At 35.3% G+C, this 126,433-nt stretch overlaps 5 protein-coding genes across 8 annotated transcripts; 2 read left to right on the top strand and 3 right to left on the bottom strand.

Annotated features, from left to right (window-relative positions):
- Positions 1–4,944: 4,944 nt before the first annotated feature.
- On the top strand, positions 4,945–7,528 carry LOC120630953 (TBC1 domain family member 31). Its single transcript, XM_039900321.1, has one exon. It carries the CDS (start codon positions 5,060–5,062, stop codon positions 7,511–7,513), a length of 2,454 nt encoding a protein of 817 aa, XP_039756255.1. The 5' UTR covers positions 4,945–5,059; the 3' UTR covers positions 7,514–7,528.
- A 564-nt stretch (positions 7,529–8,092) lies between these two features.
- LOC120631190 lies at positions 8,093–13,554 on the bottom strand. Of its 2 annotated transcripts, XM_039900667.1 has the most exons (9): positions 13,371–13,554; positions 12,926–13,054; positions 11,974–12,099; positions 11,329–11,507; positions 10,542–10,677; positions 9,705–9,784; positions 9,462–9,633; positions 8,831–9,083; positions 8,093–8,320 (listed from the first exon to the last, which is right to left on the bottom strand). In XM_039900667.1, the coding sequence occupies exons 1-9, from the start codon at positions 13,380–13,382 to the stop codon at positions 8,172–8,174; spliced, it is 1,236 nt and encodes a 411-aa protein (XP_039756601.1). In that variant the 5' UTR covers positions 13,383–13,554; the 3' UTR covers positions 8,093–8,171. The 2 variants fall into 2 exon arrangements, with proteins under 2 accessions (XP_039756601.1, XP_039756602.1); XM_039900668.1 differs by lacking the exon at positions 12,926–13,054.
- Positions 13,555–19,279: 5,725 nt separating this feature from the next.
- LOC120631313 (26S proteasome regulatory subunit 7) lies at positions 19,280–29,408 on the bottom strand. The gene is made up of 10 exons (XM_039900818.1): positions 29,215–29,408; positions 29,098–29,135; positions 28,589–28,762; positions 27,711–27,850; positions 25,890–26,058; positions 24,987–25,119; positions 23,430–23,556; positions 20,977–21,073; positions 20,227–20,435; positions 19,280–19,514 (listed from the first exon to the last, which is right to left on the bottom strand). The coding sequence occupies exons 1-10, from the start codon at positions 29,285–29,287 to the stop codon at positions 19,370–19,372; spliced, it is 1,305 nt and encodes a 434-aa protein (XP_039756752.1). The 5' UTR covers positions 29,288–29,408; the 3' UTR covers positions 19,280–19,369.
- A 525-nt stretch (positions 29,409–29,933) lies between these two features.
- On the top strand, positions 29,934–50,188 carry LOC120631312 (GMP synthase [glutamine-hydrolyzing]). 3 transcript variants are annotated; one of them, XM_039900817.1, is made up of 16 exons: positions 29,934–30,051; positions 34,351–34,473; positions 35,360–35,546; positions 36,504–36,621; positions 37,638–37,794; positions 39,448–39,591; positions 40,556–40,652; positions 41,121–41,209; positions 42,295–42,452; positions 43,450–43,630; positions 44,204–44,338; positions 45,347–45,518; positions 46,101–46,218; positions 47,217–47,331; positions 48,171–48,362; positions 49,130–50,188. In XM_039900817.1, exons 2-16 carry the CDS (start codon positions 34,372–34,374, stop codon positions 49,229–49,231), a joined length of 2,067 nt encoding a protein of 688 aa, XP_039756751.1. In that variant the 5' UTR covers positions 29,934–30,051; positions 34,351–34,371; the 3' UTR covers positions 49,232–50,188. The 3 variants fall into 3 exon arrangements, with proteins under 3 accessions (XP_039756751.1, XP_039756750.1, XP_039756749.1); XM_039900816.1 differs by lacking the exon at positions 29,934–30,051 and adding an exon at positions 32,499–32,738; XM_039900815.1 differs by lacking the exon at positions 29,934–30,051 and adding an exon at positions 32,986–33,046.
- Positions 50,189–61,379: 11,191 nt separating this feature from the next.
- On the bottom strand, positions 61,380–63,970 carry LOC120630830 (protein MCM10 homolog). Its single transcript, XM_039900124.1, has one exon. The coding sequence runs from the start codon at positions 63,915–63,917 to the stop codon at positions 61,794–61,796; it is 2,124 nt and encodes a 707-aa protein (XP_039756058.1). The 5' UTR covers positions 63,918–63,970; the 3' UTR covers positions 61,380–61,793.
- Between the last annotated feature and the right edge of the window lie 62,463 nt (positions 63,971–126,433).

Below are 126,433 nucleotides of genomic sequence, written 5' to 3'. Positions count from 1 at the left end.
GCGACGAATTTTCTGTTAACTAAAATTTTCTCCGTGACATCAATTTTTTATAGAAAATTAATTGTGCATGTTTTTTATGAATTCTATTGGAATAAGTAACTAAATTTCTTTTCCACATCTCATGTGCTTGGAAAATGCATTCATTTTAATCTGTTACATTTCCGCGATCCCGCAATAAAAGAATTCGTCGGTTATGTAGTCTGCAAAAGTAAAATGAATGTAAAATTCTTAGTCCGTTGATTGGATAGCTACATGTAAAGTTAACTTTTTCAAACCTCTCAATGACTTTTTCTCCGCTGCCAAAAAGACGATTGTTGTAAGGAAATACACGAATATCCCTACATACACGAAGATCCCCACCAAATTTGGAGTCTGTAGAAGTTACAGGTTAGAAATAAAAATTTTAGATTTTAACACCCACCCCCGCAATTCCTGTCGGAAGTAGACTTTATTGAAATCCATTTTGAGATGTTCTTTATGTGAATAATAAAAGATTCCTACCATATTTAGAATTTTTAGAAGCTATATTTCGAAATTGAAATTTTTTATTGTTAACACCCACCCCCGCGAACCTTATTGGAGGTGATTCATTGTAAAATCCGCTCGAAGATCATTTTTATATTACATATAGAATACTCTCACTAAATTTGGAGTCTATAGGAGCTATCGCTTGGAAATTGAAAATTTTCATTGTTAACGCCCCCGCAATCTTCTTTGGGGTGGGATATCGTAAAATTTGTTCATAAATCATTTTTACATCACTTATAGAAAATTCCTACAAAATTTGGAGCTTGTAGGAGCTTTAGCTGGAAAATTAAAAATATTAATTGTTAATACCCACCCCCGCAACCCCCTGTGGTCCTACCAAGTTTCACGTTTCTAAGTCTTATGGTTCCCGAGATTTCGTGGTGAGTGACTATATAGATGGGAATTCTTCGATTATCATCGAAACTTTTTATCGGGCTTTTTTAAAATTTTCTTACATACAAAACTTTCTCCTGACAATTCTGAAGATAAAAAAAAAGCCCAATTGGTCCATCCGTTCTCCACTACCGTGAGTAGATTCTTAGCTGAATGTAAAAAACCATAATCCGTTTAATACACTCTGTTGAAATCCATGAAAACAAAAGAATCAAGAGAAAATGCTTATCTTTTGTTTTTATTAGCGGGATAAATGTTCATAAAAGTTAAACAGCAATAAAAAAATGAAGGAATGTTGAAATTCCAAAAATAGATAGCCATAAACCATCTAGGAAAAATTTCGCATCGAATGGTGGTAGTTTCATGTCGATACGATCAGTGGTTTAGGCGTGATTGAGCCTCAAACGAAGACCATTTTCATTATATATATATAGATGAAGGTTTTTTTTATTATTTCCACTGTTCAAAAAGAAGATACCGTTAGCCGTTGTCTGCAATCTGGCGTGTTGGTAAGTAACGATTCAGTCTAAGAAACAAGCCTACCACCAGCCAAAACCAGGCACAATTGAGTAATTATAAATTCCCAAATTGTCCATGACAGGACTCGAACATAGCGCTCACCACTGCGCCAAGGAGACAGACAGTTTGCACAGATATAATTAATTTTCTTTTTAAGCTAAAAAAAAAAACTAAAAGGTAATTTAAAATAACCTATGTACCTACCTACTTACTTATGATTTTATTTACTAATTTTTTCTTTAATTTAAAACGTAAGATAACTAAGCCAAAAAATTGGACTACTCTACTGCACTACTTTCAAAAAATCTTGCACTCAATGTAGATTTTTATCATATTACAGGATAATCCGGTTTTTTTATCCCACAGTAAGGTCACTCTAGGTTCTCCTGTTGGAACCATGTTCTGTAGTATTAGAACAGGAATTATGAAGAATTTAAAACAGAACTAAAAATTAGTTTTTCGTTCATTACCGCAGAGCAGCGAACGAGAGAAACATTGTTCGCTGTCGTAGATCATTAACTTTGGAGATTACATCTTATTTACGATTTTAATAATTTAAATCACAAGTACGGTGATCTAAGACCATATTGTATTTTATAACGTGTGAACACCTTTTTTAGACAAATAAATTATTTTGTTAAAAAGAAAATAATAATTATAAATGGGAGGGGAAATGGTAGGTGATGTTGCCGAAACGCAGTTATAGAACGTTCATGTGTAAATTTCATTTTGTAATTTTTTAACAATAATTTGTTAGAAAATGTTTTGTGCAGGTAAACATAGTTTACCATTTTAGGCAGCGGTGGTATCGTCACTTGCTTCAACGGTGACTGAAAACATAATGAGAAAACCTGCATGCCTGAGAGTTTTCCATAAAATTGTCTATGGAGTCCACTAAACTGCACTGTACCTCACCAGCCTGGTGGACTACCGCCCAAAGCCTTCTAATTTTGCCCTGAGGTGGAAGAGATGATGATGATGAAACATAATAGTTAATTACAACATCACATTTTTATTTAGAATCGATTCTTCAATCATTAAATGATAACTCGGAAATAAACTTGGCAAACTTCCAAATGTAAATCAACTGTCAATGTTAAAAAGTCAAGTCGATTCTTCAGATAATAATATTCAGTGATTGAGAAATTAACCCTCAATTTTTAAAATAACCTGTGTGAACAGACATAATACACAGTTAACATAATTTATTTAAAATATAATTTTGGGAGCATTGCAAACAAAAACGTACTAAATCCAACAAACAAAGCTAAATACTACTAAGTAAATGCTGGCATGAGAAGCTCACTGAAATTACAAACAACTGTCCAAAACTAAGGCTTGAAATCTTATTTTGTGCAATGATCCAAGGAGGGTGGAGAACTTTAAATGCATGTAACTTTATCGTTAAATTATCTTTGTGGTGAGAAAATAGTACCGATGTACTTAAAAACCTACTATAAATAATAATAACGTTCTATCGAGCGTGAGTAGTCCATAATAGAATAAATAATAGTTTAAAAAAAAACTAAAAAAACACGCTTTTTATAGAAAACCGAACTAAAAAAATAGAAAATAAATTTTAATAAATTTATATTAAGAATAGTGTTAAAAATTTCAATAAATATAAATAATAATAGTGTGAATAAAAAAAAAAAAATGTTGTAAAAAAAAGCGTGGGGTGCATGGTGTCAATAGTTATAAATATTTTATTGACAGTTATGAGTAAGAGTGATTATTATTTTGATGATATCTTAAAAAGCACCCCATGCTTTTTTTTAAATAAAATATATTTTTTTGGTGAAGCTAAAAATGAGAAATGATAAATTATGCATTGAAGAAAAGATCAAACCGCTCTGTCTAAAGTTAGTTTTGGTAGATAAATATAAGCTATTAAAAATAACTACTTCATTCACCTTTGATTATTTTTAAACGACACCGATATCAAAGGTCGTGTACCTACCTACCTAGAGCTATTATAAAATGATCGATAAGTACAATCTCTACTTTTTTAAGGTTATGAGCTGCTCTTTTGCTTTAAACTTATATCTATAAAATAGGTAAAAATTATAGTAAGCACCTGATAACATGTATCGATTTTCACGGAACTATTATGGTGACGGATTTTTAAATATCTACACAAGCTACGGTCTAATTTTAATATTAATTAATAGATTCTAACTATAAACTATCTAAAAGTTAAATCAGATTAAAAATAAAGCTCATTAGTCATTTTGAACAAGGCTAGGCTAGGCTAGGCTTAGAAATTGTCATAGTTCCAGGTCAGGTAAACTAAGCAGAGAACGAAAAACTCGGCCAAGTAGGTACACATCAGACTGGGGATAGATTATATCCTGGATTGACACATAGGCTATTTTTTATTAAGGATAAATGTAGGATTCCCGCAATGTTTATGAAAAAAAAAACTAGCAGTAAAGCCGCGGGCAACAGCAATATCGTTGACAAAATACATTTATTCGATGTTTTTGACTTTGTACAGGTTTGCGTTTATGTTACACCTATTATAACATTAGCTGCGGTAAAGGTAGGTACAACATTTTTCCAGAGATGGAGACGGTGAATAGGGTATTTTTTGGCATCCCATATGTACGGTACCCTACAAACCGTTCCAGTCTGAAAACAGCTGACAAAGTTGTCCATCATGTGTATCGTGTGTCTTTCGTTCTTTTTGTAAAGAACAATTGCTATATTGTAGTGAAGTGATTATGAGAGACAGTTTTTCCGACTTTTGCAACAAACGGTGAATTCTTTTATGTAAGGAATCGGGTCTTCAAAACGAGATTTTTTTGAATTCCACTATAAGTTAATACTACATTGTAATGTCGCCCGTGGATAGTGACGAAGTAGTCTAAGGTGGTAGCGGGCAAACCTGTTAGATATTAACACTGCTATGCTACCTCTTATCGGTTTCTACACGACATCGTACCGGAACCCTAAATGGCATGGCGGCACGTTTTCATCAGTGCGGATATAACTAGCCGCTGCTGAAGTCTCCCAACAGAACAGACTAGAAAAATTAAAATGAATACTTACTATAATTCTGCATTTGTTGTCATCAGTACTTTGTTTGTCACGATTGGCCGCCCCTGGCTCTTCTAGACCCAGGCCAACTTGGGCCTGGGCGTCCGCGTTATGGCAAATCCACCATTTCATGTAGATCTTAGTAAATGAGCATTAGTCTATACAGAAGAGCTTACGTTATATTTAAAGATAATCCTATGAGTAGCCGACCCGTCGTAGACTAGATAGAGCAACGCACATGTTATAAATTATAATAATCAATACTACACCGCCAGTTTTGTAATGGTAGCCAATTTGTGGGATTTTATGTAATATAGGCAAAAAGGATAGAATCACTCAGTATGCGCAAAGGTAGGGTTTGAATACTCTTAGATAAAAGCTTTTTAATAGTCTGTGGGGTGTTGGTTTTCTGTTGATTTATTGATTTTGTTTCTTGTCAGTGAAATTGACATTTGTATGTTTCATTTTGATCTACGCTTCCGCCAAATTTCAAATTAAAATTGAATACACCGTGATTTATGGAAAAATAATGATAATTTTACGTTGTTATAATGACTCCTGTGTCTGAAAGAATCGACAGATGGAATCTGACAACCAAGGTGAAGGTGATAATGTAGAAAAATTCGATATTAAATTGAAATCAAAGCCAAGGGATGGTGTCATTTTGCAACTCCATCATACTATTCGTGGAGCGAACGGGGAAAGTCGCCGAATCCGTTTCTCCATCGGCGCATTCGAGGATTCTCATGAGAAACTCGCATGTGCCGACAATGTTGGTAACATATTCGTATTCGATTTTGCCGACTTAAAGTTTTGGAAACTAAAAAGCCAGGGCCCCTGTACTGCCATGGTATTCGTTCCTCATAAGTTAGATACTATTGCTATTGCTAATGCTAAGACATTCGCAATTAATTTCGTAGACAGCGACACCGGAGAAGTAAACTTCACTCTACCTGGGCATTCAGCACCGGTTAAACATATTGCGTTTTCGAATAACAAATTAAACAACCTTTTAACAGCTAGTCACATTGAAGCAATATTGTGGGAACTTAGAAATTATACTAAATATTTCACTCTGAACACCTATTCCGGGGCTCAGATACAGCAAATCCTGTTCACACCAGGTGGTGATTACTTAGTCGCCTGTTTCCATAATGATACTGTGCAAATATGGAGACACGAAACAATGAAATCTGTAAAACAAATTATACCAAATGAGTTGAAGCATTTAAAAAATGTAGCATTTACAATGAATGGCAGAGCAATGGCCATTGCAGGGCTTGCACCAATATTAATATTGTTCAGTATGGACACATGGAAAGCTATACGGTCCCTTGACTTACTCAAGTATAAAATTTCTGGAGTTCAACAACTTGCTTTCATACCGCAGATGTTTGATGGTGGTGCTAACAAAATCCTTGCCATATTAAGTAGTGATTGCATACTATATTTTCTTGATTTAGATACTCACAAAATTATATACAGGATAAATCCTGAATCATCAGGTATAAGAAAGTTTCTAGTGAGCCCTACAGGTAAATACTTTCTATGTATTTTACAGTTAGGCGAAGTTAATATATATAAAACTTCTCATGTAATGGATTTAGCTCAAAGCTCTGTTGAGGAACCACTGAAAAAAGAATTACCATGTTCATCTCTTACTCATAAAAGTGTGAAAGAAAAGCATTCACCTACAAAAGTACAAGTCGAAGAAAAGATGAGGATTTGTATGGACAGTGCTCGATTGAGAAGAATTTTAATGCAATATGGAGAATATCCTGATAAATTTCGCTCAATTATTTGGAGATCTCTTCTTGTTACACCCAGAAATAAAAAGGCTTACTCTGCTTTGCTTGAAAGAGGTATCCACCCAGCATACAAAGGTATTGAGAAGCAATTTACTATACATAGTTCTATAACACTGAAAAATTTGAAAAGATTGCTGTCTTGTTTAGCCCATTGGTGTCCACTATTTGGAGTCATGAAGTTTTTACCTAGTTTTGTTTTCCCATTTGTAAAAGTGCTCCAAAAAGATCCTCTATTATTGTTTGAAAGTGTAGCAACAGTTTTAATTAACAACTGCCAGCTCTGGTTTGAGTATGCACCATTTCCTCCTATCAGCATATTGGCCATGATTGAAAACATTTTAGCAGAACATGACCAACCATTGCTGGACCATTTTTGTGGCAACGGGGTGACAAGTCAAACCTATGCATTAAAAATATTAGAAACTGCTTTCAGTGAAGTGCTAACATGCTCAGAATGGCTGATAATCTGGGATCATATTCTCAGTAATGAACCAGCTTTTCTATTAATGGCTGTTGTTTCATATAATATTATCCAAAAAAATGCCCTGAAAAGACTCAACAGTCATGAGCAGCTAGAAAACTTTTTTCACATGCAAAATCCAATTGATAAAAAAGCATTTTTAAAGAAAGCGTATATTTTATTAAATGAAACACCTGAGGAGATACATCCAAGAACATTTTTCAACAGTTTTTCGGCTTTAGAAAAAGGTTCTTCCTATCAACAATTCACTGGGTACCCAAAGGCCACTATTTGCCTTAAATTAGCCAAGAATCAGAGAAGAAAAACACAAGAAAGGCGTACCTTAAAAGAACTCACAACTAAAGCACAGACACAAGAAATAAATAAGAGATGTATCGAGAAAAATGGATCAGATAATGAGGCAGAAGACAGTTCTGACAATGAGCTTGAAGAATATAATAAATTTATTGCTAGCATTAAGGGGTATAAGAAAAAATTAAGTAACAATGATCAAAATATTGGAGATCATTGTAGAAATGGTATTAAAGAGGACTTAGTTGAGAGTGTTATGTATCCGGTTACTACACACTTTCTGCGAAATAAAGAGAAAGATAGTAAATCAAGTAAAAAAGATAGTAGAGTTGGTGGTGCATCTTCTCATTGCAAATCACATAAACACTGTTCAGATAAGCAAAACAATATTCTTGAGAAAGAAGTGGAGAGATTGATTGGAAGTTGTAGTAATTCGGATGAATCTAATGAATGAGAAAATTAATGTGTTTTTAATAAATAAAATATAATAATGACAACAAATATTTTAATATTGACAAACTCTTTTGCACTTCTTAATGCAAATATATAGATTAAAATAAACAGCTAAAATTATGGTCAATTTAAGAGTTATGCGTAAGTCTACCACGCTGTCTAAGTGCGGGTTGGTGGACTTCACACACGTTCAGCCTTATCGCGGCGGAATTGCTTGGGCACATTAGGCCAACTTACCATCAGTGCCGAATTCTGAAGTAAGTTTTTTCTTCAATTATTGTAACATAAATTAGACTTTATAGTTTTTGTAACAGTCTCAAACGTTGACTTTCTATGTACAGTTGTCTACTTTTAAAATAAGTAGGTACTACTTGTTTTCAAACCTCTAGCTCTGGGCGGCAACCTAAGGTGGAGCGTACTAGAAGTGGCTCATTCGCTTTTCATTAGGTATACCAATAATGCCGAAAGGGCGATCACGATCTCTGCGGTGCGTATCAGAAACTTAGAAGCACTGCGCTTTGTTCGTTTTCATAGGTGTACATACGTGCTTACTGTCACGGTCAACACTGAAATTCTAAAATAAAATTTTAATATTATCTTTATTTCGAATCACATTAGCACAGCTTATATGGTTAAAATATATCATAATAACAAGAAAATTAATCCTTCTTAGAAGCAGCAGAAGCCGGTCTGGGTATTGTGGATTTGATATGACTAAACTTTTTCTTTGATCCGCTAAGACTTGGACTTGCGTCAGTGTTGGGAGTACCCGCCCGCACTGGTGTCACTATTCTTGGTTTGAACAAACCTGCAAATATTATTCATTTTCGGTCAAATATCTTTAATAATAAGTTCCTCAGAGTCTTGCGGCAGATTAAGACGATCGAAGGAGCGCTATTTAGTGAGACAGACAATATTGGGAAATCTTAATGGTACTAGATGGCGCTCTTTCAATACCATATAAATCGTAGTTAACCTTCACGCGATCAAATAAGCAAACTTAGGCAGAAAATCACTTAGCATTCAGTTTGCACTCAGGTCAACCACAACATGGTCAAGTTCTGGTCGGCCCGAGTGAAAGATCGTTAGCGAATTTGACGGCGAGACCCCAAAGCAGGACACTTACGATTATAGATAGTCGTTATAAAACGTCCCTTTCTCGCTTCAATTTTTCTGAATATTCGTCTCCATTATAAACTATATAAAATCAGTTAAGCTTTTTCAAGGCTACAATTTTATCTGGATTGATAGAAATGCTTCGAAGATTACTCTTGCTTTGTAATTTATGTTTGTGGATACTGGTCTGTTATTAACTTACTGGTTAGTTTGCTGTTTTTGTTGTTATTTTGTTTTTCCTTGTCAACTTTGGAGGAATTAGAAATGTTTCGAAAGAGATTTGGTGAAATTCTTCGAAGTCTAGAAGGTTTTGTGTCTTTCGCTGCTGATTTTGTCGCCAAATTAGAAGTTGAGGCACTTTCCACACCCTTTAGCCTTTTTGTCAATTCCTCTTGAAATCCTAGGCCAGATAAATTGGGACTTGACGCGAATTGAATTCTTGAACTATCGGGAACCTGAAAGCATATTTTGAGTCTTTACTTATGCGAGTACTATTATTGATAGATGAAGAAGAACTCTTGGTGTAAGATTTGCCCTCGGACCATTGTAATTAAATACCGGTATGTATTTGATGTATTTGATACATGTCTAAATGTCTGTCAGTCTGTCGAAATTTGCATTACAAATGAGATGTATATAAATTTACATATATTTTCGTCTATTTATGTTTGCCAAATATGCAAAGTGCAAACACTAACAATCATATCTTACGTCGCAACTTCATGATTTCCAGCACTGGACTGACCCTATCTGGGGTATACTTTTATAGGTTATGTTTTCGATTATTAGTCTGCTCAGTTTACAAAAAAGCGTAGGTAAGTTGAAAAACTAACCTTTAAAATTGAAATTTTGGACACATCTAAGGCAAGCGAGGAAGATGAATCAAATCTTCCATCGTCCATCAATTCTTTAATGACGTTGGACAGGTCACTGCGTAATTCCTCCGCCCTCTTCTCTGCTGCGATCAAACTCTCGAGGACGGAATTTGAGGTCTTTTGTATTGGACTGAAAATTTATTATGGTCTAAAATTTAATTATTGCTGGATAAGAAGAAGAAGATGACCATTCAGTGATACCTCGATGTTTTGTTGCGACGTCTCGAGCTATCTGGAGTGGACAAAGTGTAGGTGCTCTGCCTGGGACACATTGCTTGCACCTGTAAAGTTCATGCATAGCAGTGCTTAGACCAGAATGACTTATACACCTATAAATTTTCCAACCTCCTCTATAGTTCCATCAACACGCACGAAACGTTTTTTATCCACGTTTCTGATACGTGCCGTTAAGATGTGGAACGCCCTCCCGGCAACTGTGTTTCCTGCCACGTATAATTTGAGTACCTTCAAGGCTAGAGTGAATAGGCTTTTTCTAGGCAAGCGTGCTCCAACCTAGACCTCATAATTGCTTTCTAACGGGCATGATTGTCGTCAAACGCTGGCCTATCGTTAATAAAAAAAAAAGAAAATAAAAAGTTATTCGTACAGAAAATTTGTAAAATTAAGTCATACTTATGACTTTAATTTAAAACAAAATCTGTACAGAGTTTAATATTTGCACGCTCGCAATCGAGAAATCGTTTTCGATAATCTAAATGCTTAAACGGCAGAGTAAAATGGATCTTATACATATTGAATTTATACTCAAATTTGCCTACAATTCTTCAGCTGGATCGTTAGTCACAAAGCTTGTTAAATAAAAATCAGAAGTAGAGGATTTGCGACTGTGAAAAAGTGGAATTAGGTGAACTTGGTGACGCGACCTGAATAATTCCAGGTCTCACTGGACCAGCGTGGTGGACTTCGGCCTTAAACCCTTTTTATTGTAATGTGTTGATATGATAATGGTGATGAAAACTTGTATTAAGGGTTTTGTTATAGCACAGAGTCTATAAGTGGGTGGTTGTAACTCAATACTTTGCTGTCATTTTCCTGATCGTGTTGCTTGTACAGAAGGCCGGGCGCGGGAAGCGGCTCGGGGCCCGGATTGGAGCCGGTGAGCGTGTCCAGCGAACGGTATCGCGTCGGCGTATCCGCTTTCAGCTGAAGGTGGCTGGAACAATGGAACCGGTTCCTATCTAGTATCAGTGCCCATTGTGCAAGCTTTCACGTTAACAAACCTGTGGGCCAGTCGCGAAACTTGTCGCTATCATATTGCCAAGAAAAAACCACGTATATTTTATTCCTCATTATATACACAATATATAAGGAAATATTGTGGGAGGACACTTGCCCTGTAGTGGGCCGGTAATGTGTTGATATGATAATGATGGTATAAACTGATGGACACAGGTCTTTCATAGGGAATGCCAAATTCAGGGGTTTTGTGGCTGTCTCAACTTGCCACTCCAGCACACTGGGAATATTGGCATCCCTTCGGCGAGCTTCCCTAAGACGATGGCCTCCAATTATAATAATTTTGGTAGGATCAGGCATTGGCTGGACATATATTTGAATTTCTTCTTCCTTCTTCTTCTTGAATTTCTTATTCTTTAATTAAGCACGAGGGTTTCATTAAGGGTTTGCAAAAATACACGTCTCCCTAATTATGGAGCAGTAAATGGTATCGAAAACTTACTTTATGATTCTAGTATCACGATTTTCAAAAGATGGCAACTTGTTCCCAAGGAAAGAGAGATCGCGGAGCCATTTGCAGCCCCATAATTGGTCGAAGATCCGAGGTCTTTCTTTCCTTTTGAGGTACCTTTTTTCCGGAGTTTTTATTTCAATCATGCTAGCGGATCTGTTGGTGACGCCATCCTTCTGCTTTTCCGTTTCTGACTCGGTGTGTTCCTTAATGCATCGCACGATGTCCTGGAGTTGCTTAGTAAGACGTTCCCGATGCCCCTTTGGGAGAGATCCGAGGATGGAACTGCCGAATTCCTTAACAAAGTACATTCGGTAAAGATGTGACTCTTTTAATCGGCTTACTCCAGCAATCACCCTGAACTGGGTCGTTAGATTAGTAGTTATTGTATTTAGTTAACTATAAAAGGGAAATATGACTGGCTGACTGTAAATTTATTAAGTTAGCCCTTGAATACAATCTCACCTTGTGGTAAGTGATGATACACTACGATGGTAGCGGGCTAACCTGTTAGGGAGTTACCCCCTAATCGGTTTCTACACGACCTCGCACCGAAATACGAAATCGCTTAGCAGCACGTCTTTGTTGGTAGGGCGGTAGCTAGCCACGGCCAAAGCCTTCCACCACACCAGATCAGACTAAAGAAAATTCAGAAATAATAAATTCCCAAATTTTCCCTGCCGGGAATCGAACACCGGACCTCCTAAATTTACAGCGCTCGCCGTTGCGCCAGGGAGGTCGTCAAAAGGTGATCAAGCAAACCTTATCCAACTGCTTGCCGCCCGTAATTCCAGACACTTGCCATATCCCGCTGTTCTGTTGGCTGGCTACCGTTGGGCAGGAACAAGACACGTTGCCGTTTTCCAGGACCACATGTAGCCCTGATGCCTGTCAAAATTTAATAGGGTTACGTGGAGGTTTGAAGTCCACCAATCCGCACTTGGCCAGTGGGCTTCTACCTAAGCCCGTATCATTCTGGGAGATCCGCGTGATCCTGTATAATGGGCCGCTATAATGGGTTGTTATTGATTATGTACGTTATACGTACTAACGTAGGACCCGGGCGAGTTTTTCTGTCAAGATTATTAGATACCTACTAGGCAGGAATGAATGAATATACTTTTATTGCACACCCCAAAAAGAACATCAAAAAAGAAAGATGTTAATGAGATGAATAAGGTAAACACAGATAACAGATGCAGATACAGATACAGGAATAAGATGTTACCTTTCAGAAACACTTGTAGAAAAACTAATTTTACTACACGTGGAAAACGCTATTAGCCGCTCTCTTTATTTTACCTACTTGTCCTGTGTCAATAATGTTTTCATTTTAAGTGTAAAGTATGTTTAAAAAATAGAAGAAAAACAAACATGTTAAAAAAAATAAAAACAAAGAATATACATACTATATGTTCTTTTTAAAAGTAAGATTTTATTATTTTTATGTTCAAAACGATCTTTACACTAAAAAATAATTAGTGAAAGATGTTTTACATTATAAGAGATGCAAGAAAATAATAGATTGTATTATGTATAATACCTATGTAAACATACCCATCCAAACTTTATGACTTCCAGAACCTCGTGCGTTTTGATGCGCAGCATCAGCTTAAAGCTTACCATGTTAGGTAGGTACTAGCAGCGCAAGGCTATACTCGCAGCTAACTTCCACGACGACATAAAGTTTGAATCGCCCTGTACGCTACTTTACCTGGCAGTCGACAACGACAGTGCGGGCACTGTCGTGACTGGTGTTTTCAAAATGAGTGTCGATGGATTTCACGTGGAACCCTAAGCATTGTAGTATTCCGCATAATTCAACAACGTCAATAAAAGCTTCCTAAAACAACAACAATTTATATTTTTATATTTTCATAAATAACAATAGTTTTCTGATTTATATTTTTTAACAAAAAATTAAACCTACACAACTAAACTTGGCAAAAACTATTCTTTCTTATTATTGCATAAATACATTTTTTTTTATTCCACAACACCCTTGACTACAATCTCACCTGGTAGTAAGATATGATGCAATCTATTAAGTATTTTGAAATTTCATTCTATACTACCTAATTTCCAAAAATAAAATTATAGTTTATATGGTTTATACTAAGTAAACTAAGAGAAAAATTCAAAGCTCGATATCAACTTACCGTTTGCGACATTTTCTTGTTTAAGTAGAACTTAAATAGGTCTTCAAAGGAAATAAAGTTAAGTCATTCAACCAAACAACTATTTTAAAGAAAGATAAGGAAAGGAAACTTTGTGTTTTTACCACTCGCGTCCTAATATTTTTACAGATCTGTTAATTAACGTCGACAAATGCCAACTTTTTAAAAACTAGGTACCCTCGTTTGTTTAGATTTCAAGATTACTGCAAAAAAACAATGTTGCTGGTATAAAAAAGTATAAAATAAAGTTTCCCGAAAACGTAAGTACAACGTATTTAGATACTGGGAAGAGAAACCATATTGTGGTTTTTTTTTTATTATTCTACTATTCATTGCAATGGTACTTATATAACCTAGTGTTTATATCTTCTTTGTTTACCGATTCAGTTCGCCAAGAAAATATTTGTAAAGTTTTTTAACTTTGGCTGACCTTAGTCCAGTGTGTACTACCATGAGAAAATGAAGTTGAATATGGCGAAAAAAAAAATATAAAGGTGAGTCGGATAAATGGCAGGATGAGTACATTTTATTCTGATATGAATATATTCGTTATTTTTGATAAAATGGACATTTACCATAATCAAGCTATGTGAATTAAATCACAGATATATACGGAGCACTGCAGTGGATTTCAACCTAAAGGCCATAATTTCATAATTACTGCTTGCAAATAGGCCAGGAGGGTTACAGGTTGGGATGGGAAAGTCTTGACGTAACTTAGATAACCATTGAAATCGCTGGCGAATCGTATAAGTATTGCATTTCTCGGAGTGCTCCAGCTTGAAAAGGTGTGCTAATTGCATAAACAACGAAAAACTGAAAAAAAATGCAAAAATCGCGTTTTTTTCCGGAAACAATCGCGTATATCTCGATAAATATGCATTTTAGAGAAAAAATGTATACTTATAAATTTGTTCGTTATGAAATTTCCTATAAGATAGAGTTGGTCCGATATCCATAAATTTGCAATTCTCGCTGCAAAATGCTCGAAAGTGCGAAAAAAGTAGGTCAAAAACAAGGTCATTTTAAATTGTTTATTGAACAATGAAAAAATTCTTCAATCACGCTATAAATTTCAAGAAAAGTACTTGGTTCCAATACAAATCGAACGCCGTAAGAGCGGTTACGATCGGGCTGATAGTTTTTGCATAATTCTATTGTTAATTAAGCTACCTTGAAAAAAAGACCTTTTTTAAAATTTTGTGCCAGGCTCAAAGTTATGAATCTTTTTTTGCGCCCCCGCTTTCACACCTTCTTGGACCCTTAAACTATCATACGCAATTGTTATCTTAACCATTTTTCAATTTTTAACAACTTTTTGAGCGGTTTTAAAAAGTTGAAAATTTTTGGCTTTTAAATAAATAAGCCTGTGAAGCGGGATTTGCGAGTGTGAAAAAATCGAAAGGTAGGGAAAAATAGTACTCGGAGAGACGCTTCTTTTAAAAAAAAAATCATCCAATTTGGTCCGTTAGATGTTGAGATATTACATTCCAAAGTTGGGAAGGGTTTGCGGCGTAACGGTTAATGATGTAACAATAAATTTTATACCAATCGATAGGTTTTTCCGAGATCTTTTCCTATGTGCTTTAAAAAATGACATAGGATGTGTGCATCACGCGCAAAAATTAGCATAAACATAATGTAGTGCGCGCTCGGAGGCGCGCTCGGGCCGGAAGTAGGAGGGGTGGGGATAGAGTGCGAAACTTGAAACGGGCGCTTCAAAATCGGCGCGCTCGCTTCAGGGTGACTTATCTCGGCTTCTACTGCACCGATTTTGACCATTTTTTTTTTAAACTGGGGTACAAGAAGGAGATAAATTCAATTTTCGTAGTTGCGTTTATCAATTTTTATAAATAAACAATCTGTATTCGATTTTCATAAACATGCATTTTTAAATGTTGCTAAAAATTAATGCTAATCGTGATATCATTATTGGGCACACATTGTACCTTGTAAAATAGTATTAAATTGAAAATTTATGCGGAATAATGATATAAATTAATTTTATTGTTATTGAATTACTATAATACATTGAATAACAGAAGATAAGGTATAAATAATTGTAAAATATTGACATTTCCATTACATTTACATAAACTATAGTATTTATTTATTAAAAAATTGATTTATTACGTTAATTTTTGTTTTTTACACGGAATTTCGTCGTTGCTGTCTTCGTTGTCGGAAACGCAATCTTCATCTAACATATTTCTTTCTACATCGAATTGAACATCATTTTCCCTCTCATCGACATCGCTGTTATCTTCTATATCTATATTATCTAATACATTTTTTTCGCAATTTTTACATGTTTGACCGTGGCATCCTGCGCAATAATCGGAACATTGTAATCCGTGTTTGACACAGCTGCAAGATTTTGTGCAGCCTTTAGTACATTTACAACTGATGTCCCGAAGTATATTGTCAGGGACTAGTAAGTCAGTTGTATATGTTGGTTGTAATTTATTATCTCTAACACTCCAACCCCACTGTGTCGGGTCTAACGAATTACCGAGCCATTGTTGCACTTGATAGTATGCCCTGAACGTATGTTGCTTTGCAGCTAATTCAGTTGGCGGAAGCATAGCTAAGTTAAAAGCTTTCTTCGTAGAGCTACTTTTAAAACATAAATATCTAAGTTCATTTAATTGTAAATTACAAGATTTCGTACCGCCATACATAGCTGCAATGATTTTTTTGCCAGCGTTTTCAATTTCTTCTGCAGTTGCATTTGTTTTATTAAAAATTAAAGCTTCTTCATTTAAGCTTGTATTTTTTTCTAATAATTTTATAATTTTAGCTTTGCCTTGTTTAAAAAAAGCAGATGTAGTATCACATCCAGTGAACGCGTGAATAAAAGCTACCAGATTTTTTACATTTTCGCCGATAAAAGATGTAGAATTGTAAAGCCTTTCAGCTGTTTTTCCTCTACTTGGTTTTAAAAAGTAAATTTTCTTATCTTCAGCTGCTCGTTGTGAAAAAATAACTAAAACATCTATATCTTCAGCTACAATAATAGCTGGCTTTTCGTCGGTTGCAACATTTATAGCGGTTTCAACAATTACAGTGTCAGCGTCTTCTCCAGCTTGTTTAGTGTGAAATCCCGCGGCTTCCAATTTTTCTCGTAAATATAAAATAAATCGATTTTTGTTGCGATCATTCGATAAAAACTTTTCTTGCGATGTTGTTGCGGTCATGGATAAATCAAATTGTATTTCTGCGCATAAATTTCTAGCCTGTCGACGTAATCGTTCTGCACCTTTTGTACTACTTTTTAAATTTTCAGGGTAACCATCAAATATAATAAAGCTATTAGCGGCGAAATATTTAGTTACATAAGTTACATATCGATCAAGAATAACTTCAAAAGTTTCTTTTTGTGGCCACACAACCTTATGCAACAAAAATCCTCCATCAATTACATGACAAGAATTATCTAACGATGGCTCGTCGTACATTGGTTGAAAATGATCGTACAATTTCGATTTCTCGGTTTTACGCATTATACCTTATATATTATTATATTATTTATTATTATATTTTTAAATTTTCACTTGAAGAATTTACACTCAATACAATGTTGGATACTTTTCGGCTTCAAAACTCCTTACAGAACTCGATGTTGCACTATTGGGCACACTTTGAAAACTGACGACCTTCTTCGAATTTTTCTCTGCTCGGCCGTCCTCGGCTTGCTACCTGCGATCCTTTTGAAAAGAACCCCTAACGGTTCCTGCTGCCTATGTATACAAAGAGACTCGACAGCGGCAGCTCACACAGAAACACACACAATTATACACTTTGATTTGAAATATATATTTGTTTGTAGTTGTAGCCACAATAATACCTCGGCAACCGTTTAGTTGTTGCTTCGATGGATACTGCTTCCAAACTGACTTACGTATCGACGTATACGATATTTATACCACTGTCAGGGTAAGGCTAATTCAGGTGGCGAGGGGTGGGACAGGGGTGGGACAGGGGTGGGCCTAATGAGGGCCTGTCTAGACACCTCGAGACACTGTCCGTCTAAAGTCCATGTAGACACCTGGAGACTGTCTAGACACCGCATAATTTACTTTAATCTTGTGTCTTGGTGCATGGTTAATAGCTAAGATAATAAATTAAGGGATAAGGTCATTTAAAAGCAATTACGATTTACAATGCCAAAGGCAGGCACAAACTTGTACAGATTATCCGACGTGAGTAGATATTAGCGTAGACAGGAGAATAGTAGCAAACAATAAAAAAGTTTAAGCATGAAATTTTTCAATTTAATACTATTTTACAAGGTACAATGTGTGCCCAATAATGATATCACGATTAGCATTAATTTTTAGCAACATTTAAAAATGCATGTTTATGAAAATCGAATACAGATTGTTTATTTATAAAAATTGATAAACGCAACTACGAAAATTGAATTTATCTCCTTCTTGTACCCCAGTTTAAAAAAAAAATGGTCAAAATCGGTGCAGTAGAAGCCGAGATAAGTCACCCTGAAGCGAGCGCGCCGATTTTGAAGCGCCCGTTTCAAGTTTCGCACTCTATCCCCACCCCTCCTACTTCCGGCCCGAGCGCGCCTCCGAGCGCGCACTACATTATGTTTATGCTAATTTTTGCGCGTGATGCACACATCCTATGTCATTTTTTAAAGCACATAGGAAAAGATCTCGGAAAAACGTATCGATTGGTATAAAATTTATTGTTACATCATTAACCGTTACGCCGCAAACCCTTCCCAACTTTGGAATGTAATATCTCAACATCTAACGGACCAAATTGGATGATTTTTTTTTAAAAGAAGCGTCTCTCCGAGTACTATTTTTCCCTACCTTTCGATTTTTTCACACTCGCAAATCCCGCTTCAGAGGCTTATTTATTTAAAAGCCAAAAATTTTCAACTTTTTAAAACCGCTCAAAAAGTTGTTAAAAATTGAAAAATGGTTAAGATAACAATTGCGTATGATAGTTTAAGGGTCCAAGAAGGTGTGAAAGCGGGGGCGCAAAAAAAGATTCATAACTTTGAGCCTGGCACAAAATTTTAAAAAAGGTCTTTTTTTCAAGGTAGCTTAATTAACAATAGAATTATGCAAAAACTATCAGCCCGATCGTAACCGCTCTTACGGCGTTCGATTTGTATTGGAACCAAGTACTTTTCTTGAAATTTATAGCGTGATTGAAGAATTTTTTCATTGTTCAATAAACAATTTAAAATGACCTTGTTTTTGACCTACTTTTTTCGCACTTTCGAGCATTTTGCAGCGAGAATTGCAAATTTATGGATATCGGACCAACTCTATCTTATAGGAAATTTCATAACGAACAAATTTATAAGTATACATTTTTTCTCTAAAATGCATATTTATCGAGATATACGCGATTGTTTCCGGAAAAAAACGCGATTTTTGCATTTTTTTTCAGTTTTTCGTTGTTTATGCAATTAGCACACCTTTTCAAGCTGGAGCACCCCGAGAAATGCAATACTTATACGATTCGCCAGCGATTTCAATGGTTATCTAAGTTACGTCAAGACTTTCCCATATCTGAAAGATTTTCCCGTAATTCTCCTGGCCTAAAAATGCTTGCGACTGCTATGGCAGTGTTCTTGAATTGTCAGTCAAAGTACAAAATGTATGAAATTACTAAAATATTTAAATTTAACGAACATTTATATATTTTCTCAAATTTTACATCTGTCATAAATGGGCAAGGTTTACCCTAATGCGTCGATGTTATTTTATTATTTATATTATGTACATGATAAAATATACAAAAGTTGAAAACCTCGTCCGTACAGAATCAAAGCTTCGTTGTGATCGCAGTGCAAATCGCAAACTTCTAGGCAATAGAAATAAATAAACATGAATATGTTAATGAGACGATACAAAATTCTGATAGTAATTTATTTATCTTTTTTTGTAACTTATTTTTTTTTTCTTTATTAGTATAAAGTACAATTTATATAGACAACACGATATTTAGTTGTAGGTCATGTAGCGCGGCGTGGCGGAGAACTTGGCGTACGACTTGATGACCTTGTTGACTGCCTCCAGGAAGTCCTTCTCGGTGGCCACCTTGCGGCGCGCTCGGATCGCGAACATCCCCGCTTCGGTGCACACAGACCTGAAACAATTATGTTTTATTAAACACTAGCAAACTCGACAGACGTCGTCCTGCATGATAAGTAGTGCCACCTTTTAGTTCCAAATGGATTTAAATCAAAACAGGAACCCGATGAAATCTGCACACGTAATTTCATCAAAATTTACTGATTAAGGGGATTTAGGTGACATACACACGTACATTTTTTTCCCGCATTTTCAGAAGGACACTTTCCGATAACCAACCGAGGGATTGCTATGGCGTCACCGGGGGAGTGGGGCGAGCGCGAGAGCTCGCCATGAGAAGAGCCCCGGGACTCGACCACATCGGAGGTAGATGAGAGACGGCGACCCGAGGGTGCCTTCTGCGAGGACTCGGACCTTGGCTCCGTTCGACATTTATCTGACCACTGGTAGACTTTTGGACTACTTATTGTTTAGTCCGAATCCCGTGACTGTACACACGTACAGAGGGATTATGCCTTTTTATAGCGACTGTAGCGCCATCTAGGAGGAAACATTGTAGTCTCGATCTACCTTTAAAAGGTCCATATTATAATGAGAAACCTTTTTTTTAAACGAGAGATGACACATTTATAATTTTTTTTAAGATTTTTACCTAAACTTGGAGAAAATAAATTTTAAAGTGCACATGAAAATTTCGTAACCGACAGGATTTGAACATGCGACTCTCCGGCAGTACGCCGAATGTTCGGCGCATCTCTAGTCATTACCTGATTTCAGCGCCGGTGGAGTTGGGGCACAGTCGCGCCAGCAGGTCGAACCGGATGTCGCGCTCAACGCTCATGGAGCGCGCGTGTATTCTGAATATGTGCGCGCGCCCTTCCAATTCCGGCAAGCCGAACTCCACCTTCCTGTCGAGACGCCCGGGTCGCATGAGCGCGGGGTCCAAAGTGTCGGGGCGATTCGTCGCCATGAGGACCTGAAAAAACAAAAACTTGAATAAATGCCATCTTGAGTACATTTGAAAGGTGCAGCATTCTAAACCAAAAGTTTTTTTTTTGCTGAAGAGATAACAGAATAGTAACTAAAGCAACGGATAAACCTGATTGTGTTTTAGTAACAACGTTATATATATATTATCCGGCTGGATAACCCATCCAGTGAAAAACATAAATGTTCACTGCTTAAACTTTTTACAGTTGCGGGAATCGAACTCGCAGCCTTGGAAAGCAGGGTTACTGCGCCACTGCGCCAATCGGCCGTCAAATATGTGACAGGCGACCTCTGCTGTCAAAAGTCACTTTTATTTTTATTGTATACAATTCACATTTGCTGTACAGTAACTTCAAATTGAAAGAGATCACTACACTATAAGTGATAAGGTCTACTTTTGCTTGTAAATAATGTTTAATAACCGTTACTTTTTATCTGTTTTCGTGCAATGAAGTTATTGTAAAAAAAAAAAAATACCATTGCAAAATGGTGCCTTTTTGTTTCACAATGTTATAAATTAGAGTTACCTTAATATTGCCTCTGGGATCGAAACCGTCCAACTGATTGATTAATTCTAACATAGTTCTCTGCACTTCATTATCACCGCCGGCTCCGTCGTCGAATCTGTTGACAAGCTTAATATTAAAAATTGAGTGGAAGCAGGCATTACTTTTGATCTCAACAGTTCAATAATATGCTGTAATCAGCGACTAACTGAAAAATCTTTATTGTGTAAATTTTGAGGTTATACTTTGTGTAATTTTTTCATACAAGTCTTATTATGTGAACAATATTGCAGTTAACAAGCTTCATATCATAGATTGAGTGGAGGCAGGCATTACTTTTGATCTCAACAGTTCAATAATATGCTGTAATCAGCGACTAACTGAGAAATCTTTATTGTGTCGATTTTGAAGTTATACTTTGTATAATTTTTTCATACATGTCTTAGTATGTGAACATATTTTTTTCTTACGTGTCTAATGTGAACAATATTGCAGTTACTTATAGTGTAAAGACAATTTTTTTTTTAATAATTAAAATTCATATAGCATTTTACTTTATTTGTTTCGTTTTTTTTTAGATATTTTACACTAAAAGTAGCTCAAATCGTGCAATGTTTTATTTGAATTCATTTAGTAGCTTAGCATGATGCGCGGCCCAGGTGAGACAATCAGACAGACACGAATTTAAAAGATTACAGCTTTGGGTTCAGTATTTTTTTCGGTTAAGTAGTTTAGGAGTTCATCGCGGACAAACAACGTGACGGGTACATAGGTATATAATGAAAAGATTATTTTCACAATAAGACACGTTAGAATTAATATTGTATTAAAATTTTTATACATTAGTAAATATAAGCTACAATAACGTATTTTATGTTCAAAATAATTCATATATTAAAAGTTAAATCGAGTAATTTTTTAGGCATAGAATATTCAATCATATCAAATAACAAAAAAGTTTTTTTTTTTTCAAGGCCAACTTTGTATTGTTATATATACAAGAGTTAAGGAGATAATCTAAAATTAAACTAATTCGCACGTCCGCTTCGTTGCGTTAGGGGCGGTTACGTGAATAAATTAATACTTCCATCAAAAACGCACTTTTTTTACATATTTTGTTCAAAGCTATGTAAATAATTACATTTTTTTAGATAGTCGGTTTGTCCTGCCATCTGTAGCGTTGTCAGAACCACTTTGGAAAGACAACGATGTTCACAGCGGTGTATACTCTCGGAGAGTTGTATCAGAATGCCACCTAAGCTTGTGGGTGGTACTCTTTCTTTACTCTTCGGTAACTTATATTACTACAACTTTATTATACTACATAACTTAAAGAAATTTATAAAGTTTTAAATGCATATTTAAATATTCGGTACCAACAGGATTCGAACCTGCGACTCCCGAGCAATCTATTCCCGAGCGCTTTACCACTAAGCTACGGCTGTCATACCTTCTATGCCGAAATTTATGCATTGCATTTCATGGATGAATGGAAATGGAAATCTTGAAAATACTTAAGGAATCGGGATATACGGTAGCCTTTGTTCTTTTCCATGTCGAAGGCTACATGCATGCCAAATTTCATCCAAATCCGTTCAGCCGTTTTTGCGTGATTGAGTAACAAAAATCCACACATTCACATTTGTAATATTAGTAGGATTATTTTAATGAACTAATAGTATATTCCTTTCGGTAATTGCCCAGTGGGTAGGACTTCGACTTCACTATCGGAGGGCCGAGTTCGAATCCCAGCACGCACCTCTAACTTTTCCAAGTTATGTTAATAATTATGTGTTAGGAGGATTCCTAAGTTATGTTGCACCGTTGAAGTAAGTGATATTTAGGTTACAAGCAATTGAGATCACTTGGTTGAACGGTGAAGGAGAACATCATGAGGAAACCTGCATGCCTGAGAGTTCTGTATAATGTTCTCCAAGGTGTGTGGAGTCGACCAATCCGAACTGGGCTAGCGTTGTGGAATACGGCCTTAACCATTTCTCATTGTGGGAACAGACCCGTGGCCTGAAGTGGGCCGGTAATATATTTATATTATGTTGATGATATTCCTTTTATTTAGGTAGCCTTGAAGAGATCACTCATAGTATTAGGAGAAGCATTTTGTCTGTAATATTTTATCATAATATAATAAATATACTACGACAATCCACACATCGCCATCTAGTCCCAAATTAAAAGTAGCTTGTAGTATTAAAAGATACTAAGATAACGGATGAATATTTTTTATGAATAATATACATACACATACTTTTATAATATATAGATAAACACACAGATACTGAAAAACATTAATGTTCATCACACAAAATATTGTCCAGTTGTGGGAATCGAACCCACGGCCTTGGACTCAGAAAGCAGGGTCGCTGCAAACTGCGCCAATCGGCCGTCAATTTTAAGTGTATATATAGAAAATGTTTCCTGTAAAAGGTGTGTCAATAAAAAAAATTGGAACTGACCTCGCACCGCCAATAGCGTCGATCTCGTCGAAGAAAATGAGGCAGGCTTTCTTGCTGCGAGCCATCTCGAAAAGTTCCCGGACCATTCTGGCACCTTCGCCTACGTACTTTTGCACTAATTCTGAACCTAACATAAAATAAAAAAGCAATACATTAATTTATCTTCGTTATAATATCGCTTTGTTGACCCGTGGTATTGTATTTATTATGCGTTTTTTTTTAAATTCCGCTACAAGTTAGCCTTTGACTGCAATCTCACCTGATGGTAAAAGATGACGCAGTCTAACTTTCTAAGATGGTAGCAGCGAGGAAAAATCATATAAATGAACACAAATCTTATTTTTCAAACTGAAAGTTGAAATAATCTTATCAAATTAGTGTATTGTCATCGGTCCTCGATATAGCTGTAAAGTTTGAAGAAGGTTTAATTCAAATCCAAAGGAGTCGGCTACAAACATATAAAGCGTGTGATAAAAGATAAATGTCGAAGATTCTTACAAGTGTAAATGAAGCATTTTTCTTTAACGAACGAATTTTTTAAGCCGATTTGTCCCACTGCATTCGCAATGTCAAAAGCACTTATACATGACACTTCTCTCCGGTAGCGGTGTATAATCTAGGAGAGTTGAACAAAATGCCATCAAATTTGTGGATGGTACTCCTTGTGCTCTCCGGAAACTACTACTACTTTTTTATGTTGTTTTGTGAGTCTATACATGCGTAGCGCTTGAAAGCAGAAATAGTAAGCGCAGAAATGAGTGAAACGGTTAAAATAAAACTCCTTAAAAACCAGTTAAATTTTAAACTAATTGCAAACAATAATTAAATACATTTAGGCCTTGTGTCTTTATATTTACATTTAGAGTACAAGCACAACAAGACACTCATGCTATACATGCTAAAACGTCTGCATTTTACGAAGATGTTTGCCTAAAATATTTCCACTCCATACAAAATTTGTAATGTAATTAATAATATACAACGTGTAACGGAATTACGAAATACTGTTGAAGGATGCATAAGTATATTTCAAAAGGAAACGCCCCGTAAAAATATTAAATCAAAAGAAGCACATTTATTTTTCAATACTAAGTGTTTACTTATGACAACCCTATTGAAGATAAAAGACCAACCCGTGCATAGTACCTAGGCTACACGACGCGTACCTCACAAAGTGACAGGAGCCATTTGATTTTTACTTCTTCATGTTATGTTAGGGCTGTATCTGATTTATTTCAGTAAAAACTCAAAAACGAGTAGCGTTTCGGTTTCACAGATAAGTCTCAGAGTATTATTTCGGTTTTAATTTACACTGTGTATAATTTTTAATAACCCTTCACATTATATGTTTTATGTTAAGACAAGCAGTTCGCAACTTATTCGAAAATTACTAAGAATTGGACAGCTGAATGTCACCGGGCCACTACGGAAAATGCTGCGACTTTGCGACTGCGAAACTTGGTCGTTCGGTAGAATTAGATTGCCTATGAAATATGAGTTAGCGACAAAGGGTACAGACAGGTCATTCAACAAAAAGATAACCAAGGCATTGCTCACCAATAACCCTAATAAAGCAGGCATCAGTGCGGTTGGCCACGGCACGCGCACACAGCGTTTTCCCAGTTCCCGGCGGGCCGAAGAGAAGAACGCCTTTCGGAGGTTCAATGCCCAGCTTCACGAACTTCTCTGGCTAAAATAAGATACATTATTTGAGCGGATTTGCCATCCAGCTACCAGGAACGCAACACCGTTTGGCTGGAAGCAGGCGTTGCTTTGTGGAATTCTATGATATACAATGAAAAGCATTATTTCCCCTGAACAAGGATTTTTCCAGGAAAACCAAAAAAATGGTTAGGTTATTTACATTAAAATTTCTGATTTCTCATTTTGGTACAGAGATCAGATACATAAATATAAGAATAATTATTATTAATTTGATTTTCATTTCCTTTTACAATCCTCTCAGAGGCCTCGAATGTTACTTTTTTTTTTTTAAACTCTTTATTGCACACTAAAAAAAAAAGGTTTACAAAAGCCAGACTTAATGCTAAAAGCATTTTCTACCAGCCAACCATGAGATGTGTGAAAAAAAACGAGTGTGGGTGTGGCAAAAACAAAATTTATATTGAGATATTATTTGAAGAAACATAATACAAATTTACATATATATTAAAGATATATTACTTGTTATAAGGGTGCCAATATACCTATAATCTGATGAGGTTTAAAACAGAAATTCAACAGTAGATTAAATTTGTTATAAATATATCTTGCATGTATGAGATGTAAGGTAACTTTTAACCTGCCGAAAGTTAAATATGAAAAAAAGCCAATTTACATTCATACACTTTTGAATGAAATTATACGATAACAACACATGAAAGCTCAAAATAAAGGGGTTTCAAACATGCCAGTTTTAATAAAGCTAATTTTCCATAAAACCCATTGGGCCTCACTTACATGCAACAGTGGGGTTTCAACAACCTCCCGCAACTTCTCAATCTGTTCCTTGCAGCCTCCCACATCACTGTACGTGACATCTGGCTTCTCTTCCACTTGCATCATTGTCACTGTTGGGTCTATTTTGGGCGGTAGTGGTATATGGATCTGGTATTTGTTGCGGTCGACACTGGAAAACAAAGCTATGTCCTTTATGGCCCTTGGATAAACCAATACTTAATTTTATAAATCATCATCATATCAACCTGGAGAGCTCACAAACATGTAGGTTTCCTAACTTATAGAATAGAATAGAATAAATTTTATCGCTTTAACTGTGTACATTTTTTTTGGTGTTGTAAGTGGGAATAGTTACAACAGTTTGCCACCTTCTGGCGTGCAATTTTCTCACATATTTAGAGTTTATATTACAAATTACTGTAACACTTAAAATTTTAAACTTTCGACTCTAGCTAAAAAGTGTCATAAAAATATTCGTTAATATTATATTAACCAAATTCTTTACCTATTTTTAAAAATATTTCCGTCTTTTTTTTTTTCCTAGAGTGGTAAATGGTTAAAATAAATTATACCACAAGCATAACTACTTTTCGCAAATACGTAAAGTCCAATAATGATTGCAATGTACATTAACATTGCAATCATTATTGGACTTTGCCATAATGTTTTCAAAGGTGTGTGGAGGCCAGCATGGTGGACTACTGCCTAAACCCTTCTCATTGTGGGAGGAGACCTGTGTCTTGTTGTGAGCCAGTAATAGGTTGATTCGATGACGACAGATATTGAAAACACATCAATAATTATGTTGTTCCAGTTAATATCTTGATAGCCATGCTTTGATTATCAAGTAGAAAGCTCAAGAACATTTTGGTATTGGAGAGTAGTACCAGAAATTTGCAATACTAATTACAAATTACTATCTATTGTCTCCAAATAAAACACATGAGTCAAAAAAGAGACAGTCCTCAAATAACAGTTATTTAAGCTTAGCATAAAAATAACAAAAGATTTTACAACAACATTTTGTAGACAAACAGTTTGGTTTTTCGTACATAAATTAAACTTTAGGGTTGGTTGGTACCTGATAAGGAATGGTAAAGACTGGATATGGATAATTTTGATGACCTCACTTCGATTACCGGTAGAATCAATTTGCGAATTTACTATTTCCAAATAATTTTCCTCTAGTCGGGTCTGGGGAGGCTTCGGCGTGGGGACACCCTACTGACAAAGTGCCGCTAAGCGATTTAGCGTTCTGGTACGATGTCGCGTAAAACCGATTAGACTGCATCATCATTTACAACTAGGTCAGGTTGCATAAAATAGTCGTAGATAGGCTTGATAGATAGGAATTACTATTTAGAAACTCTATTTGAGGTAACTCTACTGAAATAATTCTTGGTTTTATGGCTAGTATCAATGCTGTATCAATGCTGTACAATACTTTACTCCAACAATGTAGTGTTGGATGGAATAAACACATTTTGGTAAATGTTTGTTTCAATTTAATAGTCTGTATTGCTTCTAAGAAGCATGCTTTAAAATCTTGTTGGTTTGCTAGCCTAAAAAAACACCACTTTATTTAAGCTGATAAAATATTAAAACCATACTGTTTTTTAAAAAGGTTTGTCTATATATACCTATAATGATCTTTATTTCAGGCATCATGGCTTGTTTTTTGTTAGAAGTGTGAAGTGAGAAGAGGTTTTTGGAAGCTTTTACGAGGAAAATGCTAGGCTAGGCTAGGCTTTAGACAGTGGGAAATTGGAATACAGAAATTCTGCACTAATGAATTTATAGCTAGTAATAAAGCAAACTTACCCAACTCTCATCCCTTCTTCAATATCTGTGGGTGCCACAGAATCAGCCAAGTCCACCACAAACTTGGCAAACTGTTTCACATTGATTATGTATTTTGGATCGTTAGAGTCTGCATTGATAATTTTTGTGCATCTTGCAACCTGATATCAAGAAATGAGTTTATTAAGAAAATGTATCTTAGAACAATTATTATATGTTTGTGTACTCAATATTGGAAAATTCTGTGTATTAGTTTCTAATAAATATCCAAGAAACTAGGACTAAAAGTATATGAGTACCTTCATAACATCTGACAAATGAATGTATACTGCAAACATATTAGTGAAGTGTACAGTGTTTTGCTATATTTTCTGTAGAAAAGTTATATTTCACCACCATAAATCCTCATAAAATTTAGATGGGATCATTAAAATTTCATGTCTAATTTTTATGGAGACAAAGTATTGGATAGAAGCAGGTGTTACTTTGTGAAAATCCATGATATATTATGAAAATAAGGCTTAATTTGCTATACTCTGCGAAAAGCAGGAGAATCTGTATGGTGTAATTTAAAATTTCACTCCACACCAAACAGATCTTGGGCAATATACCCTCAACACACTTTTCACTCTGAAACTGGAGCATCCTCGGGAGATGTTGACTTTAAAATGAATAATTGAGATAAGGTTCTAAACAATTATTCATTTAACAACAGTTTCTTATTGTTTAAGATGAGTTAACAACTGTTGCTATTGAACTGTGCATTTAGTATGAAGACCAGTTTGCTTTGTGAAGTAGTGATTGTTTTTCTGCTTTCTGTACATTATATGGAATTTAAAAAAAAGAAGTAATTATGCATTCTTTAGGGTAAAGGCTGGAATCAGGTAATTATGGTTAACCTGCAAAGGTTGCTCGTTCTGTAGAGTTTGTTTATCTGCAGCCAAGTCCCACAGCGCCGGAGGTGCCAAACCTGTATCAGATTCTTTGATGCCAGTCAGTTCATTAACCCTTTTCATTACAGTCTGGATGCCATCCTCAACTTCTTTGATTATTTTGGTGTATTGTCCTTGCCCCTATAACATGTAACATATCACCAACAAGTTGATTTTTCTATCATGGATGATGATAGAATACCAATGACTTAATTCTTCTATGATGATAATAATTTGCAATGGATCACAACCCGTCAGACAAGTTGTGAAAATAAATATTCTAAACCTTAATTAATTGTTTATATATATAAAAAGTTAATTTTATTCCTTTTCGTTTTTGTTGGACTCTGGTAGGTACTATGCCAATGATTATTGTCATACTAAGTTATAGAATGAGAGCACGAAAAACGCCAGTCATTGTGTAAAAAAGTATTGATTTATTTGTTTGAAAGGTTTTCAATACATCATCTACTTACGTATGACTTCAAAAGCGCTATATCTGCTTCATCGAGTGCTGAAATAATGCCAATAGATTAATATAAGAAACGTTAACAATACATTATATCAACATCGTTTTTACCAAGAATACTCACATTTAATCTCCTTTTCTGGTTCCTCTTTATCATCTTTCATCTTCCGCATATCATCTCCTAAATGATCAGGCATTGTTAATGTTTGTTTAATTAAAATAGAATCAGAAAATTAAAATTCTTCTTCGATCTCCAATCCACTATCCAGATTCCAGACTTAACAAAAATCCACTGCAATTTGTTAAACACTTCAACAGACAAAAAATTCTACTGTCAACACTTTACAGTACCAGCAAGCTTGACAGACTATTATTTAAATTACATTGGGTAAATTGGAGCTTAAAACGTTATTTGTTCCAACGTAAAATTAAGAAGCTGATGGAAAACGAACTATTATTTTTCTTTGACACTTTTATTTTAGTTTTGTAAATAATTCTGTTGTGGAAAAAGTAAAATTACAGAATGAAATAATGCGTGAAATGAATTATACGATGATAAGCAAAACACGTGGTGTTTATATACTCTTTGAACTAAGCTAAGTTATGGATTCATTCAAGTTTATTGCTTATTAATTGCGACGAGGTCCACGTTAGTAAAAATTAAAAAAATCGTTTGTGTATTAGTTATTAAAATGAACAAAGTTAAAAAAAAAATACGGATAAGTTTAAATTTTTAATCTATTATTTGTTACTACAATTTTCTTAGATTCGTGATAATTTATTCAAATAAGTGTGTATCTATTCATAATGTATTATTTGACAAGTCGCAAAAACATTGTGGCGCCACCTCAAGTCATCCGTCAGTACTAAAATTTTGTATTCGTAGTGTTGAATGGAGAATCACATTTGTTCACGTTTTTCATGAATATTTTCTTCTGATATCTCAAACTTTCTGTTATAGGTAAGATAGGAATTAGTAAGTAAGATAGTACTAACAGTAATACTTGTTGTTTAAAAGTAAGTTAAACGTGCGTTTTGAAATTATTGTATTTCATCGTGACCCAGAATGTAAGTAATGTCAAATCTCGGTTTTAGAAGCATTTTATGTTTTGATTCAATTAGTTTTTATACAAAGTATATAAGATAACGAACCCAAAAATTCTAATCATCGCTTGCAACATGTTAAGTCGTCATGGTTTTCGCCAAAACAACAACACGACCACTACAACGACAGGCGCCCGGTTTGTATACCTATCTTGTCTTCGAAAACGCTTTAGGATTATCTTAGTGTTATCATTTTGTTTATCTCTCATCTTATAGTTTTTTTTTAAACCTCAAATGTTCATTTCCGAAGATATATTAGTATTATGTTCTGCATATTTCGAAAGGTCAGTGTTATTTTTTTTTTATGATTTTTTTTCTAATTAGTCATTCTATTCGGTTATTCATTCGTAGTAAGTGTTTGGGAGTACGTGGAATTACATAATTTATCAGGCCTAGTCCATTGAGACACTAATTTCATAATGCTGATAAAAATTGTTTTTATAACCTTTACTATTATTTATGTTATAAACATCATACTATCAGATAAAATTTAGGCCAATTGCTTATATGTGATTTTAGTTGGGATCATATTATTCTCTAACCTGCTCTTGCTCTTATAAGATATCCAACAATATTTGTGTTTTTATATTTTTTGCACAAGGTATTATCAATTTTTTTTTTTTTAATATCGCAGGGCCATTTTGCTTCCAAATCCTCAACCGAACTGAGAGAGTCATGATTATATGTAATTCTTCGGTACACAAAATATATTTTTTGTGTCTTTAATTAATATTACACCATATTATTATTTTAAATATATAATAAGCCATGTCATCTTTTACAATAGGTACATATTGAAGTTAATTGGGTGCAGTGATTATCTATGTCTAACTGTGGATAATTTGCATAGTGCAAATTTATATTTGTGAGAGGACTGTCAACAGTTTCATAACAAATTTTAGTTTACAATAGACATAACTAGAATGTATTAGACAATTCCTTAAATTTCAGATCAAGCTACCTTTTACTATTCCATACATTATATTTAATAAACAAAAGTAGTACACTTTAAGCTAAGGTTTCAAAACTATATAAAAAATCTATATTGAAGTGCATGTTTTGAAAATACATACAGCAAAATAATGCACTGGCTGTGTAAAATGTTTATCCTAAAATATACTGGCCTATACCACAAAATAGGTAGATACACTTGGTGTTAAGAGTATTGATATTCCATTGCTGGGTAAAGTCCCTCTCTTATGAGAAAGGAATACAGTGCTTAGTCCAGAGTGTGAAGAAGCCGCTCCACTGCTTTAACATTTATCAATTATTATCATAAAATAGAGATAATTACTGGGACTGATTACTTATTGTGCTTTCGCAAACAGGTGGGTGGATAATAACAATTTTTTAACTCTTGGCTGATATTAAGAATTTCATAAGAAATTCTAACAGAAAATCTCCATACTTAATGAATAGGATCATGCTTAGCTTAATATAGATAGAGAAGTAATTAAATTACAACATCTAAATACTGTTAGTTATATTCTAATGCTAGCAGTGGTTACTACTTGAATGGCTAAGCTGACTAAACATAATATAACGGTGAAATTCTAGTTAAATGACAGCTAAAACCAGATGACCAGACTTAAAGGTGATGGGTTTCTTCCCTATTGTCTCGTCAATATCATATCAGCTTTAACAGTCCACTGCTGGAGTAAAGGCCTCTTTCAATTGGAGGATTTTTTATAATCACTGGTCAAAGTAGATGGTAGATGTAGTAGCACAGAGGACCCTGCTGCCTTTTCTGTTATATTCCCTTAGTTGCCTCTTACGACACCTATGGTCTAAAAATAATATATTTTGTATTTGTTCTTATGAAGATTTTTTTCACACTAATCATAACTTTATAACAGACTAGCTGTACAACAGCTTTAATATGTTTTTTTACTTATCCTGTAGGAATAGTTTATTTAGCAGGGGTACTTTACTCTCCATCCTTCCAAATAATTCTATGCCAAAAATCAAGTAGATTGGCTGCTTAGTTAGAGTGTGAAGGAAGGAACAACAAACAAGGACCATTTTGCATTTATCATTATCATCATATATGTGTCAGCTTAAAACAGTTTCTTTTTTAAATACTTATGATAATTTAGCAGTTAAAGACTGATAAACTCAGTATAAAATATACTGATAAAATTATGTTAAAGTTGTAACTGAAGACTGTTAAAAAACTCAACTACACATGAAATCTCTCTGACCGTAGTGTAGCACAGCTTATGTTTATAGATTAACATGTTAGCATCATGTGGGATGCTTTCTATAAATAACCATTCTCACTCACAACTCAAATGTGTTCAGTCTTATATACTTGCATCTAATGCTCATATTAAAATACTTAACAATATCTAGGTTACTGTTTTGCATATTTAATTACTTTCAAAATTGGGTGTTTTATAGTATAATTAACAGTTTCTAAATTTCTTTTGTGAGTGAGTGTGACTTGTAGTTTTTGACAGTGCAAAATGACATTGTGTGGGGTGATGGATTCTTGCTATATATTGTTGTGTTGTAATGATTGGATTTAAGAATTTATGGAATAAGGTAGGGTTTGTGAAAGAAGAATAGTGTTTTGTTGATGCAACCTTTAAGCCAATTAGTGACAGTGCTATGGCATTGTGGTTGTTTACTCAGCTGTACAGAACTATTGGTGGATTTCTTTAACTAGTATATGTGGTCAATGTTTTGAACTATTTGAGTTATGAATATTGTGAATAAGTCTGTTAATAATACTTGGTCAATTTACATTTTGGATAATATTAAAATTAATAATTAATAACATAGTTCATTTCTAGTCCATCTGAATGGAGTCTGTTGATCATACCAAGAAAAATAGACTTAAATTACTGAAGGTATTGAGTGTTTTTATAAATAAATATAGTAGTTTTGTATGGTAGCAAGATAGTTCCTTCATGTTGTGATATTTCACTGAATAACTAACTCTCACCTCCGTTATGTATATTTTTTGCTCAATGTTTCCACATTGATATGTAGCCAATTGAATTCCTTGATTAATGGTCTATAAATGACAAAATTGCTTTTTAAATTTAGTCTTGTGGTTCTTTATAAAGGTAGGCAAGGCAGTTTTTCCTGATTCCTATATATTTAATGCTTTTTGTTATTTAAAAACCTGTTCTAGTTTGTCCTTTAACCGATACAGTGATCCTGTAGTCAGTAAATCCTCAGGCTAGCCCATTAAAATTATTGTTTTTTGCTGTGTGGTGACTGCTGATCAGAATACAGTTTTCACCACCCCTCATCTTCCTGCGAGTGTCATAATTCTCACATAGCAACTGAGGGAATATAAAGGAGAATCATCAGCGTCTTCTGTGCTACTACTACTGTCTACTGTGATCACCATGCTGTCTGCCCAATGTGGTGATAAGGGACGAACCCTTCAGTTGGAAAAGGCCTTTAGTCCAGCATTGGACTAGAGGCATATAGATAGGCTGTTGATGATCATTCTTGAAGTCGAAAAATGCATGATTTTATTTCAATATTTTTTAATACATTGCGAATTGTCTGAAGCACAGCATTTACTTAATTGTAACACTGCTTGCGAGTCACTTATTGACTTCCATTAAAGATTCCATCCTAAGACCATTATTTAGGTTTCCACAGAGTTGAAATGATGTCAACCAGGCAGTAGGTTGACCATTACAGTGAAAAATAAAATATAGATTAACAGGTACATACTTAAATCTAAAGTTGACAGTGTATAATGTACAATGTACAGATACTAATACCACCTGATACGCCTGTATAAATCCCACCACCATCAACAGCAGTTGCCGCTGAAACTACTTCTGAACATAGAACTTTTCATGAGTGTTTAAAGATTTTAAACTAAGATTTTCGTGGTTAATCAACATTTCATAAATATAGTTCAACGGGTACATACCACGATAATATTTTTGGATTTGTCACGACGGCACCACGATCCATGCAACTGGGTCGAAATATGGATTTAAGAAATTCTTGAGAGTGCTCCATCACATACAGTCCACCATCTCCGCTTTTCTCATACAGCCACTTGCAGCCACCTTCATAAGTTTGTCCGTAAGGCGGGATTGCAATAGTCCTATTGTCATCAGTTACAGACATCGTCTTTTTAATAGATATTTTAATGATAAAAAAATTTCAATCTTTTTAACAGTGCTGCTGGCGAGTTGGCGAAATGCACACAGCCAGTACGGAGGGACAGTACCGCGGTGCCAATGGAGCAACCCACGGACGTGACAAGGTTGCCATACTGGATGCTGGATCACAGTATGGAAAGGTAATAATATGATTTCTATTAATTAGTTCTATACTTCACGTGACTTTAAAAAGCAGCCAGAATGAAGGTACTGTACACAGTGCCATTGGAAAAATCCAAGGATTTGACAAGGCTGTCCTATTGGATGTTGGATCAGAGTACATAAAGGTGAATATTATGATCCCCATCAGTCAGTTCTGCATGACTCAGAAATGCACACTGCCCGTCAATCGGGTAGGTACAAAGCCAAAAAGCAAGAAATGTTTTTATACATAAAGATATCTAAGCTCCAGATGAAAAAATATGCGTACATAAATAAACGTTTTATTTCACATTAGAAAACGTTTGTTTAACAAACGCATATTTTTATGCCATAATAGGCTTAGTTTGATCCTTTGTACGCGCCGCGTCGATAGAAGCCGTAACTTCCAACATATACGGTCATAAACGTAACTCCGTGATTCATCTGTTCTAAACAACGCATTGTAATATATAATTTTATCAAATACATAATTTAACATGTTTTCCTAAAAGTACACAAGATAAACCATTATTTCGTCGAACACAGTAATTGAACTCAAAGGGCCTCATTACCGTACGTGGCATAGCGTCGGAATAGTTGTGTTGTGATGGACAATACATAACGTTAAATTCATAATAAAAGATTTAAAATAAATTTATGTACACACAGTTTGGACGCAGCCATTTATAAAATTAAATAATTCCACGAATTTCTACAACACATGTTGGGTAACCGATTGAATTAGCGATGCTTAATATATAAAAAAAATCATGACTGACTGCCTGACTGACTGGCTGACTGACTGACTGACTGACTGACTGACTGATTGACTGACTGTTTTATCATGTGGGTATTATATAATTTTTATTATTTGTTTTTGTTCAGGTGATAGACCGAAGGGTACGCGAGCTTTGCGTGGAGTCAGACATCTTGCCATTGGACACGCCAGCGTATCACCTCAAGGAGGCTGGATACCAATCCATTATCATATCAGGCGGCCCCAACTCAGTACATGCAGAAGACGCGCCTAGATATGATGCTGATATATTTAAGATTGGTCTCCCTGTACTAGGTAAGCGCTTTAGTAAATGTTAAATCATAGGTTAGGTAACATCATAAATGAAATACTGTCTGAAACCAATTATAAATTTAATTTCTCTCAACAATTTGAAATGTCATATCTCCGATTACAATCACTATTTATTCCCACGGAAAGGTAACCGTCCTCCGGTTTCTACATTTTCCCCACGGCCATCTGCTCACATCCACTCATGGACTCCCAAATTCTTGTAAATCACCCTCATCCTTACAAAGTTCTTTAAATACTTTTCTCTTACTCTCGATTCACCCTAGGGTCCGTGTTGTTATCCCCTATTTTTCTTGATACCCAGATAGTTTTCTTAGGTTTTTCCTTTTTTGTTTCCCCGCTCCTGCTTATTACCTCTTCCAAGATGTCTCTTCCTTTTTCTCTAAAAACAATGTCTATGACCAACTTCCTGTCATCTTTCTTGGTGTTGCCAGGAATACCTGTGCTATCATTATTAAACTTATTATACCATAAATTTACAGAGCTACCATAAGTTAAGCTTTGACGTTTAGTCCATTTCATAATGAAAGATTAACGCTAACGTTAGATAGAGAGAAGTTTATATAAAACGTAAGCTTACAGAAAAATCCTATTATAATCATAACTTAATTTATTAACTAATTATAAAATTTATAATTTATAAACTAAATTAATTTACTGTGAGATGGTGATAACAAAAAAAAAACTACCCGGCTACTAAGTTGGTTGTGGGCTCTTCTTAGACCAGGGCGCGTTTGGAACCCTCGTAGCTTTAGGTTTAAGTTGGCGAACGAAGTTGACGTCCCCTTACAATTGTGTAAACGTGTATGTACGAACGCTTCATAAGTGCCTGTACATATAGGTCTACATGAATAAGGAGAGGAGAATTTTGAATTTGATATAGCGTTATTTTACATAAAAACGTACTCTAAGGCTATAATATTTTGACTTTTTCTTCACCAGGTATCTGCTATGGAATGCAAATGTTGAACAAGGAGTTCGGTGGCACAGTGTTGAGGAAGGATGCTCGCGAGGACGGCCAATATGAAATCGAAGTAGAAACCACGTGCCCATTATTTAAGTGAGTGAACTTTGTTAAACCCGGTATGGTTCTACTGGTACAAAAAGTAGCCATGTTACTCGGTCCTTTGAAGTAATTGGTGCTATGGTCCTATAAGTCTTAACGTGATGATATATAGCCTTCCTCGATAAATGGGCTATCAAAACCTGTTTTTTTGTTTGTAAAAATCGGAACAGTAGTTCCTGGGATCATCGCGTACAAGTAAAGTCAAAGTCAAATATTTTTTTATTCAAATAGGCACATAGATGGCACTTTTGATGCGTAAATTACATGTAAAATATGAAATAGGAGTGAGTTGATGGCGATAAATTAATTCGTCAACTTAAAACTAAAGCTACGAGGGTTCCAAATGCACCCTGGTCTAAGAAGAAGCTCACAACAAACTTAGCCGGTTGTTATTTTTTTTTGTTATCACCATCTCAAATTGTCCTTTAAAAACTAGTAAACAGACAAACTCTTCAGCTTTATATATTAGTATAAGATTTTACTTTAAAAGTGGTGGAGTTCTTCGTTATTATGAAGTAAACCGCGTTCCTCGTCGTCGCGATTTTTAAAAAATCTACTGGGAACGTAAGTACGGAACGTTTGAGTTCCTGGCACAAGAAGTAACCTATGTTACCCTACACTATTCTTTTAACTAACTCTATGCCATCAATCCAGTTTGATTGGTTGCAAAGTTGGTGCTTTGCCCCCACTTCACCTTAAATGTAAACGCAGCTGATGTTGCGGTTGTCACTGCGTAATTCTATGACATCTTTATAGTTAGTTATGAAAGCAATCAATCAAAAATAATTCTTGAACACATGAACAAAACAGAAATAAATAAAAGAGAACAAAGGTACAAGTATTGGCTTATCACTTATTGTGATTTCTTCCAGGCAACCGTTATGAGGAATTTAAAGAAATGTAGAAATGGAAATTTTTTCATCATGATAAATCAGTAATAACCTTCGGCTTATCCTCTTTTTAACTGGCCTTGTTAGATTTATACTTTAATTAAATATTTTTATTCGCAGTCGTCTAGAAAAGCTACAGCCAGTACTTCTCACACACGGCGACAGCGTACAGAAGGTTGGCGACAGGTTCCGGGTGGGCGCGCAGTCCTCGAATCACCTCATCGCTGCCATATACAACGAGCAAATGCGACTGTACGGCGTGCAGTTCCATCCAGAAGTAAGTCGCGGTATAAACTTGTGGCTTGTGGCCTTGGAGACTTGTGGCTAAGTTTTTATAACTGACTTCTTTCATAAAGGAGGAGGTTATCGGTTGTTTATTTTTTTTTATGCTCGACCATAACTCCGTAATTTATAGACGGAAATGGTCCCATTTAAATCCCAATTATAGATCTGACGAAGAGTTTCGGTAACAGGCAACGGGACTTCAAACACGCAAATCAACCTCTATTGCTATAATGGCATAAATCAGCCTGTGCGCTTTGAAAGTGTTACGTAGATGCAGCCACATTTTTTTATAAAAGTTAGTTGTAGTTGCAATTTATTCCCCGCGTCTTAAAAGCTAGTCGAAGCTTGATTTGTACAAAAATATATTTTTAAATAAATAAATATACTACGACAATTCACACATCGCCATTGAGTGTTTGCCATGTGAGCGTAGCTTGTGTTATGGGTACTAAGATAGCTGTTGAATATTTTTATGAATATAATACATAAATACTTATAATATACATATAAACACCCAGACACTGAAATACATTCATGCTCATCACACAAACATTTTCCAGTTGTGGGAATCGAACCCACGGCCTTTGACTCAAAAAGCAGGGTCGCTGCAAACTGTGCGAATCGGCCGTCTTTACTTTTTAGTTGGCATATAGAATGTGTAACCAAATTACGAAACAATGTGGAAGGATGAATAAGTATATTTCATAAGGAAACACAGTGTAAAAATATTAAATCGAAAGATGCATATTTATTTTTCCATAAAAACAAATTCAAAACATTCATAGTGTTTACTTATGACAACCCTATTGAAGATAAAAGATCGGCACGCATAGACGGCACGGCACGCAACCCAACGCGACGCGTACCTAATAAAGTGACAGGAATCACGTGATTTTAATTTTGCATGTGATGCTGTATATGATTACTTTCAGTATAAACTATGGCGGTGAATAACTCAAAAACTATTAGATTTTTCGGATTCATAGATAAGTCTCAGAGACAATACATAATGTACCTGTTAAGCCTGTGAAGTATTATTTCGATTTTCATTTACATGTTGTATATACATATAATAATATTTGCCCTTGACAGCAATCTCACCTTTTTTTATGTACATATAATGCTGGGGAAAAGAGATGGGTTGTGTGGGACTTGCATCCACTTAAATACTCTGCGCCCCTTGACGTATAGGAGTACGGGATGTGTTTTCATCCTTCTCTCGCAATGACTGAAATCTCAGCTACTTTAAGTGACGATATAGGTAGTCTATAATGGTAGCGGGCTTAATATAACTGCAATCAAATCAACCCATTACCGGCCCAACAGGGCACGGGTTTCCTCCCACAATGAGAAGGGGCTAAGGCTGTAGTCCACCACGCTGGCCCACTGCGGATTGGTGGACTCCACCAACCTTTGAGCACATTATGGGGAAATCTCAGGCATGCGGGTTTCTTCACGATGTTTTCCTTTACGTTTAAAGCAAGTTATTACTTTTTTTATTTAAGGAACAGCACCGTAAAACGTAGATTAAGGTTTTAAACAACATAGCATTTTGTCAAACGTTTTCAGTAGTAACTGTGTTGCGATTTGATAGTTTTGTTTTATGTAAAACTAAAATAATTATTCTATATAATAATTTCGACAGGTGGACCTAACCCCGAAAGGCAAACAGATGCTGTCAAATTTCCTGTTCGACATCGCGGGCATGTCGCGGACGTTCACGCTGCGTTCGCGGCGCGAGGCGTGCGTGCAGTACATCCGCGACAACGTCGGCGACAACAAAGTGCTTGTGAGTTCCATTATACATTAACTCCGAAACAAACAGAGCGGCTATACAGACCGATGGTCTTTGCAAATAACCAAATGCAAACTGACTCGATAGTAACGCACCGAGATACAGACTGAAAGACTTGAAGACATACAATTGAGATCGCCGCTATGTCGCGTACGTTCACGCTGGGAACGCGGCGCGACGCGTGTGTGCAGTACATACGTGACAACGTTGGAGATAACAAAGTGCTTTTGAGTCTTCCTTTACGCAGTGAATACCAAACAAACAGAGTGACTAGACAGACCGACGGACTTTGCAAAAAACCAAATCTAAACTGACTCGATAGTAACGCACCGAGATAAAGACTGAAAGACTTGAGGACTGACGTAAAGCTTCGTCGATTGGTCTACTTGCTCAAGAATATTTGTCGTCAGTAGCCTTATACAAGATTTGATAGCTCGCAATCGATTCGCTTACGCGTATTAAACTGTGCATCGTCAAAGTAAAATGGACCTAGTCCTGTATAACAAACGTTTATTTATTTATTCATAAGACACACCCGTAATTAATTGTAACTACATTCATAAAAAAAAAATGTGTTAGAATTACAAATTCTGTCTAGTGCCATTAAAATAATCAAATATAGGTGTATACAGAATTATCGTTGTTATCTCCGGTCACAATTAAAAAAAAAAGTAAATCAAAACTTAGATAAGTATTTAACTAAGGATTATCAAAAATAATAATGTAAATATGAATAAAGCTATTATAACAGATTAACTAGCTATTATAACGTTCTGTCAAAAACTCGAGTTAAAGAGTTGTATGTAAATTTGAGCTTTAACTCGAGGGTTTTACGGTCCATTTTACTCCGATGTTCAAGTATTTCCATTCTCGAAAACGAGTTCGATTGCGAGCGACCTAATGTTGTGTTGCAGTAAGGCTGAAGGTTATTGAGTTAAAGCGTTTGTTGTTTTCACAGGTGCTGGTAAGCGGTGGCGTCGATTCAACAGTGTGCGCCGCTTTGCTTCGAACAGCCCTACGCGAAGATCAAGTCATCGCTTTGCACATAGACAATGGTAACGTATCCGCAAATACTGTAATAGATGTGTTTGCACATAGTTAAATGAAAAACTTTTGCAGTGTTAGGTCCAAAATTATCTTAGGAATGATATTATAAAAGCATTTGTTGGAGAACGTGAGGACGGGACTTGAATAATACTCGTTTTTACTTATAACATTTGAACTATAATTAAGCAGAAATTCCTCTAACAAATATTCTTTAAAAATGGATCCTCGAGAATTCAATGCTTCTACTTTTATACGACTCAGATACTTTTTTTTTTTTAATTATTCATCAATTATCTTTTTAACAATTCGCTACGCTTTTGGGACTAGATGACGATGTCTGTAATGTAATTTTTTATATTCCACTTACCGTCAATGCTTGTTTCGTAAGTGGGCCATGTTCTTTTTCCGTCAATTATTACCTTAAGAAAAAAACTATTAACATAAAACATAATAAAAAAAATGTACTACTTTTTCAGGATTTATGCGCAAAAAAGAGAGTGCGAAGGTGGAGCGTAGTCTGCGTGAATTAGGCGTACGTTTGCATGTAGTTAATGCAGCGCACCAGGTTAGCTATCCTTACTTCCATAATAATATTCTTCTATATATTATAAGTATTTATGCAGGTATATTAATCATAAAATTATTCATCAGTTATCTTAGTACCCATAACTCAAGCTACGCTCACTTTGGGACTAGATAGCGATGTGTGTATATGAAAATTAAGCTTAGTTTGCTATAGTCCGCGAAAAGCAAAAGAATTTGTATGGTGTCATTTATAATTTCTTCAATACTTATACTCCACACAAAACAGATCTTCGGCAATGTACCCTCTACGCACGTTTCGCTCCGAAACCGGAACATCCTCAGGAGATGTTGACTTTACAATTTATAATTGTTGTGGAGAAAAAATTATAAATTACACCATACCGATTCTTTTGCTTTTCGCGGACTATAGCAAATTAAGCATACATTTCATAATATATCATGGATTTCTGCAATGTAATGCCTGCTTCTATCCAATACGTAGTATATTTATTTATTTGATATATAAATTATTTATAATTATTATATAAATACGATAGTGTGTTTGTTTATTTGTTTGTTTGCGCCCTACCAAAGCAACCAATAAACTTGATTTTTGGTAAATTATAAGTTGAAAGATGAGACGATCAGACTAACATGGGCGGCCAGCGTAGTGGACTACGGCCTTAACCCTTTCTCAATCTGAGAGAAACTCGTGCCCAGTAGTGGGCTGGTGCCGTTTTAATGTAAGCAATTTAAACTTGCTTTAACGGTGAAGGAAACCTCCATGCCTGAGAGTTCTCCATATCTCAACGGCGTGTGAATTCTACCAATGGTAAGTGATGATGCAGTCTAAGATGGTAGTGGGCTAACCTGTTAGGGAGTATGCACCGACCGACATCGCACCGGAACACTAAATCGCTTAGCGGCACACCTTAGTCGGTAGGGTGGTAATTAGCCAAAGCCTCCCACCAGACCAGACCAGAGAAAATTCAGAAATAATAAATTCCCAAATTCCCTCTGTCGGGAAACGAACCCGGGATTCCCTACTTTAATTCAAAGCGCTCACCGTTGCGCCAGGGAGGTCGTCAAAAATAACTATACCTGTAACGCGTGTTTGCTTTTCAGTTCAGACAGGGCAGCACGGTGGTCCGGGAGGCGGGCGGTCGGACGCGGCACACGCCGTTGCTGTGCCACGCCACCGCGCCGGAAGACAAGCGACGCATCATCGGCGACGTGTTCGTGCGCGTCGCCGAACACACAGTCCAGGAAGTGCTACACTTGCAGTAAGTATGGCCCGACCGTAGAAATCTTTATACACAACGCACAACACAGAAAAGCACAAAAAAAGTGTGTGCGTGTAACCTTTACGCGCAATTTAAGTAAAGCTTCTGTGGCGTTGACGGCATATATAACTGAATTAATTAAATTTTAATTAAAATAATAAATATCATATTTATGTTTTTTATATATCGAGAAGTATTCGAAGAAAATCCACATTTCCTTCTAAAAAATCAACTAACGACTGAGTTTCGTGAGAGCGAAAATTATCATTAATAATTTATTTATTACAAAAGTAATAAAGAAACAAGTAAAGAACAAATTATTATTTTTAAATAGTGGAAACTACACAGACTATAGTAAGCGTTACTTCCGTTACTTCTTAGTCGCGCCTAAAGAAGTTTTACTTCAATAAAAATTATAAAATGACAAAAAAAAACAATATTGCTGACAGCCGGTTGCCGCAGTGGGCATTCATTGCCAACCCTGCTTTCTGCGTCCAAGGCCGTGCGCTCGATTCCCACAACTGGAAAATATATTTGTGTTTTTTTCCCCAAAACTGAAAAACAATGAACGTTTTTCAGTTTTCGTCGGCAGTAGAGACGTAGCTTAGTTAATTAAAGCGCTCATGCCGAGAAAACACTTGTCGCCGAACGATGGTATTTTTTGTACCCGTATTTTTTGCACAACTGCTTACATTAGTTGTTTTGGAGCGTAAATTCCAATTTAGTTAAAAAATGAAATTTAAGTCGCTAACTGTTGTAAATGTTTTTCTACTATAAATTATCAGTTTGGTTGGATGCAACATTTTTAGTGCCTTTTAATTAAATTTCTAAATGAATGGCAGGCGTTCATTAAAGTATTTTTTTTAGCGTATCACAAACTGTACGCGGGCAACGATATTTGCTGCCCGCGGTTTAAAATAATTCAACATTAAAATTTCCGTAGATTGTGATAATTGTTTCGCAGACGTTTTTTTTCATATTAGCTTATGTTTCCCAGAGAAGATCAAGTGCTGCTAGGGCAAGGAACTCTCCGGCCCGATCTGATCGAGTCGGCCTCGGCGCTGGCTTCGGGAGCGGCCGCCGCCATTAAGACGCATCACAATGACACCGAGCTTGTGCGTGTGTTGCGGCAACGAGGACGCGTTGTGGAACCGCTGCGGGACTTCCACAAGGACGAGGTATTATTGGTTTATATATCGAGTATATACCAGGACATCCTGGTAGCTACCATCGCATAATAGTCCTGTCAAGAATTCATCCTTGCCTAAATTCTCAAGAAGCTGAAAATCCTACTAAATAGTACTATATTAACACTATATGAAATTGTGAAATACTCGGTCGTCTGTGTGCTAATTTTTTTATTCAAGGTCAAAGTTCGCAAAACTGGGATTATATTTATGATAAAAATAGCCCCGACAAAATTGTAGATGAAGAATTATCTACAAAAATTGTTCTCACACTTTTTCCTAAAAGATTCATTATGTTGAAGAAAAAGCGATTATAGCGATTGAAATTCAACATGTTCAATATTCATAGAAAAGTCATATAAACTAATAATTATACATATATAAGTATAGGCGGTGTGACTACAGCACTAGACACACTTAGTAGACAACTTTAGTAAATTTAAGAAACGTATTAGCGAAACGTATTATTTTGATTTGTTTTCGTTGTTTGTAAACTCTTCAAACCGTGGATGGGTCACTATTCCACCGGTCTATTATGTCGGTACAAAAATGTATATATGGCAGGTCCGTGCGCTAGGCGCGGAGTTAGGCCTTCCGACAGCGTTGGTGGAGAGGCAGCCGTTCCCGGGGCCTGGACTGGCCGTCAGGGTGCTTTGCCAGGATGAGCCGTATGCCGACCGGGACTTCGCTGAAACACAGGTTTGTGGACTTACACTGGCAATACTACGATTTTTTAACACTCTTTCAAAACACGTATTCACTCTGAATTCGTTCGTTATCTTGTTCAATAAATTACAATATTTGGTATTGCACTAATATATATTCGTAATCCGTGAACTAACTTTTTTTTTGTATACATTGAATTACTGCTGCTATTTATTTACTGCTGCTGCTTATTTTAATTACCAAGTTAACCAAAACTGTTAGATTTATTATATAAAATAGTAGTAGATATCGAGCTTTTATTTATTACCGCCGAATAAGCGTAAACGTTGCAACTGCTGAGTTTCTTGAATTTATGGTTTGTCGGATACGCTAATTCGGTGCCAAAGGCTCGAAAGCATTTTCTACCAGCAAACCTCCGGACGTGCGAGAAAAAATAGTGAGGGTGTGGCAAAAAACTTTAAGAAGTAAAAATAAATAGTATATATATATATATATATATATATATAAAATACAACGTGTAAATGAAAACCGAAATAATACTTCTTTGGAGGTACAATATTTACTGACCCTGACACACTTATCTGTGAAACTGAAAGTCTAATAGTTTTTGATTAAATCACTGCCATAGTTTTTACTGAAAGAAATCAGATACAACCCTAACATCACATGCAAAAGTAAAATCTAGTGACTTCTGTCACTTTATTAGGTAGAAGTCGCGTAGCGTAGGTACTATGTGCGTGTCGCTCTTTTATCTTCAATAGGGTTGTCAGAATGTTTTCAAATTCGTTTGTATAGAAAAATAAATATTCTTCGTTTGATTTAATATTTTTACATTATGATTCCTTGTGAAATATACTTATCCACCCTTAAACAGTATTTCGTAATTCCGTTACACTTTGAATATAAAATTTATAGACATACGTGTATATGATAGTGAACTTGTATTCAAAATTTAAAAAAAAAAGCTTGTAAAGAGGAGACAAGAGTATGGAATGGATGGAAATGAATAATATTATTAGTAAAAGGAATCCATAATTCCAGGTCATAGTGAAAATAATGGTGGAATTCGCGTCGATGTGCGTCAAGTCACACGCGCTGCTGGGCCGCGTGGCCAACACTACAACGCCCAACGAGCAGATGGAGCTCAAACGTATATCCTCCGCTTCCCCTGTAGCGGCCACCTTGCTGCCGGTGCGCTCCGTTGGTGTACAAGGTACGTTTATTTCTTAGACTCTTGCTGTCCGTCCGTCTGTCTGTCCGTTTGTCACCAGGCTGTATCTCACGAACCGTGATAGTTAGAAAAATGAAATTTTGTATCAAATGATGTATTTCTGTCGCCGCTATAACTACAAATATTTAAGGGGGCTCCCATACAACAGACAATTTATAATGGTAGGGAACTCTATATTGCCAAAGTAAAATGGACCTATTGTTACTCGTTTTAAAGTCGCATCCTGTCCTTCTGTATTTTTTTTAAATACGTTCTGTACGCCCACATTTAATAATTGTAGACAAATTTGATCTTTACCACCATAAAAATTAGATCCATTTTACCATAATAATAAGATCCATTTTACCATAAAAATAAGATCCATTTTTTCAAGCATTCCACTCGAAAACGAATCCTCGATTGCGAGCCAGGAAAACTTGTATTAATGCAACTGTAATGGACAGGTTGAAGGTTCATAATGATGATATGTTTTAAACCTCATTTCGGAATACTAAGCATGTTAATAAGAAACTGTAGTGTATGTAAACAGTTCTTAGTGAAACTTCAAATGCCTCGCTTTTTCAGGTGACTGTCGGACGTATAGCTACGCGGTAGCCCTGTCAACTGAGAGCTACCCGCCTGACTGGAATGACATGCACTACCTCGCCAAGATCATACCGCGCGTCTGCCACAATGTGAACAGGTACATTGAGCATTTTTTTAACCTACCCTAGAATGTAAACAAACTCTTTTTTTTTTTTTTTTTTTGTGTAAAGCATGTTATGGTGTATAGACGACGGTGGCGTTTTTTCCGTCGAAATTATTAGTCTACTATTCTTTGGTAAAAAGTAGTAAGTTAAAAAAATAAGTAAATTAAATCAATACACACTTATAATAGTTTGGTGTGTAAGATGTATCCTATATCGAGTGTAAGCGAAGCGGAGCGGTGGCGGTCAATTTTTAAATTTTTTTTTACTCGTGTAGTAAACTTCAATTATGTTATACTTAGCTAGCTTGGCTACAATATAAAAACACTGTGTACACGTTTATACTGTCTTTAAATTATTATCATAATACAATAAAATAAATTGTATTCATTCGCGTACGTTGTCGGGTAATGACTGCTTTTTCAGTTAGCAATAACTAAAGGCTGTCCACACACAGACAATATTATTGACAATAGATAGAATATTGTCAATAATATTGACGTGTGTGGGGAGCCTAAGATGCCTACGGTATCATGTTACAGCCTGAAATTACGGTATCTACGATATGTTTTAAAAATAGAAAGAAAAATAATTGTGTTAAAATAAATAATTAACGTGTAAATGAAATCAGAAATAATACTCTGAGACTTAACTGTGAATCCGAAACGCTATAATATTTTTTTAATAAACCGTTGCCATAGTTTTTACTGTAAGAAATCAGATACAACAAAAGTTAAATCAAGTGACTCCTGTAATTTTATTTGATATGCGTCGCGTGGCGCAGTTACAATGCGCGTGTCGGTCTTTTATCTTCAATAGGGTTGTCATAAGTAAACACTTGAATTCGTTTGTATGGCAAAAATAAAGATGCTTCTTTTGATTTAACATTTTTTACAGGGTGTTTCCTTATGAAATATACTTATGCACCCTTCAACAGTATCACGAATTCCGTTACACGTTGCATAGATTGATTCTATAATCCGTGTCTCCGCAGGGTGTGCTACGCGTTCGGTGGTCTGATCAAGGAGCAAGTTACAGACATCACGCCGACTTTCTTGTCGCAGCAGGTCATATCGACCATCCGGCAGGCCGACGATCTCGCCACACAGGTAACATAACTATGCTTTGTAAAATTTAGGATGATAATATTTAGGCACGTGCACACCCGTCAGATTTTCCTGTAAAATATAATACAGATAATGTCGTACTTCATTGATGGGTGCCGCTCACTCAGTGCAATAAATTATCGGTTTTGAAATAAATTAAATCGAGCATTCAAATAACACAATTTATCTAACTATATTAAGATATTTTGTAAATATTAAAAGTTTATTGCAATTATATGTTAAAAAAACTGTTACTTATATAAGAAATGCTTTTAACACGATTTATACTAGCTACACTTGTAGAAATCTGACCACAATCTGACTAAAAATCAGGCCATTTGAAGAATGTCAAAATCAAGTATAATCCTTTGGACAAAAAATAAAATACTTAACAATGATTAATTATGAATAATTGTTAAGTTTGCCTAACAATTATTAATCGTAAAGTTTAACAATTATTCATTTAATTATATATTTAAGTGTATTTATTTGTTATTGAAATGTTTTATATTATATATTTAAGAAATGTTGATTAACCACGAAAATCTTAGTTTAAAATCTTTAATCATGCATTGTAAAGTCAACATCTCCCGAGGATGCTCCGGTTTCGGAGCGAAACGTGCGTGATGGTACATTGCCGAAGATCTGTTTGGTGTGGAGTATAAGTATAATAAATTACACCATACAGATTCTCCTGCTTTGCGCGGACTATAGCAAATTAATTTTAATTTTCATAATATACCCTAGGCAGTCTCTAATCATTCCTAGACCCTGTTCACTGGCCGGTATATTAGTAGAAGTTACCGGTCCCCCATACCAAAATATTCAAACCCCTCGCCCAGGTGCTGGTCTCGAGTGGCTGCGTGTCGCGCGTGGCTCAGATGCCGGTGGTGCTTCTGCCCGTGCACTTCGACCGCGACGCGGGGCTTCGCGCGCCGTCGTGCCAGCGCTCGCTGGTGCTTCGCCCCTTCGTCACCAACGACTTCATGACCGGCGTGGCGGCGCTGCCCGGCTCCGACGCCATGCCGCAGGACGTGAGTCACCACCACGGGCTCCACTACCGTCGCTTCATCATACGACCCCACTACAGCACGGCTAGCATGGGCAGGAGACCATTATATCCCCGGAGAATAAAAAATTATCTTCTCCCACAGCTTTGTCAACTCTCAGAGCACTGGCGCACAAGTTGAAATGATATCCAAATGATATGTAGTGTAATAATAAACCGGGGTAAACTTCTCCTATTCCATATTCCCTTGCTTTAGCAGGTGGACACGTTAATTATATTCCTTGTCAGGGGATATAATTTTTGTCTCCTGCCCTTGCTAACCCTGCTGTATTGGAGAAAATCTCTTGCCCGTGTCTCAAAGGTCTCCTTCAATAATGAGAATTATTGGTGGACAAACAACTCAAACATGCAGGTTTTCTCGCGATGTTTTTCCTTAAGCGTTGATGCAAGTAATGTTTTAATTGCTTAAAATGCACGTAACTTGCATAAAAAAAGATAAATGCGAAAGTTTGGATGGATGTTTTTTGAATTGGGTAAGCATATAATTTACAGACTGTAATAGCGCATAGGTTTTTTATCCCGGAAAAATGTACGGTTTCCGTTAGATAGCTTTTTTTATTGTCGAAGAGCAAGAGATCGACGTGATTTTTGGCACAGTGCAAACAAAAATTCGAAGGTAACTAATCGAAGATAAACAAAATTTTCATAAAAAAATATGCGGTGACAACCAAAACGTCAGCTGTGTAAAATATACGTTACTAAAAAATTTAAATGTATAACTTCCGTCCGCAGGTACTGGACCGCATGCGCAAGGAGTTGATGAGCGTGCCCGGCATCTCCCGCGTGCTCTACGACCTGACAGGCAAGCCGCCCGCCACCACCGAGTGGGAATGATGTCCGCCACTTTTGTATCTTTTGTACTGAACGGACGAGCCGAGGCGGCAGTGGTCCCACACATTCGTTTCAATACCATACAATATGTGGACGTAGCAATGGATAGCAATCATACAGTGGGGCGACGCTGACATCCACCAAAGATATACGAGGATACGTTGCGATGGATGTGTGTCGAAATTTGAAGCGCATGATTTTCGTAGCTTACCCTTTATTGAAAATCTATTCATATTTTCTATTTTTTACATACAAGATATACGAGAGCGGTGTGTATGACGGTATAAGAGAGCGTCGATTTTACTGCCAAAGCACGCCAATAGATGTTTCACATAAATTTTCAATATTAAATTAGTAATTTATACAAATCCATTCATAAGTAGTGATTGTCGATTTTTTTAAACATAATATGTAGATAAAAACGTGTCATGTCAAGATTGTTTTGATAATTACTTATGCCAATAGGATATAGGCATAAGAAGCCTCTCGTATACCTCTGGTTGTAGGAGGCTTAGTGGGTTTGGTAGTATTAATTCTGTGGCTTCTGTCTAAACATTAAAACAATATTGTATTACAACACTCCTAACATTGAACAACAAATTCCTATTATGCCTGGGGAAATTAATAAATAAAATTATTAAATAAATAAACGTAAATTTTCTTAAAATTTCTTCAGTGTTGGTTTTTATGTTTTTTTTTCTATTAATAACGACATAGTATAGGTTTTGTGTCTCATTACCACAATGGCGATGAAACAGAGTCGGGTGCTTCAAGGACTTCGCCCAACTGTATGATTTCTAAACTGTGGACGTAACCAAACACTGCAAACATGTTATTATACAGATTACACAAATATTAAGCAATAAAAAGTGGCCGAAAGGTTACTTTTTCTGTATTGTTAACTACATAGTAGTAAATCATGTTTTCTTATGATATCAGTGCCTGCTTAATCCTCCAAAAGGATTTAAATATCCCATAGTGATTTGAATCCTTTTGGACTCGAGACAAATGAGAAAAGTACTGTGACAAAATAAAAATGATCTAACTGTAACCTCGAGACCTATACAATCCATTTTTTCTAACTTTTCTTATAATGTATACAATTTTCATAACTTTTTGGTGTAAATTATGATTTTAAGAATATTAAAAAACAAGTGCGATAAATTAAATTTAAACGCAGAGTTTCTCTTTATATAAAAAATATTTTTTCAAACTAAGAAGTAACAAAAAGATTGTGCCCATTTTAGAAAAGTAAAGAAAAAATAGACTTCTGGGATCGTGCTGATCGCGACTTACATGGCATGAGTAGTGTTTTTCAATAAAATTTAAACGTTTTTATGAGACAGTAAGGTCCTAATTTGTAACACAATACAGAAACCCAAATTGAGACTTAAAACACGTTTAAGCAAGCAATTCCTAAAGGTCCATAAAACTATTGGCCTTTTAAATCTATTAGCAGCCAACGCGTTGTCAACTCTACCACTCGACGAAAATTATACAGGTGCAAACTCAAGCTAGAGGCACTCTACTCCTAACAAGCGATGACTTTTTAGTAATTGAAAACGCTATAAAGTCGAGTGTATAATTCAAGTTGCCATCAAATAAAATTAACTTTTTAACCTGCCTTGTTGGACTTTAAAAAAGTAGGTTTTCAATTTGGTAATTTTTTCTGTTACCTCAAAACTTACATTTATAAATCATAAAATTCTTGTTCTTTTTTTATTTGTTCGTATCAAATTCGGTTCCGAATTTTGGATTTTAAAATAAAATAACTGATAAAAGTGGCATAGTTTCAATTGCACTTTTAGATGAAAAGATTGCATAACTTACAATAAAGTCTGCTTTATATGTTTTTTAAATCCTATTTTCAAGAATTGAGAATCAAGTTAAGCGTCGATTGTTATCAATATTGTAGCAAAATATGTTAAAAATATCGTGAATCAATAAAAAAATTTGTAAAAGATGAAGTACTGCCACCTAGTACCAATCTTGTTATTATAAAGCAATAGTTGCGGTTATTGTGTTAATTGCTGTCAAAGTTTGTTACTAGGGGTGCTGATCATCGTAAGGTTCACAAGTCGCCGGCATTACATCGTTGCTATAGTATATCTGGGTGCCTAGTAGGAGATTTTCTAGCTAAAGTCTATTTATTATTTCTTGTCTTATAATGTAAAGTGTAAATGGTTATAAGATATTTGAATAGAGCAACTGCTGAGTTACTTGCCGACTTTTTTTCGTTTGAATGTTTACGTACGTGCCTTCCGAACCGGTGATGCAACTGCCACTAACAGACAGACTTGACGTTTCAAAAGTGCTTATATTAAGCCTAAATAAATGCATTTTTAATTTTCAAAACAATTTTTTTGTTATTTTTTTTTAATGTATAGTTTATTTTCAAATTGTTAAGAAAATAAAAAAAACCACACTAACATAAAGAAAATGTCTTTTTAATGCGTTTATTTTTATTTATTTCCAATTTTTAAACATAGATACCTTACACTAAAAAGTTACAAAAAGATTGTTTAAATTATAAGACAAGTTAGAAAAAATTTAGTGCGAAGAAGTAATCGATTCTAGTAAAAGTTAACTACGATTTGTAGGCCCTGTAACGATAGAAAGCTGCCGACTTCGGATTCTAGTCTTCTTTGACTTGAGATTTTTGTACAACTGATATTGTTAATGAACTGAAAGCGTAGCATTCTTTGAAGATATAATATTATATTAAATGCAACTCTGTACAGCAATGTTTCTGTGTTCATAATGTTTTAATTATAGTTTTATTTGAAAACTACGTTGTTGAAATTATAATCCCCCTCCACTAAATGTGTATTTGTAATGATCGAAATGTATTTTGTATATATTAAAAATAGCTGTTTTTTTTTAATTCCGCGAGAACCGTTTGCCGCGCCAAAAGTACTCTATGTTTAAATGTCTGCAAAATTTTGTCAAGATCGGTTTAGCGGTTAAGCCGTGCATAGGTTACAAAGAATACATTTTATTTTATAGAACAGCAGAGGGTTTTATCAGTTGTTGTAGGCAAGTATCAACAAGAACCATCTGATTTCAAGACCACGATTTAATTATTACTGTTATTACGCGCCACATAAATCCTATTGTCAAGAATTAAGTCGAGTTATGCGTCGATAGTTATAATATAATGAAAATTGAGCTTACTTTGCTATATACAGATTCTCCTGCTTTTTTCGGAGTATATCCGCGAAAAGCACGAGAATCTGTATGGTGTCTTTTATAATTTCTTCTATCCTTACCAAACAGATCTTCGGCAATGTAGGGTACATTGCCGAAGATCTATTTGGTAAGGATGCGCACTACGCACGTTTCGCTCCCAAACTTGATCCTCGGGAGATGTTGACTTGAACTATTATTCATAGCAAATTAAGCTTCATTTTCATAATATATAATGGATTTCCGCAAAGTAACGTCTGCTTCTATCTAATATTGTTTTCAATAAAGTCGCAAAGTATGTTAAAAATATCATAAATCAATAAAAAATATGTAAAAGATGATTTACTTATTACCGTCAATACGCGCCACATATTTGATAACCTCATCCGCATTAAGGCTGTAATGTGCGTTCAGCATTTACATACTTAATAATAATATTATTTATTGTATTTACACTACTATGTGCGTTGTCGATAGAAATACAACCGCTACATTACAAACCGAAACCATTCTCATTGTGACCCGTGGCCTGCAACGGGTCGGTAATGGGTTGGTGTGATGAAATAGGAAAACAATTTATTATTAAACTATATGTACAATTTGTATGGACTTCTTGCCGGTCATCTAAAGAAGGGGTAGCTAGAAAGCAGGCCAGATACTCTGTGGCATATTCTCTCGCATTTCAAGGTTCAAGTTTTAGAAGTTTTTCTCTTGTCTTGTCGGGGGTGCGAAAGATGAAAAAAATGAAAATGAAAAAATTTTTATTCAAAAAAAAAAATGAAAAATGAAAAAATTTTTATTCAAAAAATACGTTTTACATTTAACATTTATCCGTTGTTGGGACATCCTTTTAAGTAATTATTTTACTTGTGCCAGGGTGTCCCGCCTTCCGTAAAATGTATATAATATGTATTATCTGTGTATATATTCTTATATATATAAAATCAAATCAATAACCGGGAGAGAGTGTGTGTGTTTCTGTGTGTGTGTGTGTGTGTGTGTGTGTGTGTGTGTGAGTGTTTGTGTGTGTGTGTGTGTGTGTGTGTGTGTGTGTGTGTGAGTGTTTGTGTTGCGATTGGGATTTTACTTGTTTGCTTCGAGTAATGCCTCAGTGTCTTCATATGTTAGTTTTCCAAGCCACTCAGTTAGAGTCTTTTTAAGCTGGTAAGTATTAAGTGAGTGTATATTTAATAAACTGTTTACCTTCTTGTAGATATAAGTCGATTGTCTAGTATATTGTTTTTTAGCAAATGTAGTTTTTACAATATTTGAACCTGTTCTAATGTTTATTCTTCTTTTCGTCTTTGTGTTTATGTCTATGGTTACTGTTTTATGCCTCCTTAATAATAGTTGTAATATATATAGCTTTCTCACACTCAACAAGTTATCTATGGAGTATAGCTCAATTGTGGGGAATCGATATGGTTTGCAGTACATTACTTTTAACAAGGCGCGATGACTACGTTCTAATTCAAGGAATTTAATTTTTGATGCTCCTCCCCATATTGGAACGCAGTAAGACAGTATGGATTTAGCAAGAGCTGTATAGACTTGTTTAACAACTTTATTTGTTGCAACATGTCTTAAGATTTTAAAGATCCAAATTAATTTTCTAATTCTGCTAGATATTAATTCAAGATGGGAATGCCAGGATAATCTTTGGTCAATAATTATGCCTAAGTATTTGGTTGAGTTTATTTTATCAATGGTAGGACACGTACAAATTACGCTCTGGTCGTCACAGTAATGTATTTTTAGATTTGATGTAATTGGTTGACTTTTATTATTTATTGCGAAACATATATAGTTTGTTTTATTAGTGTTAAGTGTGAGAAAGTGAGCATTAAGCCAACTTGATATTTTTCTTAAGCCTGTTTCGGCAGCGCTATGAACTTCTATCCAAGTTTTCCCATAAAATACTATAGCAGTGTCATCTGCATAAGAGTAAATATGTCCAGAATTTATTTTAAAATCACATAAGTCATTTATGTATATTAAAAACAAGGTAGGTCCCAAGACACTACCTTGTGGAACACCAAAGGTCATTTCAAGATCAGAACTGATAGAGTCGTCTATTTTTACGCGCTGAGTTCGGTTACTTAGATAGTCCTTCATCAGGTTAAGCTGGTTTCCTCTAATTCCTATGTTATGTAGTTTTTTTACAAGGATGGGGATAGAAACTGTATCGAACGCCTTTTTTAGATCCAAAAAGACAGTTAGACATTTATTTTTCTGGTCAAGATGGTCAGTAATTCGCGAAGTTAAATCTAAGATGATATCTTGCGTACTTTTCCCTTGTCTAAAGCCATATTGCGAGGTAGATAATATGTTAAATTTATTTAGGTAGTGAATTAGTCTGTTATTAATTAATTTTTCCATTACTTTAGACATACCCGTTAATACTGAAATTGGCCTGTAGTTATTGATTTGAGTTTTTTCCCCATTTTTATACACAGGAGTAATAATTGATTGCTTCATAAGTGAAGGGAAAACACCTTTTGTAAAACAAAGATTTGCTAAATAAGTGAGTATGGGAACTATTAAGTCTTTTGAGCGTTTTAAAAACTTTGTAGGGATGTTATCAATACCAGAAGCACTGTCTGATTTTAACTTCAAGAGAATTGAAGTTACCTCTTCGTGATCGGTATTTAAGATAACAAAGGATGACAATTGATTATTACCGTTAGGTATCTCTATTGATTTGTGAAGGAGTGATAATTGATTGTTTGATTCAATTTCTTTAGCAAGGTTTGGTCCAACATTAGCAAAGAAGTTATTTACCGAGTTAACTGCCTTTGCAGGACATGGGTCGATGTCTAGTAATTGGGAATTTGTTGTTTTACTGGGTTTTGAATTAGTTAAATTTCTTACATTGTTCCATAGCACTTTTGGATTTTTATCAAGTAATAATTTCCTATCATGTAAACGTTTTACTTTCTTAATTAAATTGTTACAGTAATTGCGATATCTTTTAAATGTTATTTTAAGTATGTTATCATCTGGATTACGTTTTAGTTGTTTTTGCAAATTATTTCTATGACGAATACAGCGTAAGATACCATGAGTTATCCATGGTTTTAATGTTCTTTGTTTTTTAGGTAAATTCATAGTATGTGTATTTTCTTGTAAAGATTCAGTGATTTTAGTAGTTAGAGTTTCAAGTAAACTGTTCGGGTCGTCACATTGCAGTAAAGAAGATAGGTTTTTATTTGCTAGTGTTATAAGAGCTTTGTCAAAATCAATATAAGTTTTCTTCTTAGTAGTCTCTCTAGCATATTTAATTTTAGTTAAACTACAAAATACCATAAGATGGTCTGTGATGGTTGTGTTAAAGACAGCTACACTAGCATTGATCTTTTTTCTGTCCAGTTTTAGCATAAAGTGGTCTAAGCAGCTATTATCTCTAGTTGGTAATATATGCCCTGGTAAAAGTCCAAACGTAGATAGCATATTTAGATAATTATGTCTATTTTTATGATCTGTGGAACTTTCATTAGGTTTCTGGATAAGATTAATATTAATATCTCCAGTTACTACAATACTTTTACAAGTTTTGATTATGTCAAGGTGCATTCTAAGTGATTCAGTAAATCTATCAGTATTAGTATTAGAAGGTGACCTATATATACCTAGTATGATATGATTAAAAATATCAATCTGAACACATGATGCTTGATCTAAGATAATTTCTTTTATTTTAGGATTAAGATTGCTTTTAACAAATATTACTACCCCATCGTTTTGGTTGAGACGATTAGCTGTAGCAAATGATATATAGTTATTTAACTGAGGTAAGTTTTTACTGTCGTCAAGTCTGCATTCTGTTAGTATTAATATGTCGATTTCATGCCTTAGATTTGATATTGTTACTTGTAAGTCATCAATGTTTTTATATATACTTCGTATATTTTGGGTGATAATAGTTAAATCTTTTTTATTTATATGTATATATTCATTTAAGTTTTCGATATCGCAATTTATTGAAGTAGCTATTTCAGTTTTGTCTATTTCATTCACTGTTGATAGTGTATTATCCATTTTGAAATGTTTTTCCCTGTATGCGTGTGAAGCAAGTGTTCGTCACCACGGTATGATTAAAGATTAGCTTACAGTATTTTTCGTGTAGTGTAATATACGTCCTTCTTAGCAGCAATTCATGTGTTACAACTATGATATTCCAGAGTAGTAACATAGATTTTTTAGGTAAAGATTGTTTGAGTATGTTTGGTGTGTATAGCAAACTATATAGGGTGATTTTTGGTAGTAATTTGTAATTGTAAGTTATGGAATGTGACCTTTGAGAGATATGTGTGAGTAAAGTAAGTGATGTGTGTATGAAAGTATTTAGCTCGCATGTTTTAAGATTATATACAATCAGATAGATGTAGTAACAATGTAAATTTATAAGAGTGATTGACACTGTATTCACTAAGCATAGTCAGTCTTCTTGTTGCAGTTTTTGAATTTGGGCCTCGTTAGTAATCAGAATCACTCGCGAATTGTCGTCTTTCCTCACATACACTTTGCCATAAGACGTCCAACAGTATTTATATAGACCCGAATTTGTAAGCCCTCTTCCCAGAAAATATAGTCGGGAGGCCTTCGCTGTTAAGTTTTCAGATATGTAAACCGGAGTGTCTGGTTCACGGCGTAGTCCTAAATGTTTCGCACAGATTTTTGTCTTGTTTTTTATATTAAAAGACTTACTCATTTTAAGGAAGTTATTTTTGGTTATTGTTGACATTGTTTCTATTATTATAGGCGTATTCCTTTGTCCTTCCTTTCTTGGACGTACTCTATATATGTCTCTTATATCAGACCTACTTATTTCACAATCAATGTTTTTGGACAGGCAAGTTACCATGTCAAGCAAATCCTCCTTAGTCTCTTTATCATTCCTCGGCACATTTTTAACTTCAAAGCTAGTTTTCCTCATCCCTTTCTGTATGTCTTCAATTTTATCTTCCAAAATAGTTATGTATTTTCTATCTTCCTGCGCTTGCATTTCCAATAATTCAATTTTCTTTTTATATTCTTCATTTTGAGATGTGAGAAATGCAATAGAATTTTCTATGTTTCGATTTGATTGCTGAATGTCTGCTAGTGTCGGTGTAATTTTCTTTATTTCTTCACTATTTGTGGACACCATAGAGTGTATCAAGCTTTTCATTTCCTCCTTGAATACAGAGAATTCAAAACTAAAGTCCTCTTTTTCCCTCTTTCTTTTGTTACGCAATGAGACAAAACTTGATGTTGAGTCCGATTTGTTAGGCGAATCTTCCGCAATGTTAGATTCAGAGAATGATTTGTTCATATTGAATCCTTTAATTTATGTTATATTAACTTTTGATAATCTTAGAAGGTAATTTAGTTTATCAAATCTGAACTCCTCGACAGTGTGGGACAAGCATTACCAATCATATCAGTCGAAAGTATGGCTCAGGCATTATAATACCCCAACTAAGAGATCAAATGCGCATGTGCTCCATTCGCTGTACAAACAATAACAAAAGTCTGGATGTTCAAATGTCACAATCGTTACAGTTAGTAATTGTCAGGTACCAGGGTTGCATGAGCTCAGCGCAGGTCAACGTTAACGGCCACGCCTCGGAACAAGATGGCTTCAATGAAGGAGGCGCTTGCGCAGCAGTGAATCACGCCCTCCAGCAAGATGGCTGTCCTGAAGGGGCGGCGCATACACTCTTAACTCTGACGTCGCCGCTGAGACGGGGCCTGTGGCTTCCTAGTAGACCTCCTGAACACTTATGCACTCCTATTATTTTAAATTTATTTTTTGAACACAATTTAATTTAATATTAATATATATAAAAATTTACACTATGATCGCACGTCTACTCGATACCGAGGTCCGGGGGGAAAAAAAAGGGTAAAGATAGTATTTATTTATTTATTTTATTTATACTCTTTATTTGCACACAAATAAAAATACAAAAAAAGAATAAAAGAAAACACAGACAGAAGAAGTATACAAAAGGCGGCCTTATCGCTTCGTAGCGATCTCTTCCAGGCAACCTTAGGATAAGGAAAACAAAAGGATAACATACTGCAGGTTGTGCATATTAAAAAAAAATACATACTAATAACTACATACTAATACTTAAACTAGATTACACAAATAAAATAATACATAATAAATTAAATAATAAAAAATAATAATAAACTAATATATACTATAACATATCATAAATACATTAACAACAGTAAATACTATTACAAGTCGTCTTCAATTCAAACTATAGTGGTTTTTGACAGCTTTCTTAAAAATACAAAGTGTCTTAGACTGCCTTATGTCTATTGGGAGCGCATTCCATAGCGCTATGGCTTGCACTGTAAACGAGTGCTCATAGAACTTAGTTCTATGAAAAGGCGTACTCAGAGTCAGCGCGCGACACGATCTTAAATCAGATTGCACTCCCAGAAAAGTAAACTTCTCCTTAAGATAAGAAGGAGTTTTTAAATGAAATAAAACACAGTACAGAAGCGAAAGTACATGCAAATCCCGGCGACGGCGAATAGGGAGCCACTTGAGTTTTTGTCGAAATTCGGAAACGTGGTCATATTTGCGTAGGCCAAATATGAACCGAATAGCAAGATTTTGGAGACGCTCAAGTTTGTTAATCTGGTCTTCAGTCAAATTAAGAAAGCATGCATCCGCATAATCGAGAATTGAGAGAAGGAGAGAATGGGCTATCATAACTTTGGTTGGGATTGGCAGAACAGCACGTAGGCGTCGCAATGAATGCATTGTCGCAAAAGTTTTCTTACTCAGCTCCTTAATATGCGTTGACCATGATAAATCCTGATCTATTTGAATGCCAAGATCTTTAACGGTGGCACTAAAAGGAATAGCGACACCATTATAAACAATAGAAGGGATGTTCTGCCAATCAACTTTTGAAATCATTCCCGGACTGCCAATAATTATTGATTGTTTTTAATTATTTATTGATAGTAGTACAATGATATAGTAAAACTAGTGTGAGCAAGAATAAAAATATATAGCAGCTAGAGATATAAACATTAATGCATGTTTGGATTATTTTTTCACTTGAAAGGGTGTCTTGTCTTTCCTATTTAGATTTGGTGGGATCCTCGGAGATTGAAGAAAAAACCTCTTGATTAATTGACAAAAGCAAATAAATCAATGCGAAACTATAGTAGGTATAATAATATAAACTTTAATATTGAATCATTTGCTGTATTTAACACATTGAAGTTGTTTTTTTGGTCTTCAAAATATAATTTAAACTTTGAAAAAGTAAAATAGCGAATGGATTTTACATTTTTTCTTTCTATAATAATTGTAAGCACTATATTTTGGACCACTGCCACTTGAGGAATTTTTGTAAATAAATTGGTAATAAGACACTGGTGAATGAAAAAAAAAGCTGTGTCTCAGTTATTAGCTACACTGATCTGTTTTTTTTAACATGTAGTAAATAAATTAAATATATAAAAAGGCTGTGTAAATTATTAAAGCCGTATATCCAGCACCTCCATTATGTATAACTCCTTGGCTGCAGCCTTGTTAAGGTTACTTGACCCACCTCACCTGTGTACAAAAGTTACCTGCCAATCATTGCACTATTATTCGTTAAATCTTAAACTAAGCTAGTTATTATATTAGCTACATATTACCTAAATCACAACCACATAAAAATATTTTTATGAATTTTGTAGTAATAGTGAAATGTTGTATGCCCTTAATTCATAAATGCCCTCAAAATACAAAACAAATACCCCAGAGTCATTAATCCATTATTGTATGCTGTGTATTGTGTCCAAAAACAGAGAAGAATTTTTACAATTCATAATTCATTTATTTCAAGTATGCTCAGTTTGTAAGCACTGTCACTTTTGAAACGTCTGTCTGTTTGTAGTGACTATACCACCGGTTCGGAAGGAAAATCCACCGAGAAGAGCTGGCAAGAAACTCAGCAGATTGCTGAGTTCCTGTTCCGAGCACGTCACACTTCTGCACGTCTCATGTTGCCAGCTCACGAACTTTTCCCATTTTCCTCATTTTATGGTAAATGTTTAGAATATTAAAGTTACAATAATAAATTATCTGCTAAATGAATGAAGTCACTAACCGCCTGTTCGAGAAACACTACTTAGGTTTTTTTATGCTTCAATACACGGATTCTGTTTGTTCTCAATTCTATGACAAATACTTACATTGTTTGGATTTTATTTATCTAGCTTAGTTTAGGACTTCGAATAATATATCATAGAATGACCTGCCGATATATTTTGTACGGAGAGGCTTCTGGCCAGAACCACAATGAGCGGCAGCCACAAATACATGGAGCTTTTACCACCGAATTAGCGTTATCTGAAAAATCTTAAAATTTTAGAAAAAAGGTTTTATGTGTGTTAAATACACAAATATAATAAAGCTTCTTTTGGTATAAATTTTATTTGTCAGTTACGCTAATTCTGCGGTAAAGGCTCGATATGGAAATGTATGTAGCAGGCCATAAATAACCGCGGGCCACATCGTTGTATGGCCAAACACAAACATTGGCTCTATGGGACTATTTACACAAAATTATCAAAGCTCATCAAAGTGACAATCGTATATTCTTCGCAGAATATTTTCACATTGTTATGCTTAATATTGTCCAAAAAAACAAAATAGTCTTCTTAGATAGAACTTCTTTAATTACATTATGGAGATAAAGATTAAAATAATATTAGGTTGTTCTTTGATGTGACCATGTCAATTGGTCCTTATTGAGCCAATTTTAAATGTGCTGCCAATGAAATTGTAATCTTGATATCAATCTTGTATGAGTAACAGAAACACATTGTGTTTTATGGAAAGGTTCAGTGTTATTTACTGGAAGTTTCATAATAAAATTATATTATGCTTTATTTTCATCTTGTATTTTATTTAAAACCTTAAACCTAAAAATAGTCTTTAAAAATGTCAATGATATAAAATGTTTAAAAATAAGTATATAAGTCCCAAAATATTTAAATCGCAGCAATATATTTAGTTTCATCAAATTAATTCTTGCCATGTGTTGTGCCAATTGTATAAATTTACTTTTAGGTATCAAGGAATAATTGGCACCACCATATTACTTAAATTACTGAATCCAGCAGGCTATTATATTACAAATACAAAAATGACAACAGAAAAGATAGGAAAATATTAATAAATATATTGCCTTATTTGTGCTATCAGACATAACAATTGATGACATTTATAATATTTAGTGCAACCTGCTGATATTAGAACTATGTTTAATAATTTATTTATCGTAAAATTCTGCTCATAAAAAGATCAAAGCCTAATTTAGAAAAGTTAATATACGAAATATTATCAGCATGAATTAATGTCTGTTATCTATTAGCTATCAGGTACTAACAAGTCAATATTTTTCCCTGCAGTAACCTGCCCACCTATATAACTTTCTTCCTCTCCTCTTATTGATAAGCCAGCAGACAGTGATGTGACTTTCTTTTCACGAAGCATAGGTGCTTTTACCCATCGAGATCCACTGCAATTGCTACATGATCTTAGAGGTAATATTTCTAATGAAACAGTCCTGTTGTTACAATCTGCACATTTAAAGAACCTTTTGAATGTGTCTAATACTTTCAGTGGATGTCTTTCATCTTTACATATCTGTGCTGCAGAGAAAGCAGTGTACTTACATTTTGCACATCTCACTGCTTTACAAGCTAGCTTAAATGTATTCAACATTTTTTCTTCCATTGCCTCCTTTTTCTCAAGTTTGTTGAAGTATTTCTCCTGTTCATCATCCTCATGCTGTTTTATTAAATTCCCATGAGCGGATGTGGCTTCTAAAATCTTTTTAAACCTCTCAGACATTATAGGCTTGAGTTTTTTATATTCCTCCTCATTTGCCTTAGTCCTCTTGCTTTCATTTTCATCACTAGTTGAATTATTCAACATGTCTAAAGCTCTTTTCTTTCCAGTCTCAGTACCTTTTGTGTTCATAGGATCATGTTTTTCAAGCCCACCTTTCTGTTGAATAAGCCTTATTGCATTGAGTTTAGTTTTCTCTGCATTTCTTTGGCTGTATGACATGCTTAGATCTACAAATCCACTGCCTTTTAAACGAAATCCTTTTCCTAGTGTAGGTGAGTTTGCTACTTTTTCTGCTAAGCTCTGATTTTGCAATTTATCATTATTTTTATTAACATTGGTGAGATTGCTAAGCCTTTGTGTATCAGTAAGCCTCTGTGCAGTTGGGCTATGCAGTAATCCAGTATTTCCTTTCATTGCACCTGCACCTAATGGTGCTTTATTGGTCATCAAGCTATCAGCTTCAGACTTATAATAGTCACTAAGGGACATTAATCTTGTATCATCTCTGTCTTTAACCTTTTTATGATCACCTTTAGGTAAAGCAGCATAGGATTTACCCCCATATATGAAAGTACTTTTCCCAAATACTTTGTTTTGCAAGTTGACAAGGCCTTTGCCCATTGTGGAGGATTGTAGTTCTTGTCTTCGTGAGTATTTCTGGTACTCTTGCTTAACATGATAAATACAATGTTCACATTGATTTAAGTTTACAAAAGCTGTGCATGGTTCTCCATTTTTCTTTTTGCTTCTACATATACCTAAGTCTTTGGATTGACCTAAAACCATTACTCTGTCTGAATTTTCTACACTCAGACAAGCTTGATCTGCCGAATTCTGTGACCTATCAAGAACATTAGGGTTCAGAATAGCTACTACAGTCCCTTCTAATGTTTTCCATAATTCATTGTAAGCTTTACGGAATAAAAACAATGAAATGGTTTTTAAATCGTCTTTTAGGTCACTAAGGGTCCATATAACAAAATTGTTGCCCTTTTGTGACTTCTTAGCACTACTTTTTCTCACTATTACACCAGCTATAACCCAGTCTTTAGATAAATCTTCATTTTCGACATACCTCTTTACTCTAAGCATATTGACCGCCTCCCGTCCTTGCATTCTGTCTAATAGTGCACTACTTGAGATTAACGGTTTTGTAATTCTAATTCCGAAAATGGGATCGGTATAGACATCAGAAGGACCCTTGTTTTTAATTTCTGGGGCACAGAATATGCCTTTATTATTTTGATCTGACGTGGGAAAAGGTTTTTTTGAAAACGAAGCTTTTCGCGCGACTTTAGCGTCGATATTTGTTTGTCGTAGTCTACTTTCGAAATCGATTCTCCTGTCTACATGTTCCTGATCTTGGTTATCTAAAGTTTTTTTAATATGCGTTCCGTAATCGTTGTACTTGCGTTCGGTGCAGTTTCTCTTTTCCTCGTCATCTGAGGAGTCCGTGTCACCGTTGTGAACAGCTGATGTCGTTGGTACATTTATCTCAGAGGTATCCCCACAAGCTTCACTATTTTCGAAAATATTAACTTCACGCAAACTTGTTCCATTTTTATTTGTATTATTTTCTTCAACAAAGTCAGCACGTAGCAGTTCGTCTAGCTGATCAAGTTCATCAATTTCTTCCATTTTTTGTTCAGGTAAATACTAATAAGAGGTACCCTAACACCAGGTTTAGCAGAATTGGCGCGAAAGCAAAACGTCATTTGTATTTTGTTTTTTATTCTTTCCCATGGGGAAAAAGCAAAGGTATATCACCGTACAGCCAGGTCATCAGTGTTTCATTCAATCTCATTTGTAAGGCGAATAGCCATGTCTTTAGTCCTAAATATTATGTCCGATTTCATAGTAAGGCATAAAGCCATGACTTCAGTATAAAGTAAAATATTCCCAAGTAGAGTAATTTTTCCTAATACGAACAAAATTCAAATATCTTCTGACAGTGACACAGTTCCAGTAGTAACAGCCACGGAGAATAAATAGAAAAACAGCTACCTACTTGAAAAATTTAAGCTTTTAGTTACATAATATTTGCAGAGATTTTTATAACTACGCAAGTATTTGAAAGATAAACTATACAGACTAGGTAAAAAAGCCGGAATCGGCCCACAAGCAACATATTTGCACATCTGTGTATATTTGTGTATCTGGATTTCATATATCTGGATCTAAGAAAAGCACAAATTCCATATTCAGCCCGTAGGCTTGATAATCCTAAACTCTGTCTACCAAAATATAATAACTTGTACGGGAAAAGAAGGTTAAACTACATTGTGCCTTACCTAATTAATCAGCTACCTAAGTCACTCAAAGATACCATAACACATAAAAACATAAAATTTAAATTAAAACATTACTATCAACAAATTACAATTTCAAAGTACAATAACAGTTAATTCCTAAAAATATGCGACAACTGAACATCCTGTATTGCGTTGCTCGATGGACGTTCGTGGCATTAACTTACCGCATTTTTAAACTACCTGCTTTGTTATCCACTTAAGGTTTTTTGTAAATAGCAATAGTTTAAATAGTTATAGTTAACATTACTAATAAAGTTATAGGATATAGGTTTAAATAAGATTGTTAGTTAATATTAAAATATATTTATAGTACCTACCTGCCTACCTACTACCAATTTTAAACTTCCGATGTATCTACCTAATTATATTGAGGGAATTTTATTTATATGGAATATCTTGATTGCTGTAGTAAGTAGGTGGGTGTTAATTAATTTCTTTAGATGTTACCTTTTGTCGACGGCACGGTGGTGTACGGTAAAATTCGTAAGAATTTATGATTACACCATAATAGTTTTAAGTCTACTTGTGAATTTTGGTTAATAAATTATTATTATTATTATTATTATTATTATATAGAATAATTATGGAGGGTAGAGGTAAGGAGGATCATCTGTGTATATGAAAAAGTGTCGCCAAAATGTATTAAATTAGGATGGCGCCACATTTGCATCAAGGTAACTCTTAAAAGAAGCGCCAAATATAAATATTGTTAGAGTAGAGTTGAAAAATAAACAAGGAAGTATGGAGACACAAGGAAGTAAGGTTATATTTACCACAATATTTTGTACAACGTAAGTTGTTGAAATTCTCAATAATTAACTACTTTAGTCGATAATGACATTAAATTTTTTAACTCGGCATACTTCAATTCATCTACGATTGCTACATTCATACCATACCCTGTGCATCCACCAGCGCCATTGTGGAGGATTTTTGAACTGTTATTAAGCGCATACACTGGACACTTTTTCAACTTTTCTCCCATATAAGATGACTCTCCTTACCTCTACCCTACATAAGAATAATGTTTAACCTTTTTAACCATTAAACCTATTTATTATCTCAATGGTTTGAATGCGCTTCGTTCCAGAACTACAGGACTGGTTTTAAGAAAAATTCTATAGCTGTACTTTAAATAGCCCCTTTATTGAATACTCAATTTAATAGGGTTTGTTAACACATCACGACCTGACACTTGTGTGACACTTTTACGTTTGCTGGTTAATTCTTTGTCGATAGAACATTCATTCTTTGTCTTTTATTCCAATTTCCATAACCAAGTATCACAGTAATCTGAACCCCTGTTAGATGGTTGTTTGAAACTCCTCTAGCTCTTAAAGTTACCTATATCAGAAAAGTGGCAATGGATTTTGTGGTACTTTTTTTTATGAAATATAAAAAACTTTTTAATGAAAAATTATAAGATCTTTGATCTTTATAAAACAGAATTTATTTACAGAACTTGTTTTCTGAAGGCTGCTGCGGAAAAATAATTTATATCATATATATATGTTTTATAATAAATGGTCGTATCAACTTTTAACCAATACGTTTAGGAAAGATAATTAAAAGGATAGGATCTCCACCAACAAGACACGATGGCCTCGTCTTGTACGGGCTCTCCAGATTTGTCTTGAAAGAAGCATAAAATCAGAACAATATTATTTCAGGATCCATGATAAGCTAACTTAAAAAAACAATCAAAATGAACTTACCATTAAAGTTGTATACGACTGCGTCATTATTATGTTATTAATAATTATCGATTAGAACAACGAGTTGAATTCCAAATTCTTTAATTTGGACCGCGTCATGCGGAATGCAACAACTTTTTATTATCAGATGAGTATTACGGTTTATTTGAAAATGCCGCTCTTGCCTTGAAGCTGTTGAGTACTAGACATTATTTTTGCCACGTAAATTGATTAAGTTGCGTGCAAGGCGACACATGTACTGGTGGAAGGTGGAAGGAGTGCTCCATACCTTAGCGGTTCGTAAACCGTATTCGTTCGTTTCGCACGAATTGTGCCAATTAGTTCTAAGTTGTACAACGATGAGAACAAATTTCGGTAGAAGTGAGCGACATCAAAGCTTTTCGAACTATTTCTCAGTAAGAGTAGGTTATGCCTATAGCTGCCTAAGCAGTGATCTATAGTAATATCAGTTTTACTAAATAATACTAGGTAATTAAATACTAGATGTTACCGGCGTTCTTCGTCTATGCAGTTTTCGGTTTTTTTTGTACAAATCCCGTGGAAACAGTGTGTTTTCCTGGGATAAAAAATAGCCTATGTCACTCTCCGACCTTTCAGCTAACTAAGCTAAAAATATAGTTGATTGGTTGCTTAGTTATAGAGAAAAGAAAGGGAGGAACAAACACATTTTCGCATTTATCATTTTATTTATTTATAAGCTTGTTTACAATACATAGTAAAGGAAAATTACAAATATTTGTTTCTAATCAGTGTGACTAGCCAATAGAAGGTGAGCACAGCATTTACTACAAAATGACAAACAAAAGTTTAATAAAAGTTTTAGTACAACAAAAACAAAAGTTTAGTAACAAGTTAAACAAAAGTTACAATAAGAAAAACTAAAAAATAAAAAACTAAAAATTATAATCCAAAAGTGCAGTCCGGATTGCTTGACAAAGTAGAAATAATAGCACGTTTAAAATCATTCCGCCTTTGAGAAAATAGATCAATATTGTTTTTTGTGCGAGCAAGATCATTAGAGACATGACTGAGAGAGAGAGATTGAGAGTGCCATTCCTACCCAAATTCGTTCTACCGCTGTTCACATAAAAAGTTTTGCGAGTAGGAAATCTAGGTGTTTTCTTAGCAGACAATGGAAGTGCGTGCTAAAGTTTAGGAGCTTCCAAGTTACCATTAACGAGCTTGTGTATAATGATATAAATAAGGATAAGAAGAACGAAAAGGACAAGAATTGATATAGGCGTGTGCTTATATCAATTCTGCAAAAACTGCTCAGCTAATAAATAAATATTATCTCGCTGTGGTTGAATGGCCACGCGACGGAAGAACATCATGGTGAAGTTTCTGAGCACACTGACGTAGCAATATTTTTTAATAAAGCGATGAGTTTTGCAGCGATGTAAATACATATTTCGTTTTAACACAAACCTTTATAAAATTGATTCTTTAACCTTAAACTAGAACTAGGAATTTAAAACTTTTGTTATAGATAGATTGTCTTCATGGCTTTCACATTACTTCTTGACCTCGAAGTTTTGCAGAACACCGACCAGTTGTGTAATGCGCAATTCAATTTTCCTGCCGCAAATAGCTGATGACCAAAACATTAATGACTACATGTTTATTAGTGCATAATTCAAAAATAATGTACTTATAAATAACAATGTTTATTAAATAAACTTGTTATTGTTTGAAGAGAATAACAACGACCGTCAACTTTAACGTTTTTGTGTACTTCATAAGTTATTTAAAAAAAAGTGCCAGTGTAAAACTAAAATGATTCTTAGGAACAAAATGTTGTTTGTATTGCTTATTCCGTTGTTATTGGGTAAGTGACGGCACGTTCTGAAACCAGATTTCAAAATCTATTTTACCCTAGAAATAATGAATATATTATTTATTGTTCTTAGATTTTCCCTTGGCATACCAATACCGTCAATACACTTCAGATTCTGTGTTCCACTGTCTTATTAGACTATCTGATATGATTCGTCGGGTTTTATTTCTGTACTAGGACATCCTATCGGATCAGGCGTCCGAGTTTGAAACTGGCGCGAGACGGGAACCCGACTTTCTGATTGTCGATTGTCTAAAGGCGTGGTCCTGTCTATTTTGTTTGAGTATGTATGTTTGTCTAAGTATGCACTTCTGGACGGAGACAAAAAAGATGTCTTATTTCTCGGTCCTAAGACTCCCTCCAACTATAGGGATGACAGCACGAGGACGACCGAGTATAGACAAAGCCCGACCCAAGAATCAAATGTGTAACGAGCAAATAATCTGATCAGACATTCGAAAATAGATTCTGACGTGTATTGCCAGCCTCCGTATGTATTGCATGTTCGCAACAAATCAATATACCGTCATAGCAAAATTGATTTAATAAAACTAAGGAGAGGAGACACAAATTCTGTTCTTTGGATTTTATTTTACAAACGTTTTGTCAAAAACACTAGCTGTAGAATAATTGACCAATTTGAGCTTTAACACGACGATGAAAGGTTTACTATGACTATGATGTTTTACCAACGTTTCGATACTCGGAATCGATTCATCTCTATACTACGATGGCAAGCGTACTTATCTAAATAAACATAACCAGTAGGTAGGTACTACTAGGTCATAAAATATCCATATAATTATTAACAAATAACATTACTTTGCTAAGCAACTTATCAACAAATTACCCAGAGATTGAATATAGAAAACCGACGTAGGACAATTTTGTCACTACTAACTGCTAATCAAGCTTCATTTAAGAACGAACACTTAATTATACTTAGTTATAATTGTTGAGACTTAACAATTATTCATTGTAAAATCAACATCTTCTGAGGATGCTCCGGTGTCAGAGCGAAATATGCGTAGAGATTGCCAAATTGCCAAAAAAGCCTGATTGCTTTTCGCGGGGTATAAGTAAATTAAGCTTGATTTTCATAGTAGGTATATCATGCAATTTCGCAAAGTAACGCCACCTTCTATCCAATAATTACTGACTACCTTAGCTAGTTTAATGCTAAAGTTTCCCATTGTAATACTGGATTTATAAAAATACACTGTACAGATAGTAATGGAAGATTTATAAACTTGCTGATATCTTATCATTCTTAGCCGATTTGTGGTTATGGGTGCAAGCTCAGCTAAGGGTAGTCAAAATATTTACAGAATACAGCATGTAGATGTTTGTTGATACCACATATTTCTTACAAACTTCTGCGGAGATATCAATTTACATACATACGTCGTACCGACCCTAATTTTTATTGACTTTGCGATTCCTATTAAAAATTGTTCATTATGCTTTATTTTATTACAGCAATTACAATAAATTGTATGCCACAAAGTTCTGATGATGCATCAACTAGACCTGAATCAAATACTTCTGCTGGATCACCCTCCACAGCTGAAACAAAAGATAATGCTACTGCATCAACTAATTCTACTGATGACAAACCAACCGCCAACCAAACATCTAATAGCAAATCAAATACTCCTACTGAATCAAAAAATTCTACTGAATCAAATACTCCTACTGAATCAAAAAATTCTACTGAATCAAATACTCCTACTGAATCAAAAAATTCTACTGAATCAAATACTCCTACTGAATCAAAAAATTCTACTGAATCAAATACTCCTACTGAATCGAAAAATTCTACTGAAACAAATACTACCCCTTCACAAGCTCATCCTCCGAATGAGCTACGTGGTTATAACTGTCCAAAACGGAATGGTTTCTTCCGGTATCCTGGAAAATGTGATGTTTATATTGAGTGCAAGGTAAGTTACATATAATCAATTGTTGCCTGATTTTATCCAATACAGCAGGGCTAGCACAGGCAGGAGACAAAAATTAAATCCACCGATTATATCCCCTGATAGGGGATATAATTAACGTGTCCACCGAAACGTTCACCCCCGTTTATTTATTACACAGATATTATTTGGATATTGTTTCCACTTGTGCGCCAGTGCTCCGAGAAGATAATTTTTTATCATATCCCCGGGGATATAATTGTCTCTTGCCCATGCTAGCCGTCAGGTTGAAAAGGGGGTGTTATATATTTGACAAATTTGATTGCCGACTGTCATCTGTGTGTTGTCATCGTAACGCTTAGCGTTAGTTTTTTGTATTATGGAGGTACTGGGAGGTTGTTATCATTGTCGTAACTATTATATCAGCTACCATCACATCAAATTTTATTCAAATCCGTTCAGTAGTTTTCACGTGATGCCCGGACAGACAGACAGACAGACGGAGAGACAAAAATTAAATAAAAATCTGTTTTGGACTCAGTATCGATAATAAAGCATCCCCCGATCAAAATTTTAAAAATATATTAAATGTACAGAAATCTCCCACTTACAGTTTTATTATAAGTACCTATAGATTTTGCTCTATTTGAAATATTAGGACTTCAGCCTATCTGGCGGACGGAGTTCGACCCTCGGCACCCACCAATACCAATTAAATACTTACTACTGAAGGAAAACATTGTAAGGAAATCTGCATGCCCGAGAATTCTCGATAATTTTCTAATAGGCGTGTGAAGTCTCTGAACTTGAGTTGATACTGACGATAACTCTAAGTAATGGCTGTTATTTTATTGTTCCAGGACTACATACCACTTACGTACATTTGCCCCGACGGACTTCAGTTTAACCCGAATGCGGGGACGCCAGAACTTATTTGCGATGATCCCTCCGTCGTAAAATGTAATCGTAAGTAATCACTTTATTAAACGGCGTAAAAAAGGATGAATTTCGATTTGATTTTTTTTGGTTTAAATATTTGTTTACCGATTACTCCGCGAATTGTATTTTTTTTAACTCTTCTTCATAATATCGTGATAAACACCATATCTAATTCTTTTTTTTACAATAATGGTCGTGGCTAGAAGTGGGCGCTGTGGTCCATAGTGTGAGCCCATAGTCCGATCGCCAGCAGGGTCAATCCGGAAATTCATCGTTTCTAGATTTTCTATGGTCTCGTCTGGTGGGTGGCTTCGGTAGTGGCCCTACCGACAAAGATGTGCCGCTAAGCGATTTAGTGTTCCCGTACAATGTCCGATAGAAACTCATAAGGGGTATGGGTTTAACTTTAATATAACTGCTATACCCCTAGCAGGTTAGCCCATTACAATCTTAGACTGCATCACTTACCAATAGGGGAGTTTGCAGTCAATGGCTAAATTGTAATGTAAAAAAAAAAAGACAACACATATTGAATTGCCTAAAGGAACTGTAAAATTAAAATGCAATGAAAACAGCAAAACCGTTACTTTCCTATGATCATGACTGATTTATCACACGTGTGGCAACAAGCGAGTGATCGCATTAAAATTTCTCATGTCTTATTAACAGCGAACGATCCGGACGCTCCAGTGTCTCCAACCAGCAATGAAACCTTGGTGATAAAGGTACCACCAGGGGAACACAACGGCACGCCGCGTCCTATTTTATACATCGCAAACCTCCTTAACACAACGTACAACCCCATAGACACGAGTACAAGCCGTCCTGCGAACGTTCTAAATGGTTATATCTGTCCAATGAGAAACGGCGTGTTCGGATATCCAGGAACATGTGACGTTTACGTTAAATGCGAGGTAAAAAAGTTATTTTTTGTTCTTCCACGCGATCAGCTTAAAGAGGGCTAGATGTGTAGATAGCAATACGTTTAGCTGAGTGAAAACTCTTGACTGAGTTACTTAACTGAGTTATCACTCAGCTAAAACTCTTGACTGAGTTACTTAACTGGGTTAACACTCAGCTTAAACTCACTAGTTGACGCCGCATTCAAATTCATCACACTGAGCCAGATATAGCACGGTTAATACTAACCGAACGTAATACTAACCTACCCATGCGGGTATGAGACATTTTCTTTCCGTGAAAAGGGCAAAACTTTATCTTCTCCCACAGCTTTTTCACTTCTCCGAGCATTGGAGAGTGGAAATAATATCCAACTAAAATACGTGTGCATTGCGTGTTGCCAGTGATGACTTACGGATCTAAAACGTGGTCTATTACTATCGACCTTATAAGAATTCAGAGTCAGTGATGGAGAGATTATGCTGGCAGTATGTCTACGTGATCAAATCAGAAATGAGGAGATCCGTAGAAGAACAAGAGTTACATTGGTAAGGCAATGGGCGGGGCACATAGCTCGGAGAACCGATGGTCGTTGGGTTCCTATGGGGCTGGAATGGCAACCCTTCACCGGTAACCGGCAATTATGATCGTCAATTCAACCGATTGACGTCCACTGCTGGAAATAGGTCTTTTGTAGTTTCAATGTCTACGATCCTGGGCCGCTTGTTTCCAGAGGCCCTCAGCGACTGGCTTGATGTCTGTCCAGCTCGTTGGGGGCTGCCCTGCCAGATTGCTTATTAACAATTCATAATAATAATAATAATAATAATAATAAAGCCCTTTATTACTGAAAAAAAGCATGATTGTTAACAAAAAAAACATAAATATTCAAACTATTATTTAAAACACAATCTTCCTTATAACTATTTTTCTTAACATATTATTTATATTTGACAGTTTCGCAGTTCAGTACGCCCTTTGGACGAAGGCCTCCTCCATTTCTTTCCATGCATCTCTATCACGCGCCAGTCTTTGCCATGTTGCTCCCATCATTTTGACAAAATCATCGCTCCACCTAATTCTCTGCCGTCCTCTAGATCGCTTCCCTTCTCTCGGATACCATTCTGTAACTCTTTTTGCCCACCTGTCTTGCTTTTGCCTGCACACATGTCCCGCCCATTTCCATTTTAGTTTTCGGATTTTATTACAATTCATACTAAGTGTTAAAACTAAATTTATGTTTCAGGATAATTCACCACTCCTCTACAAATGTTTGGATGGTCTCCAATTCAACCCTAACCCGAGAACGCCGGAGCTTTTTTGCGACGATCCTTCAGTAGTCAATTGTAATGGTACGTACACAAATAATGGCCATCACCGTCACTGTGACACATGGTGGACGGCCTAAACCCGGCCTAAACCCTATAGGCCGTAGTCCACCATGGTCAAGCGGATTTGGTTTCGGACCCTGTTCGAGATAGCTTATAAAGAAGGAAAGCTAAATCCTTACTAATATTGTAAATGCGAAAGTGTGTTTGTTTGTTTGTCCTTTCTTCACGCACTAACTTAGCAACCAATCAACTAAATATAATTCCAATTAGTAAACACTTAATAATAATTACTAACTAACTTACTAACTAACTGAGTAAGCTGCTAATATGAGGTTAAATTAAAATTGTTTCTTGCACAACCAAGTGCTAGAGATTAACCCTGGGCTATATTTTTAAATTTTCAACCCACCCATAATTGAAGAATTTTTTTTTTATTGAATCCTTTATTAGTAGCTTAAGAAAGATCGTTCAAGGTTTAAGAACAGCTTTTCTTTATCCTATTTATTAATGTTATAACATACCTTTGGTTTAATTTCTTAACAAAGAAATAAATTACTAAATCAGGATTAGTAATGCTAAAATGGACTATAACGAGAGAGGCTATGTGACAAGTTGACCATGCAATGACACTAAAGGATAGTTTCAAACCAATCAACTTGAGTTGAAAGAACGGAGAGTTACATAGGCTAACGGAGAGTCCCAGGAAAACAAACGGTTCCCACGAAACTTGTAAAAAAATCCACTAGTAAAATTGATAATGTCATCTATGTACAAGTTGTAATCATAAACTTGCTATCTAACTGTTGTGTACTGACTACTGATTGTGATTGCAACTTAAATAATAAAAAAAAAATGTTTTTAAAATCATTAATCATTAGTCTATACCTTGTCACATAAACTCTGTGTGGTTTGAGATGAGGTGAGTGACCTAGTTGTATAAAAAAAAAAAGATAATCACGAAAGAGAAGCCTGCATCTTACACGCAAAGGTTTCGAAGCCGGTTCTAGAATGCTTATAAAGTGGATAAGCTAAATGTTAAATGGCAAAAATCTTGATAGGTTGCTTAGTTATGGCGTAAAGGACGGACAAACAAACAAACAAACGAATAAAACAACACACTTTCTCATTATTAGGATTTTAAGTTTTGCCTTTCATTTTTTTTTGTTTCAGCACTTACAGCAGTAACAATACAGCAGCCCACTCAGCCTCCACAACCCTTGAACCCCCTTCCCACGCCAAGTGGTTTCAATTGCCCCTCTCCAAATGGCTACTACAAATATCCTGGCCGATGTGACGAATATTTTGAATGCAGGGTAAGTTTTTTATCCGCTCGTTGCGTAACATTCGAGAGTTTACCGTGGTTAAAATATTTTTTGTATTGAAATTACCTAATTTGTATACCTTGTTATGTTTGACAATACATTTTGACAGCTGATTGGCGCAGTTATGAGTGGTCCTGCTTTCTGAGTACAGGCCCGTGAGTTCGATTCTCACACCTGGAAAATGTTTGTGTGATGTACATGAATGTTTTTCAGTTTTTGGGTGTTTATCTATGTATTATAGGAAAAATATATATAAATTTATGTAGGGCAACTTTTTAAATCTTTTAAAAAGATTGCACTACCCGTTAATTATAACATACGAACGAGATCGATTGATACTATTCGATAATATTATTCGAATTCCGAATGATTAAAAAACCGGCCAAGTGCGATCCGGATTCGCGCACGAAAGGTTCCGTACCATTATCTATAAAAACGGCTATCATCATCATCATATTAAAACCCATTACATGGGCATTACAGGGCACGGTTCTCCTCTCAGAAGGAGAACTGTTTAGGCCGTAGACCGTAGTCTACCACGCTAGTCAAATGCGGATTAGTTGACTTCTAACAACGTTGAGAACATTATGGAGAACTCTCAGGCACGCAGGTTTCCTCACGATGTCTTCCTTCACCGTTAACGCAAGTGATATTTAAATTGCTTAAATTAAAAACGCACAAAACTACGAAAAGTCAGTGCGTGCCGGGGCTCGAAGTCGGTTTCCATGAAAGAAAAGCCGAAACCTAATCCACTAGGCTGTCAACGCTTTATAGATAAGTCATATTTTATTCTAATTTTATAATATTGTTTCAGGTTTACGCACCAATTAGGTCCGTATGCCCCTATGGCCTTCGTTTCAACCCTGATGCTAAATGGACCGACTATCCTTGTGTTGACCCTTTATTAGCGAGGTGTTAAAGTGAATGATACAATGAATAAGGCAAACCATAAGATACTATAGTCATATAACTTAAGCGTGCCATTTCGCTGTTAAAGTATCCCCGTTTACATATTCAAAAATGTTTAGTTGAAGTATTTTACTGTTGAGAAAAATTTTAAGTGTTATTTTTTGACTTTTTATAAAAAATATTTTTTAATTCCACATATTAGTATCGACTTGTGGGCATGCTTTTTTAGTAGTTGACCGTAGCCTCGGTACAAGATTTGCTAGCTCGCAATCTAGGAGACGTTTTCGAGTATGGAAAAAATTTAACATCGGAGTAAAATGTTTCTTATTTGCATTGCTTTAAAGCTCAAACTTTCCTACAATACTTAGCTCGGGCCTTGAACGGATCTTTACAAACAAAATCAGAAGTACAGGATTTGCGATCCTAAATAACGTGGTATTAAGTCCATTTTTCTTTGACGAAACAGAAATTAATATTTGAAAAGGACTCCTCAATTGCGAGCGAGCAAAACTTGTACTAAGGCTACACCTCTTATTTCCTTATTTATTGAAATTAAATAGTGATTCCTGCCACAGAAAAGACACTGTATTTTAATATAGAACTAGATTATACTACTTCAGTGTGAAAAGGAGATTTAAGCTGTATCCTGTTTGAAAAATTGAGCTTTCGTATTTCGATATCCACAAATTCGAATAGTAGTAAATGAATCGATTTGAATTTTTTAACAAACCGTGTCTTTATATGAAAGAGTGTTTTGTGGATGTAATATTTTGTTTTTAGAATAGTGTAAATCATTGTATGATATGAGATGATTGTTTTAAAATAATGATTAATAAGTGCCATACTTTTAGGTCATAAGAATAAATACTTATCATTATGTTGTTAGCACGTTTATTATTTCAAAGCTTACCTACAGGAAATATTCAATTTACAAAAAAAAATTTAAAGTGGTAAACAACTTTAATCCATTTTTTCTTACTTGTCTGATAATGTTAACATCTTTTGGTTACTTTTAATATCATGTTTATTTTCCATAGAACTCCTTCACTCATCAACATCTAAAGTTCTTGTTTTGTTTGAAATGGTACATTATCTTTGTACTTACATATTTATTTTAGCACACTTTTAATTTCTTTTCTCAAAACATACTTTACACTTAAAAGTAATGGAAAGTTGTTTACAAATTAAGATACATATCTTAAGAAAAAACAGAATATAAATAGCAAAAGTATTAAAATATCAAACTACCTGATGTTTAAAAAATCATTAGCCACGGTTTTGGCGCCAATTTTATCTCAGTTATGCTACATTTTCTCCTCATGTAGCTAACTAGCTAGTTCCGTTTTTTCATCACTTCTCGGGGAAATGGGAGTTAATTTAACGTAAAGCGATTATGGTTGTTGACTTTAGTCGCTGCGCAGGCGCAGTGCAGCCCCAGACGCGAAGCGCGCAACTTTTCTTCGTCTCGCTTAATAACTTCTCAAAAATGTAAACAAATCCTTGTGTATAAAAACAACTATATGATACAACTTTTCCTTATTAACTTTTATAAAGAAAGTTAACTTAATGGAAACTTTGTTTATTCATAATAATATCGTGATCTTTAATCGGAAATTCGTCTGATATATTACTTATGAAAATGCGACGAAAATTCCTTACTAACGAACAGAAATCGCTGGCGCAAAGTGAATATGTATTATTTTATTTTCTCCTTCAAATCATCTAAGGCGTGACTTTAGCACAATATCAATATCTAGTGCAGGCGAATATTCCGCAAAACTTATAAATATTACGAGTGGATTCTATAATCGAAATTTTCGCTAAAACGTTTCAAAGATTCAATATAAATAGTGAATTATCTCTTACGAACTGAATTTTTCACGCAGCGAAAATGTGTTTCCTAAACGTCCTGCGTCTCCACGTATCACAAACTCAAAGGCAGAAGCGTCTTTATAAGCAATATATGGAGCAATTAGCTGGAGCCTACGTAGAGAGATGCCCCGAAATGCAAACGCAATGGGACCCAGGTTATAACTATCGGTTCCCAAGCCCTGAATGGCGTTACTCCGTCCCAGGTGATGAGAGATGGTTCGAAACCTCATCCAGATCTTTGACGGCTTGCTCTGACAGCGGAAGGTGCTCTTCACCCTGTTGTTCAGAAGTTATCTTCAATGGCGGGAAGCATTTTAGCGGAAAAGGTGCACAGCATGTATGTCGACGAAATGCCATCTGCTACCCCGGAAACTTTGGGTGAGTAGCTGTTTAATTTTTAACATATACTTGGAGATTCTGTTCAAAAGCACTTGTGCTGAAAGTGACAAAACACATCGATGTAAATCGAATCAATAGTTTTTTTTTAATGTACTTATCCAATAAAATAGTACGCTCGAATGAGAACGACAACCTGTGTTTTGGAAATCGATCAAAATATTTCTCATTCATTTTAAAAACAATTATTTAGTAAAGGAGATTTGCGACAAATTATGAATTCGATATATCGAATCTTTAAAGGAATATATTATTAAATATTTTTCTAGAGCTGCAAGCAATGGTTTATGAATTCTATTAAGATACAATTTTGGTGATTCCTTGATTAAAGTGTGTTCAACTAAAACAAGGAGATGAGATATATCTTAAAATGTAGTGTGCTCTGTAACAAACAATAAGTATCTAAAAACAGATTTGTTAGAATTCGTTATAAATTAGAAATCAGTAAAAGATTACCAAGAATATATGCTTACAATAGTAAAACAATATTTCGCTAAATAAACTGCACTGAATATGCTGAGTTATAAATCAATAATTCTGACAGACAGACATACTTTAAAGTAATAAAGCTGATGAATTTGATTGAGTGTTGAGTTGGAAACGCGCTTAAATCTGGAACTACGGGTCATGCTTCATTAGGAGTTATAGGAAGGGCGCGTGATGCGATGTAGTGGGTTTTAAGTTCTTCGAATAAAGTGTGTATGGGATAAATTTACTTCTTTTTGTTTATCGTAAACAAAAATTATATAGTTTATTTTTTTTGGGCTTGGATTCTCTGTGTTGTCTTAAATCGCATCTCACTTCCAAAAGCAGATTAAAGACATCGCTCATGCAATAATTACCGAGTGAATGAATGTTTTTAAATTTGTAGTACAGGCCAGAGGGCCTTATAACATTGCTTAAAATATTATTATTTTAATATTGTCGTCGCTATATAATCTATATTTTAGGGACGTCAAGGTAACTCTAACTCTTCTCTTCTATCTGTGGTACCAACCACAGAATTCTTAATAACAAAGCTTGACAGGATTTCTATGTACAAAACAAAGTCGCATTCCGCGTCTGTTTGACCGCCAACTCCTCCCAAACCACGGAACGAATTTTGATTCGGCTTTCACCAAATTTTGCATAAATTGTTTTTAAACCTATATATTAAAGCCCAATGAAGTTTTATGTGAGTAGAAAAAAAATTACAATCAAGTCCAAAAAAGGTGTTATAAACACTTTTATTTGAATTCAAGTATTTTCTAAGTTCTTTTATTTTCTTTTCTCTTAGTCATATAACTGTCGTTTTGCAATTTTAATTTCGGAACTGCAAATTTGGATTTCTTATTGCCAATTCGGCGTTATTGTATGTAAATGTATTTATGTTTGAATTCGAAGGTTTGTAAGTATGCCAAATTCCTCTGCAACCGTTTAACATATTGTGATAGCAATAATCTTCGTATGCAATAGAAAAGTTGCATCAAAACCGCTCATGCGGAAGGGCGGCGCGGCGAACGGCCACCACTGTATTGTTAATTAGATAGCCCGATATCTAGTACAGTTATCTTGATCATATATACAGTGATCTTTTCTTGCATTTTTAACCGACATCCCAAATAAATAAAACAATAAATCGTTTACTACCTATTGCCCGTGTTCTTCGTTCGCGTTTCTACAAATCCCGTGGCAACAATTAATTGGTTTCCTTGGATATAAAGTAACCTATTTTCTTCGCCCTTGCAACTAACTCTATGCGAAAAACAGGTTTATTGGTTACCTAGTTAGAACGTGAACGCATTACAAACAAACACTCTATCGCATTTTTTATATTACTTGTTTCTCCGTTGCTCGTTTACTACGTAAATATGTCCCGGTTAGTCCCGAAGTCCTCTAAACCAAAACATTGCAATACCAGATTTTAGAGCTATTCTTAAATACACGGTGGAGTAGGAAAACGATAACACTACTAAATTCAATGTGAAGAACTGCAACATCTTAATTTATAATTATGTATTTTTGCCAAGTAATTAAACCTTAAGTACCGGCAAAACGTTGTTTAAAGTTATACACTTTTTAAGCATTTTCGAGACAACGCTACTGTTAATATTATATTATTAAAGTATAGAAACGTTTTTTTGAGAATAAATTTTAGCCATGCCAAGGTTTAATTTTAATGGTGTTACTGCTATAAATTTTTTATATCTATTAGATTCTGTTTGCACCAATAGAGACCAGAGAAAAGAAGTTTAGCAATAGGACGCTGATCTTAAAGCCTAATTTTACGTTTATTATTTTACAATAATGGTAAAAAAATATTCGAAGTAGAATATTCGATTTATTCCGCATGAAATTCAGGAAGTAGAAAAAATAAGACAGACGAATTTTTGAGGAAGCGAAGCCAACAAGGTTTTCAAACTTCTATCCGTTAGGGATAACATGCGCGCGCACAAGGTAATTAGGTCTATCATATTCTCGTCTTACTTCTATGTGATAAGACGATATAATTTATCATTCGTGGATTTTCACAAACTCTGTCTTACACAAACCATGAGCACGCACTCCCTCACGCGCTTCAAACATACACACACACACACAAACATACACAGACACACACACAAACACACACACAAACACACACACAAACACACACACACACACATACACGCACACTTATTTTGTATATTAAATAGGTTGTAATTTTTATAACCAACTGAATTTCTGTATTACATGTCTATACTTTTGTATATCATTGTATATGTTGTTTTGTTTGTATACTTACCTTCCTTTTATTTATTTTTTTTTTAAGTTTATTTTAATTATAATGGAAGAGCGAGTCTTCTGAAACAGGGGTAGTACTACTCTTAAAATATGACTTCAGCGATATATTCATACCACTTTGTTTCTTACCGAAAAAACTATTTTTATTTTTAATTTATGTGAAATTGTTTTACTTTTTGTGTTGTATTTCTTTTTCTTTCTACTGTTGTATTGATATTCTGTGTAACATTTTTGTTTCAATAAAAAAAATGTTTCAATTGTAGACTTAATTATATCATGGCATCTTTATCCTGAAATGAAATGAAAATGAAAAATAATTTATTTGTTTCCCTAATACCTGTTGTTTTCGAGGACCTGCTGACCGTGTACTTATGTGTCGATTCTAATGACTAACACTATGAATACTCTATTTATATATATTTCTCTATATTTATGTTTCATTAATACTTTTTATCATTTTGACCATTGAGAAATAACGGCAAAAGCAGACTTGAGGCCCAACGTGCGATTATTGTGGTTGTTCGTAGGCTGGACGCAATCTTCAACGCTGCTAAGGACGCAGAACAGACGCTACGGTTCGGCCTTGCCTTTACCGGAGCAAGTGCGTTGTGGTTGGACGCACGCGGACGCAAACTGGCACGCGATCGCGGAAATATGAACGTATTGTTTTGACCACAGATTATAGGAAAAAAATAAAAGAGGTCTGACATTTGCTTAGCTGTGAACGAAACTACAATATTATGTAATACTTAACTAAAGTACTAAGGTGTTATTATATTAATACTGGGCTGTGATGCGAAACAGTAATTATTTGTAAATCATATTTACTATTTAAACGCGGAGAGGACACGAATATGTTACGTGATTTAGAGTAATAATATATTCCGGACAAATGTGAAGTCCCTTTCTGTGTGTACTTTTTTGTTGAAAGGTTTTAGATTTCTCTCTTAATAATTATGAACTACACTTATGGTAGCGCTACAAATAATAGTCATTTCCGGTTTCGAATTTAAAATATGTTCTATGCCCGGCTCGCACCTGAAAACTTCATGTGCTTTTAAAGAAAAGGAAAACTTCGTAAACATAAAAAAAATCGTTATATTTTCAGTTAAATTTAAATTATCGTCTTTATATTGAGAGTTAAGCCTAATTCGAATCAGTGAGTAGATATATATCTGTTCGTCTATATTTTCTTTCTTTTTTAATACTTTATGTTTTCTTATTATATATTATTTATGATACGCAGTTTATTGACCGCTTAGTTAAGGTGACCATTAGTTACGAGAGGAATGGAAAGCCCGATTAACCATCTCTTAACTTAAGTAAGATCATCGTATAACCCATATTTGTTATTTTCATGAGGCGAATGTCCAACGAATTTTTTTTTATTAAAATAAAATGTCCTAGCAGTCAGGTTTCAAATTCACATCTTTTTAGGTTACTTCTCAAGGAATCAATGCTTTTACAGAAATAACTGTACAAACTTATAACAATACACAGTGATAACCATAACGTCAGCAACATAAGGCGTATTTGTATTTAGGATCAAATGGACACTGTGGCAACATAAAAAGATAATTGTACTAGTTTAGATTAAAACAATAATGTGCAACCACGTTCACACAAGCAATTTTATTCAAGTCATTACAAGTAGGAATTCTTGTTAATTATTTAAATAGAAAAACGGGAAACGTTCTTTGAATTTATAATCTCTTAATGGTGAATCAATTATACTTTTCATGGGTTATGCTTGTCCTAGTCTGGACAAATATCCAAGCTACATGTGTGCCAAATTTTATTAAGATCGGTTCAACGGTTGAGCCGAACATAGGTAACAAACACTCAAGCAGACAAACTTTAGCATCTTTTCAAAAATGAGTATGAAATAATCGAATAACGACCATTAAGAGTCCATTAGTTCAAAATAAAAATCCCTAGTAAACTGTGGTCACTCTATTCCAACATTGCGTGCGGCAAACGGGCAAATATAAAATTATCTGTTGGATGGCGTTGATCACTCGACAGGTAGTCTCCCGTTTTCACCGGAAGAATTTACGTAACTTGAAGGATTGACACCCACAACTATCGACGCAAGCCTGTTATTAATTGGTAATTATTAGTTAGTTAACGTAATTCTTGGTTAAAAACAAAGACCGGTCTTTCCAAAAATGAACTGTTTCACAGCTTTGCATTGCTCGATCTTACTAGCTGGCCACGGGAAATATTTATGCGAAAGCAAACGTGTGGGAAGTCGAGTCGTCGCATGTATTTCTGCAGACCAATTAGATGTGTGGCAAGTACTCTTAGAGTAAGATTTGTAGGATCCTAATATGAAGGTATTCAGAGTATGAAGAAGTCTTCGAACAGTGCGTGTTGACAGTGATGACTCAGGGATTTGAATCCTGGTCGCTTATTTGAGGCTCATAAGAAGTTTCAGAGACACTCAGCGGAGTGCTTAGGAGTATCTCTACGTGATCTAATCGGAAATGAGGAAGTCGGTAGAAGGACTAGAGTTACCGATATACAATAGCTCGGAGAATCGATGGACGTTGGGGTCCTAAGGTGCTGGAATGTCGTGCAGGTTTCCTTAAGATGTTTTCCTTCACCGACGAAGCAAGTGATATTTTCAATTACTTAAAACGTATGTCCGTTTTAAGTAATTTAGAGTCGAGCTCCTACCCACTGAGCTATCACTGCTTCATACATACAACAAATTTTATAAACAATAAAATACAGCTAGTAATATATAAAACAAATTTTGAAGAATTTACTAGCAATTTCCGGATAGTAACGTTTGTCTAATTTCCTAAGAGTTCTATTTACGTAAGTCTAGATTGCTTTCATCTTTCATCATTGCTCTCCTAGTTAATAGTTTATTACCAACTTTAGTGTGTATTATGTGGCAATTTAGTGTTTTATGATATTACATAAATACAGCGGGTCAAAGTTGAAACACCTGTATTAAATTCAAAATTAAAAAAAAAATCAAATATGTTTTATTCATGTAGACCTTATTACAGTTGTGATGTTGGAAAAAAGCAACTGTTGAGTTTTATGCCGGCTTCTTCTCGGTAGAATCTGCCTTCAAAACTGGTGGTAGAGTCACTACAAACAGACATACTTGACGTTTCAAATGTGCTTCTATTACGCCTACTTGAAATAAATGAATTTTGAATTTTATGAAGCATTCATACATTTAACATGTTACACTAATGTTTTAAGTTAACACTTGAGTTTTAAGTTAACGAATGTAGTGATGGTCATAACTGCATTCGTTAACTTAAAACGCAAGCTAGGAGGGTTCCAAACGCGCCTTGGTCTAAGAATAGCCAACAACAAACTTAGCCAGGTTTTTTTTTGTTATCACCATCTCACAGTCTAGTTAATGTTGAGCTATGATGTTAGTGCAATTACTACCCAAGCTTTTTTTTATCATACATGTAATTTTTTCTTTAAGCTTACGTTTTCTATAAACTTTGAACTTATACATTTTGAACTTATTATCTTTGGCTGAACTCGAGTTTTTCCTGATGATACGCTCGCAAACTCTTCCGCGTTTTATTTCAGTTTAAAAAAACAATTATCTACTTCACATTAAAAATATCACCGGAATTTTGCATCCTGGTGATATTTTTGTGTGACTTGGATGTTAAATTTTGCCAAGAACGGCTGATCTGCTAAGAATTCTAGTCCAAACTTTATTCTATCGTAATTTAACCATTGTACAACCGCATACCATAATTTTTTTGTAAACTGCAGAGGCAGCATCTGCATTTTATAAGCATCAGAAAAGGTTATTATTTTAGATCCGCAGGATCGGTAGTTTTACGGGATACCGGATAAGTAAAAGTTATCCTATGTCTCGAAGAATTTAGTTATCTCTGTACCGTATATGGAAATTTTACGAACACATTAAACCATCGGTCTCGGATATTATCACTGACATTTGACCGTTAATAAAAAGCCCACCAATCCGCATTGGAGCCGCGTGGTAGGGCAATCCTCTAACTCCCTCAAAACCCTCAATACAAAAAGTTATGAATAAAACCGTACAGATTTATCTGGTCGCAGATTGTAGAAAATTAAGCCTAATTTTCATAGTACTAAGTTTTGGCAGTAATTTCTCACGTAAATGAACCTGAAATGGCCGTGACGCGGGTTTTTTGTCGTTTACTTAATAAAAGAAAAGTGGGCCGCGCCGAATCGATTTCAGTTGATTATACAATCTGCTGCATAAAGAAATTTATTATCTGTGCGAAACCAGACCACAAAGGTTCTAAATTTTTAATTCAACCTTCTTTGTAGGCTTCAATATAATATAATATCGATTACGCCCATTTGCGTTCAGATCATTATAATTGTCATATATTAGATCATATGCTTTAAGTAACGGATGTTCTAGGCGAAATACGCTCGACAAGTATACCCTGGATAAGTCTTGGTGGTTTTTGGTTTGGTACCACTCGAGTAAAAACCACCTCATATGAGTAATATAGAAATTGTAGGGTATGCAGTGCAGATGTGTATGTATGATGTGCATGCCAAGTAAATGGCCATGGGCTGAGTCGGTGATCATAATGACTAGAACCAGCTTTACCGAATGGCATAAAGGTCTCTTAACCTAAAGATAGTGGAGAAGAGATACAATCAAGAAAATGATATAGGAAACTAAAGTAATTTTAATTATCTATACTTACAGACAACGCTAAGTACAGATAACCTACGATAATTGTCTACCGGAGATCTTTGCGAAGTCTAGAAAGTTTTTTGAAATTTCCAAGGAATTTGCCCTAAGCTAAAAATTTATAAAAATTATAGTCGTGTCTGCACGACACTTTAACGCTAAGGGCAATCTGATATAAATAGGTAATTTTAGAGATCGGCAGAGCATATCGAAAACACTTTCCATTTGATTATCAATCTAAGTTAGCGAAAGTGCATTCTGAGAAGATTATTGTCACAACATTAATATAATCTGTTTTTAATATTTACTACATAATTTGAAATAGTTTTGTGGGGTTATTATTATTTATACAGTATACAAAGTCTTGCAAATGGTACCTTCCCATACAGTAACAATTATACATAATACATTATATATATAGGTTTAAGCACCTAATTTGTGAAATAAAGAAGCGCGTGTTTAAATAAGTAGCAGTATTTACACATCATCTTCTACTTTAATACATTTTTTTTTAAAAGTAGATCTAATTTTATTTTCAGTGCAGAAAAATATATATAGTAGCGCCATCTGTTTGCTAATTAAGGAAATACTTGCCACTTTTCTAACTATGTTACTTTCTTATAGAAGTTTTACTACTCGTCACAAGGTGGCACGAGTAGTTTGGAAAAAAGATAGAGTTCGGAAATTGAAACCATGGTAGAGTGGTTATGTTTTTTAAAATTAAATAGCGTTTAAGTATTCGCTAATTAAACATATAAACAAAGAAGAAGTGTCTACTTAGTTAATTCGAAAATAACGTTCAGTTTACCGCCTGTCCAGGTATTTGACCTTCAACCGTTAACCTAGCTTCCATAAATTTTCTCTGACTTGTGTTCTGTTGCAATATTGTAAATTAATGGATGTGCTAACGTGATTTATGGATGTATTAACAAATAAGCAGTGTTAACCAGAATCACCTGATATGAAAGCCTTGGAGAAGTTAGAAAGCAGAGACAAATAATAGTTGCAGAAATCTTATTATAAGTTATGTTCTGAAATTGCCCCACCTACTAAAAACACCCGTCAATCCATGTACGAGCGTGGTAAATTAGGTCAACGGGAAGTCAATTTTCTGACCACAGATAATAAGTAACGAGAAATATGTTTAAAACAGTTTAAAATACATTCCGATTTCCCTAGTGCCAATAAATGTTAATTTCGTATTTATATGGTAAACATGTGTAAATATCATATCTTTCTCACGTTAATAGAATAAAACTGGGGGGTTTAAAGGACAAAATAAAAAATTCTCAACTTCTTCCCCCCTTCCTTATCATCATCGTCATAATCATAAGATAACGACAAGGCTGCTTGGGCCGCTCCGCTCACATCTCTCACAGGGTTTATTTAGAAAATTCTTAAGATTGTAAACTGTAAAATGATGTTGAAAAAAGAGCAATCTGCTGAGTTTCTTGCCGGCTCTTCTCATTAGAATCTGCCTTCAAAACCGGTGGTAGAGGCGCTACAAACAGACTGACTTGACGTTCAAAAGTGCTTATAAGCTAGCCTTACTTGAAATAAATGAATTTTCAATGTTGGTAACTATATAGTAACCGTACTTTGGTTAAAAAACAGAAAAAATGTTATAGCCAAAGTGGGCGCTAAAAGCCAGCTCTAAGTGCTAGTTTTAATTAGCGTATGTATTTACTACTAAGAAATAATAAAAAACATGAATAATTTCGGTCGACTAGTCTACGACAAGGTCGCTTTCCATGTGAATAACTTATTAGGATTCAGTAACTGGTCTTCGAATTGATTTTTGCAGGTCATTGAACACTACATTCGTGTTTATAAGTTTGTATTTAATTGGAAGACAGCAAAATAAAAGAAAATTTCAATCTTTATTTGTGTGAATACATTTTTTACAAAGAAAAGCAACTAGATTTTAGCTAAGCTACTATATATATATCATCATATCAACCGATAGACGTAACTGCTGGACAAAGGTATTTTGGAAGGAGTTCCAAATTCCAAATTCCACGGTTTTGTGCTGATTGGGTCCAGCGGTTACCTGCGACGCGTTTAATAAACAGAAGGCAATTTAAAAGCCCCGCAAGCGGAAGGTGGAAGTTTTTTTTTTTTATAATTTTTTAATAGTGTTTTTTATTTTATTTTTAGGCATTGTTAATAATTTAAAAAAAAAGAAAAAGAATAAATGATAGATAGAGTATAATAATAATATTTATTTATTTGCCAAATTGTGGGTACATAACAAGAACACATTTCATTAAAGAGACCCTTAACAATCGACTGTCACAGACAGTGTGCAAATGTTTATATAAAAAAAAAATTAAATTACATTACAATTTAAAGAATAAAAATACAATAATGTCTAAAACATGTTTCCTTCTATAAATAGTATATTTAACTAGTAGTAGTAGAGCTAGTGTTATAGCTCGTCCGGGAAAGTACTACCGCCATGCTTATATCTGCCAGTGAGCAGCATTGTTGCAATGCTGCTTACTGGCAGATGTTCCGGTCTGAAGAACGTGGGTGCCAGTGTCATTGCTGGCACACGAGGCTTAACACCTTCGCCTCAGGTTGAAAGACGCAGGCGGCACTTTTTAGTCTATTATCATATTTATCCCCAAGTTTTATTTACCGACCCATATGCATTTAAAATAAACATGGAACCTAAAGATCAATTAGTTGAGGCTCTGAGCTGTCATCAATTTCATCAGGGTTTTAAATATCTTTAGTGGTATACCAAATCTACTCTTTTTGCCTAATTCTAACGACAAGTAAAGAGATAGTTTGTAACCTGGAGAACAATATTTGATCATCTTTCGTCGTTATCGCTATAAAAAGTTTAATTGTAAAATGTATGTTAATATATGTACTTGGTGAATTTTTTAACCGTTTAGTTAAACAAGGAACACCTTTCATATCTTGCTCCGGAGTGTTGCTGTACATCGATGATTTCCACATATCCTCAGGTTGAAACGGAAGATTTAAGAATATAGTTTCAACAATTAATTTTTAAAAGTATTACATATATTTATTTATATTTATGTTTATCATATTGCATGGTTATTATACGAGGTGGGTTTTCATTTATTTTTTATTTCTAGCTTTTGTTTTAATTTATTATTATTGTAGAGATAGGACAGTTATTATTTCCGCTGCATTCTTATCAAGCAATGAAAAATACTGAGCTGGAACCTTTTACTAGTTTGTGCCAAACATGACAAGTGCTATCACGGCGTTTCTGCAAAAAATTCAAAATTCAAAATTCATTTATTACAAGTAATAATACTTGTAGCTGCTAGCTGAGCATTAGGTAAGTTGTGTTCAATAAGCAATGGCACTGGGTGGCATCTTAGGTGCATAGCATTAAAATATTGTAGAAAGTGGCTTATTTTAGTAATAAAGATATTTTCTTTCTTTTCTTTTTTACTCTCAAATGACAGATAGATTCAATTGAACTAAATGGAACATTAGTTGGCATCATTAAATAATAACGAATACGGAAACTACGGGCTTGGTTGCCATCCACTTGTTTTAATGATTGTATCGATATGTCCGTTAGAGGTATTAGAAAATTTCACTTTCGCTCGGCAATGTGCTAATTTGAATAAATATGACTTGGGTATCTTTATGTTCGAGATACTAAGCGGTGATAGCCTAGTGGTTAGATTCGGTTCCTGTTTGGCGGGATCGAGTTCGATCTCCAGTTTGCACGTCTAAATTTCCGGAGTCATATGCGTTTAAAATTATTTATACAACTAAAAAATCCATTGCTGCAACAGTAAAGGTAGTATCGAGGGAACCTGCATGCCTGAGAGTTCTCTATTTGAAATAGCACAGCAGTGATTTACATACCTGCATTCCAACCTGCCAGCAATCATCTTAAGGATCCTGTCAGTGCTCCCCCGCAACCTTCTCACCAGGGAGCCACATCTTTTGCGTATTGTGGCAAAGAAGCAGTCAACTCTCGCTTCCACATACAACCTTGACGCGCTACAAGCGCGGCAGCTTCATCAACCCTGAATGCGTTATTATATTGTACGAAGAGAGCGTTGAAAGTTTTCAGAGAGTTCTAGGCCCACAGACAGCACGTGTAAAAATGAGTGCAATAGGCTCTGAACAATGTGCCTTTAATAAATATATAAATACTAGCGGACCCCAGCGCCATCTGTCGGGCTGATTTGTGAATCTAAACCATACACGGTGCCCCCCAAACGCATACCAAAAAGTTCATTCAAATCGGTCCAGCCGTTTAGGAGGATACACACGCACACAAGAAATATATATATAAAGATAAATATAATACGACAATACACACATCGCCATCTAGCCCCAAAGTAAGCGGTAGCTTGTGTTATGGGTACTAATTATAGGTAATTTGACTGATGAATATTTTTATGAATAATATACATAAATGCTCATCACACAAAACATGGTGTTAGAACAGCGTGCAAACCAGTTTGTTTACTAAGAGCTAGAAGGAGAGCTTGATTGAAACTCTGGACCCTGATTCCCTTACAACTACAGTTTAACAACTGTAATGGCTAGCTATGGCTCTGTGTCAGGAGGATAAAAAAATCAAAATTCGTCAAAAAGTTGTTAAACGCTTTCAGTATTCAATCAAATTCATTGACTTTAGCGCATATGGCAATTGGCAAGAACAATGGCGATTGTAAGTGGAATCAGATTTCTTGATATTACAACAATGGGCGATCTAATTTCCAGATTCACATCGTTGAATCCACAGAGAAAAGAACATACAGAACCCGCATCCAGCCATTATAAGACAGTGAAAACCCGCGCACGTAGCTCACGAACTTTTCCCATTTTCACCATTTTATGGTAAACGTTTAGAAGATTAGAGGTAAAACAATTAATCTAAACTGCTAAATGGAATAACGCGACTAACCGCCTGTTCAAGAAACACTACCAAAGTGAAGTGGTTTATGATGCGTCAATATTAGTCGTGTACACAGTTTCTGTATTTTCTTAAATCGTTTAGAATGTTAGAGGTAAAATAATTACTCTCAACTGCTATATGGAACAACGTGACTAAACGCCTGTTCGATAAACACTACTAAAGTGGAGTGGTTTTTGATGCTTCAATATAGATCGTGTACACAGTTTTTGTATTTTCTGAATTCTTTGATTGAAGTTTAGAGGCCTGAATATACGGCTTAATCTGTCCCCTTATACATTCAGTCCCAAAAGGCATCGCAAGCGACGGTTTTTTTAGTTATAATTGACGGATCAAATAGATGGGATACCTGATGGTAAGTAAGTTTCGGCTAAGTTTGTTGTGGGCTAGACCAGGGCGCGTTTGGAACCCTCGTAGCTTTAGGTTTAAGTTGGCGTTTAACGAAGTTATCACCATCCTCTTACAATTATGTAAACATGTATGTATGAACAAATTCAAATTCATTTATTTGCTTTAAACATGACAAAACATTATACAAGTTTAGTTGCAGTCTACGACATGCAAATCTTAATTTACTATACATCACCACACAATTGCAAATATATTAAAAATAATAATTGTTTGAAAATTATAAGAATGTTAAAAGTACACTACGATAGAATTATAAGGAATGCTTCATGAGTGCCTGTGATAGGCCTATATGAATAAAGAAATTTTGAATTTAAATTTGAATTTGAGTACATAATCATCGGCTATAAACAGGGCAACAATTCGTAGGGCAAGCAAGGAATACGTAAATAGTCTAGTCGACAAGTTGAAAATGGTACAAAATAGAGATAATAATGCTCTAAAAAATTTGTCGCGCGCAGACCTATTTTCAGCGTTAAATTAAAATTATAAATAATGGAGATAGAGCTCCTGGAGTTCAAAGTTTTGTATTAGAAATGTCCTCCCCGTTCAGAATCTTTTTTGATATTTTTAAAATATTAATAGTTAATGAAATATTGGCAAAAAACGAAATGCCATTTTTTTCATCTTCAATTATTTAGAACTTTTGCATTTTTTTTATGTGCTACACAATACTAACAACTACTAATACACGCTTTTGGCACATTTTTCTAGACGTCATTCCATAATTTTAAGAGCAGTATCTCTATTTTGTACCATTTTCAACTTGTTGGCTCGACTAAAAGTCAACTCCACTCTGTGTCTTTCAATCTGAGACGTAAGTCACGCCACGCGTCACGTGCCTGTAAGCCTGTAAGCCAAGCCCTTCAGACACAGCGATGCTGCTTGGCGGCAGAAGCATGGGTAGGGATATCTGTTTGGTCAGTCAATTATTTCTACAGTAAAAAAAGTGCCTCTATTTTATTACAGGTTAAATATCTGTTAACTGCGCACTAGAGATACTTCATTGTATAGTTATATTAATATCCAATATTTATATATAAAATTGTAAGTTTATTATATAGTATGTAGTATATATAGCTATATTTGCAAATATATATTATGTATATTTTTATGCACCACCTACCTCTCTTCTCTCTTCTCGTTTTACGCCATTGGTCGCCTGGAAGAGATCGCTATGTAGCGATAAGGCCGCCGAATTGTATTATTCATGTTAAATTTTTATTTACAATTTTTCTGTATGAGTACGGTGGTGTACAATAAAAGTGTATTCATTCATTCATTCATTCATAAAACAGTGATGTCACATAAAATTCATAAAGCTAAGTCAGTAAATGTCTAATGTGTAAAATAGTTTTAAATGACAATGTGAGATAGTGATAACAACAAGAACAATCGGCTAAGCTTTAAGGGGCTTCTTCTTAAACCAGTTCGTTAGAACCTTCGTAGCTTTGGATTTAAGTTGACAAATGTAGTAACCGTCATTATCTGACTACCACGTATTTTATGCGATGTAGGAATGCAACTAAAGTGTAATTTACGGGCATATCGAGTCAAGAGATATTTGACTTTAAATTGCTTTCTTATCTGACAGGTAAAGTACCATATAAATTTACACAAAACATCATCATCTACATGTCAACCTTTTGCCAGTCCACTACAGGGCACGGGTCTCCTCCCATAATTTTTTTTGTTATTTATTTTATAAATAAATAATGAGAATGGGTTAACCCTGTAGTCCACCACACACCTTTGTGAACATAATGGAGAACTCTCAGGCATGCAAGTTTCCTCACGATGTTTTCCTTCACCGTTGAAGCAAGTGATTATTTTAATTGCCTAAATACCCACATAACTGAGAAAAGTTAGAGGTGCGAATCCCAGAATAGCACTCGGCCCTCCGAAAGCGAAGTCGAAATCGTACCCTCTAGGCTATCTCCGCTTCAATACGTTTTAAGTACGTATTATTTATATTATGCGTAAAGATTAAATAATTTATTGCGCTATATACTGCTATAGTTGATAAGGTGAGTTAAAGATATAATTCCTAGTAAGTAATAAGAAATACTTTTTATACGTGCAAAGAACAATAGGTCTACAATCTGGGTCTGTATGTTACATTGAATTCGGGCAAAACTGAATTGGCCAAAAGAATTTCGTCAGTCAATATGGTTTATTGGTACTAGCACTATCAAAGCTATGCTTTGTGATTCACATTCTTTATTTCAGCAATAATTGTGAATTCAAAGATTTATTTTTTTATATACACACATCGTCACCTAGCCCCAAAGTAAGCGTAGCTTGTGCTACGGGTACTGAGATGAGTGATGAATATTTTTAGGAATAATATACATGAATATTTATAACATACATATAAACACCCAGACACTAAACTCATGACACTGATAATTTATGTACATCACACAAACATTTTCCAGTCGTGGGAATCGAACCCACGGCCTCGGACTCAGAAAGCAGGGTCATTGCACACACATAGACTAAGCTAGTATTAAGGAAAAGGACAAGGAATAATACTCTTTGTCTCGCAATTTTTAAAATCTCAAACAAACACGTACGAATTCTCGGGTTGTGTTATTATACATGTATTACAGTAACACAATTGGAAAGTAACGTAATTTCTAAGAATCCTAGTAGGTGCATTATGTAATAAATCCTAAAAAACTACTAACACTTTATGGACCTGCTCTGTAGAAACCTACATAGCATAGTTACGAAATGTGATGCGCAGATGTTAATCGTTTTCAAACGGCAAATATCACACAATTTTAATTCGCAACTCGCGTAGATCTAGCACCAAAGTAAGCGAAGCTTGTGTTGTGGGTGTAAACATAACTAATGAATATTTATGAATAATATACATAAAAACTTATAATATACAGATAAAAACACTGAAAAGCATTCATGTTCACCACACAAACAATTTCCAGTTGTGGGAATCGAACAGTGTGGCAGACATAAGATATAGAAAGGACAAAATGTTTTCTTCTCCCACAGTTTTATTAACTTTTTGAGGAGCGCACGTGTGGAAATAATATCACAATAATATACACGTGTAATTATAAAGCGGTGATAGTCCTGTGGGTAAGACTTCGACTTCACTTTTGAGGGGCCGAGTTCGAATCCCAAATCGCTCCAATAATTTCTTAAATATAGTTCACAACCTTAGAGAACATAATGTACATCTCACAGTAATGCATTCCACGATATTTTCCTTCACAGTTGAAGCAAGTTAGATTGCTTAAAACGCACATAACTTAGGAAACACACAACTTAAGGGGTGCGTAAATAAAGATTTTAAACTAAGATTTTCGTGGTTAATCAATTGTTATATTTTCTTAAATATAGTTCAACGGGTACATACCACGACAATATTTTGGATTTGTTGATATTTCGACCCAGTTGCATGGATCGTGGTCACGACGGGACTGCGTAGGTTAAACTCATGTGAGTTTCAGGATGCGAAGAATACTAATTTTAGTAGTTTCTGTAATAAAAAAAAAAAAAAGAAGGGTACGAGATGTCAAGTTGGATGTCAACATGTCGTTGGAAATATCGAAAAATCCTAAATATTATTGTCATATGTACCCGTTGCACTATATTTAAGAAATGAAAAAAAACGAAAATCTTATTTTGAAATCTTTAATTACTACGGGCCGGGATATGTAAACAAATTACGTCATCTTGAACGAACTCGGAAGAAGTGTGTTGTACGCGTTGGACATCCAACTTGACATCTCGTACCTACACAGTCCCGTCGTGACCACGATCCGTGCTACTGGGTCGAAATATCGACAAATCCAAAATATTATCGTGTATTTGTATATTATTATTATTTCCAGCGACTCGCGACTCGTTGGATGACGTGTGTCCACCACGAGCGTTGTGTATTTGTATATTATTATTATTTCCAGCGACTCGCGACTCGTTGGATGACGTGTGTCCACCACGAGCGTTGTGTATTTGTATATTATTATTATTTCCAGCGACTCGCGACTCGTTGGATGACGTGTGTCCACCACGAGCGTTGTGTATTTGTATATTATTATTATTTCCAGCGACTCGCGACTCGTTGGATGACGTGTGTCCACCACGAGCGTTGTGTATTTGTATATTATTATTTGTACCCGTTGAACTATATTAAAAAAAAATTCAATAACCACGAAAATCTTAGTTTAAAATCTTTTTTTTCGCACTTCTAAGTTGTGTGTTTTATAAATTATGTGCGTATTAAGCAATCTAACTTGCTTCAACGGTGAAGGAAAACATCGTGGAATGCATTCCTGTGAGTTGTACATTATGTTCTCTAAGGTGGTAGAGGCCCCCATTCCGCACTGGACGACCATCACGTTGGCCCAATATTTCCACCATGTACGCTCGTGCTTGGAGAGTGTATAAAACTGTGGGAGGTACGGGTTCTTTCTCCTTAGAGAAGAGGTCTTCTCCTGCAAGCCGTGCATGGATTACATAAAATGTTTGCGCGGGTACTTCTTTTATGCATATATGATTTGCGACTGCTGGGACCTCCCTCTACCAGCGTTCGTGGCTAATCCAGAGAGTTTGTTATTTACTTTCCTTGTAACGTAAAAGGCAATAATGCTTAATGTGTTCAAGAAGATCCGGTCGGGGGAATCTTGACTGAAAGCAGATACGGTGTCTTAATTAGGAAAATTTAGAAATCTCTGCATTTATATAATAAATAATTTACACATCTGTCTGTCTAGAAGTTTTATTCTTGCAATTATGAATTTACCATAGGGATTATTTGAATTTCCTTTTGTTGTAAACTTTCGATCCCCTACCCTAACCTAACCTACATTTTTTGAGTTATGTGCGTTTTAGTAAAATAATTGACGGACCAGACAGACCCACCTGTTGGTAAGTAGTAGAGAAAGTCATGTAATGAAAGTAATCCGAAGTGGCAAGTTGCATGCATTTTAAAAATGTATTAATCTGAGATGGACTTAAAATCGTATCGGTCAGAATGGCGGGTGTGTGATTTCCAAGTAGCTCGAAACTATACAGATAAATGTACGTTATTGTAGTACACTGTATGAATGTAAATTACCGCACTGTTCTCGTGCGCTAATGTGTAAGTAAGTGATGACTTACGGATCCGAATCGTGGCCTCATAAGAATGCTCGGAATCACTTAGCGGGCGATGGAGAGAGCTATTCTGAGAGTCTCTTTACGAGATCAAACCAACAACGAAAAGATCCTTAAGTTACCGACATAGCTCAGCGAGTCGCGAAGCTGGATGGCAACGAGCAGGGCGCATGGCTCGGAGAACCGGTGGACGTTGGGGTCCCAAGGAACTGGAATGGCGACCCCGCATCGGTATACGCAACGCACGTGGTGGACACACGTCATCAAACGAGTCGCGAGTCGCTGGAAACCAGCGGCCCAGGACCGCGTATTTGGAACTCCCTACAATACAGAAGACTTATAACCAGCAATGGACATTAATCGGTTGAAGTGTTAATGATGGTGATAAAATTACCGTATGTTTAAAAATCATAACATGAAATTCAGCCACCGTTCTGATATCAGGGGAGCGGATTAAAATTGGGCCACTTTAGAGTCTCACTCTGCTCTATCATTTACACTTACGAGCTGACCACGGGACAATTAAGCGAATGAAAGTGACGAAGGCTCGTAACTGTCACAAATGAATGGAAGTATATCAAGCATGTGGGGTAGAGGCGACTTGTGACACGACTGCCCTTCCACGATTAATCGATCAAAATATTTTTTTTAGTATTAGTAAAGCTTTTTATGACCGAGTCCGATGGGAGGATATGAGTTTTCCTTTCATGTCCTGCTAAGTGTTATTCTGTTTATAGGCGAGTGGTTTTCTAATCCATCACGCACATGCGAAGTCATGTCAGTCTCGAATCCGAAGCTCGAACGACTCAAAAAAAAATAGTCTTATTATTTTTTTTACAAAATAGCGTAATAAAAAGTTCATGTTGGCTTTATGACACCGAATCATTGCCGCAAATTAAAAAGTTTTTAGGTTTGTTTACATTCAAATGAGTTTTTTCAGATGGATGTACTGTGATATACCTTTGCCTTTTTCCTATGGAAAAGGATAAAAAAATGAGTGATGAGGTGTCATACAGGTCGGCCATCTTCTTCGTCCGACAATTATTACTATAAAAAAAAATTGCGCGTCGTGATTTGTTCCATGCTTGAACGTTACACGACAGAAGACACATGTAATGCATAGCTGATAAACACAGTGGAAACGTTAACAAACCTGTAAGTAATACCATAGAGCTCACGGGAAAGTATTGTTTGCTGATACTTGATAGTTGTCGAGCCATACTTGTGCGCTTTCAACTTTTTTTTTTAATCCACTACAAGTTAGCCTTAGACAATGATGATGAAGATGATGCAGTCAGTGTAACATCGTAGTGTGCATTCAGTGTAACATCGTAGTGGGCTAACCTATTAATGGTATAGCAGTTATATGTAACCTATATATACGGAACCGGAACGTTAAATCGCTTTGCGTTCATCATGTCTAGATGGACTACCTATGGCCGAAGCCTTCCTCCAGACAAATACGCTAAAATAAATTTAATCTCTATAGAAGTTTATACTACATTCGGGACATATAGGTCAATATGCTAAAATGAAGCATGCGTTACTTTGTTTTATTTTGTGCTCAAAGCATAACTAGCTGAAATTATAGCAAATTCTGCATCATGTTCTTGGTAGAGATTAGTATGATATTTCAAATTTAAAATGATTGCTTTGCGTGTATATGTTCATGGGAATCGATATTTAGACTTCATCAAAAAGGTTGCTTTTTACTTATATTATATATCGGACATGATTTGTTAACGCATAGTGGACATCGCAAAACCTAGAGCTCGGGAATGTCGGTTACTAAACTCTAAAGCCAAATATTACCGTAACACGGGACGTGCTACGTAATCCGTGATGTGCCATACGCGATACACACGATACTATCTCCACGGCATTCGCCCGCCGACTGACGGCAGAATCGCGCGCTCGATGACCATTGATTTAAAATTCGAATTGGAATAAAACTTTTTTTTTAAAGTTTGTTGACATGAACCTTTTAGATCTGACTATGAAGGTTGCATGCACATGCAATACATAGTGACGTGATTTTGTGTTGTGGTTTGCTAGTGTTGTGGATTGCGCTGAGCCGGTAAGTTTGTTTACTTTTTTGCTCAATGAGAGGTTATGTATCGATGTATCGGCATTTTTAAACTTCGATTTATCTTTTATTTAATTGATCTCACCTCATGGATAAATAAGTATGGCCTCTAAGTTAAAGCGGGTTAATTTAGAATAAGTAGCCTTTAAGCGTGTCATAGTCGATACCGATACTCTAAATCGTTTGATGGGACGTCTATGTCGGTAGGGGGGTAACTATCTGTAACAAAAGTCTTCTGTGAAGAGGTGATAGCCCAGTGGATAGGACCTCGAACTCACTTTCAAGGGGCGAGTTCGAATCCCAGCACGCAACTTTGACAATGTTTTTTTTTATTCCACTACAAGTTAGCTTATGACTGCAATATCACCTGGTGTAAAGGTACGATGCAGTCTAAGATGGTAACGTGCTAACTACCCCTAATCGGTTTCTACGCGAGATCGTACCGGACCGCTAATTCGCTTAGCGGTACGTCTTTATCGGTAGGGAGCCACTGGTCCCAACTGTAAAGTCAAAAAAATAAATGTAAGTCAAGAGCTGACTTAAAAAGAATTTAAAAAGAAATATATAGATTCATGCTGTTGTGAATATCGTAACTGATTGTTTTGTACTTGAACCTATTACTTAACTGTCAAAGTTTAGATTTGTAATCTAGATTTTGGCTTATTTCAGTAATAAGATAAACCTTTAACTAAAAATTTTTTTTAACGCTGCTGGATTACAAATATATAATATATAAATAAATAAAGAGATATTTTAATTTCGTTGGTTATTGAGAGAAATTAGCGGCATATATACATATAGGTTATGTTTTGCTATGCTTTTGGAAAGTGTGAACACTCTGAAGATACACACAGGTCACGATGGATTTGTTACTTGCCACTTGTTTTAAATGCAAGTATATAATAGTTTAGTCGCCGGTAGAAAGTCTTTCCAAATATGTTATAATTATGATAATGATATGTATCTTCAGCGTGTATCTTTGCAACATAACGTTTTAAGTTGGATACAAGTTCTAGTCAATTTTTAAGTTTCTATATTGCTAAAGTACTTAGGTATCTAAGTTATGTTTATATGCTCGTTATCATCGGCTTATCAATATTAATAATAATAATAAAATCATTTATTCGCACGATTATTAAATTGTGACAGAAATCATAGCTTAGTACTATGTATGGTTGAATCACTGGTACCTAAACTGAGTAAAAACTCGTACTATAGATATCAGTGCACTCCCCTATATAATTTTTGATACAACAACATAAGACTACGACAAGTATATTTTATTTTGGTAGAACACATACCTCTTCCCTCATAGGAGGGATTTTTTAGACCCACCATTCTGCTTCAATACGATTAGGTATATCACAGGTTAGTGAAAATTACCTGAACCGGTAGCTTAACGTACTCTACCAGGCACGGTGATGGATACCGAAAATCTACTTACTCCGGGCTGGTACATTTTTAAAAGATAAATCAAATACTTAACGAATTTTGACGCAACCAGGAAATCTAGTCCAGGACGTAGTGATCTAACCATTATACCAAGGGGAAAATTTAACTCGTAGAAAATGCTGTAGCATTAAGTCCCTCTGTTTATTTCTTATTCATTGTACAATATAACACAACAACACATTTATGGTGTATCTCACGAATGATTAAAAAAATAATCCGCCTTTTGTATAGTCGCGATAAAAAGAAAGCTTAAATTAATCAATATATTCGTTTCAACTTGCTTGAAAATAATAAAATGGAAATAAAGAAATCAATTTTTATTTGTAAAAGAGCTTTTTGAGACAGAGCTCGTCCCACCTTGCTTATTTCTGCCACAAAGTTAAGAAGTGTTACGGTCTGAAAGGCGTGGTTACAGGCAATGAGACTTAAACACCTACGACTCAGGTTGGTGGACACAGAGCATCAGGTGGCTCTTCTGCTTAATCCGCCACTTAATATAATAAAAATTAACAAACAGAAGCTTAAATTAGTATCATATTTTTATATTTCCGGCGAAACCTACAAAATAAGTATACCTATTCAACTTCAAAATAAAGGTTATCTACATCATTGCAAAGGTTATTATGACCGTAATTATAAGTCTTAGCAATATGTTAAAATACAGTCAGTGGAACATGCGACATTGTATTGTTTGCAGATGATACATCTTTAATTTTTAAGACTGATAGGAGTAAAGATAACTCTGACGAAGTAAACCGTGTTATGTCGCATGTGTCGCACTGGTTTACAGTTAACAACTTACTTTTAAATGCAAAAAAAACAAAGTGTGTCGAATTTATCTTACCAAATGTAAAGAAAATTGATAAAAATATAATGATAAATGGTGAATCACTAAAAATAGAGACTTCCACAGTTTTTCTGGGCGTGACCTCGGATAATAAGCTACAGTGGGGTGCCCATATAGATTCACTAGCGGGTAAACTAAGCTCGGCTGCCTACGCAGTCAGAAAAATTAGACAGATTACTGACGTTGAAATAGCTAGGCTAGTTTATTTTGCGTACTTTCATAGTGTTATGTCCTATGGAATCTTGTTATGGGGTAAAGCAGCTGATATCGAAACTATATTTATAGTGCAGAAAAGAGCTGTACGGTCAATATATAAACTTAAATCACGCGAATCCCTCCGTGAGAAGTTTAAAGAAATAGGCATACTTACTGTAGCTTCACAATATATTTATAACAATATAGTATTTGTAAGACAACATATTAGTCTTTATTAACAAAAAGTGGACATAAACAGTCGACTTACAAGAAATGGTCATAAATTAGTGTCATCTGCATATCGTCTGCGTAAGGTACAGGGATCATTTGTGGGATTGAGTATACGCTTTTATAATATGATTCCTAAGGTGATTTTGGACCTGCAATGACAATGCACAAGTTTAAAGAATTTGTTAAAACACATTTATTACAGCGAGGTTACTATACAATTGATGAATTTTTTAATGACAAGGTTACTTGGAAGCATCCGACTCCGCTTTCAGCTCTCACAAGATAGAAAAATGAATGTTAAAATGCAAAATGTAAATTGTTGATGTTGGAAAAGAGCAACTGCTGAGTTTCTTGCCGGCTTCTTCTCGGTAGAATCTGCCTTCCGAACCGGTGGTAGAATCACTACAAACAGACAGACTTGACGTTTCAAAAGTGCTTATATTAGGCCTACTTGAAATAAATGAATTTTGAATTTTTGAATTTTACATTTATTTAGCCTAGTTTAACATCCAATTGTTTCATTTCTTACGTTCTATGTCGTTCAACATAGAAGTCGGCTTCATTTCGTCTGACAAAAGATAAATCATCGTTCGTTAAATTCATTTTATATTGAAAATGTTGATAATGGATCTGATAAACTGCTGAGTTTCTTAGCGGTTTACACAGTAGAACCTGCCCTCCGAACCGGTGGTAGAGTCACTTTAATCAGATATACGAGTACCTACTTGACGTTTAAAAAGTGCTTAGAAAGTTGGTTTACATCAAATAATTGAATGTTAATTTTTTTACATTTTAAGAAGAAGTTCATGTGCGATCTCTCTCTCGTCATCAAATCAGGAATGAGGAGATCCGTAGAAGAACCAGAGTTACCGATATAGTTAGCGAGTCGCAAAGCTGAATGGAAATGGGCGGGGCACATAGCTCGAAAAACCGATGGACGTTGGAGTTCCAAGGTGCTGGAATGGCGACACCGTACAGGTAAACGCAGCGTTGGTCGGCCCCCAACGAGGTTGACAGACGACATTGTCGCTGGGAGCTGCTGGAAACAAGCGGCTCAGGACCGTGGATTTTGGAACTCCCTACAAAAGACCTATGTCCAGCAGTGGACTTCAATCGGTCGAGGTGTGTGTCTGTGTGTGTGTGTCATGGGCTTAAAGATAGATTGTAAATCGATGAGTTAGCTAGTGATATCAACATCATCATCAGCCCACTACCGGCCCACTGCGGGAATCGGGACTCTTCTCAGAATAAGAAGGAAGGAAGAAGGCCGTTGACCACGGATTGGTAGACTTAACCTTTGAGAACATTATATAACTAGAGTGTTTCTACAACGAATATACTTTATTGCACACCACAAAAAGTACATAAAAAAAAGAAAAGTATAACAAAACGACGGATACAATTTGGCGGCCTTCAATAAAATCGCTTTATAGCGATTTCTTCCAGGCAACCAATGGCGAAGTAAACAAATACCGAAAAAAGTTACACATATACATATACCCATAAAATAAATATATAAAATATATATGAAAAAATATTTGTAACTAAAGACAAATAAATAAATAAGTAACTACCAATAAAAATATTAAGATATGTTACAACCATAAAGTCAAAGTCAAATATTCCTTTATTCAAATAGGCACATAGATGGCACTTTTGATGCGTTATTGTATACAAAATGTGTACATAGCAGTGAGTAGTGATGGCGATAACTACAATCGTAAACTTAAAACTAAAGCTACGAGGGTTCCAATCGCGCCCTGGTCTAAGAAGAAGCCCACAACAAACTTAGCCGGGTGAAATCATATATAGTTTTATCTACAAAATAATCTATCAGAAATATTTCTATAAGGCGACTTCAAACGCTTCAGATAATACAATAATGGGCCCTGGAATGGTGGTATGGAATCCGGAACAGAGGGATCAGCCACCCTACCGGAAAATATATACCGCCATGCGATTTAGCGTTCCGGTCCGATGTCGCTCAAAAACCGATTGGGTTGGGATTTGGATTTAATATAAATGCTATACCCCTAACAGGTGAACCTGTTACAATCTTAGGCTGTTTCTTACCTTATTAGTGAGATTACAATCAAGGGCTGACTTGTAGAGTAAAAATATCTTGATATGTTTTTCGACCTAGATATGAATATGTGTATAATCACATAGCATAGCGCGTGCGCGGTCGCGGTACGTTATGCTAGATGCCGGCTTATGGAAACCGTTGGGAGCAAATGATATAATCATTGCCTTGCCACTTTACAGTTTTAGATGCGCCGATATCAAAGGATTTTTTTTAAAGTGCAAAACTTCTTTAGGCGCTTTGAGAACTTTTTGGTTGAAGAAGCGTGAAATTCGCACCATCGTCGCCGAACTCTTTCCATGAGCTATATATATACTATGTATATATGTGTATACTATTTGGATTAACAGAAATCGTGAAACTCGTGTTATATATATGTATATATATATATGCGTACTTTTTTAGTGAACAAAAAGCGTGAAACTCGCATCATCGTCACCGAACGCTGTCTCGAGAATCCATGAGATGAGAAGAGGCCTTTAGTCCACTGGATTATCATAGATATATTTAATCTATCTGTAATATAACAATAGCAAATAAAAATTTTGCTTAGCAGCCTAAGCAAAGTTGTTATTTGGTTGTAAGCAAGTTAAAAATTATATGGATTTTTTTGACAGTTTCACAAACTGTGCAAAAAAGTCTTATACTCTAAATTTTAAATGCCATCGTAATTTCGAGTAGGTATTTTGAAGAGATGGTTCTGCCACGTCAATCAAACTTACGGAGTACCGTTTTTTGACAGACATACGAGTATCTATGCCGGTTTGTTTGTATTTTCCTAATTGGAAGTTATCGGTTATGCGATGGTTAAAGTAAATAAATATTACGTCAAAAACTGAAATTGATAAATTGCTGATTACGGACTGTTACGTTGCCAAAGCGTAATGAGCGTTAACTGGGTTCATTATTAATTAACTTATCCAGTTAATTTTCTCCGAACGGGTCGAACTTGGTCGTCCGCCGGAAAGAGAGGCAGAAATGAGATTTTCTTCATTTTATATCATCTACATACCCTGTGCATACCCTCTTTGCACGTCACTGCTAGCAGTGGGACATTGTTTTAAAATAGAAAGTTTCTAGTTTTTAAAGTTGCAATATATATATATATATATATATATATATATATATAAATATATATATTGTTGCAATAACTCCGCCTGTACGTAGATAGGTACTTACTTAATTACTTGGAAACTGTGAAAACTTTTTAAAATTCTACGTAATAAAACTCACCTAATCTACATATAATTCTCATTTATTTAGAAAATATTTTCGTAAAACTTACGTTTGAGACCTGTTAATGCAGACTAGACTACTTATCCACCTAAGCGGAGAATTTAGATAGTATAAAAATTCGTGAAAGATGTATATAACTAGAATTTAAACAGAATACACAACGTGTAGTAAAAGAAGCATATTTATTTTCCATAAAAACTTATTCAAAACATTCTAAGTGTTGACTTATATTGATAATAAATCACCGACACGCGCATAGTACCTACGCTACGCGACACGTACGTAATAAAGCGACAAGAGCCACTTGCTTTTAATTTTACATGTGATGTTAGGAATGTATCATTCAGTAAAACATTGGCAGTAGTGTTAAAAGTATAGTTTACTTAAAACTATTGGCGTTTCGGTTTCACAGATTCATTTATTCATTTATTCAGAATATTGGTAAGGGTACAGAATTGACACAATAAACATGGTGCCACGATAACTGTTGCAGTAGTATAAACTGTGTCGCAACAATTAACGCCTACCTCTAACAATAAAAGTATAGTACCAATAAATCAAAAGTAGAACATAGTAAATGCCAATAAAAAAAAGAGAATAAGAGTCAATTAAACAAAGGTAAATAAAAACAATGATTAAGTTTCAAGTACAAGAAAAAATAAAATAAAAACATGAGATAAGTCTCATAGGCGGTAAAAAATGTACCTCTTAAGCCTGTGACGTAATATTTCGGTTTTCATTTACATTTTTTATAGAACAAAGCCGATGGTAGCTCACCTGGTGGTACATAAGTGACAATGCAGTTTAAGATGGTAGCGGGCTAACCGGTATGGTATCTATGTATTTGATGTGTATCTTTAAATAGTAATATGTATTTAAATTTATGTATTGATATATACATTGATATTTATGTACATATATATTTGATTTAATATGTATTGTATATGTAATGTTTATAATTAGCACAAATTAGGTATTGCACTATCCCGTTTTCTCTAATATGTTTCGTCAACCAAAGGTTTTCTGGAGGAGATCGCTTCAAGCGATAAGGCCGCCTTTGTGCATATGTATATTATCGTTTTTTTTTTTAACTTGGTTTTATAATTGTATGTGCAATAAAGACTTTTTCTTCTTCTTCTTCTTCTTCTTAAACTTATACCCCTAATCGGCTTCTACGCAACAGCGCCACGTTTTTGTCGCAGGGTGGTAACTAACCATGGCCGAAACCTCCCACACAAGATCAGACCAGAGAAATTCAGAAATTATTAATTACCAAATTGACGATAAAAAACACACCGGGAGTATTCTTGCAAAACCTAATTCACGTGGAGAAACTATAAGAGTTCTTTGTTAACTACACTATGCTGAAACACGCAGTAGTACTTTTTTATTATATTATAAAATAAAATAAAATAGCCTTTAATTCCAGAAGCTGATTCTTTATGTAAACATTTTACTTACTTACTTTTTAATTTAATACACATTAATAAATTGATTGCCGGGAATCGAACCTGCGATCTCTTATTTAAAACCACAGCTCTCATCGCTGCGCCAGCTAGTAATCATAAAATACAAAAAAAAATGGAAAACCCTGGCCCGAAAGTGATGCAAATTTCAGCCCAGTAGCTATTCAGGGAAATGGTAACAAATACAACACACGCTTAAAGACACACACACGCACACACACACACACACACATACACACACAAACTCACGCACACACATACTCGTACATATGTAAGCTCTACTACCAATTGCCATACCTGCGACGGAGTTACCGTTTCGTCGTGTGTATGTTAACTGAAATGCGTAAAAATAAAATGACGTATAAAATATAAGGTGATAATTTGTACGTAACACGAGTTTTAATAATCGCGTTTTATAAACACCACCACGTCGTAATTACCAGTACGGTAGATGGGCTAAAAACTCCACGGACTACGCTCTGATTCCCTTTTGTATGACGGGCTATAGTTATGTAAATTATTGAATAGCATTGTAGGCTTTATTACAATAGCATTAAGTGTTAATACACGTATATGTGTGTGTAAAGGAAAGGGTAATCAGAATTAGTTATGAGGTTTTACTTAGATTGCGTTTCTTGTATCGCAAGCGAAACAAAAAGACTAATAGTATGGTAATGTGACAATAATCGTTATTTTCTTTCGTTTCTATTTCATACCCTGTGATTACAGGGTTAGATTTAGTGTTATTGACGTGACAACGTCTTATAATTCGATGGAGCCGGCTGCACGCACGAAAATACATGACGTATGCGGCGTTACTCTGAGGCGTTCCAGTCAAGGCTTGAAGTGCAAGCGAGAGCACGGAACGAGCGACAAAGAGGCACAGTCGGCCTCCGCGTTCGACATCTGTCTCTCTCCTACTTGAGTGAGCGATGCGTCCGCGTGGACAGCTTCTTTACAATAATACATTTACATGTTTTCGGCAAGGATGAAGTGCAGTCAAAAGTGTATGTGGTGTCAATTGTATATAGCAACGATAATATATATCAAACAAATAAAATTAAAATTTTCTTTTGAAAATGCAACCATTCCATCAGTATTTTCTTACGACGTTGTCACGTTCAACTATCGTCAGTAAGCCGACTTGACAGACAACCAATTTTTTTGATTTTCCGAGGGACACTTGCCGATAACCACCTGTGGGGTTGCTACTGCACCGGAAGAGCGGGGCGAGCGCGAGAGAGAAGAGCCCCATTGCTCGACGACATCGGGGGGAATTAAATGTGTTGATTGTGAATGACATTGCAATTGACGCTCACCGTTTATAATAATCTGTCTATTCGGACGGCCGATCGGCGCAGTGGGCAACGACCCTGCTTCCTGAGTCCAAGGCCGTGCTTTCTTTTCTATTTCCTGGGTTTTAACCCGCGACGTAAAAACGACGGGGTGCTGTAAGTTTGAGGTGTGTGTGTGTGTATCTGTTTGTGGCATCGTATTTTCCGAATGAATGAACCGATTTTGATTTGTGTTTTTATCTATGTTTGATGAAAATCAGTTAAAGCAGGCAGCTGCACAAAGGTTTTGTATATTTAACAGCAGACCTCTTTTTTAATAAGTGTTTTTGGCTTCTGGTCGTTTTAATTAATGAAAATAAATAAATAAATGCCACAAAAACGACTAAAAGTAGTATTAGGTACCTTTAAGTTACTCTAGTAACTAACATTAAAGTATTTTCCGTTGTTATACGTTGTCTATCGTATTAAAGAGTCCCACTGCCCCACTTAATAGATCATTGAGCATGGCGGCTCGTAATAACTTGGAATTATTTATAATACTTGAAACATATAGTAGGTACTGTATACTCAACATTTTTCTGTGTACTCCGTATAGCACGGATAGCATAGCAGGATCATCATCATTAACGCTTCAACCGATTGAAGTCATTGCTGGACATAGATCTTATGTAGGGAGTTCCAAAATCCACGGTCCTGGGGCGTTTGTCAACACAGCGCCTTCGGCGGCGAAGACGAGGGCCCCGACGTCATCCGGACGTGGACCCTTGTTACGTTCAGACTAAACAAAAATTAGTCTGAGAGTCCACCAACAGTCAGATTAACGTCAAACCGAGCCGAGGTCTGAGTCCTCGAAGGAGGATCCCTCGGGTCTGCGTCCCCCCGATGTCGTTGAGCCCTGGGCCTCTTCTCATGGCGACCTCTCGCTCTCGCCCCACTCCCCAGGTGACGCCGCGCACCGTAGCAACCCCTCAGGTGGTTTTCGGCAAGTGTCCATCAGGAAAAAGAAAAAGAAGTGCGGGCACCGCAAGACAAGTTTAAGTCTTCTCGTTTTTTGCTATTCTGTGAGTAAAATCTGCTTAACGTGGAAATGTATTGCAAAATAGTTTTTTCTAACCACGTGCGTTATAGAAACGTTTATCTATTAACTGACCACGTATTGTATAGCTTGCCTGTGAGCATCTGGGTTGCATTGCGCCCTCCTTTCTTACCCCTTTTTTGCCGACCACAATCTCATTGAAAGTGATTGTGTATTCTGCGGTGGAGATATCTTGTCATTATGGGTGCGTTTAGCGTAATGTAACTGTAATCTGGCCGCTGAAAAAAAAGCATTCCTGACATCTATCAGTTGGTCATATAAAACAATAATAAATAGTTGGTATCGAGAACCTTTTTCTATTTCGAAGTCGGTTAAGTAATACCTATACTTGGCATTCTAGGGGTGGTATTTACGTTAGCCGAATAATAAGTTTGATCTTACAAAGAATACTTCCTTGCGGTTCTATCTAAGACGTTTTAGATTAAAGATAATTTAGTTTGAATACACACAGTAGTACACAGGTTATTTTGTTTATAAATATTTTAATTGGGAAAAAACAATTCCCCAAATTATACCCATATATAACATGTAAACTTGAATATTAATAACTTAATTTTAATCAGTTCGAAGGATTTTTTTTGTTAGATTTGAAAAAAAACTAATTAAAGTATGTCGAAATGTATTTCAAAGTTCAAATCCATGCGTGGTAAGTAAAAGTCTGAATAGAATCGCTTGGTTTTAGAAAGTATCTTTATTTGTATATTCATAATTTTTTATTACAATCTCTTTAATCGTTACTAGGGTTGGCAACTTTTTAAGTAAAAACTTCGTTAACCTAAAAACTTATGGACTAGGTGACGCAAGACACGAGCATGTCGAAGTCTTTAAGAATGACTTCGATATGCTCGTGTCGTATTACTTCAGTGCGGCGTAGTATATCGGCCTGTATCTATTTATACATATTTGTACACTAATACATTGTGTGTACTCGATTTTATTAGATGCGTGTTTGACTTTTTTGGAAGGGTCTTCGAAATCTTGTGATTTCGTTTGCGTCACTGACAGTCTGAAATAGTTATTGTTGTCTTATTTTGTTGGTTAGTATTTGAATAGGTTAAGTAATATAGTAAACCAGTAAGCGACGATAGCGTAAAGGGTTTGGAAGATTTATATTTAGGCCGTTTCAAATAAGGTTCTGATATATTTACGTACAAGCAGTTCTTCGTGATTTCGACATTCGAAATGCCAAAAGAGACCGAGGGTATGTCCTTTGGTCGATCAAACAACTAAAAGCTGTTTTGAATCGTTCAAAAATGTTTTTAGCATAACTACACTTAGACTTAGAACTAAAGCTACAGCTTAAAACTGGTCTAAAAACAAGTCAACAAGTAACATGGCCAGGTATTCTTTTTACTATTACTAGCTCTTAGTTCAATTTTAAAATTGTTTAAAACTTGTAACAAGTAGTGCTAACCCTAATACGTCTAATATCGCGCGGTTTGTAGGTCACTCAGTCGCGCGCAAAGAAAAGTTGCTCTTGAAGTGTCTCTTCACATATTATGCTTTATTATTGCTTTGTTCCGAATGCCATAATCGATACAATAGATTGTTTGAGAATTGTTTGTCAAGGAATCCGTTTTAAGTCTTCTTATATTGGCGGAACATAGATATTACAGAGATTACTGTGTACATCCTTAGCTTTAAGATTCAGAGTAAACTCACCAATCCGAATTGGAGTCGCGTGATGGGTTTGTGCTATTAAACCCTAATTGGGTCAGATGATGTATATTAAAGACAAACGATCCAATGTATACACATTCAATTACTGCTGTCCAATGTCTATTATTCAATAGTATAAAATAATAAACAAAAAATTTAAGAAAATCAAATAAACAGTTTGGTGAATTAGACGCATCCTATATGATGTAAGTGGCGCGGTGCGGTGTAGCAACGGTATCAATGCGATCTTTTCATACTACAGAAAAAAGTATCCTAATACGTACCTACTAAACGTGATCAGCTGCAATATCTAAAACTAAATACATAAATGCAGAATTTCTGCATGTATCTTCTGTGTTTATATAATTTTTTTAATTTTATCGCTGGTCACAACACAAATTTTACTTATTTTGAATATAGCTTAGAGTTACTGTAATAGACTAAAGAGGTTGTCGTTATTTGTTGGTAAAAAAGTTAATGAGTATAGCAAATTAAGCTTTACGTTCCGGCGTAACCACAGACTCATGAGGCTTAACCTACCTAGACCTACGTTGTGTTTCTTGATATAAAAAAATATGCCCATCGTTAAAGTGATAATATGGCATAAACAAACTTAAAAAAGCAGTAAAACCACACCTCTCTATATGCGTCGGTGGATAACACAAAGTATACCAACGTAGTCTACTACTGACATCTAGTCTTCATAAAGTGAATCATGAACTCACCGTCACGCTCTATAGTCATAAAACGTGCGCGTGCGTCGGTGGAAATTAGCCGTGTTTACTGTAACTAGATCTTGATGGCGCTACTTGTATACTGTAGGTAATCTATACTTCTATATCGTATACTAATAACACTATTACTAATATAATCTTCTATATTAATAATATTATAAGACGAACGATTTATTTGATCATTTTTTTTTTGTAGTCTTTTTGTAGTATAGATTTGATAATCTTTTTACCATAATAAAGTTATTTTATCCAGGAATAACATTGGCCATATTGTATACGTCGGGTTAGCACAAAATGTCTTCTTCAAACTTAAAGCCAGATTTGTTGTATTGGATTGAGCATACGATCGCCAGATGCCACGGTCTATGGGAATATTTATGTTAGTTGAATAGACGGTAACTTATGTTACAAATGGGTTAGGTTGTAATCCCAGTTTTATCATAAAGTAAATTAAGAAAATCATTATAAAGTAAATATACATATACATACAAACTTAACCTAGGCCAGGCTAACTTAGCCTAGGCCAGGCTAAGTTTGTCGAGGGCTCTTCTAAGACCAGGGCGCGTTTGGAACCGTTGTAGCTTTAGGTTTAAGTTGGCAAACGTAGCTATCACCATCCCCTTACAATTATGTAAACATACATGTATGAATCTACATAAGTGCCTGTGAAAGGCCTACATGAACACAGATTTTTTGTATTTGAATAAAATTGTTGGCGAAGTCACAGGGCGAAGGGACGTAGTTTTATGATAAAATAAAAGTAAAAGTGAGCGAAAGTTTACGATCACCGGTGTAACCACTCCCAAACCTGTTATAGGTTGTAACCTGCTTGGTTGTTATGCAATAATTGTCTTTCCCATATCGGTTTGCCATCATGTTACGCTTCAATTAGCCCGACCGTTTAAAAAAAAAAACCCTAACTTTTAGTCATGCGTTTTTGGAGTAAATACTTGCAAAAGATAAATATAAATCTACACAACATGTTTTCATTCCAGTTTTTTAAATCCATAATTATAAAGTGGATAAAATACTTAAATTTAAAATTCGAAGGATAATTAGTTTGTCATTTAACTTTTCTCGCATAATCTACTTAACAGATTTCGACAAAATTGCGCGAGGAGATTGTTGTAGGACATAGGATACTTTTATCCTGAGAAAATAGAACATAGCGATGCGTGGCTTCAAAATAATAGCAAGAAATCCATCAATTGACCTCTTACTGGTATCACTTCTGCTTGAAAACAAAGACAAATTATTTATTTATGTTAATTATTAGTTTAAAAAAAATTAGATTATTAATCAAGAGTAGCGTGGCAATGCATAATGCCCATATATGATTGTAATTTGTAATATTCAAAAAAGAAAGTTAAGAAATACCATTATGATCAAGATATGTTTTAGTCTACTTATTTATATCACTGAACGAGAAACGGGAAGATATAAATTAAGTTCTATGGTTTTTGGCTTTAACTGCTACTGGCGGCGCTGTCGAGATCTAGTTTTTTTTTTTTTTAATTTTTTCAACAATAAATAAAAATCAAATAAAAACACTACAAACAGCCAATATATAAAAAATCTTCCGCATTAGAATAAATGCCATTTATTTTACGATGCTACAAAGTTCACGGGGTCAACTACAACGTAAGTATTAAAATAATAATTGAAAGCATAGATGTTTCGGTACGAGACCCCAATGTCACGCTCAGTTAAATTTGGGTACAGAGAAATCAATTCATAGAGGCTGTAGTTTCTTATATAACGTAATGTGTATTGTAACTTATTATCTTTGGATTGTTATGTAATTAAGAATATACTAAGATGTTATGTTATTTAGTATTTTAAGTATATATCAATAGTTTCAAGTAAAATTGTAGTCCGCACTATTTTCATAAATTCAATAAATTTTATGATGCAAAATTTAAATTACATGTCATGAAAAAACTATGGCTTGGTTTTTTTATTTCGAAATGTTGTTTGACTGCATAATACTTGTAGAATGAGCTGAGCTATCCTGTTCAGCAACTTTTCCAACAAATCGTAAGCTGGTCGTTTTCCTACTTTACCTTGTAAATACATTGCAATTTTTTGTATGTTTTTAATGATGGCAACAGAATGCCATCGATGAGAAACTGTCACAACATTTACTGAACACCACATAATTTACATAACGTCAAACCAAAGCCTATGCACCTAATAATTGCCAAGAAGCGTTACAGCGAATTAGAGCGTTTGAATTATGTTTGTCTAGGTAAAACGTTGTTTACGCACTCTTTATGCACTGCTTTGTATTCACTAAGGGCCGCCATACACTAGAAATTTTTGTTCTGTCCAAGAAGACTCAACAAATTATGAATTTGATATTGCATATGATAATGTAAACTATCTAAAATTATCTTTTCAGTGACCATCATATATAATTGTCATTGTTGAATTTAGTATTAGAATAGTTTAAATAGTATGTTGCCTCTAACATTTAAAATTTACTAGTGTGGATTTTAAAATTTACAATCAAGGACCATGTTTTACCTTTTTACGTCGATACGCGGCACCTACCTAACAAAAGCACTGCATACCCTAACATTGATATATAACTCGTATAGGAGGAGAATTTGTGCCGTTTTATGAAATTTTCCTGGTGTATGCATACCCTGGTAAGAAACCCAGAGCACGCCACTGCTACCTTGCATTTATAACTATGTCCTTTTACGCCTTTGATTGCCTGGAAAAGATCGCTATGTATTGAATTATACCCTCTATCTAGTTTGCTAATTCTACGTTATCAATCCTTCGTTCATTCATCCTTTGACGGTTCGGTTTCGACATTTGGAAATCATTAATTGAAAAATACTACTCTCGATTAAAAGTCTATGGTTTGTGGAGACCCTAAAGCGGCGCCGCCATGATGAATTGAATACATTAACGCGAATCGAACAACAAAGCACTCATGCGCTCGTCATCTATGCTTATGTACATCTCTTGCTTTCACATACGCGTCAAGACAATACGATGTTTTCATTTGCCTCACATACTAACGCTACATAGCGCGAGTGCCTTGCATACATGTATTTCAAAAATTGACTTTCATTATTAAAAGTAATCTCTGTTTGTGGTGTTTAGCTCTGTGTTGGTTGGAAGCAAAGGTCGTGAGCACTGTTTTGTGGTATAGAATTTAGATAGAAACATTTTGAAATAAACTCTGTGTGTGTATTGCTCTGTGTTTTGGGCGGGATAGTGAAATGGATTTTTAATAGAAAACCTTTTGAAGTTATCTCTATGTATTTTACTCTGTGTTTTTGGTAGCAGAGGTATAAACCGTTGGGGCAAAATACTTCTGAGATATTGGAAGCAGAAGTGATTCAGCCTTATAAGACCTAATACGAGTATATAGTGAAGTGGACTTTATTACAGACAATAAAAAGTGACATTTGTGTGTACATTGATCTTTGATTTTGAAACTAAATTTGGGGTTCATTCGGGATTTAGTAGAATTTTAATAGAAACAGTTTAGGTTTGTATCTTTGAAAGTAAAGATGGTGATACGGATTTTAATATGTTGTGAGAAGTGTTTTGAACAAAAGTGAATCGGACACTTGTATTTTGGTGAATTAATCTTTAGGGGCGCATTGACCTGAGATTTTAGAAGCAAACATTACTCTAAACTGATTACAATAAAGTGAAGTTGAATTTCAGACATTAAAACTTACTTCTGTGTGTGAACTGCTCTGTGTTTTCGGCAGGAAAGGTCGTGACTTTGACACTGTCACGATGAAACGAAACTACAGTTTTTGATTGCAAAGATACTTGATGTATCTTCACACTTCATATCACTATATTCTGGTGATTAAATCTCTTGTTGTGCGTTGCTCTAAGATTTTGGAACTAAAAGTTAATCTGAAAGTATCATATCGTGAAGTGGAATTTTAAGATATTTAAAAAGTAGCATCTGTGGTCAACTGCTCTGTGTTTTTGGAAGCAAAGGTCGTGACTTGGACATCATGTGGTACATAATTGTGACATTGTTTATAATATGGCTGTTCGACAACTTCCGGCGGAAGCAAATCGGTGGTCAGGTTTCGCATCGCTGTATTCAAATGTTAGTATATTTTTGGTTTAGTTTTGTTAATTTTTAAACTCATCAGCGCAATTCATCCTACGCCTATCACTTTTCTCTAGGTAAAGGCAATTTATGTCCCACAGCTCAGCAGAGGCCGTTTTGACTTCATAACAATTAAATCAAACCGCTTCATTTTATCAATTTCATAACGATACTAATTTAAAGCAAAAAAAATAAATACTAAAACGTTACGCACACATATACACGTGAAAATGTGATTACAAGGCATTACAATTAGTTGGGGCTGGTAATTTCTTTGTTTAGGTTACTTTAAAAGAAATCTGAATATTGTTGACGATTGATTGAATTCTTTATTGCACACAAAAAAAACAAATGACACAAAGAATAAAATAAATAAAATAATAGAGATACTTAATAAGCAGTTTAGGTGTGCAAAGGAGGTCTTATCGCTAAAACGATTGATTTTATTACAAATAACGTTTATTTTACTTAGTCCCAATATACGTTTAATAGTTTTATTAATATTGTAGGCACGGTAGAAAAAGATTTGTTTCCAAAAAAGTTAAAGGGATAGAACGGGGATTAAGACACTTTATAAAAGTCGTATGATAAAGATAAATGTGCACTTTGATTAAAAAATCAAATTAAGAGACTAACTCTTTTTTAAAACCATCCTTAGAGACTCCATGCATTTATATAGAGTATCAAGATTTGAATTGAAAATGTAAGAAAGTGACAGAAAATTCATGTGAGGAAGTTGCGGGTTTCAGTTTACGAATGTTAAATATAATATCTTTAGAGGTATAGACTTCTTTGAGCTTTAGGTATCACTCGACCGTTTTACGAATTCCCGTGAGGAAATTAAAAATCTTATTTACAGAATTTATGCTTTGCTAACATCGATTACAGTGAGACAGCTTTCATTAAGTTATCGATTAATAAACACTTTTGATTGCAAACTTACTCATAGGCAAATCATTCTCCTGGACAGGATTTTCTTATTACTCCACCATAAATTGATAGGCTACGTAGATATTTACAAATTGTTACAGAATGTAAGCTAGTATCATTTATCAAAATTACATGAGTAAGGAATTACTTATTTCGCTGCAATCCTAGAGTGTGTAAATACTTTTAAAAAAAAAAACACAAGTCAGGTTGTATAAAGCTTTTAAATATCCACAGACGTGTACAAAAGAGTAAAATAGCTAGTAGGAAGTATAAACTACAAGTAAGATATCTCTACTTTTACACACTCAGGTTGTATCGACCTTAGCTTACAGTCGGAGCACTAATAGACTCTAGCATCACGTTTTACCTTCCAGATCGAAATGCCTGTGCAGCGTGTATTGATCCCGAGCATCGATCGGGATCGAAATAAAACGATTAATCGAACCATACTTTTGCGTGTGAATTCTCAGACAAACACATATCCGTGGTACATTTGAAAATCGATTCTTCTGTTTATTTTTTTTAGTATATTTGAAAATCGATTCTTCTGTTTACTTTGGTCTACAAGTTAGCCCTTGACTGCAATCAAACCTGGTTGTAAGTGATGATGCAGTCTAAGGTGGTAGGCGGTTTAACTGTGCATGCCCCTCAGTGGCGTGCATAGAGGGTATACACAGGGTATGCAGATAATATAAAATGAAGAAAATCTCCAGGACTTCTTAAAAAACTTAAGCATAGGCATTGTGAGTATTATAAAAAGCCATTAAGTATTTATAGCTCGTACCTGAGATTTTCTTCGTTTTATATCTTCTGCATACACTGTGCATACCCTTTATGCACGCCACTGATGCCCCTTAATCGGTTTCTACGCGGCATAGTACTGGAATGCTAAATCGATTAGCGATTCGGTTTCGTGCGTAGGGTGGTAACCAGCCCGATTCGAAGCCTCCCAACTAAGCCAGAAAAAAAAAATTGCAACCCATTACCAGCATCTGAAGTGGACACGGGTCTCCTCACAGAATAGGAATGATTCAACCCCATTGGCTAAACGCAGATCGGTAGACTTCGCACGCCTTTGAGAACGTTATGAAGGCAAAAGGCATGCAGGTTTTCTTGACCGTTTCAGCAAGGGATTACGCATGTCTCTTCGAAAATTTAGAGGTGTATCGAACTCAGTCCTCCCGAAATAGAAGCCGAAGCTATAACCACTGGGCTGTCACCGCTTCTATAGCCACATGGCCCACTATAGACTCCACACTATAGAGACATAGAGACACTCATCTCAGAAAGAAAAGAGTTTAGGCCGTTATGGTCCACAACACTGGCCAAGTGCGGATTGGTAGACTTGAGAGAGAGAGATGCAGGTGTATTCACATTTTTTTCTTTCACAGTTACTATTCCCTCTCATCATCATCATCATCTCAACCGATTGAAGTACCCTGCTGGACATAGGTCTTTTGTAGGGAGTTCCACCTCGTTGGGGACTCACCGACGCTGCATTTACTTGTGCGGGGTCGCCATTCCAGCACCTTGGAACACCCCAACGTCCATCGGTTTTCCGAGCTATTAGCCCCGCCCATTTCCACTTCAGCTTTGCATTCGGTGAACTATGTCGGTAACTCAGGTTCTTCTATTACCTCAGCTGAGGTGTAAATAGGCATTTTCTCGATAAACGCGCCCCAATCTAGACATCATCATTGCTTTCCAAGCATGATTATAGTGTAGTGCAAGTCTACGTTGCATAGAATTATAGATGCGGTACGTAGGCATGTGTTTGATATTGTCAATAGGAATTTCACTTTACACGAGGTTGCGTTATAGATGAGCCGACGATAAAGCAATAATTGTCGTTTTTTGTGAGTGATGCTCGCTACATAATTGATCGTCTCGTGCCTGGGTGGGAGAGTCGCTCACCGTGACTTATTGCGGGCTCTGCACGAGTGGAGACAGGGTATTTGCATAGACAACTTTATTTAAAGTATCCACCCTAAGGGCACTGACGTGCTTTCATGCTTTTTTGCGTTCCGATAAGGGATTAGGGGTACGGGTTAAGTATAAATTATATACCCCTAACATATTAGCCACTAGGCTATCACAACTTTAATAATTATTAAAGATTATTAATAAATATTTATTAATAACCTCTATTCTCAGATATAAATCCAGTATACAATATAATTAAAATTAGGTATTAATAAATACCATAAAGTAAACTAGTTCCAGAGATCGGCCCCCGAAAGTGAGAAGAGAAGAAGTAAGTAGGAGAAGTCTCTGAAAAGTTTAAAGTTTGTACTATTATTTATTTATTAAACTCTTTATTTATACACCACAAAATTAACATATAGAAAATATAATAAAACCAGAAACATAAAGAAAGAAGTAAAATAAGGCGGCCTTTTCATTTAATACCGATCTCTGACAAGCAACCTTTGAATTAGGAATGTACTAAACGCAAGCTTATAGAAAAGGATTACCTACCTAAGTGATACCATAGCTTGGGAGCGAGAGCCCTAACCAGGCTTGCTCTCCTAATTACTATAAATGACAATGTGAGATGGTGATAACAAAACAGAACAACCGGAAAAGTTATGGGCATCACGTAACCCTCGTAGCTTTTTAAGTTTAGGAATATGGTTATCGCCATCATCTCACAACCCTGTAACCATTTCTCATGCAATAGTTATTAGGTACTGTGTTCGCGCAATGTGTTAATCTCATTTAGGTACTTTTAGATAAGTACTTATATCGCAATAGTGTACCTAAAACTCTAATCTGATCGCAATAAATTAAATAACGTTTCGGAATCACGTTTTGGAGCGGAAAGCACACTTTCGGATTTAAATTGAGTTACCTTAAAGGCTTTATTAAACGGTATAATTTGGTGTACCTACCTGACTTAGGGATTTCGAAAAAGTTACCTTTTACAACCGTTAGACAGTGGGTCTGATATGTAAAGTCAGTCTTTTTGCGAGCGATGGAGAGTTTTGAGTATGTCTGCGTTATCTAATCAGTGTTCAGTCAGTTGAGAACTAGAGTTACATAATATTTTTAGCAGCATTGGTGCTTTTTGTAACAGAGCTCGTCCGGTAAAGTAAATAAGTAAGCCGCCATGCTTATTTCTGCCGCCAAAAAGCATTGCTTGTTGAACTCTTATATGCATGCCCTGCGAAGTGTTATTCTGTATATATACGATGGTTTTCCACATACCATGCGTGCGTGTAACCTTAACGCCCGATTGAAGTAATACTTTTATTATTATAGTTTTTATACTACGACAATACACACACCGCCATCTAGCCCTAAAGTAAGCGCAGCTTGTGTTATGGGTACTAATACGACTGATGAATATTTTTATGAATAATATGTATAAATACTTAGAACATACATATAAACACCCAGACACTGAAAAACATTCATGCTCATCACACAAACATTTTCCAGTTGTGGGAATCGAACCCACGGATTTGGACTCAGAAAGCAGGGTTGCTGCAAACTGCGCACATCGGCCGTCAATTGTTTTATTTATTGATGAAAGTGTGAAATGTTCCTGGGACTCCGCCATTTCATTTAATATTCACTATTTATTTATAATTTATTTATTCCTTAAAATAATTGTTTTATAAATATAACCTAAAATAAACTATTCAAAACTAAATAAAATCTAAAACGTCCTCGAAACCAACGCAGCGAGGCACAGTTCCTAAGATGATGGCAGCATTGCCCTTTTGGATGGCCAAACTAATTCGTTGGCCAAGGTAACTGCCCGCTCTAGGATCACCGGTAGACTCAATAACCCTTTACAAAAAGTACCTAACTGAGATATTCACTATTTAAAATTCATTAATATCACTTTCACGTTTTATAAATATTTTAATTTCATAATTTTGAGTAGAAATTTGAAGGTTAGATCAACACATGTCAATATAACCATCCATCTGGTGTTCCACCTGCTTGTTTCGTAAATTATACTACAATTGTACACAATTACTACAAAAAAGGCTTTATGGAAATTCGTAAGTTCAGTTGCAAGAGATCTCACAGGTCCAACTTTTCGAACCACAAGTCGAAATTAGCAAAATTTTAATTTATAGTTATACGATTTAAACAACTGCCTCTGTACAGTTACTTGTAACTCAAATAGAGGTTTCATAGAAGATTTTAAGTGCTAAGCTTGTCAGCCAAGATACTTCACATTGAGTCTGAAGATTTACTTCAGACTCAATGTTGTAACTCAGTGTGGTGTCTTGGTAGGTACTTATTCCTAAGCAATTCTGGTTAATGTTATCGTATATGTATAACTAAGTTGTGGAAACTTCACTTGGTTTATGTGGTACAAAAATACGGCATTACTTTTATGTGTAATAGTACCGTTTGTTTCCCTTGAAAAGCTAATAAATAAAAATAAATAAAATCCAAATATTCTGCTACAATGTCTTAAACTTACTGCTCGGAAAAAGAATTAATGAATGAATACACTTTTATTGTACAAATAAAATTTAAAAAAATAATGTTATAAATTTTAGCCAACAATTTATAATATTAATGAATTTCATAATTTGTTTAAATACGACATATGATATACTAGTTTTAAATAATTAACTTTAGTCTTTAAATAATGTTTGTAATTGTTCTATGCCTAAAGAGGCAACATACATTGTGACTACGTAACATGTAATTATATCTAACATGACCTGTTATATGCAATAAAGGAATTTGAATTTAAATTATGTAGGTTTTTCAGAGCAAGGGGCTTCTCTCAGAATGAGAAGGGAGGAGGACGTAGTCCACCACGCTGGGCAAGTATGGGTCGGTAGATTTTACACGCCTTTGGAAGCATTATCGAGAACTCTCAGGCATGCAGAATTCCTCACAATGTATTGGTAAAAAAAATTAAAACGCATATAATTCGGAAAAGTTCACCTTTCATCATCAATACAACTAATTGACGTCCTGGCACCCAGCGATTCGGCTGACGTCGTCTGCACACCTTGTTGGGGGTGGACCTACGCTGCGTTTACCGGTGCTGGGTCGCCATTCCAGCACCTTAAGAGCCCAATGTTCTCCGAGCGAAGTGCCCGTCCATTGCCACTTAAGTTTCGCGACTTACTGAGCTGTTTCGGTAACTCTAGTTCTTCTACAGATGTCCTCATTTCTAATTTGATCACGTATACTTCTAGCATATATATAACCCTTTTGATCGCCCACTGAGTGTCTCCGAGCCGTCTTATGAGGCCCATAGTAAGTGACCACGTTTCAGATCTGTAAGTCATCATTGTCAACACGCACTTTTCGAAGACAATAGTGTAGCACCTCTAACTTTTCCGAATTATGTGCATTTTGACCGTAAAGTTGCTATTATCGCTAGGCCATTACCGGTTTAGTATGTGCTACAAAATAGATTTATATAAATCTACAAAAAGTTTAAAAATGGCTCTTCAGCGTCGTATACAAACTCAGCTTCCTGCAAGATCTAAATCAATTCCTCAATAGATGGTCATCAGAGCGTGAGAAGTTACTTGTTGTTTCATTTGTTTTTAATCGACTCTAACTGCGCTACCTACGTTTTGTTGTACTAGCTTAATATTTTAAGTATAGTTATGGATTTTTCAAATACAAGGCTACTAAAATACGCCACGAATTATGGTTCCGAAACGTGGTCGCTGACGATGGATCTGATAAGAAGAAATCACACAGCGGGCGATGGAGAGAGTATCTCTACGTGATCAAATAAATGAAGTAGGAAAGGATGGAATGAGGGGATCTGTGGAAGAGCCAGAGTTACGTATTGCGAAGCTGAAGTGGCAATGGGCGGGGCACATAGCTCCACATAGAACACATAACCGATGTACTGTACCAAAATTCTGGAATGATTGCATCGCACCCGTAAACGCTTTGGTAGTCCCCCGATGAGGTGGACAGATGACATCAAACGAGTTGTAGGGAGCCGCTGGCGCTGAGTCTAAGCCGTGGTATTTGGAACAAAACACCTAGTGAACGTCAATCGGTTGACATGATCATGGTAATAATACCCCATGTACATTACACTATTCGTATCAATGGATGGAGTTAATATTTGTGTTAAATTTTAAAATTGATTAATTCATGGTGCAGTCTAATGTTAAGATGATAGCGGGCTAACCTGTAAGGGGTTACCCCTAAACGGTTTCTACGCGTCATCGTATCGAAACGCTGAATCGCTTGCCGGCATTTTTTTGTTTTGGTTGCAAGCCACAGCCGAAGTCTCTATCAACTCAAGAGAAAATTCGGAAATTTTAAAGTCCCAAATTGCCGGGGACCGAAACCAGCAGGTTGATTAAGTATCTCACGACAGGCTTGCAACAAGCGTAGATCTTGCGATCTTTGCTGTCGAACGTCACTTTTACATACAAAAGTGACGTTTGACAGCCTGCGGGACCTCCCACTTGCGTAGCACTGCACCATGGGAGGTCGTTATCGCCAGGTAGGTAGCTAAGTGGGCAAGTACTTTGTTTAATATAAGTATTGCTATATAGAAACAAATCTTTCTACTCTATAAATTATCAGCATAGATGTCGCAATAATAGGGAAATATCGATTTTTGCAAAAATCTATGACGCTTGGCATGGAGCGGTTAGCTTAAAACTAATTCAGGTTTTTAAAATCTACAATTATCTGAGCTAGGTATAGGTAATAATTACCGAATAAAATCTAACCGGGCACGTGAAAATCTATCGTGCTAACAAATATAAACAAGATCTTGCTAGCAAACTTAAGAATAGCATGGAAAAATCTTTCTTATTTTCCGAATACCTGCTCATTTGCAATCGTCCTAGGTTGTTAACTACGATTCGATTTATGGTAAGTATATTGCGTAGTGCGAACGCCCAAGTTGTCCAGAGAACTGTGGGAGAAGATAAAAAAAAATGTCTTTTCCTTGAGGAAAAAAGGTCTCTTGCCCACGCTAGCCTGTGAAGAATCAAAAACTAAGTAGGTACCTTTTACTACAGGTACCCAGTCATGTATAATGACATAATCTGCACTTTTAATTTACATTATCTATGGTTAGGCAACATTAAGAGCACTATAAATTCATTGTTTTTAGTGCCAAAAACAATAATAATAGGTAATCACTACCTTTAAACGCAGATGTATCTTCATCGTTTCCAAAATATATATGGATTTACATAACAAGTAATAAATTCATCAAGGGACATTATTATACCTATCTTTAAACGAAACGTTGAAAGTTTAGTTATTACGTAAAATAAATTAGCATATTTCTCTAACAAATTTCACTTTTCTGTTTAAATTAGCTAAAACCGAACGTTTGAACTGGTTACCAGTTTTTAAACACATGGTTGTTCAAATAAACGGGTGGCAGGTCAGGTTCTTTACATCTATCTTTAATGTTTTGCGTTAATTTCAACACAGAAAAGATAACTATATCAAACGAACTTGTTTTGGAAAGATTATTTTTTCTATTTAGTAATAGTAACATTCTATTATAAATTTTAAGAATTAAGTCTTAAATTTAAAATTGAATGTCTAAAAAATGATGGAACTGTGCCCTTCCTTAACTTCTTAATATTTAATTTTTTCTAAATTTTTGTTTGTGCTAAATTACGTATATTTGGTAGATAAGCAGTATGTTTTTAAATCATTCATTATATAACTTAACAAATAGTAAAAAGTGAAAAGTTATGATTGCTACTTAAAATGTAGTTGTTTGTTTTCGGCGCTTGTTAATAGACAAATTGACAACAATAGTTAGTGATTGTTAATTTCCATCGTAAATCATCACATTATGTAGGAATGGGAGTAAGAGCGAACGGCGCCGGCGCAGTCGTGCCACACGCGCAATTCGACATGGTCAACTGTACTTACATTATGAACAGTGTATTTGGCGACCGGCGACCGTGCCTTGTTTACGCCATAAAAAAAAACTCGCCGCGCGGTTTGACACCTGCAAGTTCGCGCGTTAATTTTGACATTTACTTTTTAAATTTATACCACTGAGGTTCATCTAAACAGGTCTCGTGTACGAAAGTGAATTAACATTTTCTGTATCGTGTGAGAGTGAATGTGAAACTTGTGTATTGCGTAAGAATTCTCTTTTCGGTGATCGATGGATTTTCAACGTGAATATAATTTACTAAGAGCTTTTAATTACTGTTTGGGCCACAGATTACACATCGAAAGTATCTTGCTTTGGCCCAGACTAGTGTGCTTTTGATTGGATATTCAGACTTATTGATTAAAAAAAAATGAAATGGCTGTTATTTTTTTATATCTAAGACTAAGATCAAATGCGTTTGTAAAATTTTTGAAAACACAAAAAAGTAGAGATATGTAATTTTTTTTGAAGGAAGTATTATTCTTTTGTAACAATAACAGATTGTGTCACCATGGGAAAGAGCTTGTTGTTTATGGTTATGCATAGAAAAAGTTGAGAAGCGCTGCCTTTTACGATATGCTAATAGTACTCCGAAGTGCTTATATACATTGTTGCCTGTATTATAGCTTTCATTACGTCTTCATTGATAATATTAATTCATAGGAAATCTTGTAACCACGTACTGGTATACATAACTAAGTATATCATCAGGTTATTTTTTTTTCTCTTAAGTTAGCCGACTGCATTTGTCTCTTTGGATTCGTAATCCTAAAATAATTGAACGTATTTCTTCCAAGTTTTTCCCAATACATAGTGTCTCACGAAAATGCTTCCTTTAATGAAAAGGGTTGTTTTTTTGTACACATTGGGTAGGTGTGATTACTAGTGTAGTTTTTCATGGACATACATGTACCTTTTAACATGAGAGCTTAAAATTAGCTTTACAGATATTGTAGAGTGAGTAGATGTAGATAAGGCCTGTTCCCACAGCTGGGCAGACCTTCGCTCTTATGGGAGTTGTTCGCGGACGCGAGGCATTTAAACTTTAACTCCACCAGGCTGTTCAAATGGGTTGGCGGGCTTTTAACGAATATTAGCACATCCCAGTTAGAACAGGCGGTATTAAAGATTTATGTGTTTATCGATAGAAAGGTTTTTTTTTAAAAGGAACAACCCAAAATCAGAAATTATATAATTCCAAAATCCGAATCAAACCCCGGTCTTCCCACATATAAAGCACGTACTAACCTCTTTGCCATAGAGGTCGTCAAATCAACGTCGTAATAGTAAAGATATCCATGTGAAGCAGGGGTGATTCAGCTAGTTGTATATAGTTTGTTGACTTCTAATTTACATATTTGTCACGGCAATTATAAGTAGAGACGACTTTTACCGCGAGTCTTACGTTTGACGGTCAATGCCTCTGTTATTGTCTATGCCTTTATATAGCAGGATTTTAACGACCTCTGTGGCGCATCGGTAAGCACCGAAGTATTATAAGTGAAGGTCTCGGGTTCGCTCCCAGGCAGGGCAATTTTATTAAACCCATTACCGTTGTTATGGGTTTAATATAACTGCGTGTTGGTTATTTGAACCAGCACACGAGAATCCGATCAGCAGGTCCTCAAAAATAACAGGGAGGTACTAGGAAGAAGAATAAACGACCAAATCTTGCACCGGAGTAAGCGAATTTAATTCAAATTTTGGTATTCAAACTTTTGATCATAAACAATATACAATAATAGAATTAGGCACTTTTCACACTATCTAGCCACAAACATAGTGCTGTAACTGCTGTCATTGGCGTTGACACTAATATTTTAACCTGTAATCATCTTAAACTGAATCGTTACTTACCACAAAATGAGGAAGCAGCCGAATGCTAAGTAGAGTGAATTAAAACAAGGCATATATAAAAGGCTCTTTGGACAACGGGAACTGAGATGGATGGGGTGTTTTTAATATTTTTATAATTAAAAAACATTTGTTACACAACTCTTTCCTGATGTTAATACTTTTAGAGAAATAACTGTACAAAATTGTAATATAAACTAACAGTATTTTTTTTTTATTTTATTACTAACTCATTACACATAATTTACATCACAGGTCTAAGAATAATTAAAAGGTGTAAGCATAAACTCAAAAGAATTTTTCCGTACACCCAGCCGTTGACAAATTTTTGCTTCGTCAATTAATGCTACAAAATCGTTACTAAGCTATGTTAAAAGTAAAAGTCAAAGGGCTTACGGATTCCTATGGTACCAGAAAAATACTGATGATCCTAAATTCTAGATATTATTAAAACAATAATTCACACACACGTTCATACGCACACACAAACACATGTAAATGTGATTTAAATCATAGGTAAAATATTTCGCTGAGTGCGATAATGCGAATATATTAAAAACCAACAAAAATATTAGTTCAATAGTCAATGAACGATTGGATTTTTTGACATTTTATGATGTAAAAGATTCGTAGTAATTATTGCAAATTTTATCCGTCTAAATAAAATCTTAAATTATAATAATGTATGTAGCCGATATGTGTACGATGTGTAAATTGAATTAATATTAATAAATATACTACAAAATGACAGTTTCTATCTTAAATTAAAAATAAACTTAATAAATTCTTGAGTGCAAGCAAATTCTTGTCATTCATAATTATATTGCAGATAATTTAGGATGTTAGGGATTTCGGGAAATCCCTAGTGATGAAACAAATCCGGTGATATGAAAAAATACGATTGTTTCAATGGTCCTTTCTGTATACTGAATCTTGTTAAATATTGGTTGTAAAACAATAAATAATGAAAAAACTACTACGTTATTCGCCTTAAATGAAGAATCACTAGGAAGCTAGTGATTCTTTAAGCAACTCAAAATGTTTTGTTACATTATTGCGAGGCAGCTTTAGTACAAAGAGGCAATCGAATTAAGTATTATGTTTTTTTTACGACAGACTCCCTCCAATTTAATACATGTGGTCGATAAACCTTCTGATAGTTGTATTTTTTTCCAAAAATTGTATTTTTTGGTTGTCTTGGATCACTGAATTAATCGTAGGTTATATTTTTTGAAGATCGAAATAAATATATTCGTGCTATCATTTTCTTAATGTTCCCTGTCGATAAGGATGGCTCTACTTACTGTGATCCTTCGATATGAAGATTTGGTTTGATAAATTATATATTTTTTGGGTGTAAATTAATTTAGTTTGCGACTTTCCTTATGAATGACGTCCCTTAATTGTGTAAAATATTCAAGATTGCTCAAATGTATTTAGTGAGTATGTACTTGCAATGTTAAAAAAAAAAAACAGAAATATATGGTGTAAATTAAGTTGCCAAAAAAATTATAATAGTTATCTTAATTTAGTGTCTTTAAGATTTTCTTATCAACTACGCGTGCATAATCTAATAGAATGCAAATTAACTTTCGTTTTATTCATAGTGGGCAGGTAGGTAGGTATTATACGAGCGTGATTATTCACAGTTTATGTAATATTACCA

Source organism: Pararge aegeria, chromosome 17, assembly GCF_905163445.1.
Source record: "Pararge aegeria chromosome 17, ilParAegt1.1, whole genome shotgun sequence".
NCBI classification, from domain to species: domain Eukaryota; kingdom Metazoa; phylum Arthropoda; class Insecta; order Lepidoptera; family Nymphalidae; genus Pararge; species Pararge aegeria.
This window is presented reverse-complemented; position numbering and strand designations above follow the sequence as displayed.

Bases quoted from the DNA above. Each gene is read 5' to 3' on its own strand.
- LOC120630953 (XM_039900321.1), top strand. From the start codon at position 5,060: ATGGAATCTGACAACCAAGGTGAAGGTGATAATGTAGAAAAATTCGAT.
- LOC120631190 (XM_039900667.1), bottom strand. The intron at 10,678-11,328 runs GTACCTCAAAAG...CCATTGTTCCAG, and splicing joins ATAAAAACTCCGGAAAAAAG to CCACCTTCAGCTGAAAGCGG. The intron at 9,084-9,461 runs GTTAGTTTTTCA...ATATGCTTTCAG, and splicing joins CCAAAATTTCAATTTTAAAG to GTTCCCGATAGTTCAAGAAT.
- LOC120631313 (XM_039900818.1), bottom strand. From the start codon at position 29,287: ATGCCTGATCATTTAGGAGATGATATGCGGAAGATGAAAGATGATAAA. The intron at 29,136-29,214 runs GTGAGTATTCTT...GCATTATTTCAG, and splicing joins ACCAGAAAAGGAGATTAAAT to CACTCGATGAAGCAGATATA. The intron at 28,763-29,097 runs GTAAGTAGATGA...TACATGTTATAG, and splicing joins TAGCGCTTTTGAAGTCATAC to GGGCAAGGACAATACACCAA.
- LOC120631312 (XM_039900815.1), top strand. From the start codon at position 32,999: ATGGAGTCTGTTGATCATACCAAGAAAAATAGACTTAAATTACTGAAG. The intron at 41,210-42,294 runs GTTAGCTATCCT...TTTGCTTTTCAG, and splicing joins TAGTTAATGCAGCGCACCAG to TTCAGACAGGGCAGCACGGT. The intron at 42,453-43,449 runs GTAAGTATGGCC...TATGTTTCCCAG, and splicing joins CAGGAAGTGCTACACTTGCA to AGAAGATCAAGTGCTGCTAG.
- LOC120630830 (XM_039900124.1), bottom strand. From the start codon at position 63,917: ATGGAAGAAATTGATGAACTTGATCAGCTAGACGAACTGCTACGTGCT.